The 144,179-nt window shown below is 43.3% G+C and overlaps 1 protein-coding gene across 1 annotated transcript; it reads right to left on the bottom strand.

Moving 5' to 3' along the window:
* Positions 1 to 44,696: 44,696 nt before the first annotated feature.
* LOC147457201 (elongator complex protein) lies at positions 44,697 to 108,877 on the bottom strand. The gene is made up of 9 exons (XM_086512165.1): positions 108,553 to 108,877; positions 107,864 to 107,944; positions 65,454 to 65,611; positions 65,314 to 65,363; positions 55,743 to 55,812; positions 46,310 to 46,530; positions 46,138 to 46,224; positions 45,452 to 45,527; positions 44,697 to 45,085 (listed from the first exon to the last, which is right to left on the bottom strand). Exons 1-9 carry the CDS (start codon positions 108,720 to 108,722, stop codon positions 44,889 to 44,891), a joined length of 1,110 nt encoding a protein of 369 aa, XP_086368291.1. The 5' UTR covers positions 108,723 to 108,877; the 3' UTR covers positions 44,697 to 44,888.
* Between the last annotated feature and the right edge of the window lie 35,302 nt (positions 108,878 to 144,179).

Genomic DNA, 144,179 nt, shown 5'->3' with positions numbered 1-144,179 from the left:
GATTGCTGGTGTAACATCAACTTGACATTTCTGGTGAGAGGCTCATTGCAATAAGCTACAGATTTGCATCAGACTCTTGAAAATGGGATCGAGCATTGTGTGCCTAGAGGGTTCGTCTCCCTTCGCATAGATGAAGCTTGCCTCAACTATTTTTTAGGTTGATGTCGGATTTTGACGATGCTATAGGGTTGATCTTCATATGGTTCTTTGTGAGACGTGTATTGGTGTTGAAATCTGGTTGCCGTCTTTTACGACCTGTGTTTGTTTTTAACCATTAAGAGAGCAAGGGGTCTGGTTTTCTTGCCATTTGCAGAATGCAAAATGCCACCACTTGCTACATTCTTGGGTTTTAACCATGGATAAACCGTCAGCAGGACAGGGGATCTGTTGTTCTTGCCTTTTGCAGAACGCAATTTTCCCACCGCTAGCTCGCACAAAGCGAATGCCGGTCATGTGCAGCTTGCTTGTGAATCTGCAGTTGGGCGAATGAGGGGGCTGAGGGAACCATGCTAATGGTACTGTCAAGGCAAGGGACCTGTGGGTGGCAACCCTTAGGAAGCTGGTAGGCAAGGGCCTACAAATATGTAGGTTGGGTGGAGATCAACCATGCTCAAAATAAGTGGCATTTCCCAGGACCTCCGAGCTCCGCTCCAGGGATACAATCCGGAAGGCTTGTCAGAGGAAGCGGCTAGAGCCATCGACGGAGAAATGAGATCAAGGCAGTTAACAGAGGCCTGAGAGAGAGAGAGAGAGAGAGAGAGTCTTGGAATATTCAGAAGCTGTTTGTGTTCACATGATTTGTGGCATTCAAGCTGCTAAAGAAGACATTGAGATCATGCAAAACTGGTGGCTTGTAGATGAAAGTCTTTGGGTTTGGTTCTTCGTGGTGGCCATCGATTCTGGTGATCTTGCAAATGCCCAAGGAGCTTCTAACCAGCTATCTGTTTTCCGAGACTTGCTTTATGCATGTAGGTACCTGCAATCTTGCCCATGGCAATAATTTGTGCTTCCTCTTAATTGAAGTAGTTCTCTTGCTCTTGACGGCTCAATTCATTTTTTTAAATTCAATTTGGTATTGCATGTTCAGTTTCCATACAATAACAAAACATGGATGCATTGCTAGAAACTCTGAAGTGGTGCAATAATGTGTAAATGTGTGCAAAGCATAACAAAATCCTCATAAAGATCTTTGGAGATATTATGCCGTAGAGTACCATCGCAGTTGTCGTCTTCATTGTTGCAAGGATGCCTCCTATAGACACATTGACCGTTCAGTGTCATTTTTTAGTAGCCCCCTAGTATTGCAAGCTACTTTAAAGTAGGGTAAGTGTATCAATAAAATTTTGAAGGTCCAAATTCATAGAACCCTTGCACTCAGTAAATAGCGTGCACAGGTTAAGAACCTCCCCAAATATGGAAACCATGTTGTGCATTCTTCTAATTGTGTCACCTTTCGCCTCGGGGTGCATAATTTTTTGCATGCACAAATATTGCTGCAATATAAGCATGATAAAGAATTGTTTATCCAGTGTCTTCTCTTGTTGTCCCTAGCACAATGTGACTTACCTTTCAATTTTGCAGGATCCATGTTTGTTGCGTGCCTCTTGCAAACAAGAGGTGCCAACAATTAGAGTATAGGTGGATACTACAAGAGTTTCATCACAAGGTTACTTAATATATTGTGTGTTGGTTCCATTTTGATTAAAATAAAAATTAAAAAGGAAAAATATCCTAGTTTCCTCACATTGGGGAGTTTGCATCTCTCTCCCCAATTTTTGCTAATTCTTGGGATCATGCCGTTCCAATGGTGGTATGCATTTTTTAATTTTTTTGTGTTCACAACATTCTTGTTTTTTACAATAGACTAAGATGGTTTGTACTTACCACATTGGTGTAAGTCAGCTCACATGTAGCTTCACTGCTTTTGTAAACAACAAGAGTATACATGTAAAACACAATAAATAGTATGTTCATGCAAAAATTATGTGTCAATAAAAAGATCAACGAAAGCCACATTGAGCATGCTAGTTTTTGAGATAGTTACAAGGAGCACTCATGTGCCAAGCAACCTCCATACAAGTGTCTGTGTGGAGACTTTCACAAATAAGATAATGGCAGGTAGGGTCTTCATAGCATGTAGGTAATCATTAAAGTGGGCTGTATGTGCTTGTGTTCCACATGTAGAATGTAGGCCAACATGTCCTTGAGAGCTATTCAAGAGTTAGGCAATGGTCACACAAATGCATAGTTATTAGTTACTTTTTGAAATAATTGTGCCTCGTGCATGGCCACACCTGCACCAGCTATTTGTCTTATATGCAACTATGCACCTTTTGTAACAAAGCCGATTTTGGCATAGTTGCATTAGTAACATCTTATTGATAACACTATGCTTTGCATGACTAGTTTCTTATGTTGAGTTTCAATTTTAGGATAAATAAGTAATGTTCTACTTGTTGACGTATATAACTAATTGGTAATCCCTAGCCCTCTACCATCAAGCTTGCTTTTAGCTATCATAAGCTAAGTGGTTGGCTTGGCCAATGAGGAGCGACCATCTGCTTTCGTGTTCAAGGCTCTCACATGTTCTTAATGGTTATAATTTTCTTTTGTAATAGCACATGATAGTAGAGCAGGCCATGGAAGAACAAGAGGTTGAGATTCTAGGTAGAAAATTTTTGTTTGTAGTTTTGACTACTGAACAAAGCTTGAGACAAACAACCCCTCTATACAAATTAGAATCTTCATTATTGACTGAGATTTTCTTCATCATTGCCAATAATCACCTACATTGAGTTTCGAGTCGAGTCGCACCATGTATGCGAGTAGGGGGAGTGTTGTAGTGGAGGCTTTCTATCGGATGAAATTTTTTGTGAAATCGGGAGAGAAAGGCTTTTGCTCAAAAATAACTTAATACCACGCTTTTCAAGGTACTACTAGAACACTAGCAAGGTCCCTACAAATCTAGAAGAAAACATGCAGTTACCATTGTTGGAAATATTCTTCTTGCCAATCCCCCTACTCACTTTGGGTGTGACCCAACTCTTACAGAAAGGTACTACTAGAACACGCTTTTCAAGGTACTACTAGAACATTAGCAAGATCTCTACAAATCTAGAAGAAAACAATTGTTGGAAATATTCTTCTTGCCAATCCCCCTACTCACATTGGGTGTGCAAATCTTGGCCTTTGAAGTGGATACTTGTCTCAACACAGTAATTGGATCATGCTCACTTCAGAAGATAATACTCGCTTTCTATTGGAGTAAATTCTTCAAGAAATCAAGAGAGAAAGGCATTTGCTGGAAAAATGTCTTAATACCACGCCTTTTCAAGGTACTACTAGAACGATAGCAAGGTCTTTACAAACTTGGAAGAAAACATGTAGTTATCATTGTTGGAAATATTCTTCTTGCCAATCCCCCTATTCACACTGGGTGCGATCCAACTCTCGTAGGTTCCTTCTTCTTGATTGGAAATCTTAACTTTTGAAGCGGATACTTGTCTCGACACAACATTTGTATCATGCTTGCTTCTTGAGATACAACTCGCTTTCTATTGAAGGAGATTCTTTGTGAAATCAGGAGAGAGAGGAATTTGCTAAAAAATAGCTTATTATGACGCTTTTCTAAGGTACTACTGGTATGCTAGAAGGGTCTCTACAAACTTGGAAGAAAACATGCAGTTACATTGTTGGAAATATTCTTCTTGCCAACCCCCCTACTCACAGTGGGTGTGACACAGCTCTTACAACTTCTTCTTCTTCTTGATTGCAAATCTCGCCTTTTGAAGTGGATACTTGTTTCAAAATAGTAATTGGATCATGGCTGCTTCTTGAGATACCACTCCATTCTATTGGAGGAAATTCTTTGTGAAATTAGAAGAGAAAGGCTTTTACTAAAAAATAGCTTAGTACCTTGGTTTTTGAAGCTACTACTACTGGAACGATAGCAAGGTCTTTACAAACTTGGAAGGAAACATGCAATTATCATTCTTGGAAATAGTCTTGCTTGGTGGGCCTTGCTATATAACATCTATAGAATATAATAGAACATGACTTTTAACAAGTAGCACTGAAGGGAACAAGAGCAAGACTAATTTGGGAAGGGTGGCATTGCGTGAAATGGATATACACTTAAAAATGCTATAATGTTTATGGGAGGAGACAAAGTTAAGTGCATCAATTATTAGAGATTATAGTGGTGGTTACAATTGAGATTATATCCAAGCGAGGTTGTACAACTATTTCTAAAGATGAATGTTTTCCTAGTATACATGCTACTGCATGTAAAGTCTTGCAAACGGAAAGAATTTCAAAAAGAGAATTTTCATTGAATGTTTGGTAGCGCAACATGTCGGCTCACATTTTTGAAGGTGGATTTCGAGTGTGTTTTGCCTTTCTTCTTTTGTAGTTAATTCCAGTACAATGAATGAGGACAATGATACATGTAACTTCATTGTTTGCCGCACCGATTTTCAAGTCTATATTTTCAGTGATAATGCAGTGCACGCAAATTGCGATCGAATCCAGCTCATTGAACGTAGGGTCCAGGAGCATCTAATGAAGGACATTTATGTAACCCACATTCCTCTTCATTTCAAGTTTTGTAATGTCAATTTGAGTGTAAAATTTATTCAAGGCAAGGTTGTTATAGTGTTGGACGTCCGACATGTGAGTACAGATTATCGTAGTAGAGTTGTTGATGTAGTCATGCACATGCGCTTCAATTGATCTCATCTACGACTGGTTTTCTTTCACAAAAAATGGTGAAGAGCTGAAGAATTCAGGGTCTGTTGGATGTCTTATAGAGCATGACATCTTGTACAAAGTTTCATGTAGCCAGTGGACCGAGCTTGTGATTTGGCATGTGTTACAAAGCTCCCTTGCGTGACTACAAACTGGGGGTAGTTGGCAAGATCACCGAGCAAGAGAACACATTTGTTGTTGAAGGGATCTGCCAATTTATTGCTTGTTACATTGATATTTTGTCTTACAATAAGATTAAAAGTCATTTGGGTTAGCATGGATAGCTTGTCTATAATTATAATATCTGCCTCTTTTATATCCAAATATCAGTCATCAATCTCATGAATAGAGAGAGGATATTGTTGATTCGTGGTTGGTATCTTGAATTGATATTGGACTGTAGATACAATGCTGCTAAGCCTTGTTGCTACCGCTCCAATGACAAATCGGCCAACAATAATACAAAAGTGAGGACAAAAGGAGTGTCTATTCACTACTATGATACACCACATGCATTTACTACTTGTGTATTCACTACTGTAATACATCACATACATTTGGCAAGCAACCTTATGCAAAAATTTATGTGTAACTCACGTGCAGATGTTGGTTGACATTGAGTGTATAGTTCTAAAAACGAGATCCAAATAAACCACAACAAAGGAAGTAATGCGAAAAATTCTAAAACAAGCAAGTAGATAAAGCATGAATGAACTACAACAATAAATGAGGTACTTTACTCACCTGCAATGTTGTACTCCTGTTTTCACTACTTGTGTATTCACTATTGTAATACATCATATACATTTGGCAAGCAACCGCATGCAAAAATTTGTGTGTAACTCACGTGCAGATGTTGGTCGACATTGAGTGTATAGTTCTGAAAACGAGATCCAAATAAACCATAGCAAAGGAAGTAATACGGAAAATTCTAAAACAAGCAAGTAGATAAAGCATGAATGAACTACAACAATAAATGAGGTACTTTACTCACCTTCAATGTTGTACTCCTGTTTTTTAATTGTCCAATCTACAGGCCGATATGTGAGTCAAGCTACAAAAAAGTAAGGTGAATAGTTAAACATATCGTCTTGCAATGAAACATCACACTGAAAGTGCAAAGTATATTGTGCACATCATACAGAGGTTCCATACAAAAGTATGGTGGAGAGCTGGCACTGTGGTCTCTCCAAAAAATTATAGGAAACAGAAGACGTGCCCTGCCCCGTAGTGTTTATGTGTTGCACCAAGCAAAATCATGCGCATGGAAAATTGGATGCAAATAATGGACCTTGCAATGTTGTCGAGCTCGAGTCGCGCTTGTGCAATTGGAACGTATAGTGTTGTGAATATATGTCCTCCCTGCCATACTCAAAACATGCAGACATAACTTATGCTCTATGTCCTATGATCAATATTACCTTCTCTCCCTCTCTCTCTCTCTCTCTCTCTCTCTCTCTCTCTCTCTAAGTTGTAAGCTGCTATGTCTTTTGAAGCAAATAACTTGTCTCAACACAAGAATTGGATCATGCTCGCTTCCTAAGATACTACTTGCTTTCTTTTGGAGAAAATTCTTTGTAAAATTAGAAGAGATATGATTTTGTAGAAAATTAGCTTAATACCATGCTTTTCCTAGGTACTACTGGAACGATAGCAAGGGATCTACAAACCTAGAAGAAAACATGCATTTACCATCACCATTTTTGGAAATATTCTTCTTGCCAATCCCCCTACTCTGGGTGCGACCTAGCTCTTACAACTTTCCTTCTTGATTGCAATTCTTGTGTTTTGAAGCCAATACTTATTTGGACACAATAATTGGATCATGCTCACTTCTTGAGATACTACTCGTTCTTAGTCACTCCATTTTAAATAAATCCCAATTCTAGCAAAGATTCCAATTCCTTAGAATCTTCTCCCCATATGCCCCCATCGCCATCATTGATGCCCCCCCCCCGCTCCCTCCTTTGTATGAGGGCCTCGCTCCTCCCTTACAAGAGCGCACCCAACATCCCGCCCCCAACTAGAAATATGTGCATAACCACTAAGCTCAGTAGCCTATTCTCCACAATCCCAAACTTTTCATCAAGAGATGTCATGCCAATAGCAAACTTTGCACCAATAGTTTTCGTGCCAACCACAACCCTCCTTGGAGACAAGTTTCTGCAACAGCCCCCAACTTGCAATCTCACAATGCATATGGAAAGGCCCATTGGAATGGCATGCACTCATGCAAGAAGAGAGATAAGGAGAAATTTAAAAGATTCTCCCTAATTCCTCCTTTTCCAAAATGGAGCCTCCCAGATAATTCTCCTCTTATTCTTGCCCCCTCCCCGCCTTCCCCTTTCCTCTACACCTAATTGTGTGAGTGTCTCACACCTCCTCCCTTGCATCTGGCATCTCCTCCCAAACCCCCCTCTTCCTTCTCTAGATCTTCCCAACTGTCATAAAATCTAATATCTAGCCAACCCAAATTATTTTCTCATATTGAACTGATCATTTAATGTGGAAGAATAGACGTGAACAAGGGTTAGAATATAGACATGTGCTTACGGGTCTATCTCAACACAAGGCCAATGGTAAAGGGGTCCAAATGAGAGATGATACGTCAAAGAGCAAGGCTAGATAATGGAGATTAACGACCTTAGGGTTAGCTTCATTAAAGACCTCCAATAGTTAGTGTTAAAAGTCCTTTGACCTTAGGTAAGCTAGGGGTGTGCTTGAGGTGGGAACCCTGCCCATACTTCAGGTGCTTGCCGTGCTTGCTGATTAAGATGCTTGAGGTGTTTTTCGTGCTTTCAAGTTTCCAATTAGGGAGCTTGAGGTGCTTGTGAAAAAATTACCCAAGCTTGAGGTGCTTTGTCATGCTTGCTGACTAAGGTGCTTGTGTTACAAAAGTCAACAAAATCCCTACAAAGGAGGGGACGAGCCCTAAAGCTAGGGGGAAGAGAGAGAACACACACACACACACACACACACACACACACACACACACACACACACACACACACACACACACACACACAAGGTAAGCCCAAGCCTCAAGAGGCAACAAGGACACATGTCAAGCGTCTATCGATGTTGCCCTCAAGGTGTGCTTGAATCCTATTGGATAGGCTTAAAAGGGATCCGATGAGCATTTAGATTGATTAAATAATTATCTAAGAAATTATCAAGCCTCTCCCTCAAAGGGGAAAGAAGGACACTTGTCCAAAACCTACCCTTGTTGCTTGATATGCCTCTTGCATGCGATTGGCCAGGCCTGGAGGGGTCCAATGAGCTACAATGGGGGTCGATCAAAGCAAGAAGGGGGGTTGCTTGGGGGACACACACACACACACACACACTGTGTGAAGTGAAAAGTGCAAGAGCTCCATCTCCTTCTCTAAGCTAGTAGAGAAGTTGACAGCCTACACCAACACTCTCGGCTATAAAATGCAAATCCAACCAAGATCCATGCTTCAATGCTTAAGCTTGCCATCTTCTCCATCTTCATTATAATGCTATTGTGTATGCTAGCAAGAAGAGTAATGATAAGTGAGGAACTACTTTCTCCTATAAATGTTTCTTCTTTCTCTTCCCTACCCTCATTCCCCGCTAGCTCTCTCCAGCTTTGAAGGTGTTTGAGGCCTTGGGACTGAGGCTGGGGATAGTCAATGCTTTTTACAAAGTGTATGTTATGCTTGTGATGCATCAAGATTTCCATATTCATTGCATCATTTAGGTCACAAGGAACACAAAGATTGTATTGTACCAAGTCTCTCTTGATGGGAGAATCTATAATACAAATGCCTATTGGAGAGGGGACTGGTTCCACATAAATCCGGTCCTCAACTGTTGTCAATGTCTCTAATTCTCTCTCTTTTTCAAGTTATTGCGCATGCCATGGTAGCTAGGAAATGTGTTTAATGTTTCTCTCTCCATTCAAGCACTCTCTCTACCTACAAGAAGGAATTTCCTTAATGAAATGCTCACTATGTTATTCTCTTTCCGCTACAATCTAAGTTAATAGGCCAATTCCATTACATTGGTATCAGAGCATTTGATTTCTCTTTTCTTGCTTAAGAAGAGAGATCCTTAAGTAGCCTTTAATGGTTGATTTTGTTAATTATATTAGGGTAAGTGGCACTGGGATCTATAATCGATTTTTTTGAGCCACTATGTGGGATATGGTGCACACCTCGGTAGCTTTGGTCTTAATAATGGGGCCTTTTTAGACTTGCCTACGGCTTTACCATTATTGAGCCATAAGAAGTCTGAAAGGAGCTATCCCTTGGCAATTTTGCAATATTAGACCCACTCCACTACTCTCTATAATTAACCAATTCGAACCGTGGGTGTAGATGCTTAAGTGCTGATTTTCAAAGGCTAAGAGGAGTAGCAACTAAGTTTTTGAATTGCCAAAGAATACACTAAGTAAACACACAAATTCTGTTAACATGGCTGACAATAATGAAGAGAGTAGGATTAATGTTGATAACTTTGATTTTTCACATGAAGGTGCTAATGATGATGCCCCCATGTTTGTCAATTATCTTGCTACTAGGTTACAACAAGCTATGGGAAACCCTGCTTTGCAAGCCGAAGTTACTCAACAACTTTGTGCTTATGGGATTTCTTTTCCTCTACAAGAGGAGAGAGCTTAGGAGGTCTCTTGATGAGTCCCCCAAAATAAGACTCTCTTCCATACAAGAGGAGGAGTCCAAAGAACAAGAAAATAATGAATTCCTAAGTTCCTCTGAAGATGTGGCTCCATGAAGATGGCGGTCTAGATGGTCACCAACTCCTCCCAAGAGGAAACAATCAACCCATAGTCCTTCTCCTCATTACTCTGAAAGGGAAGAGAGGAAACAAAGGAAGAAAAGGGCAAGAAAGAGGTCACCCTCTTCTCCTTCTTCTTCACCTTCCTCCTCTTCCCACAAAATTTGTGGCTATTCTCCTAGAAAATACAAGAGGGGAGGACATCGCAAATCTTACCCTGCATGGTGAAGGTCACAAAAGCTCAAGAAGTTCAAAGAAGGAGGAAAGAGTATCTCTTTTCTCACCTATGATGGCACCTTTGGTGCTACCGACAAAATATTGGCCTTCATCCAACAATTTGATGCGGCCTTTGGAGACGAGGGATTCATAGAGTCCTCCAAGATACACCATGTAGCTATGCACTTCCAAAAATTGGCTCTTCATTGGTGGGCTAGCCTTCGTGGCAACTGTGAAGCCCCAAAGACATGGAAAACTCTACGAGTTTACATCATGAAGCAATTCCCTACAAGCGATGCAAAGGACAAAGTTCTTACCAAATGGTGGAGTTTGAAGACTCTCTCCCATGAGTCTATCCACAAATATGTAGACAAGTTTTGGGATTTACATCTCAAGGCTACTTTCTTTCAAAAGATAGACTTCGCCGAGAAAAAGCAACAATTCTGTGCGGGATTACCTGAAGAGATGGCCCAATACGTCAACTCCCAACGGCCTGGTTCTATCACTGAAGTAATCCACCACACCATGGTTGCTTCTCCCATCAATTTCCGACAAGGGGCTAGACAGAATGTCAAGCCCATGGAAAACAATGACAAAAGTGATGCAAAGGGGAAGACCAATGCCCAAAATTCATCCCAAGGCAATTCCAATAACAACACTCGGTCCAAGGAGAAGGGAGTTTACAAAGGTAAAAAACAAACTCTCTCCTGAAGAGCTTGAATCTTTTCGTGACCATAAATGTTTTAAGTGTGAGGAGCAAGGAAACGACTATCGTTCTTGCCCCAAGAGAAATGCCCGCAATGAGACTCCTAGAGCTTCCACTATCAAAGCTCCAAAAGAGGATGCTCATTGCGAAGGATCACCTCTCTCCTATGCTTGGGGAAAGGTAAGGGAGCATGATGCCTTCATCTTGTGACCCTGGCTCTACTCACAAATTCATATCAACGAAGTTGGCCACCAAGTTGGGCATTCAAGCTTTCGAGATGGGAGATACTATAACTTCTGATACCGCTTTCAAGGGACAACAAGCCTCCGTTACTCCCCTGATTGGGAAGTTGAGGCTTCATGTCCAAAGCTATGTCGACGAAGAAGAATTTTCATCTCTCCTCTCCAACATGAGGATGCTATCCTAGGGGCACCATGGTTCAACCACATGGCTGCCAACATGAAGTTCCCTAAAAGAAGAATCTACTTCACCTTCAAGAAAAAGAGCATGTATATAGATGCTAGTGAGTCTGGTTGTACTATAACACTTGTAAATTCACCCGCTTTTGATAAATCAATGAAGAGCTCAATTTCTGCGTATATGATTTTTGTCAAAAAGTCCCTAAAAGATCCTAATGTTTCATCGAATGTAAATGGTAGGAATCAAGAAGTATTAGACTTGTCTAATTTTCTAAAAGGATTCCAAGATGTATTCATCGATGATATCCCTATGGACTTACCTCCAAAAAGAGGGGATGATGACCATTGAATTGAGCTCCTACCGGGAAGCTCACCGCCTAACAAGCCTCCTTATCGAGTTTCCCTAGCTCAACAAGAGGATATCATGAGGCAAGTACAAGAATTAGTATACAAAGGATGGTGAGACCTAGCTCTTCTCCCTTTTGCTCCCCAGTCCTTTTAGTGCAAAAGAAAGATGGTACATACCGTATGTGTGTGGACTATCGAGCGCTAAACCATATCACTATCAAAAACAGATTTCCCGTACCTCGGGTAGAAAATCTGTTTGATAAGCTACAAGGCACCTACTTCAGTAGGATTGACCTTAATAGTGGCTATCATCAAATAAGGATAGTGGATAAAGATATCATAAAGACCACGTTTCGTACAACGTTTGGTCTTTATGAATATCTAGTCATGCCTTTGGGCTTGACTAATGCAACAACCACGTTCAATCATTTAATGGAGAAAATATTTAGACCCTACTGCAAATTCATTGGAGTGTTCTTTGATGATATCATCATCTACTCCAAGTCCTTCGAGGAACACAAGCAACATCTCCAATGACTTTTCAAGCATTGAGGGAGAAAAAGCTTTTTCTCAATCAAAAGAAAAGGAATTTTTTTCCTTCAAGAGATTCAATACTTGGGTCATATTATCTCTCAAGATGATATCCAAATGGATCCATCAAAGTTGGAGTTTATAAAAGCATGGCCTAATCCAAGGAATCTACATGAGCTAAGAAGCTTATTAGTATGTGTGCATATTATAGATGCTTCATTGCAAAATTCTCTCCAATAGCAGGACAATCACATGACTTAACAAAAAAGAACATTAAGTATTCGTGGACTGCTAAGGAGAAAAATTCTTTTGACAAGCTCAAAGAGAAGCTAACCTCCCAACCAGTCCTTATGCTTTCGGATCTCTCAAAGCCATTTGAGGTCCAATGTGATGCTTCTGGTGATTGCCTTGGAGCAGTCTTGCTTCAAGAAGGGCATGCCATAGCATATGAGAGCTGAAGGCTTATTACGGATAAACGGGTCTTGGACATTTATGAGAAAGATCTTTTAGCTTTTCTACATGCCCTAGACACATGGAAGCACTATCTACTGGTGATGACTGAATTTATTTTACAAACAGACCACCACAGTCTCAAAGTGCTTCATGACGCAAACCAAGCTTTCCGACAAACAAATTAGGTGGGAAAATTTTCTTTCGCAATTTAATTTCCATATTGTGGTCGGTGCACTTTCACGACGACCAAAAGTTAATGCAATGTCCCGTCCCCCTAGCTTTAGGGCTCGGCCCCTCCTTTATAGGGATTTTGTTGACTTTTGGAACACAAGCACCTTAGTCAGCAAGCATGACAAAGGACTCAAGCTCCCTAGTCGGCAAACACAACAAGCACTTCAAGCATCTTAGTCAGCAAGCACCTCAAGCTTGGGCAGGGTCCCCACCTCAAGCACAGCCCTAGCTTACCTAAGGTCAAAGGACTTTTAATACTAACTATTGGAGTCCTTTGATGAAACTAACCCTAAGGTATTTAAGCTCCATCGATTAGCCTTGCTCTTTGACATATCATCTCTCATTTGGACCCCTTTACCATTGGCCCCGTGTTGAGATAAACCCATAAGCACGTGTCTATATTCTAGCCCTTGTTCCCATCTATTCTCTCACATTAAATGATCAGTTTAATATGAGAAAATCATTTGGGTTGGTTAGATATTAGATTTTATGACATTACCTCTCTCTTGAAATCATGGTCGTCCTCAACTATGAGGTAGAAGAGATAAAGCCTTAGTCATTAGTCAATGTTTCTTAGCGGGTAGAGGATCCCTTTTTACCCTACGATATCTTTCCAAGATGGATGACTAATCCATTTGGTACTTGGGAGACATAGCTACCACAAGCATGTCTGCTCTTTAGTCCATTTCATTCTCCCAAAGTACAGTGACAAATTCTACTTGGTGTTTGAGAGACGTCGTCATCACAAACATAATTCTAAGCATGCATACTACTTAAATTTGTGCACAAGAAAAAGAGAATTAGTCTTATAAGACAAAAACATTGGTCCTTTGAAAGAAATTTGTACATTTGTTTACTCTAATGTAGAATTGTAAGCATTGACAAGGTTCATACTATCCTTAAGCTATATTCCTTGCATCCATCTAGCATCTTCAAAAGGATAATTTTTTAACTTAATAAGATACCGTCGGATAATCTTACCATGTCGTAGTACCTTGTCTTCATGTGCCGAAGGATAGCTTTGGGTTGTAGCACCTCTTCTTGGTCTTCGATTTCGAGAGGGTCTTCAATAATTGGTTCCCTTGGTGGCTCTCCTTTGTAGGGCTTAATAGGCTCACATGAAAAGCATTGTGTATGAGCCAATGGTTGGGAAACTTGAGTTGATAAGCCATCTCATTGATTGGCTTCAAGATTTGAAAAGGACCATAGTATCTTTTTGCTAGTTTAGTATAATACTTTTGATGGCCCGTAGGATTTTTTACCACGATTTCCTCAATCGAGCCTTGGGAAACTTAAGTAAGACCCAATCATTTTCTTTAATTATTAAGGAACTTCTGTGCTTGTCAACATTAACTTTTTGCCTTTGTTGAGAGATGGCTATAGCCTCCTTAATCTTTTGAAATGATTTCTTGTAGGTCATGGCTATACTCATCGGCAACGAAGATCTTCCCATGTACTTTAAGTAGCAAGCAACTTTTTGGTCTTCCCTCAATGATTTCAAAAGGTGATTTTCCCGTAGAAGTATGGATAGTATTATTGTATGCATACGAAAAGTACTTTTCTCATTGTGAGCGTTGATCTACTTCTGTAACATAGGTCTTTAGTAGATCAAGAATGGTAAGATTCGCTATCTCACTTTGGCCATCCGTTTGTGGGTGATAGGCCGAAGAGAAATTCAATCTTGTACCTAGATTTTCAAAGAGAACTGTCCATAAATTACTGGTCATTCTAGAATCTCTATCCAACACAATGGATGTTGGCAATCCATGGTGTTTGAAAATCTGAGATATGAAGAGAGTTGCCATTTGGTGTGCCTTTAATAGTCTTTTTGATAGGAATCAAGTGTGCTTGCTTGCTACACCTATTGGCATATTCCCATATTCCCATGGATAGTAGACTTGGATAATCTAAAGATAAAATCCATACAAACACACACACACACACACATGCACGTACGCACGCGCGCGCACACACACACACACACACACACACACACACACACACACACACACACACACAAGGTAAGCCAAGCCTCAAGAGGCAGCAAGGACACATGTCAAGCCTCTACCCATGTTGCCCTCAAGGTGTGCATGAATCCTATTGAATAAGCTTAAAAGGGGTCCAATGAGCATTTATATTAATTAAATAATTATCTAAGCAATTATCAAGCCTATCTCCCTCAAAGGGGAAAGAAGGACACTTGTCCAAAACCTACCCTTGTTGCTTGATATGCCTCGTGCATGTGATTGGCTAAGCCTGGAGGGGTCCAATGAGCTTCAAGCATGAGCTACAAGGGGGGGTCGACCAAAGCAAGAAGGGGGGTTTCTTGGGGGGTATTCTCTCTCTCTCTCTCTCTCTCTCTCTCTCTCTCACACACACACCACACACACACACACACATTGTGTGAAGTGAAAAGTGCAAGAGCTCCATCTCCTTCTCCAAGCTAGTAGAGAAGTTGAGAGCCTACACCAACACTCTCGGCTATGGAGTGCAAATCCAACCAAGATCTATGCTTCAATGCTTAAGCTTGCCATCTTCTCCATCTTCACTACTATGATATTATGTATGCTAGCAAGAAGAGTAATGATAAGTGAGGAACTACTTATTTCTCCTATGAATGTTTCTTCTTCCTCTTCCCTACCCTCATTCCCCGCTAGCTCTCTCCAGCTTTGAAGGTGTTTGAGGCCTTGGGACTGAGGCTCAAGATAGTCAGTGATTTTTACAAAATCTATGTTACGCTCATGATGCATGGAGCTTTCCATGTTCATTGGATCATGTAGGTCACAAGGAACACAAAGATTGTATTGTACCAAGTCTCTCTTGATGGGAGAATCTATAATACAAATGCCTATTGGAGGGGGGACCGGCTCCACATAAATCCGGTCCTCAATTGTTGTCAATTTCTCTAATTCTCTCGCTTTTTCAAGTTATTGCTCATGCCATGTTAGCTAGGAAATGTGTTTAATGTTGCTCTCTCCATTCAAGCACTCTCTCTACCTACAAGAAGGAATTTCCTTAATGAAATGCTCACTATGTTATTCTCTTTTTGCTACAATCTAAGTTATAGCCCAATTCCATTACACCAACCGTACCCCTCCCTTTCCCCATACCCTCACTCTGCATCAACATCCTGCTCATCACTACCACACTCCCACGTGAAAGGTCGTTAAGGGTCAGCAGTCTGCTTGCCAGAGGTTGCCATCACCATGAGCCATCAGGTTCTCCTCTTGTCTCGTGTAAATCCACTAGAATGAGGCCATAGGCAATCAAGGGCCATTTTTTTTTGTCAAGAGTAATTTGTCCATGCCATTTTGAGAAAAAATGACACCTGCTACCGAGAGAGAAAGCAGACTGACTTGCAGCATGCAACTCATCAAGCATTGCCTGAAATATTTAAAAGAAAAACACAATAAAAAACAACACAAAACAAAGGGCAGATTTGCACGAGCAAGGGTTCTACCCCTGTGGTGCGTCAGCAATTTTGTAGAGGAGTTGTAAATGTAACCAGCAATGTGCAACGCTGTTTGAAGAGGGCGGGGGTAGAACATGGCAATTCTCAACTCTGCCAATTTTGGTGGAGTTGAGTTTAGAGCACAGAGTTGGCTGACGTGTGCAGGCGAGGGTGCAACGCTACCCGTGCGGACGCGCCCAAAAGCGGGATCCAACACAAGAACATTAATCAAATGGAAAATGTATGCTAAAGAAGTAATTAGGCTCAGTACGTGGATGGTGAAATCCTTGCTCTACATTCGCTCAAAGTAGGTGCTACAAATTTGAAAAAGAAAAATGAATGCGAATATGGGCAGATGCGGGAGTAGGGGAGTGGGAGATCTGGTGAGGCAGGTGTAGGTGGCGACCAACAGGGGGAGGCAAGGCAAGGGCTACGAGGTAGGAAAAGCAGGCGAAGGCCCGAGAGCATAGGGTGGTACCACAAGGTTGCGGTGAGGGATTTTTTTTCATTAAACGACGGCATTGGCCCTTACAATACATTTAGCCTGCTTGATTGGATAGCACATCGATTTGTGTGAATTGTGGTGCCTGTGGGGTCAACTATGAATCCTCCATCCAATTTTATGAAGGGGCATCAAATATCAAGGTCTGACCTATGCCTCAAGTTGGAGGAATCTTCCTAAGTAATGAATAAATAATCTGGAAATTCATGGCTCTTTATGATGATTGCTTGCCAAGTTTTAACAATAAAATCACACAAACAATGGCCAAGTTTGGAAATGGGCATACTACCCTTGATGGAAAAAGATATCTTTCATGTAAGCGTCCCCTCAAGTGTGCCCTTCCCTCACTACTTCTCATCATGATCCCTCATACAAGGGAGGCAAGGTCGCCAAATGCATGGATCCCCCTTGTTATGTCTCCCCCTACCACACCTCACTCATCCAACCTCAATACCTTCCCCTCACTCTTCATAAATACTACTTTCACTGTAATTCAAATGTTTCGGTATGGTCTCCACACCCTAGAAGGATAGTACCCTACTATCTAGAAGATCATTAAAAGATAAATGAATTGCTAGGTTGACCTCTGAAATAGATATAAACAGAGGTTTATATCCCCCGAAATTGCTATCAAATATGAGCTAGATCCATGGGAAATGGGCCCTATGATATAGAGAGGCTTAGTGTCTTCATAGAGAATGTCCAATGGGTACCTCAATGGACCTACAGAGTACTTAGCCTTCCTTTGGGAAGAGAGGCAGATAAACTACTCAAGAAGGCAATGGATGTTCAAATTTACAAAAATATGGAGCCCTATGATCCCACCTAAAAAGTATGTCTTAATTTGGAACAAGGCAGTGTTGTGGACATGAGATAGATTATCCAAAGCCCAACTCTCCTCTAAGACTTGCTACAGATGCAATTGGAAGTTGCGCTCTCCCCACTTGTTTATGAATTTTGTACATAACAGAGTTATTTTTGCCCCTTCCAATAGGTTTTGAGAAAACCCCTAGGCTGAAAACAAATTCTGCTAGGAGACTACTATATAGGTCTCCTCATTGAAGCCTGCAATAAAGCCAAGGCAGAATGCCTTTGGGCTGTCTAGAGACATAGAAATTGTTGGTTCTATGAGGGAGCTTACTAGGTTCCTAGCCTAAGAATAAATTTTGAAAACTTTCATTTGCAAGTTAAAGGGGCCAATTTTAACAGACTCTTGGATGTGAGATCAAGGCTTGGAATATTCATGGATTTAAGCTCTAGTGCACTCCTTCAAACAATCAAAACTGGAGCTTTAAGCTTCGAAGATGTTGTGGGGAGCAGTGTGAGGCACATGGACTCGTGTGACTCTAATTTTTATTTTTGTAACAATTTAGCGACCATTTGAAATTTGAGTGCAGCAAAAGATAATGTAAAGAACATTACTTGTGGATCATGCCAAGCACTAATACAAACTGCGCCATCTCCTAAGGGTCAAACTTCACGAGTGTGCACTCAACCTTCAGGGTTGAGAATTCATCTAGCCGCTCACACTATGTCCAATCTTTCCATGTGTGAAGCGGATGATTCCTATCCCACATAATGAAAATTTTCCTAATCAACCATGTTAGTGGTAGAGAGATAAGCTAGAGAGGTATCCCATAGAGCTAACAAACCCCCCTTTAGCTCATAAGGTGAGTTGAACATAGAGGTGACACATAGATCAAAAAAGGTGATTGTATGGGGGGTGAAGATGCTCCAACATGGATCTAGAATATTTTTCCATGGGTGGCTCAGAAACTGAACAAAAACAAGTGTGGCTCAGAGGCACAAGCTTTGGACATTCACTAGTTAAATCACATGCGTGCCATGCACACTTTGAGGCTGATAACTATCTAGAAAAATATGTCCTTAAGGGGATAGAGCTGTAAATGTGTGCCCATAGATTGGACTCAGATATACATGCTAGGGAAGTTGATGCATGAGAAATAATGGGTGGTAGATTACCTCATGGCATCAACATGGGCAATGTCTAAACCCTAATAAAAACATGATATAAATAGGTCAAAAGAAAACCAATAGGAAAAGAACTTTGAGGGTTATTAGTGCAGTGCAATACCATGACAAAACTGAACACTTTATGAAATTTTTTATAAAACTAATAATTTAAATGGCCTAGAAAGCCCAAGAGTCCTCATTGTCAGGTGAGTCGTCAAGAACTTGCACTTGAAATGCCTTCTCTGCTTCAAGATCTCCTTCTTTTTTAAACTTTGCAAAAAAAATATTGTGCATGGTCTTGCAAAATGTACATTTCTTTACTTTGCCTTTGTGTTAAAGGCATGTGTAGAAGAGTCAAAATCAACCGCCTTCCTTCTACCTTCATCCAAAAGAATGGTCATCATTGTTGTCACAATTCTCATGAACTTGTGTTCTTTGGTAAGATTATTTAAAAGCATAACTTTCTTATCATCATCATCGTTAGGAGATGCTTTACATGTAGATAATTATTAAAATAGTAGGTTGAAAACCTCAACATGCTTTTCACGAGTGTCTCGCTAATATTGCATGTTGTTTAATTGCATCTTATGAAATAGCTTGGAGTTGTTGATGTTACCTCCAAAATTTGTTTCGAGCGTTTGTGATACTTTTTTGACTTGATGGATCTAGGTGGTGAAGAAGATTTTTGGCTAAACATAGACCAATGAGTGCAGAGGAAAATTCATTTTTCTTGATCCATTCATATTCTTGATTGAGAATGGCTATCAAACCCAAATAACCAACAAGATACCAAGTTCAAACACGAGCAATAAATGCGTATTGTATTTGCACTCAATATGCATCATGTCCTCCCAACTAAGAGCAAACCTACTACCCATACCACTCTCACACGTGAGAGCAAATCATGTGCGGAACCCTCGACGCACACCAAACAAATCTCGTAGCAAAAATGGTATGAAGAGAACTTGTGCAATACAAAAATTGTGGACTGTTGTTGTAGAAATTTCAAAGGTAAAAATCAGTCCAAATAGATATCACCATTGTGTCCGAAGCATGCCATCAAAACCCTAGATTGCACCTTGACCTTGCCCAAAAAATGACATGCGGAAATGCAAATCTCCATTCTTTCTACAAATATGGCTGCAAAAAGGCATACACACTTACAATACACTCTCCTCTCAAGCTTAGGAACATTCCTCAAGCTTCCATGAGCAAAGATCTGGTGGTTGCTCAAGCCTACACCGAAAGCGATCTCACCATGGCCGAAAGCTCACTTCTCTGTAGCACGACACCCACCGCAAAACCAAAGCTCTAATACCACTTGTAGGATCGATGGCGGCGATGCAGAATTGAGAAGAGTGGATGAGAGAGTGGGGAAGGGAAGAGATGCACACGATATATGGGTGGAGCTTCACTCTTTGGGGAATAGAGTGAGTAAGCCCTTTATTCATATGCTGATATAAAGATTAAGATATGAGTATACTAGTGGGCGACCAAATATGGTGAGTAGCCAGACTTTGGGTAGGTGCATGAGCCTTTATCCCAAGAATCTGGAATTTTATTATGCAAGAAGAAGCAAAAAACAACAAAAATTCATAAGAAAGCACGCATTTTACGATATACATACATCAATCATGCGGTTTACTTGTGTTTCTTCCCCCTCCTATTTTGAGTCCTTCAAGTGACATGGAGTCAAGGGTGCGGTCTGTGCATGGGCCATAAAAAAGTATATGTTCAAGGCCGTGTGATGTGGCTCTATTATATAAATTACGTCAATGCATAGGGTAACAAAATGCAGTGCAAGAAGCGGGTGTTGAGCGATGAACTCAAGGCTAGTCGTTGGTGAAGCTTCTTATCTGGTAACCTTCTTAAAGGAAAATATTTGCAAGTTGATAGCCTGCTTCTGGATGGTAACTTTATTTGGTAGTTTGGGCGAGGTTTGGCTTTCTACATTGGTTTAAATTCCTGAACACATTATGACTCCTTCACGGGTGGTACTGTAATGGAAATGGCCTATGAACTTTGAGAGTAGCGAAATTAGGAAATTAGATAAAGCACTTTTGTGAGATTACTTTGTGAGCATAGCGGGTGAACTTAATTGATAGTAGCAACATAAACATGGTACTTAGCTAACTTGGCATGAATAATACTTTTGCAAGAGAGAGAGTTTAGAGAACATGACAATAGTTGAGGACCGGATTTATACAGAGCCAGTCCCCCCTCCAATAAGCATTTGTATTATAGTTTCTCCCATCAAGAGAGACTTAATATAATACAATCTTTGTGTTCCTTGTGACCTAGGTGATGCAATGAAGATGAAAAGCTTCATGCATCACAAGCATAACATAAACTTTGTAGAAAGCATTAACTATCCTAAGGCCTCAAACACCTTCGAAGGTGGAGAGAGCTACTGGTGAATGAGGATAGGGAAGAGGAAAAGGAAACATTCCATAGGAGAAAGAAATAGTTCCTCACTTATCATCACTCTTCTTGCTAGCATACATAATAGCATATTAATGAAGATGGAGAAGATGGCAAGCTTAAGCATTGAAGCATGGCTCTTGGTTGGATTTGCATTCCATAGCCAAGAGTCTTGGTGTAGGCTCTCACTTCTCACAAGCTTGGAGAAGGAGGTGGAATTCCTCAACTTTCACCAAGTGAGAATGATCCACAAAAAGAGTGTGTGTGTGGTGTATACCCCCTCAACACCCCCCTTGCTTGCTTGGGGCGAGTTCTAGCCTTTCCACATGCTTCAAGCTCATTGGACCCCTCTCTCCCTAGCCAATCACATGCAGCATGCATTCAAGTACATGGGTAGTCTTTGGACAAGTGTCCTCCTTACCTCTTAGAGAGAGAGAGCTTGAAAATATCTAGATATTTGTTGGATGGAACTAGAAGCTCATTGGACCCCTCTTTAGCCCAACCAATAGCATTCAAGCACACCATGTGGCTAAGCATAGGGAGAGTCTGCCATGTGTCTTATGTGCCCCTTGAGAAAAGGGATGCCCTTTGGGTGAGTGGGAGGTTAAGTCAAAGATTCCCCTAACTTTGGGACTTTCCCCCTCCTTTTTAGGGTCTCCTTTTGACTCAAGCACCTTACTCCCCATGCATGGGAAGCTTCTCAAGCACCTTCCTCATTAAGTTTGTAGGGTCTCTTTTTGACTCAAGCACCTTACCCCCCATGCTTGGGGAGCTTTTCAAAAACCTTCGTCATTAAGTATGACAAGCACCTCAAGCACCTTAGTCATCAAGCATGACAAGGACCTGAAGCACCTTAGTCATCAAGCATGACAAGCACCTCAAGCTTAGGTTGGGTTTCCACCTCAAGCTCAGCCCTAGCTTGCCTAAGATCAAGCAGCTTAGTCATCAAGCACGACAAGCACCTCAAGCTTAGGTTGGGTTCCCACCTCAAGCTCAGCCCTAGCTTGCCTAAGATCAAAGGACTTTTAACACTAACCATTGGAGGTCTTTAATGAAGCTAACCCTAAGGTCTTCTAAGCTCCATTAGATGCACGTTTCTCTCTGATAGACTACCTCCTTTTGGACCGGTATTGAGATGTAACCATCTCTCCTCTTGGTCCCATGTTGAGATAAGTCTAGAAGCACTTATTGCACATTGCTCTTTGATAGAATGTCTCCTTTTGGAACCCTATTGAGATGCAACCATCTCTCCTTTTGGTCCCGTGCTGAGATAGGTCTAGAAGCACATATCTCTTGGCTATATTCATCAGCAGTGAAGATCTTCCCATGTACTTTAAGTACTAAGGGACTTTTGGATCTTCCCTCTTTAACCTTGAAAGGTGCTTTCTCCATAGAAGTATGTACAATGTCATTGTACGCATACTCCATAAGAGGTAGGTAGTTCTCTCATTGAGAACGTTGATCCACTTCCATGACATAGGCTTTTAGTAGATAAAAAATTGTTAGATTAGTTATTTCACTTTGGTCATCCGTTTGTGGATGATAGACCAAAAGAGAAATTTAATCTACTTCTTAGATTCTCAAGGAGACCCTTCTAGAAATTACTGGTCATTCTAGGATCTTTGTCCGACACTATGGATGTTGGCAAGCCATGATACTTGAAAATTTGAGATCTGAAGAGGGTTGTGCCATTTGATGTGCCTTAATAGTCTTTTTGGAAGGCATAGAGTGTGTTTTCTTGTTAAGCCTATCAACCGAAACAATCCAAGTTGCTTCCCTCGATCAAATTTCAACTTTTGATATACCATGCATTTGAAACGTACTCTTGTATGTTTAATTTTCATGGTAGACCATCAAAAATACATTTCTACTCCTCGAAGTGTAGATTATGGAATCCCTCTTTGCCCCGCATAAGGAGAAGTATGGGATTCATATATGACTTTCTTATTGTATGGGTGATTAACACATAGCCTACTGCCGTTTGGAAGATAACCATCCTTCAAGGTGAATAGTATGCGAGAGTATTAGTGTAGTGTGCAGCCATGAATTTGTATTTGATATGTTTTTTTTTATTGTTCAGTGCTAAAATGATGCGAGATCAACAAAAAATTATTATGCGTGCCATTCAAAAATAATGTATTTTGACAATATCATCATGTGCAGATGGTCCCATACAACAGATTAGTGAAAGCGGCGTCTTCATTAAAGACCTCACTAGCACTATATGGGAGAACACACAGCGTAGGCTGTGAGGTGAAGGCCAATATGAGTTGTTAATTCTAACAGGGATTCGAGAACCCCCACCACAAGGTTAGGACAATGTTGGGCAATATGAAAGCTTTTTGCAGAGACTTAAAGGAAGATATCCCTCCTGCTTGCGTTATGACAAAATTAGAGCTTTGGGACAAATTATGGGAGGAATAGAAGGTCAAGATGAAGCGGGTGAAATCTCGGGACTAAGCTTCCTTACCCAAGAGATTAAGGATTACCCAATATGCGCAAGCAACTGTGGGTGGCCGATCAAATGCCAGAGGCATCGACACAATCATACGCACGGCATTGAATACCAATTGCGCTCATCTAATTGACATTCTCCACGAGGCCTTGGTAGAAGGTACGAGGGTTGGAGCAGGCTCTTTTGGTGTGTGCACATTATACCCCATCCAATCAAAGGTATCTCTTTATTTCTAGAGCATATTACATATGTGGGAAAATGCTACAAGGGAGGGAGTGAGGCAAAATTTGATAGCTTCCAGACAGAGCAAGGAATGCAAATAGTTCACCCCTCCATTGTAATATGCATTGGCTTTACCACCGAAGCTCCCTGGATCACAATGTTTCCACACTACAACAGGATCACCTGGGAGACATGATGTGCCGCTTGCCATTCGCCCACGGAGCGTTCATACTCCACATGCACAGGCTACAACACGGCTAAAGGTCATTGCCACCACCAAATTAGCGCTTACCAGACATAGAGCCAACATGAATCAAAGCAATGGTTGAGTAGATGCCAGCAATATGTCACGCCTTAAGTGATGGCTTTGCGGCTGCTCACTTAGCTGGTATAGTGCACAACGACCTGCACCTTTCAACATAATGTTGGACTTCACTCACACAAATAAACCCCACGTTGGCATCATTGATTGGGGAATGATGCTTAGAACTCTAACTAAGCGCGTGTCAAATAATTATCTGCATCCAAGCGGACAGTCAGAACCTGCAGTTTTGGAGGCACAAAAAGCAGGGGAAGGAGAGTTTGCAAAGTGACTGTGGATTGCTCATAGCTATACGATCCATGATGTGCAAAGGTATACACAATATTGAGTGACATTTATGCATTAGGTTATCTATTCGACATGTTGATAGATTTTTGGAGTGCAGCTAAGAAAGTTTATTTCCCAGAAGAAGTATTTTACCACCCCGACCAAGATGTTTTGAGGGCGATTCAGATAAAAGTATAATGTTGAATGAAGTTAAGAGAGAAAAAAAATAGGAAAAATGAATATGATGTTTTGATATTTTTCAAAGAACATTTAAAGACAGACCCTAATCTTGTCCAACCACCGCTTGTTGAACTTCGCCATCTTTTTACTCGTTCGAAACATTGTTGTGATATACACTTATCTTGTTGTCCGGGGTATTTCATTTGTATTGAAGTGTATTATCTGGTTTGGGATGGTTCACCTCATTGAGTCATGTAATGTATTTCAATCGGATCAATTGTCTTGTATTTTAATTGGATCAATTATCTTTAGTCATTTTAAATTTGTCTTGTTGTCCACGTATTTCAAATGTGTCTTGTGGTTCAATTGGTTCCGTCAGTTGTGATTTTTTTTAGTCGCATCATTTAGTCGGCCTACGATGTCTTATGTAGTGGATAAGACGGATCTACTTTGTGTATCTGTGAGACTGCTGAATCGTGAGAATATATTTTTGTCAATGATATTGAATATTTTTCCATTGCAGCTCTATGATAAAATGATCGATGAAGAACAATTTTGTGGTACCCAATCAATGCCTGATGATCAACAACAAACGGTTGTTAATGCATTTTAGCGCATGAAATCTCTAGCGTACGGTATGTTGACATAGCAAGCGACGCGCAATGCTCGAGGACTTTCAAAATGGGCAAATCCAAACCACATACAATGGAAAGAGATCAATAAAGAAGTGACAAAGGACATGATCAAAACAATATGTCCATGTAAGGATGCGGAGATAAAGAAAGGATGGTGGAAGGTATCGAAGTGCCTTCACAAAGCTATCAAAGAAAACGCTGAGAGGATCTACTTGGAATTTTATGGCCATCCACTGCACAATACAGATTCTGCATCATATTTTGCAAAAATATAATATTTTTATTTTTTGCAACATCGACCAATAGAATTTTCATTGAAGGAGACAACTATTGTCACCCATGATATCAGGGAGAGTTGTGTCACTTTCACCCAAGATGAGCTCGCCTTAATAGTTGAAGGCACTGACAAATATTCCAAAAGGAATATATGCTATGTTTGGCATGGCAAATGAGTTTAAATTCAAGAAAGCCCGCCAGGATACCCCTAGCACAATTAGAAATCTGTTTGGTGACCAAGATATTGGTTCTGAGCATAACAATTGAGATCGAGAAACTATGTATAATCGCGAATATGAAGAATTGTATATGATCAAAACACATTGCATGCAAGCTCTTTCATAATGGTTTTTGACACAATCTTCATTCTACTCTCAATCTATATTGAATCCGTGAAGTTGTTATCTGGTTCTAAGTCTAAGTATTGTGGGTCTCCTTGTAATTCAACTTCCACATCTATTATCAGATTCTCTTCTATTTCGTCTATAGTGCATTGAGATACACCGACATTGGACTCTTCTTCGTCTTCGATTTGACAATCATACAATTAAGTTGACATTTCCTCCTCAAAGCCAGCACTTTTGATGTGATGCAATATCTTTTCGTTGCAAAATATATACACTAATTTTTTTCTCTATCTGCTAACAATCTATTGCGAATAGTGATATGAACATACTTGTACATACTCCAGTTTCTCTTTGAACTTGAGTTTGCTGCATATTATGCAAGTACTTTCATTGCAAGGGGACGTAAGGTCAAGTATGCTCTCCACCATTCATCATCCACCACTTCCATGCAGGTTGCTCTTTTGCCATTAATTGTACAAAATCATTCACAAAAGGACCTTCTTTTAATCTAAATGCACTCATTTCTTTGATACAATCAATTCGGTCCTGAACGTTGGAGTAGAACGCGTTGACCACGTGATAGAAATCGTTGACCACCTTTGTATTGGACATTAGATCTAAATTCCAATACTCCAGATCGAGCATATAAGCCACACTATGGAGTGGACTATGAGCGCTCTTCCATCTTGCATGAAAATACTTGGCCACACTCCTATTGTGATACGCGCTACTACTCCTAAGTTCTCTTAGCTTCGTCATGTACACACTCTTCTCATACTCCTACTGCCATGCACTACGACACAGAGCACTAACAAGTCCCACCTTTTTGGAAGTCCAAGGATTTAATATTTATGTAATTACCACAAATGTTTTGTGATCACAAGACCTTATTGACACATTTACTTACTCACACTTAACATGATCACAAAGAAGCCGGTTAAGAGCAGCTTGAAAACCCACAAAAAGCCCGTCAAGAATTTCTGTTTTCCCTACAAGCCCCCCCAGGAAACCCAAGAAGCTCGGTAGGGCCGCAAAATAATATATATAGGGCCTCGATCGGGCCCATTGGGTGTTCTTCCTTAATCCATCTTGAGAGAGAGAGAGAGAGAGAGAGAGAGAGAGAGAGAGAGAGAGAGAGAGAGAGAGAGAGAGAGAGAGAGAGAGAGACTTCATAGGTACGTCCAGAGGAGAGAGGGAGAGAGGGGGTCATGTGGGAGCGTGCTCTATGTCGTAGTGCATGGCACTAGCGGAGTACCTGACCACACGACCCGGATATGTGTTGTGTGTGTATATGCATTGTGTAGTAGCATGCCTTTTGTCGTATTACACGGCAGTCATAAGGTAGCTTACCACACAATGGGTGTGTGTGTGTAAGATGTTCTATGCAGCAGTGGTTACCACGGGGACATCACCTCGGTGACGCGGGGAATATGGTATCCTTGTAGTAAGTATTGGCTCACTGTCTGGGTACTACATCGATAATGCGGCGATTCTAGTATCCTCATGGTGAGTCAACTTTCCTTTTCCTTTCCAAAAAAACATATGTGCATCGATCGGTAACGCGGCTATATGATGCTCGTATGCAAGCCATTATTTCTCCTTAGATTTGGGTGGCACCCGATCTCGGTAACGCGGTTAATTGAGTGTCGTTTGTTAAAGCATCTATTTTTGCATAAATGTGGCATTCAGGTCGTGAACCCGGCCGTACAAACGCCATATAATTTGTATGTGCATGTGCAATCATTTTTTAAAGTATTAAGTATATGCAATACTTGGTTGGTAATGCGACCGTGAAGAGTATTTCATATACAAATGTTTAAATTGTTTGATATTGTTGTTTTTAAGTGTTCTTATGAAAATATATACTAGCTAATCATATTCAAAAGAATGCTTTATTCATCAATCATCATCGCTATTTTAAATGCTACATTTATATAAATTCTATGTAAAAAAGTATATGTACACAAACTGCATGTTAAATATTCAGCTTTATCTTTTTAAAGAGTAAGACGTTATTTGCAATTTCGTAGCCCGATTTGTATACTTTCAATGTTTTAAATAAGCTAAAATAAAATTGGCAATATGTACAGCACGATGCATGTATCTTCCAAGAGGTATTATTTTTTAGGCGAACCATGATCTATTGGAAAATTTTGAACTGTTTTGAGTTTTTAACATATTCTGTTAAATCTGGATAATTTTATAAGGAGTGACCTATTTTTATTGCATTTTTCACGAGTAATCATACCATTTTAAAGTCAAAATATTATCAACCTGAATAAATATAATCTTGCACAATTTTTTGAAGTCTTTAAATCAGCGTATGCTTTGTTTGATCTAGTGTGAGAGTGCACGGTGAAAAATATAAGTTATAAATTCACAATATGGTGAAATGTTTCAGATTTTTAACACGTATTGTTTTATCTGGATGAAGTTCTTAAAAACTACTTGTTTGCTCTGCATTTTACACGAGTAAACATTGCACTTTAAAGTGAAAATGGTTTTCAATGTTTATCAATAATATTTCTTAAAGTTTTCAAGTCATGGTTATGGTTTTTCTGACCTAGTGTGAGAGTGTCAGTGTAGCGTGCAGCCATGAATTTGTATTTGATATGTTGTTTTTTATTTCTCAGTGCTAAAATGACACGAGATCAAAAGAAAATTATTATGCGTGCCATTCAAAAAGAATGTATTTTGGCAATATCATCATGTGCAGATGATCGCATACAGCAGATTAGTGAAAGTGACATCTTCATTAAAGACCTCACTAACGCTATATGGGAGAACACACAGCGTAGACTGTGAGGTGAAGGCCAATATGAGTTGTTGATTCCAATAGGGATTCGAGAACCCCCAGCACAAGGTTAGGACAATGTTGGGTAATATGAAAGTTTGTTGCAAGGACTTAAAGGAAGATATCCCTCCTGCCTGCGTTATGACAAAATTAGAGCTTTGGGACAAATTATGGGAGGAACAGAAGGTCAAGATGAAGCGGGTGAAATCTCGGGACTAAGATTCCTTACCCAAGAGATTAAGGATTACCCAATATGCGCAAGCAACTGTGGGTGGCCGATCAAATGCCAGAGGCATCGACACAATCATACGCACGGCATTGAATACCAATTGCGCTCATCTAATTGGCATTCTCTGCAAGGCCTTGGTAGAAGGTACGAGGGTTGGAGCAGGCTCTTTTGGTGTGTGCACACTATACACCATCAAATCAAAGGCATCTCTTTCTTTCTAGAGCACATTACATATGTGGGAAAATGCTACAAGGGAGGGAGTGAGGCAAAATTTGATAGGTTCCAGACATAGCAAGGAATGCAAATAGTTCACCCCTCCATTGTAAGATGCATTGGCTTTACCACCGAAGCTCCCTGGATCACAATGTTTCCATACTACAACGGGATCACCTTGGGAGACATGATGTGCCGCTTGCCATTCGCCCACGGAGCGTTCATACTCCACATGCACAGGCTACAACACGGCTAAAGGTCATTGCCACCAGCAAATTAGCACTTACCAGAGATAGAGACAACATGAATCAAAGCAATGATTGAGCAGATGCCAGCAATATGTCACCCCTTAATTGATGGCTTTGCGGCTGCTCACTCAGCTGGTATAGTGCACAACGACCTGCACCCTTTAATATAATGTTAGACTTCACTCGCACAAATAAAACCCGCGTTGGCATCATTGATTGGGTACTGATGCTTAGAACTCTAGCTAAGCGTGTGTCAAATAATTGTGTGCATCCAAGCGAACAGTTAGACCCTGCAATTTTGGAGGCACAGAAAGCAGGGGGAGGAGAGATTGCAAAGCGACCGTGCATTGCTCCACGGTCCACGATGCACAGATGTGTACACAAAATCGAGTGGCATTTATGCATTAGGTTATCGATTCGACATGTTGATAGATTTTTGGAGTGCAACCAAGAAAATTTATTTCCCAGAAGAAGTATTTTACCACCCCGACCAAGATGTTATGAGGGCCATTTAGATAAAAGTAGAATTTTGGATGAAGTTAAGAGAGCAGAAAAATAGAAAAAATGCATCTGATGCTTTGATATTTTTCAAAGAACATTTAAAGACAGACTCTAATCTTGTCCAACCACCGCTTGTTGAACTTGCGCCATCTTTTTACTCAGTCTAAACATTGTTATGATATACATTTGTCTTGTTGTCCACGGTATTTCATTTGCATTGAAGTGTATTATCTGGTTTGGGGTGGTTCACCTCATTGAGTCATATATTTTATTTTAATCGAGTCAATTGTCTTGTATTTTAATCGGATCAATTTTCTTTAGTTATTTCAAATTTGTCTTGTTACCAGGGTATTGAAGGAGTACGAGCGGAAGTGCGACGCGAGAGAGAGTGCGAGAAGAAGAGCACGATGATATGGTGAACTCGCTCTACTGTAATGTGCAGAGCATAGTGAGTTCTTATTAGGTTTTTACAAAAGAATATGTGTACATACCTGGTGGCCCGCCCACTTACCTGGGCGACCACATTGGGCTTTATACCCCAACAACCTCCCACTTAAAGTCCAATGTGGTACTTTAAGTGTGAGAGAAGCTACTATACAAGCTAATATACAAGAGATGTAGAGAAGTGATGTACTACCCTACACCTAACTGCTTGCGAAAATGCGCAAAGCTCTTTGAGGGAAGTCCTTTTGTAAGTAGATCAGCGGGATTTTCTGTGGTGTGAACTTTGACAAGCTGAAGTTGCTTATCCTCGAGCATTTCCCTGATGAAATGATACTTCACATCCACATGCTTTGTCTTTGAGTGATAAACTAGATTGCGAGCCAATTGTATAGCACTTTAACTATCACAATATAACACAGGCATCTCTTCTTTGATTCCCAAATCTGTTACTAGTCGATTAAGCCAAATTGATTCTTTGCATGCCTCTGATGCTGCAACATATTCAGCCTCTGTAGTAGACTGAGTAACACAATCTTGTAATCTAGAACGCCATGATACTGCTCCACCAGCCAATGTAAAGACAAACCCTGACGTAGATCTTCACTTGTCTAAGTCACCTGCATAATCTGAGTCTGTAAAACCCTTTACACTTAGCTCCTGACTCCCATAGCATATACGCATACTCTTTGTAGCTTCCAGGTATCTAAATATTCCTTTCACTGCCTCCCAATGTTTCTTGCCTGGGTTTGACATGTATCGACTTACTACTCCCACTGCAAATGCAATGTCTGGGCGAGTAGCAATCATTGCATAAATCAAACTACCCACTGCAGACGCATATGGAATCTTATCCATTTCAACCTGTTCTTCCTCAGACACAGGACAATCTTGTTTGCTAAGTTTCACATATGGTGGCAATGGAACACTCAGTGCCTTTCCCTTCTCCATATTGAAACGTTGCAAAACCTTGTCAATATACTCTGTTTGAGATAACCAAATCAACTTCTTTGATCTGTCTCTCTCAATGCGCATACCAAGTATATGACTTGCCTCACCCATGTCTTTCATGTCAAACGATTTTGCCATCTTTGACTTCAAAGCTGAAATTTCTTCCAAGTGCTTGCCAGCAATCAACATGTCATCCACATACAAAATAAGGATCAGCCAACTACCATCCTTAGCCTTCTTTGTATATAGACAGTGATCGAACTCACTACGCTTGTAGCCTTGAGAAAGCATAAACTTGTGGAATTTATGGTACCATGCCCTCGGTGATTGTTTTAAGCCATAAAGACTCTTTAACAACTGGCATACCCAATCTTCCTTGCCTTTCTCAACAAACCCTTCTGGCTACTGCATGTAAATTTCCACATCTAAATCACCATGCAAGAACGCTGTCTTGACATCCATTTGGTGCAGCACCAAATCTAATATGGCAACCAATGCAAGAAAGCATCTCAATGTAGTAATCTTGACCACCGGAGAGAAGACTTCATCAAAGTCAATGCCTTGTTCTTGCTTAAAGCCCTTGGCAACAAGCCTTGCTTTGTACTTTGGCTGACTATCATGAGCGGTGATCTTATACATGTAAACCCATTTACAAGGTAGAGCCTTTTTGCCCTGTGGTAATTTAACTAGCTTCCATGTCTTGTTTTTATGCAGAGCTGTCATCTCTGACTGCATGGCCAATTGCCAATTCCCGGAGTCCTTCATTTGCACTGCTTCCTTGTAACATGAAGGCTCATTGCAATCAGTCAACATGACATAGTTCATAGATGGAACAAACCTATCAGGAGGTCGCGTGACATGTGCTGATCTACGCACAATAGGTGGCTCAGGCTCAGCCACAACCTGTGGTTCCAATCTATCCTGTCCTTGCTCCTCTCGAGCCCTGACATTTTGTCTTGCACGTGCAGGTCCATCTTCTTGGAAGACAACTCTTCTAATCTCCTCAACCCTCTCTGGTTTAGAATGATATTTGGACTCATTAAAGTGAACATCATTGCTGCGGATAACCTTTCTGGATTCGGGATCCCAAAGTCTGTACCCCATCTCACCAGAATTACCATAGCCTAGAAAGATGCACTTTCTACTCTTTGGCTCAAGTTTGTTCCTAAATTCCTTTGGAACGTGAGTATATGCCTCACAGCCAAAGACTCTGAGATGCTTGTATGAGGGCATTTTGCCTAACCATACCATCTCTGGCACTGAATCCTTCTGCAAAACCTTGCTAGGAGATCTATTTACAAGATGAACAGCTGTTGATACAGCTTCAGCCCAAAACCCATTTGGCAGCTGTGCATTAGACAACATACTTCTGACCTTCTCTTGTATGGTCCTATTCATCCTCTCAGCAACACCATTTTGAGGAGGATTGTAAGGAGCAGTAAGTTCACGTTTTATACCTTTTGACTCACAAAAGTCCTGAAAGGCCTTTGAAACATACTCTCCACCATTGTCAGTGCGTAAGAATTTAAGCTTCTTGCCACTCTGATTCTCCACAAGTGTCACAAACGTTTTGAAAACACTAAACGCTTCATCCTTGTGCTTGAGAAAGTAAACCCATACTTTCCTCGAGTAATCATCTATAAATGTCATAAAGTAAGAAGCTCCCCCTAGAGATAGGTTAGGCATAGGTCCACACAAATCACTATGAACAAGTGCCAACTATGTATCTCTTCTACTGCTTCTATGCTTATGTGGCTGCTGTGTTTGCTTACCATACAGACAATGTTCACAGAATTCAAAATCATTAAATGAAAAGCCAGGCAAATAACCAGAACGAGACAAGATTTCCATTCCCTTCTTGGACATATGTCCTAACCGGCTATGCCACAAAGAAACGTTCGGCTGCTCGGTTACATTGATTACATTCTTAGAGACATTTGATACATAAATCGTGTAAATCCCTCCAGACTTTACTCCATGTGCTATTGTCATAGAACCCTTGGATATCTTCCACATGTTCTGTCCAAAAGTGGTGACGTAGCTAGCATCATCAAGTAAACCTGTGCTGATCAAGCTCTTTGTAATTGCGGGAACATGTCTCACATTCTTCAGCGTGAAAGAAGAGCCATTTTGAAACTTCAATTGAACATCTCCAACACCTAAGATCTCACATGTCTGCCCATTGCCTAGCCAAACATGATCTTTAGTGGTCACATAAGAGGTAAACCACTCCTTGTTTGGAGACACATGAAGTGATGCCCCTGAGTCTATAATCCAGTCACTCAGTGCATTTCCATCAGATGCTGTAAGAAGAGCTGAGTCCATTGTATTCTTCAAGAAGTAGATGTCTCCTGACACTAGACTGTCATCCTCTGCAACAGTGTTTGTCACATTTATTTCTTGAATCTTCACTGAGGACTTGTTCTTCTCACCATGGTCTTCAACTTTCTCTTTGCCTTTTTCTGCTTTCCATTCTCTGCAATCTCTTTTCATGTGACCCTTCTTGCCACAATGGTAGCATTCTATGTCACTCTTGCCTTTAGCACTGTGGGACTTGCTACGAGACTGATTCCTCTTTCCACCTTTGTACTTTTCTTTGGTCCTTCCCCTGACAACTAAGGTTGTTCCTTTGCCTTTGTCCATTGTCTTTCTATTGGTTTCTTTAGTAAGTAGACTTCCTTCTACACCTGCTATGTTCAAACCATCTGGAGGTGCAGAATTACTCAAAGCTGTGCGAAAAGTGTCCCAACTTTCCGGCAATGTGATCAACAGGAACATAGCTCTAACAGGTTCATCAAACTTGACACCTTGAGCTGACAACTGACTATAGATTGTGTTGAATTCATTCAGATGATTGGACATAGGTGTCCCTTCTTTCATCTTCAAGTCAACAAGCTTCTTAAGCCAGTATACCTGTGAAGCTGCACTCTGCTTCTCATAAAGATCACTCAGCTTTAACCATGCTTGATAAGCCGACATCTCGTCTGCTACATTGAAGTAAACGCTTTCTGCCAAAGTCAGCATAATGGTAGAAAGTGCTAATTCATCCATTTCGCTCCATTCATCTTCGTCCATATCTTCTGGTTTTATCCCCTTGAGCTTTATAGGTTTTATCTGCTTCTTTTGTACCAACACGTGCCAAATCTGCTTCTTCCACAATGGGAAATTGGTTCCATCCAGCTTCTTGATATTGTAAAGAGCAGTGTCCTGTGATCCAGCCATAGCTACGCTTCACAGTAGTTTACTTTTCTGGGAAAAATTCGGCAGAGTTTCCCCTGTAAACTGACCTCTGAACCAATATCAACCTGTCAAATGAACCAAGAAAGCTTCAGATTTTGCAGAAATTTTGGCAGAGTCTCCTTTGTAAAATGGCTCTGGTGTACTAAAAACAGACCAAAAAACAGCTCAAAAAACACTGTCTCTCTGACACTGTAAGCTGCGGGTAAACCTGTCCTGCACCTGTACTGTCTCTGACTGTCCTGTCACTGTCCTGTAAGCATAGACTGCGACAATGCCTCAACGGCAGTAAAGCAAAGATGCAATCCCAACTGTCTAACTCACAGTCAATACATCCTAGCTGCCTATCTAAGGGTGCTCGAGGGATCGCTCCAAGACCTGTATCACCGAAAGGATCTCAACATTCGAGAATCCCCCAGCTCAATAAAACCTCACTCGACCCTCAACAAAGGCTACAGTAAATCTGACAGTACATAGACTTACCACAAAGTCATACATCCACAAATTTCCCACTGTATGACGTAACCACTGCGGCGGTTGTTTGCTGCGTGACTCACAGCCAGGAAACCCTCAACAAACATACATCATCTCTTACAATACATCCCATGTGGAAGTACCTGCAATGTCAGGATGAAATCTGAAATATCAACCAGCAAACACAAGCTACCTAATGAACTAGTGGATGTCGCCTACAGTCTGTGTGTAGATGCGCCCATGTCGTATGTGACACGCCTCCAAGAACTGTGAGCCGTCCTTCGATGTGTAGACAGCCACAAATCAACACTCTGGGAGTGTCGATATCCTCAGCACCTGCAGTCGTAGGCCGAAAACCCCAAATTTGCAGAGTCGGATCTGCACCCGCAGAGACCACGTAGTCGAAAATGGCCTGCGCAGAACTTTGTCGAAGCCGAACGGTGGCCGAGATGACCTCAGAATGAAATTCTGAGAACACCGAGCCCTTGGGTCTGCCCACAGGATTTGGGGTCGTGTCTTCGCCTGTCGAATTTCACTCCAATCTGAGCTGGTGACTCTAGCCTCCTGCAGTGCTGCCCCGAGCCTCGATCTGAGCTCTGATACCAGTTGAAGGAGTACGAGCGGAAGTGCGACGCGAGAGAGAGTGCGAGAATAAGAGCACGATGATATGGTGAACTCGCTCTACTGTAATGTGTAGAGCATAGTGAGTTCTTATTAGGTTTTTACAAAAGAATATGTGTACATACCTGGCAGCCCGCCCACTTACCTGGGAGACCACATTGGGCTTTATACCCCAACAGGTATTTCAAATTTGTCTTGTGGTTCAATTGGTTCCGTCAATTGTGATTTTGTTTAGTCTCATCATTTAGTCGGCCTACGACGTCTTATGTAGTGGACGAGACGGATCTACTTTGTGTATCTGTAAGACTATTGAATCGTAGGAATGTATTTTTCTCAATGATATTGAATATTTGTCTATTTGTCCATTGCAGCTCTAAGATAAAATGATCGATAAAGAACAAGTTTGTGGTACCCAATCAATGCCTGACGATCAACAACAAACGGTTATTAATGCATTTCAGCGCATGAAATCTCCAGAGCACGGTATGTTGACATAGCAAGCAACGTGCAGTGCTCGAGGATTTTCAAAATGGGCAAATCCAAACCACATGCAATGAAAAGAGATCTATAGAGAAGTAACTAAGGAAATGATCAAAATAATATGGCCATGTAAGGATGCGGAGATAAGGAAAGGGCGGTAGAAGGTATCGAACTGCCTCTACGAAGCGATCAAAGAAAACGCTGAGAGGATCTACTTGGAAGTTTATGGCCATCTACTGCACAATGCAGATTCTGTGTTATATTTTGTAAAAATGTTATATGTTCATTTTGTGCAACATCGACCAATAAACTTTTCGTCGAAGGAGACAACTATTGCCACCCATGATATCAGGGAGAGTTGTGTCACTTCCACTTGAGATGAGCTCGCATTGATAGTTGAAGGCACCGACAAATATTCCACAAGGAATATACGTTATGTTTGGCATGGAAAATGAGTATAAATTCAAGCAAGCCCACCAAGATACCCCTAGCACAATTAGAAATTTGTTTGGTGACCAAGATGCTGATTCTGAGCATAACAATTGAGATCGACAAACTATGTATAATCGCGAATATGAAGCATTGTATATAATCAAAACACATTGCATGCAAGCTCTTTCATAATGGTTTTTGCACAATCTTCATTCTACTCTCAATCTATATTGAATCCGTGAAGTTGTTATCTGGTTCTAAGTATAAGTATTGTGGGTCTCCTTGTAATTCAACTTCCACATCTATTATCAGATTCTCTTCTATTTCGTCTATAGTGCATTGAGATACACCGACATTGGACTCTTCTTCGTTTCGATTTGACAATCATACAACCAGGTTGACATTTCCTCCTCAAAGCCAACACTTTTGATGTGATGCAATATCTTTTCGTTGCAAAATATATACACTAATTTTTTTTCTCTATCTGCTAACAATCTGTTGCGAATAGTGATATGAACATACTTGTACATACTCCAGTTTCTCTTTGAACTTGAGTTTGTTGCATATTGTGCCAGTACTTTCATTGCAATGGGACGTAAGGTCAAGTAATGCTCTCCACCATTAATCACCCACTACGTCCATGGAGGTTGCTCTTTTGCCATTAATTGTACAAAATCATTCGCAAAAGGACCTTCTTTTAATTTAAATGCACTCCTTTATTTGATACAATCAATTCGGTCCTGAACGTTGGAGTAGAACGTGTTGACCACGTTATAGAAATCGCTGACCTCCTCTATATTGGACATCATATCTAAATTCCAATACTCCGGATCGAGCATGTAAGCCACACTATGGAGTGGACTATGAGTGCTCTTCCATCTTGCATGAAAATTATTGGCCAAATTCTTCGTTGTTTGCCAGAGAATGGTAGTCACCACTCCTTCTCTGCTACAGACTCTTTCAGCTCCTCAAGATTTTCAAGATTCTGTTGGACTGACCACTATTATCCACACTTTGCCCATATTTGGCGCCTTTTGATCAAGGTTGGGAATCGCGAACATAACGGGCATCAATACATGGTATGCATCCATTACACTCCTCCACCAAGCAGCCTTCTTTATGTTGCCACATAGACATGTAATTTTTTTTCTTTCTGCTCAATCTGCCATTCATCAAAGGCCATGCAATTGAAAGTGTCAATCACAATGCACTTCTGGCGGAGAAGTGATTCCAATGTATAAAAATGCATGCAAAACCGAGTTTCAGCAGGAAGTTGAAACATCACTGACATGCGCGTTCTGTAGAAATCAAGCACTCTTTGTCGTTTTAAGAGTGATTTCACAACTTGATGTGCTGTGCCAATTATTTTGGCGAACCATGTGGTTTCTTCACTAGTGTACCAATCCTTCAGCACCAAGTTTAAGCTGTGTGTATTACAACCATTGGTGGAAATGTGTGGAAAGCACTTCTTTATATTTTACTAGCGTTTTTATAATTCTTTGCGTTATCCATGACTACTTGAACGACATTTTCAACACCAATTTCTTTAATTACATTAATTAAGACCTCAGAAATATATTTGTAACTTTTAATTGCACCAGAACTGTCAATCACCTTTATGAACATTTCTCCCCTTGGACAAACTAGCATTATATTGATCAGTGGTCTTCTTTGAATATTTGACAAACCATCACTCACAATTGTGTATCCTGAAAGCGAAATATTCCCAAGTATTATTTTGGAAACACGCTCGTTGACTTCGATGTAACATTTGTCCAAGAGAAAATTTTGTCGTGTGATAAGAAGGAACTGAAAATCCTAGGCCAAACTCACCACTTTTCTTTCAAGCAAACTTCCAATGATTGTTGTCTACCATGACCAGAGCACTTCCAGGGAAGATAATTGCTTTGGCGAGTGCAGTTTGTGCTTCTTCTAGAGACTGCATCCGAAATATTTGATGCAATGATTTTTGATGCATTTGACCAAGGCCACCTTTATTGTGACGCTTAAAGGGAACGTTGTTTGACATTTCCTCTCCCTCCGTAGGCTGTTCTCCAAGGTTAGTTGGTGTCACCACAGGATGAACAGAGTTAATATTTGGCTCTGATTGCTCTTGACTTGCGTCCATAACAGAGCTATATATCCGCTGTCTCTTGCCACCTTTATTGGCGAGCTCTTCTCTCAAACTCTTTGCAATTTCACGTGCCTGAGGATGTTCATATTTTTTACAACTCTTTTTAATGCTTACGTGGTGCACCGCCTGATTTTGTTATGAAGAAAAATTTACATTGCCACTCCATATATCGACCGCATATGTTGTGAGCATAATCCCACTCTTTGCCAGGAGCTTTTTTATTCTTTGGCTTCTTCTTATCACTTGTTGGGGGTGATGGTGTGTGTGTGTGCTCAAGGAGGTTTGTGTGTGTGTGCAGACATAGCTTACACAGTTAGAGAGAGAGAGAGAGAGAGAGAGAGTACTCGTGATTTTGACTCAAAAGGTGTTAAATTAAATTACACACCATAGCATAAAATCATGTACATAGAGGGCTTTATTTATAAACCTGGAATATATATCCGACTAGAGCTCCTCCCTTTCTACTTAGCTTACACATAGCTATACAGCACATATGCCAAATGCCAAACACTAAGTTATACAAGTATAGAGATGTTTCCCATAGCGATGAAAGGACATGCCTATCCCAACAATCCTCCCCTTAGGATGGACTATATTGAATGAAGCTGAATCGAGACCTAAAGCCACACAGGCTAATAGTCATATAGACCGAGATAGTCTCACAGACTGAGTGGTCTCGTCATATGGTGTCACACAGACTAAGAAATCCTCCCCTTAAACAAAGAAGGTGGAAGACCATCTATTTTACAGTACATCAATATACTCACAAAAGTAGTTGGGGGCGGCTTCCTTGGAATTTTGATGGTGGATGACCTTTGATGCCAAAATTTCTACAATACTTGTTCTTGTAGCAGTCCTTGGAGAAGTGTCCAGGCTTGCCACACTCATAACACTTCTTGTTATTTAATCTAGGTGATGATGATGATGCCCTAAATGATGATGATGTAAAATAAGCTCCTCCCACTAATTCAAATTTCTTCTTATTTTTCTTTTCTTCTTCATGGATTTTCCTTGTAACATATTGTAGAGAAGGTATGGGTTCCTTTTGCTCTAAGACTGTGACTATGTTGTCAAAACTTTCAGGTAGAGCACTCAGGAGCACAGCGACTTGATCTTCTTCTAGAACTTGGCACTGAATATAAGTGAGTTGCGTGATTATGCTCATTAGTCTGTTAATGAGGCTGGAAACATCCTCCTCTTGAAGCATAGTAAGTTTGTAAAGATTTTTCTTTAAGCTAATCTTACTTTGCTTTTGTTTAGCACCAAAATTATGTTCCAGAATATCCCATGCTTGGATTGCAGTGGTGCAGCTATCTGTAAAGTGCACATAATTATCGTGGAGGGATGTGATAATTATGCCGAGTGCTTGTTCATCTTTAGCTTGTGCTTGTGTAATTTGGGCCCTAGTGAGAGTGACTTCAATAGAAGTGGATGGTTCACTTACTCTCGGTTTCACAACAGACCATAGCTGTTTTTTCATGAGGTATCCACGTAGCTTTGTGTACCATGTATGGAAACCATCCCCATTGAATTTTTCAATCCCTTTTTCTCTCATGGTGCAAAATGGTTATACACACAAAGGGACTTGGTCTTACCAGTGTAGAGACTCTCTCTATGGTAGTGTCTTGCCTTGTACACAATGATCAAAAGCTGAAATTGTGAAGTCGCTCTTCACGTACGTGAATCCCCTCTTCACAAGTGGTTATTAGTGTGTGGAAGTGTGCGTGTGCCTTAAAGAAGCACGCTTTGAAGCTCGAACAGCTTGGAAGCTTGATCGAATACAAATCGACCATAAAATATTGACGATGTCAAGTTTGTTGATGAAGTCGAGCGTGTTGTCCATGTCGAGCTTGGCTACCACTTCGAGTGTGGGTAAACTTGCGGGTTTTAATCAACAAAAAGATTATAATGGGAGCTTTGCAAATTGTTGGAGTTGTGTAGTATGTTGGTGTGAAGCTCCACTAGCCAATCAAAGGCTCAAAAAGCCTACTATAATTTAAAAATAGGCATTATGTACACAGAAGAGTTGTTGAGATGAGCAGTTGCCGTCCAAAGTGAGGTGAAATGATCTTGAAGCCATTCCACGATCGGGTATTGCAAGAGGGGTCGTTTTTGAGCTGCGTCTACATCCGACTGATCAGCGAATCTCCAAGGCTGGGAAGAGATTCCAAAGCGAAGCCGAAGTCGTCAAATGAGGTGATAAGCTGCAATTTTCAGCTTTCCATGATACAAAGTTGCAAGAGAGAGCACCTTAGTGAGGGTAAAACATCCGCGAACTCGGACCGAAGAAACTTCAATCCATGCTTTCAATTTTCTTCGATTAAGAGATTGATTTGGGCCTCTTTATCACCTTCTAATTAGTGATTAATGCACTTAAAAATCAACAAATTGGGCTTTTGAGATGCTAATAGGATTGCTAAGCTTGTCATGATGCTCACTGGCTTTGATACCAGTTGTTGCGGGTGATGGTGTGTGTGTGTGTGCTCCAAGAGATTTGTGTGTGTGTGCAAACATATATATATATATATATATATATATATATATATATATATATATAGAGAGAGAGAGAGAGAGAGAGAGAGAGAGAGAGAGAGAAAGTACTCGTGATTTTGACTCAAAAGGTGTTACATTAAAGTACACACCATAGCATAAAAATATGTACATAAAGGGCTTTATTTATAAGCCTGGAGTAGATATCCGGCTGGAGCTCCTCCCTTTCTACTTAGCTTACACATAGCCATACAGCACATAGGCCAAATGCCAAACGTAAGTTGTACAAGTGTAGAGATGTTTCCCATAGCGATGAAAGGACATGCCTATCCCAACACCACTTGTGCCGACATTTTGTTTCATTGCTTTTAATTTAAAACTGAAGACAAAAGAGCTAGATGTTCAGTTTTTAAAACATTTTTCTTCTTTTCAATATATATTAAAAAACCAATCACTAAGAAAGTAATCAAATCTACACGATACGAGATTTGCAATTCACGCTAGTCAACCTATGTTGTGAGGAAACATACACATTGCAATGCACTCTCTACACGGCATAATAAATACAACAATGCTATGATTTTCTCAATGCAATTATTATTATTATGATTATTTATACAAAGAATAATCAACTTCTACACTAAACGATGTCAATTATTTACAAAAAAACACACGAAAGCAATAATATCTATGATTGGTCATGTCATGCGCTAATAATCTTTCATAATAGATAATGCACTCTTTGTATAAACCAATGCATGAAATAACGCAAAGAAATCTTCAATATAATCATATAATTGAGGACTACTTGTACCCAGTCAAGGATTGTAGCCCCCTTATGCAACCAATTCAATATATAAAAGCTATTTTCACCCAATTAAGGATTATAGCTCTTGTATTATGCAGTGACAATGTATATCAACTCAAATCTATGATGGTGAAAAATGCAAGACTTCAATGACCTTTATATGTCCGGTACACTAGTACAAGACATCCAACCCTTGACTATCGAGTCGTCATTTGCATATCCTCATCTTTTGAAACCAATTACAGCCCTCATTTGGACCAATGGCTTCATCGCAATGAGCATGACTCTCCAAATTTTTAATTATTTTGGTTTTGTACCTTTATGTTTGGTAAAGGATTTAAATATTTTTAGAAGTGGTTACCGAATTAAGAATCACGTTCGGCCCAAAAAAAAGGACATGTGACTCTGTAACCTTAGGTCAATTCACAAGGAGATGACTGTACCCAACACTCGGATAGACTCCCCAAGGATTTTCCTAGTCAAAGCATTACGGTAAGCACAAGGTTTACTTTATATAATTACGTCCGTCGAGGTTTTTTATTTTTCCGGCGGGTCCGTCGAGAAAATTAAAAATCCCAGACGGACCCTTAGAGAATATGCTCTTACATGACGAGCTAACCGGCTCTCTAGGTTTTTGCAGGTCATCATCAAATTCATGTTAACAATTAACGTGATCACATATTTTTCTTGTGTAATTACTAGAGTTATTAACATAATCACACGATCATGATCACGTCAATGAAATCCCCGTTTGGAACCGACATGCAGATGTGTCAAGTTACATAGTGATACATTGACAGAAAAAAATTCTTTTCTTGTTGCTTCCCATGCACGAATGATTACGGCAAGCTCTTCTACTACACAATTTTCTAATCTTTTACACTCAATGCCTCAAATAATTGTCCTCACAACCTTTTTCGTACTTTCCATTCTCATCTTCTTCATCAGCCCTTACATTTCATCTTTCACCCTTGCCTAGTTCCTAGCCATTGGACCTAAGCCCTTAGTTTTTATTCCTTGGCCAAAAGACCCTCGACTTTTGCTTTAGCCTTTGACTCTTAGCCCTTAGTCTTTCGTCCTTGGCTGAAAGATGAGGCCTCGCCTTGTGATTTAGCCTTAAGTCTTCAGCCCTTGGTGTTTAGTCTTTAGCCCCTAGCCTTTAGTCTTTGGCCTTAGCCTGCCGCCACTCTCTCTTAGCCTCTGTCTCTTGCCTCTCGCCCTTCGCCCTTGCCAACCGCTTGTCCGTTGCCTCTAGTCTCTTGTCTCTCGCGAGTGGCTCTTCGACTTATTGTTGTTTACTATTCAGTTTAGGCAACACCGATAACAAAATTGTACTGCAGTGATTGACCACCACTACTACTAGTGTGATTTTGTCAATCAAGGTATATGATGCAATTGATTTAAATTATACTGATACATATTTGGAGTTTTTTTAATGATGACGATATGATGATGACGATATGATGATGACTCTTTATAAAACCGAAGGTGGTATTGATGGTTTTTGAATATTGAATGATGATTGTGACCAATGATATCCTCATATATAAGGATACGATCGTGACTTGATACATCAAAATATATTGAATGATTATTGTGAGGAATGATATCGTGACACATCAAGATATTACATATGATGTTTAATATTATGAGACACTAAAATATGCAGTACGTAGATGATTGAAGACATAAGAAAATTAAACTATCTAATGTTTTAAATTTAGGTACATTATGCTTTAGTAACTCTTGATTTTTGTTCTTTCTTGTAATATTTGAATTGTCTGAAGCTTAAGAATAAGAAAATCCCATGAAAGTATATTGCCATAAACCAATGCTTAAAACAACGAAAGAGAGTTTTATTACACAACGGATTTAGCCATAATGTGTTTCCAAAGAACTATATATGTGGGATGGGAGTAAAATAATTTCTTTGATTACAACTCTCATAAGTGCAAGAAAGAGAGTTATGATTACCTTACACTATTCGTAATTAGGGATAATTTTTGCTCGAAAGTGGTATGTCCTGTTCTATAAAGACTGGATCTTCCGAGGTATAAGTAGCTTGTGTGATGCATCTAATCTCTCAAAAAACTACTTTATATCTTGCATCTATCTTGTGCTCAAGATCTTGCTTTGCGTCTTTGGAATGTTTTTGCATGCTTTCAATGCAATTATAGAAGCTGATATGAGAGGTTATGACACATCTTCATCAGGTACTTCACAATTCTTAGCATACCCATAACTTCAAGCGAAAGAAATCCAAACTCAAGATGTAAGAGCATATATGATACTTGTGTATTAACTTGGAAAAGGTTTATAAGAAAATGCTTTTAAACATTCTTAAACTCTTCCGCGTAGACTTTGATGCTCTTACCCCACATTGCAACTGCTTAAAAGAAAATTAGTATCATCAATGTGTTGAAAAGGTACTTCTTGAAAACCCAACATTTAACATCTTTGCATTACACGTGTCCTCAAATACATAGTTTGCTCTCTACTCAGCTTCATAATGAACATTCATGCCACTTGTACTTGGTTGGAACCTCAAGGAAAAGATACTTAAAGCTCTCACCAACTTAAGTGTCTCATTGTTCTACACAATACATGGCTTCGCCTTATGATGGTTTCAAAAGCATAACCTTTGTTTTGGGTTCATTCACAATCAGTCCACTATGCAAGTAAAAGTTCTCAAGGATAACCATAAGCTTTTGCGCATCCTCTAAAGTATATGATAGAAGCACTATATTATATGTATACAATGAAAACATGATTACCACATTGCAAATATAACCTCTTCTTGTTGCATAAAATCTATGTACCATTTGTTTCAATAGATCAATGCATAGAAAAAAAAGAGTTACAATCGATCTCTTTTTTAACCCCGGTAGTACTTTCAAAATTTTTTAAAATTCCTTTTCCCATGCACAATTGACATTATCACCTTCTTATAGATACGAGAATCCAGGAGTATTGGTACTTGAAATTCCTTCAGCCTTCCTCACAAATTGTGACGTAGAATTATACCAAAGGCTTTCTTATAAAGTCCACAAAGCAACAATACAATTGCTTACCTTACAATGAGCTTTCCTTCATGAGAACACGAACAGTGACAAGATGGTCAAATGGTGCTATGACGATGGAAACCTGCTTGTACTTTTGCGCTTTTGCCACACACAGAGAGATGAAATGAAATGAAATGTTATATTAACGTCTTCAACAGGCCAAAGTGACCTATGAGACTAGAAAGTTACAATGTGGTGGATCCGATACAAAGTCTGAGTAACAAAATAAAAATACCTTAGAATCCTAAGCTCCGAGAGAGAGAGAGAGAGAGAGAGAGAGAGAGAGAGAGAGAGAGAGTTAAAATTTACATTAGATATCCAAGTCATCATCAGGATCTTCATCAGAATCTGGCCTTTCATCATCAGAGTCCCTCAAATATTCCACCTGCCCAGATTTCTTTTCCTCAAGAGTGAGTTTCTGCAGTTCATTTTTTGCCATATCAAGGCCTTGAGGAGTTGCCATGGCATCCAATCTGCCATTATATATGAAAGACTCCTGGCCATTGCCTGTAAAAGAAACAAAGTTTGTACCTTAATTTGAGAAATCACAATAAATGAGGGTATGTCAAATAAAAATTATGCCAAGCCAGTCTCCCTATTATGCGCACACCCTACAACAGTATTGATAACGAAACAAAATACTAAAAAGGACGCGCAGTAGACTACCATGCATTCACAATTTTATCAAGACATAACAATTGCAATGAGCTTGTAAATGAAAGTGCCATATGATTGATAGAGTCTAAGGTTCATATTTGGGTATCATATCTCTATTCATTTATCATAGCTTATGGGGAGCCACTTTGCAGATGGGTAAGGTCATTGCCAATGAATAGAGGATGCGAAATGTAAACAGCATCTTTCTCATGTTACCTTGGTGCTCAAATGGAAGAACGACTTTAGCTCTCTCCTGCCTCTCCTTGTCGGAGAGCTGCAATCTGAACTGAACCTGTCACACACACAAGGTGTTACTACCGTGTAATACTCCAAAAATTGCACATTTGGGTGGTTCCATCTGAAATCATCGCAATTTAATAATCATCTTGTTTACCTTAACCCATCCTCATCAACACAAACGGCCCTCTATTCTGCATTTGGTGTCACAGCTGGCTACTCATTACTAGCAAAATGACCTTTCTACAAAAGCCATTCTCACTCATCAGGTGCCTGCTTCTGTCCAGCCTAAACATAATTACTCCTAATTGCTAAATTTCTCAATAAGAAGCCATATGACTAATCACAGGCTTTAATGAGATCATCTGCGTTTTTTATGAGCCAGTCAAGATGGAAGACCACCTAACTATACCTATGACAGCAGAGACTGTAAAGTGTAGGGAAACAAGTAGCTCTCATTCCTCCCTAGGTTTCATATTCAGTGTGCATGAACCCTTTACTTTTTTCTCAATGTTATGATAATCCGATTCATTGAGTAGCTCCCATTCCTCCCTAGGGTTCATCTTCACAATGAGCATGAACCTGTTACTTGTCACTTAATGCTATGATAATTAAAATTCACGGTGGCAGCTTGTCTGCTAGAACAAAAAAACTAAATAGTTTACCTGTGGTATGCTTACTTTCCCTGCTTCAACACCCTCTGTTTTATTTGAAATACTTATCGAGAGGCCATCAACTTCAAACTTTTCAATCTAGAAATACAGGATCATAATCAGAGCCACTCTTAAGCAAAAAGAAAAACTGAGGTCAGTTGGAAGATTCGATAATGTACAATACCCGTTCACGAACCCTCCCATTGCGGCGCTTTTGTCGAACTTTAAGCATTCCTTCACTAAATAATTTGTTAGAAGCAGTGTGACTTCCGTCCGTCTTCCTGATTACTGCAGTCCCAAGTTGCTCCATGAAGATGTTCATACTCGAGATATACTCCAAACTCTTGATAGTTTTTGCATCGTGTAGATCAGAATGCAGCATCCAGATTAGAGAAGAAACCTTGCCTGTGAATAATTATTCTGCAGGAATTCATACACCACGATACAAACCAACCAAAGGTCACATAACAGACTATTGCCAGCCCTCAAGATGTCCTTAGTGCTTTCCTCTCACTCTTAAATAGTCATATTACAAAATGGATTCTCCATAGAAGGGCAATTAGATTGTATAAAGAAGGAAGCAGACGCAGAGTAAACGGTTCAACTTGGAACCACGGCCATCAAATGTACAACAGAGTAATACATGATCAGACTGTTCATATGTAATACCAACCCGCTTAATTGCAGCAGGGGGTCACACTCTATCACGCTGAGGATCTATAAGTCCAACGAAAACAACAAGCACTAGATTCCGTCAGCGAGAGCTTGAAGAGTCATACAAGGTAGACACACACCATACACACCCACATACTTTGCACATGATTTAGAGCACACATATGACATGAGAGTGCATGACAGCCTGCTACTTATGTCCTATGGCACATGCGACGGCTATGGACACCCTCAATGTGTCACAAAATGATGACGTGGCAACTCACCAATTGTTCCAACTTATGGTACCCCATCCGAAAGGGACAAAAAGGACATTAAAGGGAAAAAAAAAGCAGGCTGGCTGCTGATGTGGACAGCTGTACAGACGCCTGTAAATCGCGTTGACTGGCTGACGTGGCAGCCTGTACGGAAACCCACGAATCGCGCTGGCTGGCTGAAGCGCTAGCTTTTGGGCCTGGATGTTTTTAAGGACTGAAGATTTTCATTTATTGCTTTTGAGAGGCCATGGGCCTTTAAATATGTACCTAGGGCCTCTCTTCCACTCAGATTGCTGACGAGCACTGAGCAGAGAGGGCCCGCAGAATTTGTACTTTGCTCAAGTGTTAATACAAAGAAAAATACCGAAAGGTGCACCAAACTTTGGGGCCAATACCTCTGGGCATCGAACTACGTGGGGCCATTCATCTCTCATTTAGATTGTGATTAAAGTATTAAGTGATTCTCTCGTGTGTCGTGCCGGATTTCCGACTTGGGGTGTCCAAGTCTGTTACAGTGGTATCAGAGCACAATCAATTTTCCTTCCACCAAGAAATCCGATCCCTTTTCCTTGCACAAATTCATCAACTGCAAATACCTTGCCCTTGGTGAGAAGCATTGGGGAAGATGTGGTTTTGCCACTAATAACCTTAAAAGGAGCTTTTTTAGTAGAGGAGAGTACAAAGCTTTTATAGGAAAATTCTACTAGAGGTCAATACTTCTCCCATTCTTGTTGATTGTCTAAACCATAGCACTTTAAAATGTCTAGGATTGTAGAATCAGCACTTCCATTTCATCCATCTGTATCAAGATCAACTTAGTTCCTAAGTCCATAAAAAGTGCTCGTTGCTAGTCATTTGCAGATCACAATCACTAATAATCGTTTTTGGCATTACTCAAGACAAAGCCCAGGAGAAGAGGGACAAATTGAGTCAGATAGAGATACCTTGAGCTACAAAGACTATAGGAGCAGGGTTTCCACAGCTGGAGTTCCATCTTCTTCAAGTGTCCCCTTTACTTGATGGCTTGCCCTTCGATTGTACTCCTTTATTTTTCAGTGATAATAGATGACATTCATGTTGATGGTAAAAGTATGAGGAAATCTCAAAGGTTTAAAACCAAGCAATTCTCTTGGTTTTAACATATTTTTTGTTTATTGAGGGTTGCTCCTTTGGTCTAATCGGAACTCTTGCATATTTTAGCATGGAAATCTGTGCCATCTTAGGATGTTTAGTTAATAAAGGATGCCTTTTTGTACAAGAAGGAAAGCCCCAAACATCTGTGGTCCTCTATTGCATGACTGACTGAAGTGGCAAAAAACCCTCCTGAAACAAGCAGTAGTATCTCTCTTGAATACCATTTGCAAATGTAACGCTCTTTCGCATTTGGCTGCCTCGCATAATGCTTGCATATTTGATCCGACTGCCTCTATACCCAATCACCAGCCCTGCGCCCCCGCCTCCCCCCCCCCCCCCCCCCCCAATCTAACCATCCCTATCTCAGCTGATGTGATGAGGTACAGATCAGTTCTGCATAATCTATGTGATGGCTGGGTATCCATACGATTGGGGAGGAGTCAGTAACATGAGAGAGCCAACAGGCACGCCGTGAATATTAGGAGCACGCCCTGACATGTTGACGTGGCTGTTGTACGGAGTTCTGCCAATTGCGTTGGCTGCTTTTTGGCAGTTTTTATAACCAAATGCTTTTGGAACAAGTTGCTTTTGAGTTTAACTGCTTTTGGGGCATCCCTTGTAAGAATAAATAGACCCTTGGGGCTCACTCTGCAGAGCATTTGGACGCAAAGTCTGAGAGCAGAGGTCCCCTCGGAAGTTGTACTTTGCTCAAGCATTAATATAAAAATAAAAACCGAAAGGGGCGTCAGATTTTGGGGCCAATAACTCTGGGCACGAAACTACGCCGGGCCGTGTCGACTCAAATTTTAAAGTTGTGAAGTATTTTAAGTGATTCTCTTGTGTGTCGTGTAAGATTCTCAATTTGGGGTGCCCAAGTTTGTGACAATGGTATTGGAGCTTCAAGTGTGTGCTTTTCTCGAAGCATACCAGTCCTACCAAAGAGCGGACTTATTAGCCACTCCCACCCTTACTTCATCGCGCATCGGACGCGCTCCCGTTTTCATCGCTCTGTCTTAAAGGGCATAAGCCATAAAGAATCCCAGACTACACAAGTTCTCGTGGAGAATCTAAAAGAGATAACACTCTTGGTGGGCAGGCAAAGAAAAGTGAAATCCGACGTGGGAACTGAAGAAAAGAATGAAGAACACGACAAATTTTTGATAGGAAAGTTTGCCAAAAAACCTTTAAAAATCTCTTCAACGGTTGAGAATTTGGATATGAAACATAAGGCAAAGTTGATCCTCTCAATAAGCTCTACGCATTGACACGAACAGATCTTATATCCAACAACTTTGGAATATTAGGGTTTTTGCATAAAATTTCAGTATGTGTAGAATTAATGTTTTTGGAAGCCCTTGTTATTTGTGTGCAGATATTCTTAGGAGCGAGAAACGTGCATATGAAAGCATTTGGAAGTATGGAGCCGAACATCGACTCTTTTACAACAAGGTGAACCATTTGATTAACCTGTTTTGCAGGTGAAATTGAGGATGGCATGGCAAGGAATTTGCATCTGGAAGCAATCGAGAGCAACGGCAGCTCAAGAATGAATCCGTCGATTCACGATAAAAAATCAATAAACTGAAATTTGAATGACGATGCATGAGGTATGATGAATGATGAAATAAGATTCCCATATGAATGAGATGACTAGATACTGTGGTGAGTGCATCAAGAGTTCCTGCTGGATGAGATGGCTACACAGGGATCTAGGTGCATCAAGACTTCTGAACGGATGAGATGACTACATTGAATGATTGAAACAGTGTGTTCAGTATGAACTAAGTGTGTGAATGAAGAACTTTGAAATAGGACTTTTCAAAGATGACTTTGATTTATGTAGGAAATTAATGCTTTCTAGAAGATCCTGCTATTTGTGAACAGATAACAAGTGAAAATCGAGAATGAGACGAATTCGGAGCAATGATAGCTCCAGAATGAACCTGATAATGATAAGAATCATGAATTTTGAATCATGATGAATGATTGAATGGAATTGTCATGATCGCATCAAGAGTTCCCGAGGGATAAGATGGCCACACAACTAGAACTGAATAATTGAAACACTCTGTTCAGTATGAACTCAGTGTCTGATTGATGGATTGGAATTCCCGGAAATGATTACTCAGACATGACTATGTTTGAGTGAAGATGGAATGATTGACGAAATGACTGCAGCATTTCGATCTCGAGAAATATATAGACATGACACGCAATACGGGATTAGTTAATCCGACATCAGTGAAGTCTGGTGCAGATCTAGATGTGATTGCTAAATACGTTGCCAGGAATCATGGTCCTAGATCTGAATGGATTCTAAGTGATATGACTTGAATGTGATGTGATGTGACTGTCGTCTTTGTACAAGCGTTGGATTTGTGTCGTCTAGTGCGTCGGTACTTAGAGTCAGTGTCTATTGAACTGGTTTATGGCTTATGTCTGATTTTGCAGAGGTAATCAAGGGCGATAAAAATTCTTTCAAGAGGGGGGTATGTCAAGGAGCAAGTACGGGCCATCAAAGAAGGAGAAGAGCAGAGCAAGAAATGACGACTTCCTGGGTGGATGTTATTACGAAGACTCAGCAGAAGGCGGATGAAGCCGAGAAATGGATCGAGGTTGCCAAGAAAGGAAAAGGCAAGGAAATAACGTCCATGTCCACACCCACTATTATTAATCTGATACTAGAGGAGGAGCAAAGAAGACGAGTGTGCGCTTTACGTGTGAGAATTTGCGGCCTTAAAGACAAAGATAATGTGGACAAAGAGGTAAAAGAACTCGTGGCTTTAATGGGGGTTGATAGCCGATGCACACAAGAGCTTGGAGGGTGGGCAACAAGAAAAATGGAAGCAATGGGGAAACCTTGAAAGAAAGGGCACTCATCCTTCGTTTTCCCTCCATGGAAGCGAAGGACTTTTTGAAGAAAAGGCCAACTCTTAAGAAGACGGGCATCTTTCTCTGAGATGATTTCACCCTCTCGCAGATCGTTCATACGCAAGAAGTAATGTCGGAGATTAGAGCGGCAAGGGGAAAAGGCAAGATTGTCTTTTACCGAGATGGCAGAGTGGTAATACTGGAGCGACGCCCCATATGACAGTGCGAGACCTATGGGACCACACTCAAAGTTGCCACCTGGAACTGTAACGGATCCATGCACCTTGATGTGGGTGCTTTTGAGGATAGTTTTACTGGAAGAGACATCATCTTCTACTCTGAGACACATTAGGCCCCTGGGCAATCTATGCCTCACATCAGTGGATACAAATGGGAGACAACCTGATCAGAGCACAGAGAGCGGGGATTAGGGGGAGTGGCAGTGTTATTCAGAGAGGAGTTGCAACCGTTGATACATATAGCCCGTAGGGATGAGCAGGCTAGGTACATGTGGGTGAGATTGAGAGCAGAGATGGACAGATATTTTTACATCGCTATTGCTACTTTCCCCCGAGCACATCAGTCTATGCATCACCCAGAGGCCAGTCCCCCTTTTCTATTTTGGATGATGACATATGGGAGTTCTCTAGAGATGGTGACATTATCATTCTAGGGGACTTCAATGCTAGGACTGCCCATCACCAAACAGTCTTCTATGATACTTCAAAGGAGATGCTGAGAGAACTGGATGCTATAGAGATGGGCCTGTCCAGACTATCACAGGATGTGGAACATACTCATTCAAGATGGCCAATCCATGTGCAGTTCCCATGTCTATCAAGTGTTGTCCATACTCGCCTACAGAGATTTCCCACTGCGGGAGGTTTTACATACTTTCCTCATAGACATGGAGCCAACACAGTGGATTATGGCATGGCGTAGCCGAGCGTCATCTCTAGTATCCAGGATCTCACAGTTGGACCCAGACCTGTTGGGGTGGCAGTGGATCATGCCCTTCTGTCGATGACCATCTCTTTTTAGTTTAATGTAGCACAAAGTCCACGGGCAACAACACCTACTCGCTACACCTTCACGCCGGAGACGGACTTTGTCTATATAGATGTGTGCACTGAGGAGCTAGGGCGACCTCTGGAGGAGCTTACTACTATACTGACACATACATTACATGAGGTAGCAACAATGGCATACCCACACACTCAGCCTGAGCAGCGACGCCGTTCTAGGAGCATGCCATAGAACAGTTGGTATGATGCACAATGCCGCGAGACTAGAGCCACTTCAGAGGGAGGTGCTTTTGGGGGACATCACTCACAGACAGTCACAAATGACTTCCGACGCCTAGTGCGGCAAAAGAAGAGGGCATTTTTGCCTCAACTAGAACAAGATCTATACCATCTTTTCTTGAGTCGGGACTCACGACAGGCATGGCGGCTCTTTCATACGCACTCTCCTCCCCCCCCCCCCCCCCCCTACCATTACCTCTACAGAGGCTTGGGGCCAGTACGCCTCATCTTTGTACACAGTTCCTGGACGGCCGCCCCTTCCCGACCCCCCCAATCCATGCCCACAAGCATGTGCTTTTTTCACCGCTGAGATGGTGAAGAAGGCCATTGACAAGATGAGGATTGGGAGAGCATATGATTATGATGGCTTAGTGGCCGAGCATTTCATGCATGCCAGAGATATACTAGCAGAGCTTCTATCAGTTATGTTTAACCGCGCCATGTGTGAAGGCTTGCATGATACTTGGAGCCTATCTACCATTGTACCTATCTTCAAGTCAGGAGACCCTATGGAGACTAGGAATTATCACACTATAATGATTGGACACACATTGGCACGGTTGTACGCATCCATTCTTGAGCAACAGCTCAATAGATGGGCAGAGAGGAAGAGGTTGTGCGCAGCCGAGTAGGCAGGGTTCATGAGAGGCTTTTCTACTCTTGACCATATCTTGACACTCAGAGCCATCATTGAGGAGGGCAGATCACATGGGAGACGGATCTATTGTAGCTTTGTGGACTTCCGCAAAGCATTTGACACAATACCCAGAGCTAGATTGATACGCAGACTACAGGAGATGGGAGTACCCACAGAGCTCATATGGGGGATCATGGCATTATACACGTCAATGGTGGGGCATGTACGCACCTCAGAGGGTCTATCTACACCGGTTTACTCCACTATTGGGGTGAAGCAGGGCTGCCCGCTCTCTCCTGCTCTATTCAATATGTATGTGGATGAGGTTGCTGACTACATTGAGAGCGATGGTGATAGAGGTGCACAGCTGGCAGGAATTCCACTATTGTTATATGCTGATGATATTGTGTTGATCTCCGACTCCCCGGAGAGGATGCAACGTCCTTTGGATGCTTTGCATAGGTTTGCCCACGAAAGTGGTTTCTCTGTCAACCTTGGTAAAACCAAGGTTTGGTGTTTAATACCACCCCACAATGGAGCAAGAGATCAGCACCTACATTCACATATGGACAGGAGATAGTGGAGTATACAGATGCTTACACTTACCTTGGAGTGGTTTTTAGCGGACCAGCATTTTCATTAAGGAGGGCAATAGAGACCAGATTGACTAGAGCCCATGTAGCATTGGGTAGATTGGAGAGGATGTGTTCGCAGGTTTAGTTTCAGGAGCCTCGGACGAAGCTCTGGCTCTTTGACACTTTGGTGGCTTCTGCATTGCTCTATGGAGCTGAGATATGGGGACCTTCATTGGATCATCACGGGAGGTCGGGTCGCACTGATGGATGGAGGGACATGGAGAAACCTCTGGTCTCTATGATCTCGCGGCTCATTAGAGCCAAGGCTTCAATACCACGTGCCATTATCCGAGAAGAGCTAGCGGCCCCCCCACTAGTGGTTGAGGCGCTCACCAGATTAGTCTCCTTCATACACCGCATGTGCGAACTTCCTAGAGATAGACATGCCCGCCTTGCACTTGAGTCCTCTCGACAGTTAGCCATGCAGGGAGATACCGCATGCTGGTATGGGGAGATGACATCATGGTTTCAGGCGCATGGATTCAGCATAGACAGACTGCCACCCTTCCAGTACTCACTGGATGCACCATCTCTCACTCTTACACAGTCCGAGATCACAGGGCTCACCCGCCAGGACTTGACTCAGCTAGACACCAAGAGGACATGGATACTGCCAGCACATGAGCTAGGCACGAAGATGGCTTTCTACAAAGAGTACCTTCTCCAGCTTACGGAGGACGGTTTTGTGACGAGACCCAGATACATGGACACCCACCTGTCTCATGGGATACGATGTGCTATTGGCCAGATACGCACGTCTTCACACCAGCTGCGGATTGAGACTGGGAGATACAGCGGAGTACCGACAGAGGCCAGGACATGCCACCACCTAAATAGGCATCCAAGCAATAGTGGAGAAGACTATCCTGGTACATTGGCATCAAAGAAAGAACGATCATGGTCACGATCATGAACCACCTTGAACAATATAGAGTCACTTCATGCCAGCAAGGGCCAGGGCTACATGATCAACAAATAAACCCTAATGACCATCATAAACATATCTATAAATGTCTCTTTGCAATCGTTTTCTCCAGTCAGCTAGAATAGCACCATTAGTCTCTGCAATACATGTGGCAATACTCCGAATCGCATAGTACTGGGCAATAATTTATATCTCAAGACACTGACTCTCTGACCACTACTGTAGCAAAAATGCTGGCCAATCAATATGTCTCTGTCTCAACTTGCGGCCCTTCTGATTTCAAACACCAAACAAGGGGCTGGTGCCCAAACTCCACTCCTAGAGCGTGATTCTCTTGCTAGGCACTGATTCCTCCTCTCTAACTTTGAGACAGCTGGTCTAGGGCTAGTTTTGGCTTTTGTTGTGTAATTGCTCGTTCATTTAGACTGTAACTAAACCCCACACTCAGGTTTAATGATTTTGGGCTGTTGGCACTGTTTTTTGTGGCCTGTGCCTATATGAGAGGCCTTTGGCCCATTTACAACAATAGATCAGCAAGGCACCAAGGCTTGAGGCACACACATGTTGCATTTAGTGCAGGTTAAAAGGAGAATGGAAGAAGATATAAAATTCTCCAAAAAATCCAACCGAACAATATGCCAAAAGTATGCTGAGGCTGAGGAGGATCAAGCAATAGTTTGAACAAAAGCTCAATTCAATCACAACAATTCATCAATTACTGCTGAACATGAAACTATACTTCGTTAGTGTGTAGAAGATGCTAAATTCTTTCATTTGGTAAGAATCTGGCAGCTAATAAATTTCATATCTGGGGAACAGTCTTACTTTCCGCTGTATACACCTAATAGCAAGGAATATCTCAATGCTATCTGAAATATGCTGTGAAAAAAGGTACACAATAGAATAAAGACTCTTAGACATTTCATTTCCACAGGTTGAAACTTGACCCAGATTTCAAGGAGATTATCTGTCCTCAGAGATTATTGATAAACGGGAATGGCTCGAATCTGCTCCTATTAAACAACCAGATGGTATTTTTTGTAGAAAAAGTAACTTGCCCCTTGACAGAAGATTGTTTGCTTCTACATTAAAAATATCAAACTATGTATTCCTCTCAAGCTACAATTAACAGCTTCAGCAGTTGCTTATCTTCATTTAACACAGCCTCCCAAGAGTACTAACCATTTGATCGAAGATTGTTGAGAAATTTGGCAACCGAGTCAGCTGAATTATGTGCTAGCAATGAGCTTACCTGTAACATTGAAACAAAGCATGCACGACCACAAACGTCAATTATCTCCTGTACATTACTCTGACTGTTAAGACTGGCTGCCATTTCTCAAGTGTACAAGCAATAGACCAACCATACATTTTCTTCTTGCTTCTCTAGCCTAGACAGCTCCTACAAACTATGAACGCCGCCCCCGCCCCCCCCCCCCCCCCCCCCCCCCCCCCCCCCCCCCCCCCCTCCCGTGCAAAACCCCTTTTTAAATTTCATTTATATGAGCCAAATGTGACTTTTGTAGGCCACTAGAGTCAAAAGACTTGTACTACACACGTCTTTATGTCATGGAGCTAAAAAACAGTAGTTGTACTCGACTTTTTGTCTCTCATTCAATGCCATTCTTGTTCCCCATTTCGATGCCTTTTATATCCCATTTGAAATAGTCATTTGCATTGTCATTACCCAGCCTCTTGTAAATACCCAGCAATATACACCTCTACAAGAATGTATCACGATCTCTAGTAAAACGAGCGAAACACCTCAATTTCTCGCTATGGGTAAAACACAAGCGTCTACCTCTCCGTCACCACCTATAGCATTTGATGATCCCTCTACAGCACATGCCATTCTGCCTTTGTAGGCATGCCTTTGCTGCCCTTAGTGCTTTTAATGAGAGAGCAGATGCTATGGTGCAAGCGGTGACGCTTCTCTTTCATTGATGGCTGACCCAAGATGCCTTTACCAAGAGATTGAAGGAGGTCTGTCAAAGCTCTCTGGTCGTTGCTCACTGCATCTTGAAACTCTCCTCTCATATATCAATCGCCCACGATTTGCAGCACATCTTGCAGCGCAACTAGTTGAGTGCTCAAGGCTGCCGGACGAGTGCTCTATTTGCTCTCAGATGGGACATCTAGCTCTCATCCAGCTCAATGGCCCCATGCCAAAGTTATCTAAAAAGCATATGCGACGGGCAAACATTTTCCACTTTCAGATTGTGCATGTGGAAGGCAAAAAGAATGTTGTGGCTGATGCATTGTCAAGAAAGCCACAAATTTCAGCTGTCAATTCCTTATCATCATGAACTTGATGATATGAAGAAACAATATGCTAATGATGAAGATTTTGCAAGGATCTTTCAGCAGTTGTTAGATAGACAACCTTCTCAGGATGGTTATAATGATGCATGGCAGACTATGTGTCATTAGGCCATTGCGACGTAAGGTTATGGTAGAAAGTCATGTCCCACTGTATGCAAGGCATCATGGTATTGATTCAATAGTGAAAGCGCTTGAGACATTCTTTTATTGACCTACTTTGAGGAGAGATGTGGGTGAGCATGCATAACTTGCCAAAAGGTCAAGTTTGATAGGCAAAAGGGTGTACAACCACTGCCTATTCCAGATAAGCCATGGAAAAGTATTGCTATAGATGTTATCTTTGATCTTCCAAGACCGCAGACAAGGAAAGATGGTATATGGACCATTATTTGCATGTTTAGCAAACAAGCCCATTTTATTCCTGTCAAGAAGAAGAAAATATTTAATGAGATGGCACGATTGTTCATGTACAATGTATTTAAGTACCATGGTATGCCACAGTCAATTGTTAGTGATCATGATCCTCGCATGAAAAGTGTCAGTTGCAACGGAAGTGAATGTTGCTATTGCTCAAGATGAGTGCTCCGAACTGTGCTCAAGGGTTCCTTTTACTCACGGAAGGGAGAGCCTTCCATTCCTTTAGAGAGAGAGTGCAATGATCACAAACAAAGTGAATGCTACTGTGAATGAAAGTGCTCAGAGAGAGAGAGAGAGAGAGAGAGAGAGAGAGAGAGAGAGAGAGAGAGAAATGAAATGTTATATTAACGTCTTCAAAAGGCCAAAATGACCTATGAGACCAATCAGTTACAAAATAGTGAATCTAATACCATGTCTGGGTACAAAAGAACTAGAAGTGGAACAAAATACTACTACTACTACTACTACAATCTAAAACTACGTGGGTGTAGTAGCTGATACAATAGGTACCCGGTAAACTGGATGTAACAGTGTGTGAAACAAAGATGGAAGAAATGGTGAGGATCCATCCTCATCTGCACTCTGGATGTCGAGAGAGTATGGCTCGAATCTTCTGTTGTAGTCTCCGTCGATGCTGTGTAGCTCCTCTCCTCAGTCGCGGTCGTCTGTATCTCTGTAGCTCCAATGCTCGGTCGATGAGAGTGCCAGTAGTGGTCGAATGAGTGTGGGATGAGCTCTGCAGTGGTGGCTGCTCCTCTGGCTGTCCCATATCTAGTGAAAAGAAATCTGTAATGTGTCTCTGGGACTGCCTCTCTCTAGCTCTCCCCAATAAAGTGTCTCTACACCTGTGTAACTCAAGTAGATATAGTCCAAGACATCTCTGATCCTCATAACTCATGACCCTAGATAGAGGACCAAAACCCTCTCTGAATAAGCAGTGGAAACGCCCCCGTATCTCATAGAACACTGTGCAATGACATATGTAGTCCAACTCTGTCTCTGGCTCTCTCTTGCATAATCGGCATATCCTGCTGTCTGCTGGTATCCCTCTGAATCTACCAGTCTCAATCTCGAGCTGATGTGAGGATGTGCGTATCTGACCAATGGCACAACGCAAACCATGAGACATGTGTGTCCATGTAGCTGGGTCGAATCACAAACCCATCTCCTGTGAGGTGGAGAAGATGCTCTCTATAGAAAGCCATCTTCGTGCTCAACTCCTGAGGCGGCTCTATCCATGTCCTCCTGGTGTCGAGTTGGATCAGGTCCTGACGAATGAGTCTAGTGATCTCCACCCGTGTAAGAGACAGCGAGGGTGCCTGAAGAGAATACTGGAAAGGGGGCAACCTGTCCATGGTGAAGCCATGCGTCTGAAACCATGAAGTCATCTGTGCATACCAGCATGAAGTGTCCCCCTGTAGAGCTAACTGTCTGGAAGACTCAAGGGCCAGTCTAGCATATCTGTCTCTAGTAGTATCCCATAGGCTGTGCACAAAGGACACTGATCTGGTAAGCGCCTCAATCTCCATGGGGGGGGCAGCTAGCTTTGCTCGAATGATCGCGTGAGGTACGGAGGCCTTGGCTCTAATCAATCGGGAGATCATAGATACCAAGGGCCTCTCCATACGTCTCCAACCATCCTGGCCTACAGAAGGTCCCCATACCTGTACCCCATACATCATAGCTGAGGCTACTAAAGTATCAAAGAGCCATAACTTTGTCCGAGGTTCCTGGAACTGAACCTGCGAACACATCCTCTCCAAGCCTCCCAAGGTCGCATAAGCTCTGGTCAGTCTAGTCTCTGCTGCTCTCCCCAAAGAAAACCTCGGCCCAATGAAGACTATCCCAAGGTAAGTGTATGCATCTGTATACTCCACAATCTCTTGACCATACGTGAAGGTCGGTGCCGATCTCCTGATCCACTGCGGTGTGGTGTTAAACACCATGACCTTGGTTTTACCAAGGTTTACAGACAATCCACTATCCTCTGCAAAACTGTGTAATGCATCCAACTGTCGCTGCATACCCTCTGGTGAGTCAGAGATCAAGACAATATCATCAGCATATAACAACAATGGGATCCACGTCCCTGCCAGCTGGGCACCTCTATCACCCTCTCTGTCAATGTAATCAGACACCTCATCAACATACATACCAAATAGAGTAGGAGACAATGGGCAACCCTGTTTCACCCCGATAGTGGAGTGAACTAAGTCAGATATCCCCTCTGGGGTGCGTACATGTCCCATCACTGATCTGTATGAAGCCATAATCCCCCAAATCAACACTGTGGGCACCCCCATCTCCTGCAGTCTGCGCATCAGTCGAGCTCTCGGTACCATGTCAAATGCTTTGCGGAAATCCACAAAGCTACAATAAATCCGTCTCCCATGTGACCTGCCCTCCTCAATGATAGCTCTGAGTGTCAGAATATGGTCAAGAGTGGAGAAACCCCTCCTGAAACCTGCCTGTCCCTTTGCCCATACACCCTCACCCTCTGCCCAGTTACTCAACTGCTGCTCAATAATGGATGCATACAATCGTGCCAGTGTGTGTCCAACCATAATAGTGCGGTAATTTCCAGGCTCTGTAGGATCACCTGCCTTGAATATAGGCACAATAGTAGACAACCTCCAAGTCTCAGGTAATCCCTCACACATGGCACGATTGAACAACACTGCAAGAACCTCCATCAGCATATCCCTAGCATGTATAAAGTGCTCCACTACTAGACCGTCATGATCGTAAGCCCTCCTGGTCCTCATCCTGTCAATGGCTCTCTTTACCATCTCAGTGGTAAAGAAGGTGCTCGTAGGTGGACATGGCTCTGTAGGATCTGGAAGGGGATCCTGCCCAGGAACCGTATATAACGATGTCGCATACTGGCCCCACACATCAGGAGAAGTAATCACTGGGGGAGGGGAGTGCTCATGGAAGAGTCGCCATGCCTCGCCTGAGTCTCTACTCAAGAACAACTGATACAAGTCTCGCTCCATCTGGGCCAGGTAAGCTCGTTTCTTCTTTCGCACAAGGCGCCGGAAAGCAATCCACGACTGTCTGTAGGTGATGACTCCTAAATGAAGATCCCTCTGAAGCTGGGCTCTCATCTCTCTGCACTCCTCATCATACCAACTATTCTGGGGCATGCTCCCAGAATGTCGCCTCCGATCCGGTTGAGTGTGTGGGTATGCCTCTGATGCTGCATCATGTAGTGTCTCAGTCAGTAAAGTAGTGCACTCCTCTACTGAGAGGCCTGGAGCAACTGTGCATAGACGATCCCAGATCGCCTCTGTATAAACCGAGTCAGTCTCTGGTGTAAATGTATAACGGGTGTGTGACCTGCCTCCTGATTTCTGGACTGTACTAAACTGAAAAGATACGGACAGTGTCAAGAGAGCATGATCCACTGCTACGCCCACTGGTCTGGCTCCCACTGTGAAATCCTGAATACAAGGAATAAAGCTCGGCTGTGTCATAACATAGTCCACTGTACTGGCCCCATGTCTGTGTGGAAAGCATGTGAAGCCTGCTGCTCCAGGAAACCGCTGTAAGCCATTAAGTATGGCTAGCCCATGTGTAGTCGTCATCTCCGTGAGGTATCTCCCATACTCAGTCTGCTCTCTGTCATGTGAGCATCTGTCAAACCCCAGCTCACCCACATCCAACTCTCTAAGCATCTCATCTGAAGTGTCGTAGAAGACTATCTGACAGTTGCCCGTTCGAGCATTGAAGTCTCCTAGGAGGATGATATCACCATCCCTAGAAAACTCCCATATATCATCATCTAGAATTGAGAAAGGCGACTGCCCTCTGGATACAGCATATACTGACGTACTGGGGGGGAAGTAACATATAGCAATATATAGAAATCGACCTGTGCCAGCTCTCAGCCTCACCCACATGTATCTAGCCTGATCATCTCTCCGTACAATATGTAGTAGTGGCTGTAGCTCCTCCCTAAACAACACCGCTACTCCTCCTGAACCTCTACTCCCATGCTCAGATCTCGTGACTGTTCTGTGGGCTGTCTCCCATTTGTATCCCACCACATGTGGCAACAGTTGGCCAGGGGCCTGGTGAGTCTCTGAAAAGAAAACAATGTCCTTGTCTCTGAAACTGTCCTCAAAGGCACCAACATCCAACCTCATAGACCCATTACAATTCCAAGTCGCCATCCTCAATGTGGTCCCATAGGTCTCGCACCGTCATGTAGAGCGCCGCTCTACAATCACCACCCGACCATCTCTGTAAAAGGCCATCTTCCCCTTCTCCCTTGCCGCTTGAATCTCGGGCATTACTTCTCTCATATGCGCAAGTTGTGAGAGAGTGAGGTCATCGCCTAAGAAAATACCTGTCTTCTTGAGAGTAGGTCTCTTCCTCAAGAATTCCTTCTTCTCTTCCAATGAAGGGAAGCGTAGTATGAGAGCTCTTTTCTTTGAAGATTCTCCGGGGCCCTCACTCTTCTTGCCCACTCTCCATGCCTTTGTTTGTGAAGGCTTGTGACCTCTTTTTCCACATTGTTTATGTCCTTGAGGCCGGTTACCCTCACATGTAGAGCCCGCATCCTCCTTCTTTGTTCCTCTTCGAGGGTCATGTTGATAAGAGTGGGTGTACAAGGAGCTTCCTTACCTTTCCCTTTCTTGGCAACCTCAATCCATTTTTCGGCCTCCTCTACTTTCTTTTGCGTTTCGGATATGACCGCGGCCCATGACTTCTTCTCCTCATTGATGTTGTCAATTTCTTCCCTCAAAGAGGGCTGAAATTCCCCCTCTTCAAGCCCATTTTTTGACCGTGTTTCCAACACTTCTTTGTGGAGGTCCAAAATGCTATTCTCCAACGTGGCGATCTTGTTGAGAAGATGATCCTTCTCGTCCTTCCACCTCTTCTCCTTTTCTTCATTTTCTCGGAGGAAAACAGTCTTCGCGTTCCTCCAATCTTCCATCTCTTTTCTCCATGCTTTCATTTCCAATTCAATGATGGAAATTCGTTTGGAGTGAAGCATATATTTGAGTTTGCTTGTTGCCATAGGTGAGGTTGGGGATGACATGAGAGAGAGAGAGAGAGAGAGAGAGAAGAGAGGATTGATGTTTCTAAAGTGCAGAAAATGCAGCAAACCCTAAAACGCAGATCTGTCCAACAACCCCAAAAAAAAAAAAAAAAAAAAAAAGGTCGCAAACCCTAAAATACAGCAGCAAACCCTAAACGAAAGCATGGTAAAGAGAGAGAGAGAGAGAGAGAGAGAGAGAGAGAGAGAGAGAGGCTAACAAAATTCCTCAAATTTTATTTACAAGTCTCGATACAAGGGACCTACAACATAAAAATTCATATATGACTGATGGCTAAAGAGAGAGAGAGAAATGAAATGTAATATTAACGTCTTCAAAAGGCCAAAATGACCTATGAGACCAAAAGGTTACATTTGGTGAATCTAATACCAGGTCTGGGTACAAAAAGTACAAAGAACTGAAAAGAAAATAGTGGGTAGGGGTGGGGTGAAAGCTGATACAAACGGAAGACAAAGGGTGAGCCGATACAATGGAGCTCTCTGACAGTCGAGGCATCATATACATATACATCAGTATCCGGGACGGCTCCTATGTCGCGCCAGTATGGTATGAATCCTCTATTGCAGTCTGCGTCAATATTGAGAGGGCCCTCTCATCCGTGGGCGACAGAACCGCCCCAACTCTATCGCCCGATCAAGCAGTATGCCTCTGGTACCTTTGGTGTTGTTATGCTGTGGGGGCTGCTCGAACTCCTCTGTCTGTGATGACTCAACGAAATCTGTGATCTTCTGCTGTCGCTGGATCTCTCTCATTGTGCCCCTCTTCAAGAGGTCCTCTGTGTTTGCGAATCTCTAGTAAGTATAATCAGAGAGAGAGAGAGAGAGAGAGAGAGAGAGAGAGAGAGAGAGAGAGAGAGAGAGAAGAATGCGACACCAAACGGTTCTCAAACCCTCATCATTGTCGTCGACATCATCGGCAAGTCCATCGCATCTAGACCATTGTACCAGATTTGTGCAATCTATAGCATTCTCTCGCCATAGAGAGGGGGGCCCTTGGAGCAGGTTTAAAACCGTCTAGTGTCGTATTCTTCTCTCTCTCTCTCTCTCTCTCTCTCTCTCTCTCTCTCTCTCTCTCTCTCTGCCATCGCAGGCTGCTGTAGACCTGCCTCCCCTGCCGTTTTACCCACAGCTGCGCCAACTATGCACACTACCATCGCACCTGCAGCTGCATATTGAAGTCTGCTCCATCACGGCAGGCAGCAGCACCCTTGTCCGTCAGCAGTCCAGCAGCTCTGCACCATCCCGATTGTCCAGCCTCCCCATCCAGCCCATCGAACCCCACGCCATTAGCCAATCCAACATGGAGGGGTTGGAGTGACCCTCCCCCCCACCTTCCCCTCCACCCCTTACCTTCCCCCCCTCTCTTCTTCCTTCGCTATTGGAGGTCGCCATGACTTCCATGGAGGACCGACTCAAGAAAATCGAGGCGGGGCTCCATGCCCTTGTGAAGGAGAACAAGACTAAGACGGACTCCACACTCACTCACATCAAGAACAAGCTATTGAAGAAAATGGAAGCAATGGAGAAGACCATCAAAAGCCTCGAGTTAGAGAATGCGAAACTCAAGGAGGAGATCATCTCCTTGAAGGAAGAAGTGGCCGCATCATACTTGAGGGACCAGTGCCTCTGAGAATGGGACTGCACCACTCTGTGTCTTGTCTACAGTGTACTTTCAAGTTCAGTTTATTGTTTTCAATTCAGTTCAACGTTGGGCGACTCACCGGTCACTCGTCATCTCAACGCAAACTACAAGGGATGAGAATTGCAAATCTGGACAGCTTATGTCAGATCCAATGTGGGCCAAAAATCTGCCAGCAAAGAAGGACAATGGCCGAAGGAACTATGGATATGGGGATACGTGGATGGAAAGGATGGGCAGTAAGAGGGCACCTCTTATAGGGCAGGGAAATGGGCTCAATGAAGAGAGCAATGGCTAACAAGGAACGCCAGGCTGAGGGCTGCTAATACATTAAAGAGGCTCCTCCATACCTACCAAATGAGGGTGCAAAGGCTGGGCTAGGGCCTCTTTTATGGTAAGTTCCCCAACCCCGAGTTCCATTATGCCCAAAAAATCCACCTTGGATCCCATAAACTCCTAGTTTTGACCTGTAAATAAATGAATAGCTCTGAATTACTCGCCCAATTGGCAAGAGACCTAGGACATGGGTCGGTCCTTTTTTCTTAAGCTAAATGCCACTTCTGTCGGATGCTTACCACATTGTAATAGCTGTACAAACCATTTCTTTCCTCGCCAGATTGGCATGAGACCTAGGATGTAGGTCGGTCCTTTCTTAAGATAAATGGTGCTTTTGTTGGATGCTCACAACCTTGTAATAGCTGTACAAACCATTTCTGGAAAGATTTTTCTAGAATAACAAAGCCTAAACAAACAGACTCGTCCGAACGTAAAGATCCTGCAAGCACGCTCACAAGATCACCAGTATGAAATCCACCGGGCTCTATAGACGCTCTTTGTCTGTGCAAGGTGTATCGTATCCATGTGGCACCAGCCAATGTACACATGACAGTATAAGTGCCTTTATATAGGCTTGGTATCATTTTAAATATCTACATAAAGTAGATAGGCTTGATATCATTTTGAATAGCTACATAAAGTATCTAGACGTTTCCTAGAGATGAAGCTTGTGGAAAGCGCCAGAAGTTTTGTAGGACATGCCTATGGAGTACTTCACTGGCACCAGATACTCCATTCGCATCTGGCATATTCTATGGCATTTGAAATATTCTGCTAACTGAGAGGTGTTTTCCCCATGGTACATGTGCACTTCTTTCAACACAATCACACCCCTGATACAATGCAGCTTCAATGGTAAAAGTGCATCTACGAAGAACAGTTTAGCACAGTATACTTAGTGTTCTACTTTCGTACACAAGCTTTACATACAGTCTAACAGATAACCTGTAGTATAAAGCGTTAACATGGCTTACCGAATCTATCACTACAGAAAAGCGTAGAGCTTCAGACTTGCCAGACATTCCTACAAGGTAAAAACAAGCGCCACCATTACGAATATCTCAACCAAACCATGAGCTTATGGACTCATATCATGGGTTCACACTATGCTTGCCTGATTGAAGAATGTGAGAGAGCAAAGCATCCAGGTTTCTCAAATCATGACAAACAGGATAATAAGGAGAGTTCTCATTCACATCCTCCAAGAGTTGATGATTACTTAACAATTTCCTCCATCCAAGGGGATCCACAAAACAGTCCACGAAGTGAAACCTGAAAATTTACATGTGAGTACTCAGACAAAAGCAATAGAACTCATGGTTTCAACAAGCTACTACCCTCATTCAAAATCAAGCATATCCTATCCAAATAAGCGATGTACAACTGGTTAGTCCATGTATAGATCAGTACAACAGAATAACTTGCTATTGAAAGTGGAGTAGAGAGACAAACATCGACATGTATCAGGCAATAAAGAATATAAACTGTGTGGAAAGAAACAAACGGGTCAGAGTACAGCAGGTTCAATTTACAGTTTACTTTAAGCATCACCAATGGTTTTGTTTCTTTGTTTCATCAAATATGTCACTAAAACAAAATCAATAAAGAACAACAAGGCTTTTATTGCCTATCCAACTTTCTTTGCAGGAAGAGTGCACCTGAAAGTTCCAATGAAGATTCTTGGGAAACGTTTCAATGAATGATGTTCTTGGGAAATCAGTTTAGTAAACACTTCAGTTTACAGTTTATAAACTCATATTTCTTTGAAGCCTAACCTTTAAACTCTTTTTTAAAGCGTTGGTGGGTTTGTGCACTACTATTAAGGTGTGAAGTTCCAATCAAGCCATGACTTCTCTAGTACTTATTACACATGATTTCCCACCCCTTTTCCCTCAGCACACATAGTTTCTAGCAGTGAATCCGACAGAGAGGAACGTGTTCCACCAACTATCAAACTTCAGGGAAATGATGAGCACTCTAATCCTATCGGAGTGGAGGAAAACAACAGAGATTCCAAGAAGAGCCGACCTCTTTTTGAGGAATCGAGAGAAGACCATGGCCCACTTTTAACAGGAGATCTCAACAAGATGGAGTACCGGCGTCAACTACAGGTCTACACATATGCCAAACGGATGATCAAGTACTTCTAGGACCCAAAATGAGTAAAGTTTCTTAAGAATCACCCGCTTGACAAGGTTCACTCATGATGGCAAGATGTCGTCCTTCACCTCTCAACTCGGCAATGAAAAAGAAAGCAAAGCCGAATGAAGAAAAGCAAAAACTGCACTGACAAGAAGAGTTCAACGACGCTCTTGAAAAAAAAGTCAATCAATTAATGAAGGACTACAAAGCATTCTCGAAAGAAGAGTCCTTCACAAGGATATCCCATCTATCTAGGTCCGAAATCCACTTTCGAGGAGGCTAGTAAATCCAAGACGCGTGTTCGTTTCAAGAATGACCCAATTCTCCATCTTCATCCTCATCTTCAGACAACTCAAACAGTTCTTCCAGCGAGGAGGAAAAGAAGCGAAAGAAGAGAGAGACAAAGAAAAGCAAATCGCAGAAGAAGTCCAATAAGCACCGCAAGCGTTCTAGCAGTTCCAAGGAGGACACTTCATCCTCTAACAGTTCAGATACTGATTCCCGCACATTTGGGACTATCTATGGAAAGAAACAGAACCTCCTGATGCTACCAACTTAGTATGATTACCTAGGGAAAAAGAGTAAGAAGACCAAGGAATTTAAGGATAAGGGTCAAATTTTGACACGTTTTCACGCTTCAATGATATCCATCCAGCCCTTGCATACATAGAGCAGTTTGACATCACTTTTTTAGGTCGTCGTTTCTCAGAAGCCTCTAAGGTACGAAAGGCGGTGTCTTTTTTTAAAGGTAATGCACAGACATGGTGGTTGACCATGCTTTTGCCCAAGAAAGTACCTAAGTAGTGGGTCAAATTGAAAAGAATCTTCACTTCAGCATGGTTAACAAAGGATTATGAAGAGGACATCGTCACGACTTCGAATCATCGCAGGATAACGAAGGAAGACACTTTGGTTGCTTATTGCCTGAGGATTTGAGATACATTTCTGCCAGTAGCTCCTTTTCGAAAGATCCCCTATAAGGAGCAGATAGAGCGGGTTTATTGTGGTCTTCCGAAAGTATTGCATGAAGCAAAAATCACAAGCCATTCAAAGGCTTATGGCACACGCCAAGGAAGGATTTGGTATGCATTCCCACTCTTTGATCTATCCCTTAGACAAGCCAGTGTTCACTACATCAGGGGAGGACTCTTCCAACAACAATAAGAAGAAGTGCAAGCAACCGAAGAAGAAATTCGCCGGCACAAAACTATCAGTAGAGAAACATACATGTCACGTGCACATCTAACACCATGTGCATGTGGACAAGCTACTTCATGACAAGGGTTCAGTTAGCCTAGCTTAGGAAGTGTTCTGGCACTTTGTCTGTTTGCAGACGTGCATGCCCAAGCACTTAGAGTAGATGCATATCCTCTGGTTGTACACAGCATGATCATCAACATTACCATCAGGAGCATTTTCCAGTGCACAGAACCTATTTTCCCTATTTTAGCCATTTTTCAATTATTATTTTTAAGTGACTTTCGTTGGGAACTGGGTAGGGCAATTGAGCCAAGCAAATATAAAAGGAAACCTAGAGCTAGTGGAATCTGGCAGAAGAGGAAGGAGAGCACAGGCACCAACTTGCAGCAAGCCCTCTAGAAAGCTTCTCAAGCAAGAAACCCCCCCCCCCCCCCCCCCCCCAAGAAACCCTAGCGTTTTCAGCCTTGAAACGTTGGCATTTTCAGCCCTATACTATCAGCGTTTTCAGCAAGCAATTCAGCGATTCAAACCCAGCAAGTTAGCGTTTTTCCAAGCCAGCAAAACCAGCGATTTCAGGCCAGAAAAACAGCGTTTTTCAGCCAGCCAAATCAGCGTTTTTTGACAGCATGAAATCAGCGTTTTCAGCAGTTAGAAAAACAGCCAGCAGATAGTATTTCAGCCATACGTCCTCGCCACTCTCATCGTCGCCGTCGTCTCCAAACTTAGATCCACATTGCATCATAGCCTCACGACTTGCATCTGCATCTTGTACCAGATTTGTGCAATCAATAGCATAGACCTCTCTCGCCATCGAGAGAGGGGCCCTTGGAGGAGGGTTTGACAACTTGTCTGGTGTCGTATTCTTCTCTCTCTATCTCTCAATCTCAGCACCTTCATTCACAATGTTTATCCACTTTGTTTGTGATCACTTGCACTCTCTCATTAAAGGAACCGAAGGCTCTCCCTTCCGTAAGTAAAAGGAACCTTGAGCACAGTTCGGAGCACTCATCTTGAGCAAAGTTCAACATTCACTTTCGTTGCACCTAACATTGGTATCAGAGCTTTGGCAGTGTTCTGTATCACTCAAGGAAAGAACCACAAGAAATTTTTTTGCTTGTTGCGGTCGCACGTAACCCAAGTCCTCTTGGGCGTGTCGATTACTAATCGTGTTTTTGAAGAGTGACAGGAATCCCAAGAAAGAAGGGCTTGTCCAACCTCCCCTTGTTTCTCTTTTCACTCTTTGAGAGCAGACCGTGCACTTAGCGGCCGGCCAATCGACGTGGGGTGGAAAAAAGCAACCTTGGTGTGAGCGCAAGGCCGCCAAGGGGTGCGCCCACGGGAAAGAGAAGAGCTTGGGTAAGAGAAGATCCTTCTCTAACACAGATTGCAAGCGAAGAGAACCTCAAGAACCTCAAGACTCCAGAACCTCAAGACTCAAGAACCCAAGAACCCAAGAGCCACAAGATCCCAAGTTCCTCGTGAACTTAAGAACCCAAGACTTCACTGTATGGTCATTATCCGAAGTAGAATGGATACTTCGCATGGATATGATGAGCATGGCAGTGGCGAAGAAGAATTTTCCCCACCAGGAGGTTTCTCTGACCCTCCCTCTTCCCCATCTACGCCACGGATTGCACCAAATCCTAAAGAGGCTTTGGTCAAGTCAATGATGGACATGATGGCACAGCAAGAAGTGACTCGCGTTGCCGTGGAACGTGAACGCCTAGACAGACAAGCATCCTTGGATCGTGAAGCGCGCTTGGCGGCCGAGGAACGAAAAGAAAGAAAAGTTGAACGAAAGGCAGCTATGGAGCAAGCGCGCTTGGCGGCCGAAGATAGACGAGCGGCCTTGGAGACAAAACGTGAGGTGCAGAGAGACCTATGAATGAAAGAGTTGGTCCGACAGGTTCTCACATCGAAACCCGAGCCGGTCAAAGATGTTGGTGGTTCATCAAGTGGCGCAAGCCGAGATTCGGACTCTAACAACCCAATCACCAAGAAGTTGACTTTCAATAAGTATGATGGTAAGATGAATGCTACTATTATTCATTCTTGGTTGCATCAATTTAATGCTTATTTTGCGACAACTAAGAAGACAAGAAATAGCAAGGTTTTGACGGCAGCTATGTACCTTGCCGGTGATGCCATTAATTGGTATCACGCATGGCAAGAGGCACAATTGACCGCGCACCTAAAGGAAGTCGAGGAAGACGTGCCCCTTTCTTTGAATCGGGCCGACTTCCAAGACAAGCTCAAGGCGCGGTTTATGCCACCCCAGTACCTCGCACGATTTAAGGACGATTGGTGCGGTCTCAAGCAAAATGGTATGCCAGTTATGTCTTCTCTAATCATGTTTTAATCGGATGCGGAGCGCAAAGAGGCATTTCTTTATGGATTGGACGAGTATATCAAGTTTGATGTCGAGGTACTTGATCCAATCGATCTCAACAAGGCGGTAGCGATTGCTCTCGCACAGGAGATGAAGCACAATAAGGGAAAGCCTAAGGAGAACAAGACTTCTCAAGGAACCTCTCAGACTTCTCAGAACCCGCAAAATGGTAAGAATGGTAAGAATGGTAACTCTTCCAGCCAATCTTCCTCTAATCCTTCGGAAAAGAACTCTCAAAATGAATCTAAGGGTAAAGCTAAAACACCTGCAAAACCTAAGCTAACCCAGATGAAAAAGCCGCACAAGGAATTATAGGAGGATACATAACGGCTGAAGAACAAGTGATTTATGCTAAGGAAGGTAAATGTTATCAATGTCACGTCAAGGGTCACATTAAGAAAGCTTGTCCTAAGACAGCTCCACCTAAAGAACCTAAGGCACCAACAACAACCACAAGCACTTTAATGAACCAAACTAAATCTTCTCATGTCTTTGACACACACATTGATGAGTCTCTCATGAAGTGTTATGGTCATGTAAAGGGTCAGCGTTTTATCATATTGTTTGATCCAGGCAGTATGCATGATGTGATTAGTAGCTCTCTCGCCTAGAGGTTAGTCAAAAATCTCCTCTTGAGGTATCTGGCTTCGATTCCGGTATGGACTCTCTCACGAAAGAGTGCCTTGATGTATTGTTTACAGTTCAACAAGATACTTTCTATAGGAAATTTCTCATGTCTCCTCTCTCAGGATGTGATATGCTTTTGGGCATTAGATGGTTTCGTGAACATAACCCTCTCATTGATTGGGAGGACAACACTCTCGTATTAAATGCCAAGAGTGACTCTCCCATGATCATTCGTGCTGAGGGTCTGCATTCTTTGCCTCTCATTTCTCATGTACAAGTAAAGCGTGAATTACAACGAGGAGCACAAGCGACATTCATCTATACTGCTCCAGTTACCCAGAGCATTCAGGCTCGAGACAAGTATTCAGTTTTGTTTACAAAGTTTAAGCATCTCTTTTTGTAGGATGATCTTCCACCCCGTCTCCCACCCGAGCGGCCAGAGGACCATCGCATCGAGCTTACGGAGGGGGCACAGCCTGTAAGTAAGACTCCCTACCGTTTGAACAAGACAGAGAAGGAAGAGTTAGAGCGGCAACTCACGGAGTTGGTGGCTAGAGGATTCATACATCCGAGTGTAAGTCCTTTTATTGCTCCTATTTTGTTTGTCCGCAAGAAAGATGGTTCGTCTCGTTTGTGTGTTGATTACAGGGCATTGAACAAGATGACCGTCAAGAACAAGTTTCCGATGCCTCGCATTGAGTATATCCTCGATAGGCTCAATGGGGCAAAGGTTTTCAGTAAGGTCGATCTTAAGAGTGGATACCATCAGGTACGGGTATTCAAAGGCGACATCTTCAAAACCGCTTTTCGCACAGAGCGAGGGCAATGGGAGTATGTTGTTATGCCTTTTGGATTGACAGGTGCCATGGGTACATTTAATAGTCTCATGGTAGGCCATTTCGGCAATATGATTGGTGTATGTGTGTTCATCTTTCTTGATGATATTCTCATTTTTTTTGCATCGTGGGAACAACATGAAAAAGATGTCGAAAGGGTACTAACACGTTTCGATGAGTGTCAGTTATATGTTGCAGTTAAGAAATCTGAGTTTTTTCTCACTGTAGTTACTTATCTACGTTATATCATTTCTGTAGAAGGCGTCAAGCTCGACCTCGCGAAGGTAGACCAGGTACGTAATTGGGATTTGCCCAAAACTGCATATGATATGCGTTCCTTTCTTGGTTTATGTCAAGCATATAGTTCGCACATAAAGAATTTTGCACGCATTGCCGCACCTATGACTCATGTTTGAAAAGGGTAAAGACTCGTCGTCAACGTCGACTTGCCCGAAGCAGCCATTGAGGCTTTTGCAGCTCTCAAGGTTGCGGTGACAGAAGCACCGTATCTTATTGTCACCAGCATGCGACTACTATCTATCCTTTTTGTTGATTTCTTTCTTATTATTTATTTACTTTCACTTTTTGGAAACACCCCTCGGGAAATCTAACAGCCCTGCATTGCATAGCTAGTGTGGAACTGTTCAGAGGGAGTCTAGGCCTGAGGGCAAGAGAGCACTAATGTTGGACAAGGACTATGGTTAGCCAAAGTGGGGTCATTGACTAGCCAAAGTGGAATCCTTTGCTACAGAGGCTACATTTCAGTTTTGGTTGTGGCTGCAGTGTACAAAGGGGGTCGGATGACCTAGAAAGATACAATGGCAACATCTCCTAAAATTTAGGGAACTGCTATTTTTGGACCTAAAAATGTATTTGCGTCATTACCTCCGGTATGACTAGGGGAACATTTTATAACTCTACCGCAAAGTCAACTGGGCAACCGGTCAGGAGATTTTTAGGCGGCAACCCCGAAACGGGAAATGGCTTGTAAATGTGCGAAGTGGCACAATTCTGTGCACTTTCCTCATGCAAGAGAAGGGGGTGCTGATTTTAGAGAGAAGAAGGGCTCATTTGCAGATTTTGTCACAGGTTAAGAGCTGAGTGCTTCCTTTCCCTCTTATGTACAGTGCGGTGCCAGGAGTGATGCCCTGCACGCTACGCACTGCCCTCTCTCTCCTCTATGGCAGTATATTATGCCCCTCTAGTGGGCTTTTCAATTGACCAATGTACAGTTGTGTGGGTTCATGCACGATTGCCGAGGCAAGAGCCTCTTGCACAGGTACTCGATTAGCTAGCGGCTAATCCCCCACAAGTACAGGTGAATTCGGAGAGGTTTCACGCCAGAAATCTCGTCCGATTCAAAGGGCAAGTAGCCCTACAGGTGCGGGAGCTCGAGGACTTGCTACGGATGCGACCGGCACGCGAAACGGAGCCCGAAACAGTAAATTACAGCCTGCTGTGTATTTTTGAAATTTTAGGGTTTTGGCCCTAAACGGTCCCTAATACCCCCAGGAGGTTCGGGGACGCGAGGGGACCGCTGTACAGGTGATCTGGCGCATTTTCGGGGCTGAAAACAGAGAATTCAGCGTGCTGCAGATTCTCGCCAGGTTTTGCAAAGTGCCCGTATGCATCGGGAAAGTCATTCAATGCGTGGGAATACTGACTGTGAAGGGTCCTAGTACAATTATGCTGCCGAAATCGGGCCAGAACAGTTGAAATTCAGCCAAGTTTGTGCGGGGCAGCTTGTAGGGAACTACAGCGTTTATTCCCTCTTTTAAACAATAAAGAAATACCGAAAGGGGCGCCTAAGTTAGGGGCCAATTTGGTGTCGGTCTACTCATACAGGTGCAATCTAGCAGCCTGTATCCCTCTCCCCTTTGTTGTGTCTTGAAAGTACAGGTAAAGTGGGTGACAAATTAAATGGGTGAAAGCAAATAAGGCTTAAGTCTAAAGTCTACCGCCCTTTTTGAAAGCACAAGCAGGCTTCATGGTTCCATCCCCGGGATTAAATCACTTTTTTCCATAGAAGTGAGCCTTGGTCAGTTTGGGCTTGAAGACACAAGGGATCATAGACCAGACACAGGGAATTGCAATTATGGCTGACAGACCAGATGATGTGACTGAAGAGGTTTCCTCTTCACAGGGTCAACAGACACATGAAGTGGGTGAGTCTTCAAGACCACCACAGACGGATGATGATATATTCAAGACCCAGTTGGCTACTGTTGTGGCTATGTTTACACAAGTAATGCAGAACCCGAGGTGTTTAGCCTTTCTGCAACCTCCCCTTCCATCTCAGCAAGTTGGGTCACTGGATCATATTCAAAAGCCTGTTAAGGCTCGAACACAGTGAGTGGCATAAAATGGTAACCATCTTTTTGCAACATTTGTCAGCCTACTCAACGTCCTCTTCCTCATATGTGTATATATTTTTCTACGCTATTAAGTTATCTAGAGTAAATTCCCCCTCTTCGTTTAACCTTTGTGGCAACACATACATTATACTCTTCCCAAAAATGTCACCTTAGCCATATATTTATATTACCACCCTTTTCTTTTTTGCTTTGTAAATAGAATAAGCATACAATAACCAACTATATACCCCCAAACTTTCTTACCTCTTTTGAATTAGTAGTATAAAAATAATATATCCATCTTCCACCCCATATAGATAAATTCCCATGAAAATCAACTCTCCACTTGTCTTTACCAAAGATTATGGTCCCTCTCTACAAGTCTTCTATGCCTCCTACATAGCGGGCCCAATATCTCTTAAGAATATACATATAGTTTTCTCTCCTTTTAAAAAGACTCCAATTGTATATTCTTTTCACAAGCAAATAATATTGGGCCCTCCTCTATTTGTTTAAGCATCATAGCCTTTTGAACAAGCATGATTCCCCTTGGATGCATACAAGCAAAGGGTCCATACAAGAAGACTTGGAAGCATAAGGTTCCCTAGCATAGTGTGGACCTTCCAAACCGAATTCCTTGGTGCATGGGCGTGAAGAATAGTCCAAATTCATATCAAACATGTTGAGAAGGTCAATTTTTCCTTTTGAAGCATGTCATTCCGAGCTACAGGTTAAAAGTTATGGTCAAAATAGTGTAAATCTGTCAGATTCGCAGCAAAAGGGAACTGTAAATCAAGTAAATCAAGAGGGTGAGATCTTATTTTTCCCCTACTCATCTTCTAGAAGAGCAATGAGTGTTCAAGGTCACTTGCATGTGATGGGACCAACCTAAAGATGCTTTCTAAATGCCAAGACAGACAAGTTGAGATACCCCGCAGGAGCCACCCGTAGGGCCTCATGGTAGGGCCCACCTACATTATGCACCCCTATGGAGCCTTCACGATCTAAAATGATATTTTTGGTGAATAAATAGTTCCTTTTATGTCCAATATTCAATGAGTGGTCAAAGGACACTTAATTAAGTCTAATCACTTACTCTAATTAAGTGTAGCATAATCCCACTCCTACACAACTATAAATAGCCCCCCTTGGAGAGACTCAAGGACACACACCTATATTTTCAACTTCATGTTGTTTTCTTGATCAATAGTAGAGAAAACCCCAACTCTCCCTCTTTCACATCCTCCCTCCTAACCCTCCTCTTTGGAGGAAGTGCAACTCTATTCTCCACTCTTTCCATTCTACAATCTCTTACTCCATCAACCCAATAAATCATTTTTAGCACCTCAATAACTTGTAAATACATCATGATCTCTCTCATGGTTATGTTAATGATCATGAAATCATCTTCAAAACTTTCAAGTGTCGCAATTCGTGATGGTTAGCCAGCGTCTGTCCTCCCCTTAAAAGGTGTGCGAGAAATCAAGTAAGTGTTCTATTCTCAATTTACCATTGGTTTGTTTTCTCCACACTTATTCAATTGGTCTAAAGAAATTTCTCACTCCAACTCTCTTTTGCTTCATTACATATGCATGTGGCTACCTCTCATGGTGATTTTATTTGTGTCACGGCATTGCATAGATGGAGATGAGCTCTCTATGCAAAGTGTGTTAGTTGGATGTAAGTGATTCTCTTGTGTGTTTGAGAGGCAAGTCTTGTGCGCATGATTTTTTTGATGAGTGCTTGAGAGAGGAAGAGTTTGGATGTATTATGGGTATTCTTATGGGGAGAAGGTGAATGCTATTCCACAAATTGCATATTTCATTTTAATGCACGGCATTGGGTTGCATAATCGTTGATGGTGTTCAAGTGTCCAAAGTGTATATAGAGTAAGGGGGTTTTCAAAGTGTGTTGCTTGAGTGGGTGAGTGCAAGTGTTATTTTGATTGGTTTCCTTCTCCACTCCCAAAAGAAGGTGGTGCCCCAAGTAGTGTGCGTACCTCTTTACGAACATTTTGTGAGGGTAGGCCCATTGGTTTGGGTTTAGAGGCCCCATTTCAAAAAGCTCGCCCTCATAAAGTGGTGCCCCCACGGAGGAACATATTTCCAAGTTACCTTCAAATTTTTTAGTAATGAACAATGGAGTTCCCATCTATCCATTTCATTTTGCACAACACATTAGAGTAAATGTTCACATAGATAGAAAAGTCTTTTTCCAGCAACGCATTGTTTTTATGTTTGGTGCAGAAAGACTTAGAGAAATACTGGCATCACCCAATCCAATTATACTTCCAATCATCAATTATGAAACTTCTTTTGATGTTCACATTTTCATTTTGTTTTAAAGGCAGGAAAAAGGAGTGGTGAAGGGGTGCTCAAGGGCCATATGAAGGAACGAGGTCTTCAAACCAACAACGAGGAGTAGCACATGAATCACGATCAAAACAATGAACCTTTTAGGCCTATTGCTCGGCAATCCATTCATATAATCATTGCAACTAAGTTTAGGTTTCAATCTATCATAAGGAGGATATTTGGATCCACTCGCCTCAATGAAATCAATGCTTCAATTAATCCATTTATTCTACCTATGATAAAGTACGAATTAACAATGGATGTGTACATCTTCATTTTAATGTAATCAGATTTATAGTGTCAATAATCTTGTGCGGCCCGTAAGAGAAAAGTTTCTTTAAAAAAAAGAGATTTCAAAAAGTCTAAACAAAATGTCAAGTTCTTTTCCCACGTTCTATGTAAGAAGTCGGGAAGATGCGCAAGAGTTTCTTGACAACTTGGAGATGGCACATCTCATATCCGGGAGAGATGAAGAGGAAGTAAAGCTACGAGCCTTCCCGTTGGTTCTAAAAGCAGAAGCTAAAGCATGGTATGAGACCTTGCAACCCCAAATCAAGTCCAATTGGGAGAGACTGCGAGCAAGCTTCCTCTCCAAGTTCGGGCAAGGTGATACTTCTGAAGGACTATGGAAATGTCTTATTGGACATAAGCAGGTATCACTTGAAGACTATCCCTCTTATGAAGCAACCTTTGTCAATCTATGGGGTAGGTGGGAGGCTACATTAGAAAATCATGGTGGTGCACCTAACTTTCTAAAAAAAGAGAGATTCATGGTTGACTTGTATCCACTTTTAAAGGCTAAAGTAGAGCTAAAATTTCTATCCACCTTCGAAGAAGCACGTGAGGTAGCCATCATCAAGTTTAGAAAACTACACTTCCAAGCACATAGAGCAAGGGGTTTGAATGAAGTGAGTGAGAAGGAGTCTTCACAAACCATGGAAGCACCAATTAGGGCCCCTCTTGCACAATCTTCACAAATAGGAGATAACTCTCAACAAGAGGTTTTACAAAGGCTAACTCAACAGCTTGAGAACCTCACTCTGAATCTAGTACAAGGCCTACCTCAACAACGACAACCAAGAGAAGGGAATCGCAATCAACGAAGACAAGCTCAAGAGTTGCGATGTTGGAATTGCAATGAAATGGGCCATGGCATGTACAATTGTCCACATCCAAGGCGACTTCCGGGAGACATATATCCCCCCAGACCGCCTCCTCTCACTGTGCAGGAAGAACAAGCTCAAGGCCCACAAATCCTTCGTCGACCACCACCACCAGCAAATATACCTCCCGTCCCACATGAGAAGGAAGAAAGAGGAGTCAACATCATCAAGCTAGAAGAGGTAATAGATGAGCATACTCTAAACTTTGATGTTATGCCGGCAGAAAAACGCACAAGAGCACATGATAAGGATGAAGACATGAGAAGTGAAGGAACAAATTCAGCCAGAAGGGACAAGAAGAAGAAGTCAAAGATGGAAGAAGCTGAAAGTAGCAGGAAGAAAAGATCAAGGCGAAGGGAAATTGGTATCAATTACTTCCCATTGGGAAAGGAGCTAGAACCCTACAACATCCTAGAGGATTTACAAACCCAAAAGCCAAACATTTCATGGCCTCAACTTCTACACCTATCAGCCAAAGTAAGAAGGCAATGGCCAACGTTGGTAAGTACAAGAATTCCAAAAAAGAAAGCAAATCTTTCCATTAAGGTTGTGGCCTCAAAGCTACAAAAAGATATAGAACCCATTGTGGATGCTTACATAAGGGGTAAAAAGGTGTCTAATGTATATGTTGATGGTGGAGCTCAAATGTGTGTGATCACGGAAAAATCAATGAACAGGTTAGGGCTTGAAATTACAAAGTCCTCCAATTGTCAAGCTAGGCTAGCCAACAACTCAAGTGTGAAGTGTTTGGGGATCATTGAAAATGTAAAAGTCTTTGTATGTAACATAGATGCACGAGTGGATATGTATGTCATGCCAGCTAAGAGGGAAGCCTATCCCATCATCCTAGGGAGGCCTTGGCTCATTGCTGTGAATGCAGATCAAAAATGGGGAAGTGGTCGTTTGATTCTTAAAAAGGGTCAACCGGTGGTGTATGATTGGCGAGAAGGAAAGCAACTAGATATCAACTATGAAACCACGGCAGATGAAGAGAGCGAGGAGGAGAGTCCTTACTCAAGTGATGAGGAAGCATCAACCAATGCATCAACCAGTGAAGAGGAGTCTTCTTTGGAGGTAATGGGAATTGTATTCAACGCCAACACTCAAGATGTTCCAGTAGAAGAAAAGCCAACAGACAATCACACACGAGGGGATGAAAGATGCCACCACCTTGAAGAAGGATTTGAGAAGATGCTTGCAAAAGATCTTACTTGTGAGGAGAAGAGGTCCTACATCAATATGTTAAGGAGGTATCCCAATTTGTTTATCACTGACTACTCACAAATAAGAGGTGTAGATGTAATAGAGCATCGAATTGAATTGAAACCAGGGACCAAACCCGTGGCTCAAAAGTTAAGGCGACTAGGATCTGTGCAACAAAAGGCTCTCCTACAAGAAGTGAATCGACTCTTGAAGGCTGGCTTCATCTATCCAGTATCCAACTCCGAATGGGTATCACCTATTGTAGTCACTCCCAAGAAGAATGGTAAGTGGAGGGTCTGCGTGGATTACAAACCCCTCAACGCTGCGACAAAGAGGGACCACTTCCCTCTCCCTTTCCAAGATGAAATTTTGAATGAAGTAGCAGGTCACGAATGCTACACTGTGTGTGATGGGTATTCAGGATATTTTCAAATTAGAATAGCAGAAGAGGACCAACCAAAAACCACCTTCATCACACCTTGGGGATGTTTTGCATTCAGAGTAATGCCTTTTGGGCTCACCAATGCTCCTAGCACCTTCATGAGATTCACAATATTTGTATTTCAGCCATTCTTTGGAAAATCTATAAGAGTCTTTATGGATGATTTCTGTATTTATAGTTGTAGATCACTTCATTGCCAAAAGGTTAAAGAGGGGCTTAAGAGGCTCCATCAATTTGGGGGACAACTCAACCCAGAGAAGTGTCATATCGGTGAATCTCAGGTGGTTTTGCTAGGCCATGTGGTTTCTTCACAAGGAATTCAAGTGGATCCCTCTAAAGTAGAGGCCCTTTTGTCATTATCTCCACCAACAACAACTAAGGAGCTAATAACCTTCAACCACAAAGTGAGGTACATGTCTCGCTTCATCCATCTCCTAGCAGAAGCCATCGCCCCTTTGCATAGGTTGGCAAGCCAATCTACATTTGAATGGGGGAGGGAACATGCAAAATGTTTTGAGGAAGTGAAGGGCATTCTTAGCTCTCTCCCAATCCTAATGCCACCAGATCCAAAGGAGACCTACTATGTCACTCCAAGTGTAGGTTTCGAAGCAATTGGTGTTGTTTTGATGCAAAAAGATCCTAAAACATCATACATGAGGCCGATCTATTTTGCAAGCAAGGTGATGACTCCGGCCGAGAAGGGATACACTGAAATGGAGAAAGTGGTCTTTGCAATCTTGTTTGCGGTAAGGAAGTTTCGATCGTATCTTCTCCCTGTGCCATTTGTTTTTCTCACCTTAGAGCACAATCTACCATATGTAGTACAACACATGAGCCTCTCATCTAGAATAGCAAAGTGGGTGCTTGAACTCCAAGAATTTGAATACACTTTCCTTGGAGAAGATAGCACAAGAGCAGGACTTGCAGACATTCTCACCTACAAAGTGAGAGAAAGAGAAGGATCACGACTACAAAGAGAGGAAGGCTCAAAACAGTTCAAAGTGAAAGAGATTGATAATGCCCATACTTTATGCTTTGACGGAGCTTATCAACGCCAACAAGACAAAGCAGCAGGGGGAATCATCATTTTGAACCCACAAAAGGAGGTAATGGTTAGAAAAGGTATCACTCTACCCAGTGTTCACTCTAACAACGAGGCTGAGTGTGCTGCTCTAACCCTTGGGTTAGAAGAATGCAAAGAATTAGGCATACAAAGACTTATTATAAAAGGTGATTCTTTGCTAGTGGTCAGGCAAATCCAAGGGACTTGGAGGTGCAAGAATCGTACATTGTTTGAGTGGCTTAGTAGTGTAAGAGCTTTGATGAAGGGTTTTAAAGCAACACAGGTACAACACATTGTGAGAACTCATAACAAGGAAGCAGACTTACTCGCAAATGAAAAGCTTCAAATGGCGGTAGGAGGTGTGAAACTATATGAACCCAAATATCAAGGTCAAGAGGAGCTAAAAGACATTATCTTCTTTCTACAAGCAGGTGAGTGTCCCAAACACTTAGACAAGGTGCAAAGACATAGACTAGTTAAGAAGGCCACACCTTACCAGTTGATCGGGGATGATTTATATTACAAAGCGAAAGATTTGGTCTTGAGGAGAGTACCAGGTGTGCAAGAGATAGAGAAAATTCTTCTTTCATGTCATGATGATGTCTGTGGTGGTCACTTTTCTCAAGATATTACAAGTAGGAAGATTTTACAAGCAGGGTTTATTTGGCCGAGCTTACATCGTCATGTCCAATATTGGTGTAAGGTATTGGTGTAAGGCATGTAAGCCATGCCAAATTGCTCGGGATAGACGACTAACATATGAGCCTCGAGTCCCAATAATATCTTATGGCCCTTTTGAAAAGTAGAGTGTGGATGCAATAGGTCCCCTACCTCGTACTTCTACAGGGAAGGTTTTCATCATCATGAGTGTTGACTACATGACACGATGGGCGGAAGCAACAAGCACAACCCGAATCACGGCAAGAGGTATCAAAGTTTATTTTTGATCATATTTGTAGTAGGTTTGGAACACCCCTAGAAATCTTATCAGATCGAGGCCCGGGTTTTAGGGTTGACCTTCTGAATGATCTCTTGAGGAGGTTAAAAGTGAAACACCTGCATTCCACACCCTACTATCCTCAATGCAATGGATTGGTGGAAAAAGTGAATGGAATGATATGTAAGATCATTTCTAAGCAGGTTGTGGACCGGCCTAATGATTGGGATCGCCATTTGACGGCTGCTCTTTGGGCGTGTAGGACATCTTTCAAGGTATCTACCCAATTCACCCCTTTTCATTTAGTTTATGGATAAGAGGCACTTCTCCCCATTGAGGTAGAGCTCTCAAGCTTGCGCGTTCTTGCAAGAATGACAAAAAAACCAAAAGAGGTTCTACATGAAAGGATCTTAGATCTCCAACGACTTGAGCTAGATAGAGAAGAGTCCATTGATCACTACATCACCAAAGCGACAAGCCAAAGGGATAAAATCAACAAGAAGCTCAAGGGGAAAGGATTGAAGGAAGGTATGTTGGTTCTTCGCTATGATAACCGACTTGATACTCGACTCGACAAAAAGTTTTTGCAAAGATGGGAGTGACCTTTCATGATAAAAACAAAGTTTGGGAATGGTAGTTACAGATTAGCAGATTTATCAGGAAAACTCCACAAGACTAGAGTCAATGGATGGAGATTAAAGCCCTACTTTCAACGTATCAATCCGTTGATAGGCAGTCATCTACCTACATCGTCTAAGCTCCAAATTGACATGGCTCCCTTCGGCTTGGCAAATGCTCCACCTATTTTTAAAGCTTTGATGTGCAAAGAAGAACCAGCCTTGGAATCTGAACATACCCAAGGCAACCCTCCCATCTCCGATTTATGGGATTGAGGTAATGAAAAGCAGGCCTAATGGAGTAAAGGAGTGCACGACACTCCTCCTATTGAAAAAAAAAAAAGTGGAAAAGAAAAAATGACAAAAAAAAAGAAGAAAAAGAAGCAACACCGTCCTCCTAAAGATATGAATATCTCTAGGCTTGGGGGAGGGCTAATATGAGTGGCATAAAATGGTAACCATCTTTTTGCAACATTTGTCAGCCTACTCAACGTCCTCTTCCTCATATGTGTATATATTTTTCTACGCTATTAAGTTATCTAGAGTAAATTCCCCCTCTTCGTTAACTTTGTGGCGACACATACATTATACTCTTCCCAAAAATGTCACCTTAGTCATATATTTATATTACCACCCTTTTCTTTTTTGCTTTGTAAATAGAATAAGCATACAATAACCAACTATATACCCCCAAACTTTCTTACCTCTTTTGAATTAGTAGTATAAAAATAATATATCCATCTTCCACCCCATATAGATAAATTCCCATGAAAATCAACTCTCCACTTGTCTTTACCAAAGATTATGGTCCCTCTCTACAAGTCTTCTATGCCTCCTACATAGCGGGCCCAATATCTCTTAAAAATATACATATAGTTTTCTCTCCTTTTAAAAAGACTCCAATTGTATATTCTTTTCACAAGCAAATAATATTGGGCCCTCCTCTATTTGTTTAAGCATCATAGCCTTTTGAAAAAGCATGATTCCCCTTGGATGCATACAAGCAAACGGTCCATACAAGAAGACTTGGAAGCAAAAGGTTCCCTAGCCTAGTCTGGACCTTCCAAACCGAATTCCTTGGTGCATGGGCGTGAAGAATAGTCCAAATTCATATCAAACATGTTGAGAAGGTCAATTTTGCCTTTTGAAGCATGTCATTCCGAGCTACAGGTTAAAAGTTATGGTCAAAATAGTGTAAATCTGTCAGATTCGTAGCAAAAGGGAACTGTAAATCAAGTAAATCAAGAGGGTGAGATCTTATTTTTCCCCTACTCATCTTCTAGAAGAGCAATGAGTGTTCAAGGTCACTTGCATGTGATGGGACCAACCTAAAGATGCTTTCTAAATGCCAAGACAGACAAGTTGAGATACCCCGCAGGAGCCACCCGTAGGGCCTCATGGTGGGGCCCACCTACATTATGCACCCCTATGGAGCCTTCACGGTCTAAAATGATATTTTTGGTGAATAAATAGTTCCTTTTATGTCCAATATTCAATGAGTGGTCAAAGGATACTTAATTAGGTCTAATCACTTACTCTAATTAAGTGTAGCATAATCCCACTCCTACACAACTATAAATAGCCCCCCTTGGAGAGACTCAAGGACACACACCTATATTTTCAACTTCATGTTGTTTTCTTGATCAATAGTAGAGAAAACCCCAACTCTCCCTCTTTCACATCCTCCCTCCTAACCCTCCTCTTTGGAGGAAGTGCAACTCTATTCTCCACTCTTTCCATTCTACAATCTCTTACTCCATCAACCCAATAAATCATTTTTAGCACCTCAATAACTTGTAAATACATCATGATCTCTCTCATGGTTATGTTAATGATCATGAAATCATCTTCAAAACTTTCAAGTGTCGCAATTCGTGATGGTTAGCCAGCGTCTGTCCTCCCCTTAAAAGGTGTGCGAGAAATCAAGTAAGTGTTCTATTCTCAATTTACCATTGGTTTGTTTTCTCCACACTTATTCAATTGGTCTAAAGAAATTTCTCACTCCAACTCTCTTTTGCTTCATTACATATGCATGTGGCTACCTCTCATGGTGATTTTATTTGTGTCACAGCATTGCATAGATGGAGATGAGCTCTCTATGCAAAGTGTGTTAGTTGGATGTAAGTGATTCTCTTGTGTGTTTGAGAGGCAAGTTTTGTGCGCATGATTTTTTTGATGAGTGCTTGAGAGAGGAAGAGTTTGGATGTATTATGGGTATTCTTATGGGGAGAAGGTGAATGCTATTCCACAAATTGCATATTTCATTTTAATGCACGGCATTGGGTTGCATAATCGTTGATGGTGTTCAAGTGTCCAAAGTGTATATAGAGTAAGGGGGTTTTCAAAGTGTGTTGCTTGAGTGGGTGAGTGCAAGTGTTATTTTGATTGGTTTCCTTCTCCACTCCCAAAAGAAGGTGGTGCCCCAAGTAGTGTGCGTACCTCTTTACGAACATTTTGTGAGGGTAGGCCCATTGGTTTGGGTTTAGAGGCCCCATTTCAAAAAGCTCGCCCTCAACAGGTGATTCATACTGCAGAGTCAATGGAAACACCTGTACACTTGACGGAGAACATGCAGTCTCTTGTATTTTCGTAAACGTCTATGTGTGTTGCCCTCTCTAAGGCCAACCATATTGCATGATGCACATGATTCTCTCACGGGTGGGCACAGGGGAATGAACACCACTTTGGAAAAAATAGAAAGATTCTTTTATTGGCCTAAAATGAAAAGATATGTTTCGTTATGTCACACAGTGCACTATTTGTCAAAAAGTAAAAGCTCCTCGGGGTAAGCAACAAGGCCTCTTGCTTCTACTGCCTATTCGCGATGGACCTTTTCAAGATATTTCCATGGATTTTGTGACTAACCTTCCACCTAGTTTGCATTCAAGGAACACTTAATGTTTGACAATTGTTGATCGTTTCAGCAAGTTTTGCATGTTAATTCCTTGTAAGGCCACAATCACAGCACAAGATGTAGCACGGTTGTTTATCAAGCATTGGTACCCCCTATGTGGTTTGCCAAAATCGATTGTTTCAAATAGGGATGTTAAGTTCACGTCCAATTTTTGGCGCGCACTCTTTAAAAATTTTGGCACTTAGTTGAATTTTTCATCAGCTTTTCATCCACAGTCAGATGGTCAGACAGAGATTTACAATCAGTTGGCTTTTGATGTTTTAAAGTTATATGTGCATGATCAGCAGTCTCATTGGGAGCTCTATCTTCCATTGGTTCAAGCTATTTTGAATGACTCTTATTCCTCTCCCATTGGTCGAACTCCGTATGAGGCAGCTTTTGGCCGTCCGTTCAAGTCACTTTTGACTCGCTCGGTCAGTCAAATGCCTGATGCCAATGCTAAAAGTCAGTCATTGGATGAGATTTCTAAGAGTGTGAAGCTTCGGCTAAGCAAGGTTCAGGAATCTTATTCACGATAGGCAAATAAGCATCGTCAGGATGTTTCGATCAAGGAAGGGGATGGGTGTATTTAAGAATCATGAACAATCATATTAAGCAAGTTGAAAAGAAGTCTTCAAAGTTGTCTTTTCGAATGTATGATCCATTTCCAATCATTAAAAAGATAAATGAGGTTTCAATGAAATTGCAATTACCTAACTCATAGTCAATGCACAACGTTTTTCATGTTTCTTGGTCGAAAGTGTTTCAGGGCACACCTCCAAAGGACATTTCCTAAGAAGAAGCACCGGAGATCATCGACGAAGCAGAAGTCATGGAGCCGGAGCAAGTGTTGTTGCATCAATTTCGACATGGTTCAAAGAAGCAAGTGAGACAGTACTTTTTGAAGTTCAAAGATCGAGGAACCCACGAAGCAGTGTGGGTCGACGAAGAGTTTTTTAAAGATTACCCAGAGTTGTTGACACACTACAAGGAAGCCATACAGTTGGGTACCAGTACCTCACTTTAAAAAGGAGGGGATGTCACATGCACATCTAACCCTATGTGCATGTGAACAAGCTACTTCATGACAAGGGTTCAGTTAGCCTAACTTAGGAAGTGTTCTGGCACTTTTGTGAGTCTGTTCGTAGACCGTGCATGCCTAGGCACTTAGAGTCGATGCATATCCTTTGGTTGCACACAGCATGATCATCAGCATTACCATCAAAATCCATCACGAGCATTTTCCAATGTACAGAACCTATTTTAGCCATTTTTTACTTATTATTTTTAAGTGACTTTTGTTGGGAACAGGGTAGGGCAATTGAGCCAAGCAAATATAAAAGGAAACCTAGCGCTAGTGGAATCTAGCAGAAGAGGAAGGAGAGCACAGGCACCAAGTTGCAGCAGGCCCTCTCGAAAGCTTCTCAAGCAAGAAACCCCCCCCCCCCCCCCCCCCGGAAACCCTAGCATTTTCAGCTTTGAAAACCCTAGCGTTTTCAGCCTTGAAATGTTGGCGTTTTCAGCCCTATGCTATTAGCGTTTTCAGCAAGCAAGTCAGCGATTCAAACCCAACAAGTTAGCGTTTTTCCAAGCCAGCAAAACCAGCGATTTCAGGCCAGTCAATCAGCGTTTTTCAGCCAGCCAAATCAGCGTTTTTGGACAGCATGAATTCAGCTTTTTCAGCAGTTAGAGAAACAGCCAGCAGATAGCATTTCAGCCATACGTCCTCGCCGCTCTCGTCGTCGCCGTCGTCTCCAAGCTTAGATCCACATTGCATCATAGCCTCACGACTTGCATCAGCATCTTGTACCAGATTTGTGCAATCAATAGCATAGACCTCTCTCGCCATCAAGAGAGGGGCCCTTGGAGGAGGGTTTGACAACTTGTCTGGTGTTGTATTCTTCTCTCTCTATCTCTCAATCTCAGCACCTTCATTCACAATGTTTATCCACATTGTTTGTGATCACTTGCACTCTCTCATTAAAGGAACGGAAGGCTCTCCCTTCCGTAAGTAAAAGGAACCTTGAGCACAGTTCGGAGCACTCATCTTGAGCAAAGTTCAACATTTAGTTCCGCTGCACCTTACAGTACAAAATACTATAAAGAGGGCAAGCATTATGGTTGTGTGGACGAGCACATCCTTGTGAAGTGTCCAAAGAAAGCATCTAAGTAGCCAGTTAAGGACAAATCAGAAACTTCGTAATCGGCAAAAGAGCAAGCAAAGAAAGGAAAGACACAGGCGAGATTGGTTCTAGATTTTGTGGAAGCGACTGTAGCGCGGATAATGTGTCGTGCTCTCTATAGTGGGTGCTCCTTAGTGCAATGTGCACGACAATCTCACTCAAAACAGACTGAAAACATAGGAACAATAAATAACAACTGATCACACAGAGACACAACAGCAGACCAGAACATATGACTCGACTATCTCAAAGAACCGATACAGACTCTGGAGTGGATGCGCACACAACTCCAGCCCAAGACTCACAGGTACAATGGGGTGTCGAGGCTCAGATGTGCAGGGATGGTGCAGACGTGCTGTGTATAGACTCGCTACCCTAGACGACGACGCTGGACCATATATCCAGAAGATGATCTCTATGACCCAGAGGCTACTACTCATGTCCCACCATAAAGAGCCACCAACAGCTCATAAATGTCAGCCATCTAAGTCTATCCCCAAACTGAGTGGTGGTGACCTGGCCACGATGTCCACTAGACTACCATCCGTATCCTTGCCACGTGTCACTGCCCAGCCCAGAGAGTCCGTCCAGTGTGAACCAGACCAGACCAACTGTACTAACTGTGTGTCCTGTGAAAGTGACATTGTAGCCTGCTTCTACAGGTTGCCCGCCACAAGACTGCTCACCGTCTCAGTGAGAGGAATACTGAAAAACTGTGAAAGAAAACCACTAGGTACCGCATCTGTACATCTGTCTTGAAGCAGGTGCTAGGCCCAACCACGACCTTACATGCCTCAAAAGTGGAGTTAAAAACACTGCACTGCTTGCAAACGCCTTAAGCCTTTGAATAGGCAGGAACCCAATATGATTGCATAGTCCAAGAATCCCCATTGGCAAAACAGAATGAGGCTCCACAGCAAAGAAATATGCTCGGTTTGGATCCAGCACATCTTTATCTTCCATAACCGTAGTGAGAGGAAAATGACCTGGTCCATGCTTGCAAATGAACCTTGCAACACTTTCTGCACAACACTCTTCTCGAAAAGAGGGATGACCATAAGGTGGAGTAACACCGCAAATAAGGTTAAGCTCCATCGTGATGGAAGAACGAAAAGCATTAACAGCAATGGGATGGCAACCAAGTGAATGCTTGAAAGCCACAAGGAAACCAAGTGAATGCTTGAAAGCCGAGGGGTGGGTAGGGGGCAAGGCCTAGGTGGGGGGAGGGCGAGGCCTAGGAAAGGGGATAGGTAGGGGGCGAGGCCTAGGTAGGGAGAGGGCGAGGGGTAGGTAGGGGGGCGAGGCCTAGGTAGGGAGGCGAGGGGTAGGTAGGGGACGGGCGAGGCCTAGGTAGGGTGAGGGCGAGGGGTAGGTCGGGGGTAGGTAGGGGCGAGGCCTAGGTAGGGGGAGGGCGAGGGCGAGGCCTAGGTAGGGTGAGGGCGAGGGTAGGTAGGGGGTAGGTAGGGGGCGAGGCCTAGGTAGGGGGAGGGCGAGTCCTAGTTAGGGAGGCGAGGGGTAGGTAGGAGGCGGCCGAGGCCTAGGTAGGGTGGTGAGGCCTAGGTAGGGTGAGGGCGAGGGGTAGGTCGGGGGTAGGTAGGAGCGAGGCCTAGGTAGGGGGAGGGCGAGGGCGAGGCCTAGGTAGGGGGAGGGGGAGGGGGAGGGGGAGGGCGAGGCCTAGGTAGGGTGAGGGCGAGGGTAGGTAGGGGGTAGGTAGGGGGCGAGGCCTAGGTAGGGGAGGGCGAGGCCTAGGTAGGGGGGGCGAGGGCGAGGGCGAGGGCGAGGGCGAGGGGTGGGTAGGGGCGAGGGGGGGCTAGATAGGGGCAAGGGTTGGAAGGGAGTGGGTAGGGGCGAGGCAAGGCGAGGGTGAGTGGGCATGGGCAAGGGCTGGTGAGGGGGACTAGGGGCAAGGGTGAGTGGGCATGGGCGAGGGGGTGTAGGGAGGGGCGAGTGAGTGTGAGGGGGAGGGTAGGGTGTAGGGGATAGAGGGTAGATGGGGGTGAGAGGGTGTGAGGGGGTGGCAGATAGCAAATATATATTCATCTCCAATGCAAGGTATAGCCGGAAGAATTCGTGTTCCACTGCATATGAATTCCATGGTCCACTGGCTGAAAGAGAAGATGCTACAGAGCGTAGCACTTGATGGAGAGCATGAAGAGGTACCATGAGCAAGACAACTATCATGAGCAAGGAATTCATCAAGCAGGACAGGCTCTGTGAAGGGAGATTGCTAGACACACAGGAGAGCTTTGTTCTGGTCGGAGAAGCAGACACCACTGGGGCTGATGTTTGAGGGGGGTTGAACTCTTGTAGAGGTGATTTCTTCCCGCTTCTATGATTCTTCATAGGCTAACCAAATTCAAAGGCTTCCACCAAGGGCGCATCAGGAGTAGCTTCTATGACCTTCAACCTTTGAGCTGGCTCATTAGGTTTAGTTACTGTGGAAACATTGGAAGAGGGTGTACCTTCACGTAAAGAGTGAATCGAGACTCCAAAACACAGCATAGATTTGGTAGCATCCAACCACCACTCCAACAGATCATCGTCTTCTAACCCGTCAGGTGGAGTAGGCTGTTCCAATTCAAGGCTGGTTGCTAGGGACAAAGAACTATGTTGCACGACGGGATCCATGCCTCCTTCTAGGCGAATTGGTTGCATCCGGGAGCCAGGAGTATGTATCATAGTTACCAGGAACGGGAAAGCGGAACGGGGAACAGCAACTGCCACAAAATGCCATTCCCTGTTACGGATACTCACGTTTGAAACACGGAACGGGGATTCGGAATGGGAACTTAGAATGGGAACGTGGAACAGAGATCTGAAAACAACCATTCCCTGTTACTATGGTATGTATCCACATGGCATCGTTTCCCCAATCATGAAGTGCTTTAATATGTCGCAGCCATGGTCTACCGATGAGCAAGGGAAATCCGCCCTCCACCTATGGAAGACGAACCACAACAAAATCCAAACTAAAAGTGAAATCTTGTACCTGCAGAGGCGCCTTTTCCACTATGCCCACAAGGTATACTGTCCTCTGGTCGGCCAATGTTACTGTGAAGGGGGCACGTTGAGTAGGTTGCAGGCCTAAAGCCATCATAGGTGAACTCACACATCATATTGATGCTAGATCCACCATCCACAAAATTGCCGACCCAAGACGGACACTGTCAGGCGAGGGCTTCTATAATCAGTGAGGGGAGCAGCGGGATCGGATATCATATAGGACTCTGATGGTCGCACTGGGAGGTGCCCACCACTATGACTTGCTCCGGGGTAAAGTGACTGAATAACAGCAAGGGTGTCACTTCTAAAACTCGCATCTAGCCGCAGCATGTCATAGAGGGACACTTGTTTGAAGGTGTTCTTCAAGATTATCTCTGCTCTAAGCTTTTCTTGTTCTACCAGTGGTTTCTCTGGTACCTTGATCTTCTGTAGATCGGAAACTGCTTCCAAGAAAGCTTCATCAATATCGGAGAGCAAAGATTTGGATTCTTGCTTGTCACTGAGTGCGGGCTTGGCGCCAGCTGAAGACAGAGTATCCACTGTTGGGAGAATGTGTGGGGGAGTTGAACGTGTTGGGATACTAAGACCGAGAGCGGCTCTCTGGGCCCGGATGACGATGCCCGCTGGCTCCTCTACCAACTGCAACTTCTCTTGAGTGGTAACCACATGGGGGGAAGGGGGTGGTTGAGGAGTGGTGCTAACTGCTATCAAATTGAGCTTGGGAAAGGTAAACTCATTTTGGCTTTGACTTGGGTTCGTAGCCGTGGATGCACGAAGCTTAGGGCAATCCTTACTGTCATATCAGGGCTTGACGGCAGGGAGGGGACCCGTCGGGCAAAGGGCATTTGCTTTGGTAATGACTATATTCCCCGCATGATGCATCTGTAGCACAAAATGGGCCGATTCAATGCGCAAGTCAAAGGGCGAGGTGGTCCTTGCTCCTGGTGCATGGAGTTGGAGGTGGAGGCATAAAAGCTGTCAGGTGGTGAGGGAGCATGGGTATGATAAAAGCTCTGAGACGGAAAAGTACTTTGCATACCTTGCATAGGAAGGGCTATCAGCAAAGGTGACATATGGTGTGGATGGCCACAGGGAGAAACCATGTTGGATGCAGGTGTTGGCCGTTGTTGAAGAGTAGGACCAAGACTTTGTTGTATTTGTCGCAATCCCTTCAGGTAGTCGCAGTCCTTGTCCTCATGTCCAGATTTTTCACAGAAGTGGCAGTACACCCGCAGGGAGCATTCATGTGGAGGGTGTCCTGGAGAGCGGCATGAGCTACACCAAACCATAGCCTTAGTCTCCTTGTCACGGGGACGTGGCAATTGTTAACTATGTCACGAGGACGTGGCAACTGCTAACTTTAGTTGTTGGTTTCTTTCCAAGGGGTTTTGTTTTATTTTTGAGACCCTCTGCTTGAAGTAGCGAACGGTCGAACATTGTATGGCCAATGTGAACAATAGTTTCACCCGCAGATGGGTAGTGGTCGGCACTGGAATTCGTATGGTAAGAGGACGTCTAGGCTCATAGCAAGATCATATAGGTTCCCCCCTCGCACTTAGCAAGTTGGTGGATACTAGGAAGTGAACTCAATAAAGGCCTAAAGTCAAGGTGTGACTATCAACACAAAAGTATCCGACAGTTGGGCCACATTGCATTTTTGGATGCGGTCCCAATGAGGATAGATGGTCAGAAGACCAGTGGGAGCCCAACGGAAGCATCTCCTAAAATTTAGGAACTGCTATTTTGGGCCGAGAAATGCGTTCGCGTCATTACCTCCGGTATGACTAGGGGAACATTTTACAACTCTGCCGCGAAGTCAACTGGGCAACCGGTCAGGATATTTTTAAGCGGCGAACCCGAAACGGGAAAATGCTTGTAAATGCGCCAAGTGGCACATTTCTGTGCACTTGCCTCTCAAGGGAAAAATGGGCGCTGAATTTTAAGCTGGGAGAGGGCCTCTTTTGCATTCTGTCACAAGTTAAGAGCTATGGAGTGCTTCCTTTCCCTCTTATGTACAGTGCGGTGCCAAGAGTGATGCCCTGCACGCTACGCACTGCCCTCTCTCTCCCCTACGAGCAGTATGTTATGTCCCACTAGTGGGCTTTTCATTTGACCAATGTACAGTTATGTGGGTTCATGCGCAATTGCCGAGGCAAGAGCCTCTTGCACAGGTACTGGATTAAATAGCGGCTAATCCCCCACAGGTACAGGTGAAATCAGAGAGGTTTCACGCCAGAAATATCGTCCGATTCAAAGGGCAAGTAGCCCTACAGGTGCGGGAGCTCGAGTTCTTGCTACAGATGCGACCGGCACGCGAAACGGAGCCCAAAACAGGGAATTACAGCCTGCTGTGTATATTTGCAGGTTTAGGGTTTCGGCCCTAAACGGACCCTAATACCCCCAAGAGGTTCGGGGGCGCAAGGGGACCGCTATACAGGTGAACTGACGCATTTTCGGGGCAGAAAACAGAGAATTCAGCGTGCTGCAGATTCTCGCCAGGTTTTGCAAAGTGTCTGTATGCGTCGGGGAAGTCACCTATTGCGTGGGGATACTGACTGTGAAGCGTCCTAATACAGTTATGCTGCCGAAATCGGGCCAGAACAGGTGTTTCTTAGCCTAGAATGTGCGGGGCAGCTTGTAGGAGATCACAGGTTTTATTCCCTCTGTTAAAGAATAAAGAAATACCGAAAGGGGCGCCAATGTTGGGGCCTACAGGTTGTTGGTGTCTGCTCGGAGCATTCTAGCTTCCAAGCCGTGTGTGTACTTAGGTGTTAATCCTCGTTACAGGTTACCTTTGCAAAGTGCTCTGTGGGTGAGTCTAAAGTAAAGAATTTCGGGTGAAAGCCAACGTCTACCGCCCTACGGGCCGGTTTCATGGTTCCGTTGCCGGGACATTAATCACTTTTTCCTCAAAGAGTGAGCCTCGGTCGTTTTGGGTAAAGACACAAAGTACAGGAACAGGGATTACACTATGGCCGACAAGGGGAAGGGAATTATGGAAGAGGGTTCCTCTTCAAAGGACAGGCAGGAGATTCCTATGGTTTTTGGATTGGCGAGAGCTCACGGCCACGTCAATCTGTACCTCCTGTCAACGTGAATGTCCCTCCAGAAGTACAGGGCTTTATGATTGGGCAACTTGAGGATGATGCGTTCAAGACTCAGTTAGTTGCCGCGGTGAATGTCTTTTCGCAACTGGTGCAGAATCCGAGGTTTATGAAATTCTTGCAAGCGCCACCAGTGCAACAGCAAAATAGGCAACCAGCGCCGCATACGGAGCTTGTTGATGCTCAAGCCCAGGTACTTCATGTGGCGTAGGAGGAAAGGGAACACTCACATGTTGCGGAGTCAGGGGCTCCAAAGCAGGTTTCTCCCGTGCTTGAACTGGTGGCTAGAACACCTATTCTACAGGTTATGCCAGTTCAGCCCGCCACCTTTCAGAGCCAACATGCTGTCTTGAATGGACATGGAGCTGGATACCAGGCAATGCACTCAGTTTTTCCACCACCCAACGGTACATCCTGGGTATTTCGGGGGTGGATCAGTGTTCCAAAGTATGGCTGGTTATGCGCCTGGAAGTCAGCCGTACATGCCAGGAACAGTGTTCGGGGGTATGCAAGGCATCATGCCAAACCCCATGTATGGTAGTATCGGCATGCAGCAAGGTTTCCACTGCAACCAGGGCCAGTTTGGGGTGCCACAGGGTCATTTTGGCATGGCTGGTTTTTCTGGACAGCAGCCAGACATCGCACCTCTGACGCAAAATGTGAATGGCCAAGATGTGTTGATCATGCCTACTACAGTGCCCATGTTGCAGACCATTCCGTATGACAACTTGGGGGCACTAGAGAAGCCCAAGGCTACAAAGAAGGTGGTGCAGCGGTAAAGTTCAGTCCCTTCAATGGTTTCGAGGATAAGACAAAGGCCCTCACTTTCCTCCACCAGTTTGATACAGCTTATGCGGGAGGGAATTTTACAGAGGCCTCTAAGGTCAGGAAAGCCGCCACTTTCTTAAAGGACAATGCGCTTACATGGTGGACGACATTGTTAATGCAAGGACAGGCACCCGCCACTTGGGTTTACTTCAAGCAAATGTTTGCATCTGCTTGGCTGTCAAATGAATTTGAAGCCGACGTCATGACAAATTGGCACCAGCTTACTTCAGCTTCGTGCAAGAGCTTGCTGGAGTACAATAGAAGGTTTTGTAAAGCGTTACTCTCAGTGACCTCCTACAGATTTGTGTCATTGACAGAGCAGATAGAGAAGTACTGTTGTGGGCTGCCTAAAGGGCTTCGCAATTACTGTACAAAGAACAAAGTGGCTACCCTTACTCAGCTTATGGAGGTTACGAACACTGGTCTTGCCTTTCTGAAAGGAGAGGACAGTGGATTTCCGAGCAGTGACAAAGGAGGGCAGCAAAAGAAAAATTCAGCGAAGAAGGCCTTTGTGAAAACGGCTCCTGATGCGTCACAGGCGTCAGAAAAGGCTACCAAAGACAAGGATTCAGCCGGGACTTCTTGAGCGCAGGCAAAGAAACAAAAAAGGAAGCCTTTTGTGCGCAAGTCACTCGAGGAAAAGAAGGTCCTAATGGCTGAGAACAAATGCTTTATACGCGAGCAGCCTGGTCGCTTTTCTATCAATTGTCCATAAAGGAAAAGACCAACTGACTCAGAGGATAAGGAAGGCCAGAAAGGTAAGAAGCCTAAACCCACGGCAGGTTTAGTTCCAGACATGGTGGGTGACAGGCCCAGCACAGATGCCAGTGAGTTATGCAGGGCATGGGGTAAAGTGAGGGATCAGACGGCACTCATCTTTTTTGATCCAGGTGACAGAGCCAACTTTATCTCACCAGAGTTAGCTATGAAGCTGGGCATCAGAGCTGAAGAGATGAGGTACACAGCAGAGGCAGGGTTGGCATGTCCTGGCCACTCAGAGTGTGTTACTCCCATCATTGGAAAAATGCGTCTGCATATTCAATCGTATGTGGACATTGAAGAGTTTTACATCATGCCGCTGGAAGGTTGTGACGCCTTGTTGGGGATCCCGTGGATGTTCCGAGTGCATGGAGTCTTGGATGCCTACAACAAAAAGATCATTGTACAGCATAGGGGCAAAACTCACATCTTGGATGTAAAGCTTAAAGGAGAGTCAGTCCCTATTGTATCTACTTCTGCTATCACTTCTGTAATAAAGAATCATCTTTCTGTGTACTTGATTTTTGCACGTGATGTCTCAGATAGTGGTCAGTCAAATTTATCTGTGTTAGATAAAGAAAGGTCAGCATTTTTGTAAAAGTTTAGTGACTGTTTTTCTGATTCATTACCATCGCAATTGCCGCCAGAGAGACCTGAGGACCATCGGATAGATTTGGTGCTAGGGTGTAGCCCACCAAATAGACCTCCCTACAGGGTTAGTGCGGCAGAGCAGAAAGAGATTATGGGCCAGGTCGAGGAGTTATTAGAGAAGGGGCTGATTCAGCCTAGTTCTTCACCCTTTTGCTCCCTAGTGCTCCTAGTGCAAAAGAAGGATTGCTCATGACGCATGTGTATTGATTACCGTGCGTTGAATAAGAATACCATCAAGAATAGGTTCCCTATTCCTAGAATTGATGATATTCTCGATCGTTTAGAGGGTGCTGCAATTTTCAGCAGGATAGACCTTAAGAGTGGGTACCATCAGATTCGTATAAGGCCAGAGGATGTGCACAAGACTGCGTTTAGAACGACATTTGGTCTTTATGAGTTTCTAGTGATGCCGTTTGGGCTAACAAATGCTCCTGCCATGTTCAACAGAATGATGGACCGAATTTTCCGCTCGCATCAACAGTTTGTTGGACCGTTCTTCGATGACATGATAGTGTATTCGAAGAATGAAGAGGAGCATAGGCGTCACTTGACCATTGTGTTCGAAGAGCTGCGCAGTCACAGGTTACTTGTCAATCCTAAGAAAAGTGAATTCTTCCTCGAAGAGATCCACTTTCTTGGCCACATAGTCTCAAAGGATGGTCTTAGAATGGATCCCGCAAAGGTCGAAGCTATCAAGACATGGCCAGACTTTAAGACTGTGCACGATGTCAAAAGCTTCTTGGGATTGTGTTCCTACTACAAAAGGTTTATCAGAAATTTTGCAGAGATAGCATCGCCTCTTCACGCTTTGCAAAAGAAAGAGGTCACTTTCAGATGGACCCAAAAAGAGATTTCAGCTTTTAGTCTCTTAAAGGAAAAGTTGAGTTCAGATCCAGTTATTGTTTTGCCAGATCTCAGGAAGTCAATTGTGGTCCAATGTGACGCGTGTGGCAGTAGCATCGGAGCAGTGCTAATGCAAGATGGACGGGTAGTAGCCTATGAAAGCCGAATTTTGCAAGGGCCAGAGAGGACTATGCAAGTCTATGAGAAAGAGCTCTTGGCCGTGATTCATGCGCTTTCTAGTTGGAAACACTACCTCTTAGGTGCTGATTTTGTTGTCCAAACAGATCATCAAACCTTGCGATACTTCTTGACACAGTCAAAGTTATCCAAAAAGCATATGCGATGGGCAAACATTCTTTCCATGTTCCACTTCCAGATTATGCATGTGGAAGGCAAGAAGAATGTTGTGGCTGATGCATTATCAAGAAAGCCACAAATTTCAGCTGTGTCAATTCCTTATCATCATGAGTTAGATGACATGAAGGAACAGTATACTGTTGATGAAGATTTTGCAAGGACCTTTGAACAGTTACAAGAGGGACAACATCACGAGCACTACCTCCTCAAAGATGGTTTTATGATGATGCATGGCAGACTTTGTGTCACTAGGCCACTGCGACATAAGGTCATGGAAGAGAGTCATGTCCCATCGTATGCAGGGCATCGTGGCATTGATGCAACTGGTTAAAGCGGTAGAGACATTCTTCTATTGGCCAACCTTGAGGAGAGTTGTGGATGCCTTTGTACGAGTATGCATAGTTTGCCAAAAGGTCAAGTTTGACAGGCAAAAGGCACCAGGGTTGTTACAACCACTGCCGATTCCGGATAGGCCATGGGAAAGCATTGCTATGGACTTTATCTTTGATCTTCCAAGGACGCCAACAGGGAGTGATGGTATATGGACCATTATCTGCAGGTTCAGCAAGCAGGCCCATTTTATCCCTGTCAGGAAGAAGATAAAATCTGATAAGATGGCACGCTTGTTCATGTACAATGTGTTTAAGTACCATGGTATGCCACAATCAATTATCAGTGATCGTGATCCTCGCATGACCAGTTTGTTCTGGAGAGGATTGTTTGAGAACATGGGCACTACGCTCAAGTTCTCGTCTTCGTTTCATCCACAAACTGATGGATAGTCAGAAGAGGCTAATTCTATTGTCTTAGATCCGCTAAAATGCTATGTGTCAGATAATAAGGGCAAGTGGGAACAGTCTTTGCCTATGCTTGAGTATGCGTACAATAATACGGTGCATTTGTCTACTGGCAAAGCACCTTTTGAGATTGTTGAAGGCGGCAAAAAGGTTTCTCCCATTTTGCATACAAAGGACAAGATCTTTGAGGCAGATCGATATGTTGAGAACATGGATGAGATGTATAAGAAGATTAAAGTTGCCTTGGAGAAGACTCAGGCAAAGTAGAAAAAGGCTGCTGATCGTCACCGTCGTGAATTGTTGTTATCACCTGGTGATTGGGTTCTGTTAAGGTTCGAAAAGGCAAGGTTAAAGAAGATGAAGGGCAAGGAACGGCTGTTTCCTAAGCTCAGCATGCGTTACTATGGGCCTTTTCAAGTGCTTGACAAGATCAGCGATGTGGCTTACAGGCTGAAATTGCCTGATGCGTGGAAGATTCATAATGCGTTTCACGTGAGTCTTCTAAGACCCTTCGTGGGTGATGTGCCAGAAGCTATGCCAGATGAGGATCAGCCAAAAGTTGAGGAACTTGATGAGATCCTGGTACCTGAGCAAGTTTTGGCACATAAGGACAGAAAAGTTAAAGGACAAGTTGCAAGACGCTATTTGGTGAAGTTCAAGAACTATCCGCCTATGGATGCAAAGTGGATGGAAGAGCATGAACTATCAGAGTCACCAATGTATTGCAGCTTTACCTTGCAGCCTTTGGGTTACAGCCTACTTATGCCCCAACCCAACGTGTGCAAAGGAGGGGTAATGATAGAGCTAGTACATCAAATGTACATATGAATTCAGTGTGATAGATGGAAATGACAAAAGTATGAAGGCCTCATTAAGTCATTTGTATCTATATGTTATGACCTTTCTTGCGGATACATGCGATGATAAAAGAGTGTTGATAGCGACCACCACAGTTAGCCGTGTTGATGTGACTTTCATGGAGCTCTTCAGCACACCTGCAGACAGGGCAGCATCCAAGCCTATACCTTCCCTACCTCCTCCTCGTCCACCTCCTACACCTAATCCTATCCCTGTTCCTGTTCCTGTTTCCTCTACACTGCAGCCAGTTACTTCACCCGATCATGCCATGTTAGATTCCGATTCTAATGTGGATGATGGTTCTCCTTGGGTGGAGGCGGTCCCACCTAGCAAAGAGAAGTTAGTACCTGGTTGGCTTTACGGTTTCTTCCTCTATACTCACGAAGTTACCAGATCCACCAGACCCTGGACAGCCTCGACGTTCTGCACGCCTCAAGGACAGGCAAGTTTATGATGGCGCAGAGTTCGTGAATTTTGCACTCATGTCTCAGATTCTGGCTTCACCAGTTGAGCCTTCCTCGGTGGAGGAAGCACTCCAGCATGATTGCTAGAAGCGTGCCATGCAGACAAAGATGGACGCTTCATGCTCTCGCTCATCTCCGAGGAGAGGATCTTGTGGTGCTCCTTCTCGACTTTGAGAAGGCTTATAAAAGAGTTGACTTGGCTTCCTTGAGGGCACTATGCGCCGGATGGGCTTTTCCGGTGTCTTTCACAGGACAGGTCTAGGCTGATTCACACTGGACGGACCCTCTGGGCTTGGGAGTGACACGTGGCAAGGTACCCACGGTGGTCTAGTGGACCTCGTGGCCAGGTCACCACATGGCTGACATTTATGAGCCGTTGGTGGCTCTTTATGGTGGCACATATGAGTAGTAGCGGTTGGTTATTCGATTATCTTCTTCACCTCTGATCTTGTACGTAGTGGTCTAGAGTGAGTGGGTCTTTACACAGAGCACATCTTCACCATCCCTGCACATTTGAGCCTCGACACCCCCATTGTACTTGTGAGTCCTGGGCTAGAGCTGAGTGTGCTGCCACGCCAGAGTCTGTATCAGTCTTTGAGATAGTCGAGTCATATGTTCTGGTCTGCTGTTGTGTCTTTATGAGCTCTGTTGATGTCTATTGTTTCCTCTCTGTTCAGTCTATTTGAGTGAGATTGTCACGCACATTGCATTGAGGACCACCCACTGTAGAGAGTACGACACATTATCCGCGCTACAGGTGCTCTCATTTTGGCGATCACGGTGGGACCTCAAAGGAAGTCTCACTCTTGTGGAGATACAACTCGTGAAGTTAATCGGTTGTTACCTGGCTCCGCACACTTGCTTACATTGTGTAGATAGTTTGCTAGTCTGTTGGTCTAGTCCTCTCTCGCCCTGGTCCAACCAGTCCTCGTCGTCATCTCTGGTCCTCGTCTCTCGTCCTGGTCTAGTCTCTGGTCCTCGTCTCTAGTCCTAGTCTAGTCCCTAGTCTCTGGTCCTCGTCTCTGGTCTTGGTCTAGTCCCTCGTCCTGGTCCAGTCCTTCTCGCCTTGGTACAGTTCTCCTCGTCTTGGTCCAGCTAGGTGGTCTAGTCATTGGTGGTCCTGGACCAGGTGGTGTGGTCACTATCCTCACTTGTCCTAGTCTAGACCTTTGTTGTTCAGCCCACAGTGAAGGGCCCTTTTTTGCCAAAGTTGGTTGGATTGGTGGTCATTGCATGACACATACAAGGCGGTCAGTCGAGCGTCAGCGCACTACTGAGCCCTCTGAAGTACTATCACAGAAGACGACCTTTGACACCTTGTAGAAGTCCATCAACCTCATCACCTATACCTACACATACGACATCACCCATTCCTTCATCCGGTTCCGCATCTTCTCGATCACCTTCTCCAGTAAAGCTCTCTCCTATTCTGCTACAGTAGGCTATTGTGCAACAGGCTACACAAGGGGCCATGGAGCCGTTAGCTAGTGTTTTGGCCAAGGTAAATATCAAGTTCCCTACCTTCAAAGGACTCTCTTCAGAAGATGCTGACGACCATGCAAGAAGGTTTATCTCTCTGTGTAGGGGTCGTGGTCTGAACAGAGAAGATGCTTATTTGGTACTATTTCCATCCACCTTGGATGGCTTAGCAGATAAATGGTACAGCCAGTTTGCAGAGAACCATTTTGCAACTTGGGCAGCCTTAAGGCAGCAGTTCTGTGCAGCTTTCAGGCCAGGTGACTACCAGGAGAAGGTGTTGGATGAGTTGGCCAACATGGTGCTCAAGCCAGAGGAGACTTTTGCAGAGCTTATGACTAAAACTAAGTCGTTGGTGGCCAAGCTCCCCCAACAACCCGGTGAATTCATGGTTAAAAAGTGGGTGCAGAAGGCGCTTCCCAAAACTTCTCAGCAAAAACTCCGAGAGTCTCTGACCCGACGCCACTCTCGAGAAGTTCATTGCAGCTGCTACTAGGATAGAGGGGGCTAGGAAGCTGTTTAGCAACTCCTTTTCCATAGAGACTCCCTCTGTGTTTTCGGAAAGTAGTCCAGCTGATCCATTGACTTCTTTGCGCAGAGAACTTGAAGCCCTAAAGCTACAGAGAGCCCTTCAAGAGGAGAAATCAATATCCCTCAGACAGGAGAAGCCCCCACATCACGACGCTTTGGATCAAATGAAGAGAGAGCTAGAAGAGCTTAGGTCTCAGCACGAGACTAAGGCTATGGTATGGTGCAACTCGTGTCACTCTCCAGGACACCCTCCACAGGACTGTCCCCTTCGGGTTTACTGCCACTTCTGCGAAAAGTCGGGGCATGAAGACAAGGATTGCTACTACCTCAAGGGGTTGCGACAAATACAGCAAAGTCTTGGTCCTAGTTTTCAACAAGGGCAAGCACCTGCATCCAACATGGTCTCTCCATGTGTCCATCCACACCACATGCCACCTTTATTGTCAGCCCCTCCAATGCAAGGTATGCAGAGCACTTTTCCCTCTCAGAGCTTTTATCACACCCATGCTCCCTCCTCACCTTACAGCTTCTATGCCTCCACCTCCAACTCCATGGAGCAAGGACCACCTCGCACTTCGACTCGCCCTTTGAATCGGCCCATTTTGTGCTACAGATGCGGGGAATATGGGCATTACCAAAGCAAATGCCCCCTGCCAGAAGGGTCCCCTCCTTGCCGTCATTGCCCTGAAACGAAGGATCACTACAGTAAGGATTGCCCTAAAATTCGTGCATCCACGGCTTCGAACTCAAGTCAAAGCCAGAATGAGTTTGCCTTTCCCAAGCTCAACTTGATAGCAGTGAGCACTGTTTCTCAACCGCCCCCTTCTACCCACGTGGTTACCCCTCAAAATAAGCCGCCGCAATTAGCAGAGGAGCCATCGGGCATCCTCACCCGGGCCCAGAGAGCCGCTCTCGGTCTTAGCATTCCATCAAGTTCAACTCCCCCACACATTCTCACACCAGTGGATACCCTACCTGCAGCTGTTAACAAGCCATCCCCTAGTGCCACATGAAAGAATACAAATCTTTGCTCTCAGATATTGATGAAGCTTTCTTGGAAGCAGTTTCCGATCTACAGAAGATCAAGGTACCAGAGGAACAACAACAGGTAGAAAAAGCGAAGCGTACAGCAGAGACAGTCTTGAAGAACACTTTCCAACAAGTGTCCCTCTACGACATGTTGCGGCTAGATGCGAGTTTCAGAAGTGACACCCTTGCAGTTATTCAGTCACATTACCCTGGAGCAGGACCTAGTGGCGGGCACCTCCCAGTGCGACCGTCAGAGTCCTATATGATATCCAATCCTGCTGCTCCACTCACGGATTATAGAAGCCCTCGCCTGACAGTGTCCGTTTTGGGTCTGCATTTCTCAGGAGTGATAGTGGATGGTGGATCTGCCATCAACCTGATGCCCGAGTTCACTATGCTAGCTCTAGGTCTACAGCCTACTCGCCCTGCTCCTTTCACAATTACATTGGCCGATCAACGAACAATCTACCCAGTGGGCATCGTGGACAATGTGCCTCTGCAGGTACAAAACTTTACTTTTAACTTGGATTTTGTGGTGGTTCGTCTTCCAAGGTTGAGGGCGGATTTCCCTTGCTTATTGGAAGACCATGGCTGCGACACACTAAAGCACTCCACGATTGGGGAAACGATGCAATGTGGATACATACTTCTGGCTCCCCGATGCAACCAATTCTCTTAGAAGGAGGTATGGATCCCGTGGTGCAGCAAGTTTCTTTGTCAATGGAAACCAATCCTGAACATGAACAGCCTACTCCACCTGACGGGTCGGATGAGGATCTGTTGGAATGGTTGGATGTTACCAAGTCTATGCCTTGTTATGGAGTCTCTATTCATTGTTTGCCTGAAGGTACACCCTTTTCAAATGTTTCCATAGTTACGAAACTTAATGAGCCACCTGAGCCTTTGAAGAAGCAGAGAAGCAGGAAGAAATCTCCTCTACAGAAGTTCGCTCCCCCTCAAACATCAACCCCTTTGGTGTCTCTTTCTTCTTCGACCAGAAGAAAGCTCTCCTCTGTGTCTAGCAAACTCCATTCTCAGAGCCCGTCTTGCAAGATGAATTCCAAGATCTTGATAGCTGTCTTGCTCATGATAGCGGTCTGCTCCTTACTTGTACCTATCTACCCTTACCCCCTCGACCTTACCCACAATGAGAATGCCCACATCCTTCGGGTTCACAGTTGTGGCAAAGAGATCATCAAGGGCGCCGAACATTGTTGTTCCCATCATTTACATGAGAGTCACCAAAACAATAGAGAGCAGGCACTATTGTTCTCCTCTGCTATTGTAGGCTCCTGGCGGCAGGCCCTCCATTGGTGCTGGCTCCTACAGAATCCTCCCTTGGTGCAGGTTCCTGCATTCTGTTGTTCAGCAGATGAAATTGTCGCGATCGCTTGTCTATCCCTCTCGCCCCCTACCCACTCGCCCTCCCCCCTCACCTACCCACTCGCCCTCCCCCCTCACCTACCCACTCGCCCTAGCCCCCCTACCTACCTACCCCTCGCCCTCCCCCTCCCACCTACCTACCCCCTCGCCCTAGCCCCCCTACCAACCCCTCTCCCTAGCCCCCCCTACCTACCCCCTCGCCCTCGCCCTCCCCCTCCCACCTACCTACCCCCTCACCCTAGCCCCCCTACCTACCTAGCCCTCGCCCTAGCCCACCTACCTACCCCCTCGCCCTAGCCCCCCCCCCTCCCACCTTCCTACCCCCTCGCCCTAGCCCCCCTACCTATCCCCTCGCCCTCGCCCTCGCCCTCCCCCTCCCACCTACCTACCCCCTCGCCCTAGCCCCCCTACCTACCCCTCGCCCTCCCTCTCCCACCTACCTACCCCCTCGCCCTAGCCCTCCTACCTATCCCCTCGCCCTAGCCCTCCTACCTACCCCCTCACCTTCGCCCTCCCCCTACCTACCCCTCGCCCTTCCCCCTACCTACCTCGGATTTCAAGCATTCACCTGCATACTACCTACCCACCCCTCGGCTTTCAAGCATTCACCTGCGTTCCTTGTGGCTATCAAGCATCCCGTTGTTAATTCTTTTTGTTCTGCCATTAAGATAGAGCTTAACCTCACCTGTGTTATTACTCGAGCTTCTGATAATCAGTCTTTTCAACAATTTCATCTGCAAGTGAGGACCATGTCATTTTCTTCTCACTATGGTTATGGAGGATAAAGATACGCTGGATCCAAACCGAGCATATCTCTTTGTTGAGGAGCCAAGCTGTCTGTTTTGCCGATTGGGATTCTTGGACTATGCAATCATATTGGGTTCTTGCCTATTAAAAGGCTTAAGGCGTTGCAAGCAGGGCAGTGTTTTACTACACTTTTGAGGCATGTAGGGTCATGGTTGGGCCTAGCACCTGCTTCAAGAAATGTACGGATGCAGTACCTAGTGGTTTTCTTTCACAGTTTTTTTCACTATTCCTCTCACCGAGACGGTGAGCGGTCTTGTGGCAGGCAACCTGTAGCAGGGCTACAATGTCCTTCATGGTACAGTGTCTTTCACAGGTCAGGTCTAGGTTGGTTCACACTGGACGGACACTGGACGGACCCTCTGGGCTTGGGAGTGACACGTGGCAGGGTACCCACGGTGGTCTAGTGGACCTCGTGGCCAGGTCACCACATGGCTGACATTTATGAGCCGTTGGTGGCTCTTTATGGTGGCACATATGAGTAGTAGCGGTTGGTTATTCGATTATCTTCTTCACCTCTGATCTTGTACGTAGTGGTCTAGAGTGAGTGGGTCTTTACACAGAGCACATCTTCACCATCCCTGCACATCTGAGCCTCGACACCCCCATTGTACCTGTGAGTCCTGGGCTGGAGCTGAGTGTGCTGCCACGCCAAAGTCTGTATCAGTCTTTGAGATAGTTGAGTCATATGTTCTGGTCTGCTGTTGTGTCTTTATGAGCTCTGTTGATGTCTATTGTTTCCTCTCTGTTCAGTCTATTTGAGTGAGATTGTCACGCACATTGCATTGAGGACCACCCACTGTAGAGAGCACGACACATTATCCGCGCTACAAAGCTCTCCAAGAAAACTTACTTTGTAATTACTTTCACGTCAATATAGGGCGCCTACCTTAGGAGCGAATTGTCTCCAACAGCGATTCCGATTCTCTTGTAATTCTTGCAATTGTTCTTGCTTCAACAGAAAGCGTACGCATAATGGGCTTGGTTGTATCCCAAGCCAATGACTTAAAGCCGAATCTCAAAGAAGAAGTCATTCAGGTTGGAAATAGAAACAAAGAGTCTACGAGAAGTCTAGACACTTACTTGTAGGACTTTCAAGGATCTTCAACACAAGACAAACACCTTCAATCATCCAAATGGGGTACTCTACATGCTCTATCGCACTACCACCAAATTACCAAAATAAAGTGTTGCAAGACTCTTTAGACTACTTTGAAGACATCTAGAAGTTCGCCAAGAACTACAATAGCACTTTGGCTACGACACAAGGCAGCAAGGCGAACAGAGAGTCCTCTCAAAGTTATTCCTTCACTACTAAACCCCGGTTTGCAACTCAAGGCCAGTCTAAAGAAAGCAGGATTTGCCCATAATAAGTGTCAATGGAAATGCAAGCATAAACCAAATCCTTGCGGGGATGAACTGCTAACAAAAGAGCTCAATTGTAGACAAGATTGCAAACGCATAACCATACGCATAAACCTCCCACAAAAGATGTGAATCCTGCTGCAAACTCTAGAAACTACAAAAGTATCTGCAACCTGTCCCTGTAGCTATAAGCCTGTATCCAATTGTACCTGTGAACATGCATAAGCAATCAACAAAGCCAATCTATGGCTATGCACAAACTAGAGACTCGATCTCTAAATACACACATGGCATACATCAAACCAAAGCACATATGGCTACAAAGCGCTCTCTAAGTATGTAAAAAAGTACGCTCCTACGTGAGCAACTGTATGTATATACATGTGTATGCGTGTCGAGTTTAATCCACCTATGCCAGGTCTGATCCTTCGGGAAAAAGCATGTCGCTACCAATGCCGAACCGGACAACAATGCCCGCCTCATATATAGTGAAGCTAAACCAACCTGCAATCAAGTCATCATATCTACCAAACCATCAATAATTTGCAACTACACATACACTCTCAAATGCTTTTGTGAGCCAATTGCAAGCTCACACTTGCTCCTGTACACACTACAAGCTGAAATGAAGCTCACCTAATGCTTCTCTACTCCAATCTACTCCAAATCTGAGTGATCTCACTTGCACCAAGCTGCATAATGGTCGCCTACTTGCCAATGCACCAATGTTGCATGCCACAAAGAAGTGAGAGCTCTCTACAATGAGCTCCTCGCACCAATCCGAGCTCTAGTACCAATTGTGAGTGCTCGGTGCAAGAAGGTGCACGTGCATGTAGGTTGAGGAAGGAGATGAGAAGAGGGAGACGCTTGCTTGGTGGAGTCTAATAGTAATATGCTACACTCCATATACTTTTATGATAAGGGAAGAATAGAGTTAGTAGATGGATTACTAGTTGTCCGTCAGCCACTTGGCCATTACCCTAACAATGATCACATAAGATCTTAGATAACTCAAAAGATATATCTTATTACCTAGATGAATCCAAGATAAGCCCAATTTCACCCTTAGTGGAAAGTGCAAGGTATAGACCCAAGACAATATAACCATCAGCTCCATCATGCATAGTATTGACTAAATACCACGACATCCCCACTAACATCGTCAATGCCCAATAGTGGGTGTAGAATTTGGTACTAACATATGCTCCAAAACACCACACACACACACACACACATGAGCATACATCAACACAAATTTCAGCGTACTGAGTTTCTATCATGACTCCGGAGATCAAGGGCAGACTCATCCATAATGAAGCCTAGCACTGAAACATGATTAAATTAAAAAAATTAGCACAAAAATGAGGTAGTTGATAAGGCATACACACCACAAAAGATGGAAAGAATTGGCACAATATCAACTGGTCGTAACTCGGATTAAAACTTCACATTGTGATCTACATGTCCCCTATACAACTAAAAAATATACCTAGATGAATCCAAGATTCACCCTTAATGGAAAGTGCAAGGGATAGACCCCTGGTAGTCACCCACAAGACATATAACCATCAGCTCCATCATGCATAGTATTGACTAAATACACAACATCCCCACTAACCTCGTCAGTGCCCAATAGTGGGTGTAGAACTAGGTACTAACATATGCTCCCAAACACCACACACACACACACGAGCATACATCAACACATACTTAGCGTACTGAGTTTCTGTCAGGACTTTGGAGATCAAGGGTAGACTCAGCCCCTAATGAAGCCTAGCACTAAAACAAGCATAAAATCTGAAAAAGTACAAAAATGAGGTAGTTGATAGGACGTACGCACCACAAAAGATGGAAAGAATTAGCACAATATCAACTAATCGTAACTTGGATGGGAATTTCACAATGTGAAGTCTGCATGTCCACTATAAAACTAAAAAATATACTTAGATGAATCAAGGATTCACCCTTAATGGAAAGTGCAAGGTATAGACCCATGGTAGTCACCCACAAGACAATAAAACTATCAGCTTCATCTTAGATAACTCAAATGAGCCAAGGGTTCAATTTATAGACCTCAAAAATACCCTAACCTAACAACCTAGTTCACACTAGCCGGACATAACTGAGACACCCATCCTAATGTCTTAGGGACATGACACTTGGGGGTGAGCTTGTACTTGCTCTATGGCTAGAAGTTGAAGCCTAGGTGTGATGTTTGCTCCTTATGCTTGTTGCATGCATGAGTTTGGCTTGTGTCATGTCATATGGATCCTTGCGAGGGGCTCTTGAGCCCCTCCTTATATGGCCGGCCTGACTCCAATATAAATTAGCCCACCTCTTATGAGAAACCTACAAATAAGACTTACGTTTGTGAGGCATCTTTGGTTTGATCAGTTGACCTCTAGGCTATGACCAAGATGTCTAACAAATGACACCTCAGTTCTATATATAGGACTCTTCTAAGAGGTGAGCCAGTTCACATTAGGTCAGTTGTGTTAGTAGGCAGCAGAAGATGACAAGCTCTGCATAGAAGGGAGAGAGGGAAAGAGAGAAGATGAGTAGTGTGTTGCATGTGTATTGTTTAGTGGTGGTGGTTTGCATTTTCGGGGGGGGCGGGGTGGGGGGTATGTTCCATCATATGCACTCTCCGTAACATAATTTCCCTACATATAAAAGTCACTTTATTAGAAAATGTGGAGCACTTTTGAATGATCTTCTGTACAGGTAAACCACATTACGCACTCAATTGGGAAAGGAATACAAATCCAAAAAACAAATAGCGAGGAATGAGATATTTGTTCTGCAAATATGCTTTTATGAACGGTTTATTGGGTACAAACATAACTGTATAAAATGAAAAAAGCCCAACCGTAAAAGCTGCTCTTCCTTAAAAGCTTGAAAAGATCGATAGAATTCAGGACCTCGATCAGCAGCAACCATCACAATGCACCTGAAAATGCCCACAGTCACCATTGTCAAAATGGACATGTTCAAAAAAATTATTGGTCACTAGGGTAACATGTTTCTGCCTCATGAACGCTTGCCTATGGGTTCAAATTTCGTTGGCTATGGGCTCATGAGGGCACAATATACATGTCTGCATTGCTAATACTCTTTAAGTGCACCATCCACCTTGGGAAAGCACCAGAAAAAGAATCTCTCTGACGTTTCCACGACAGGGCCCATTAATTGTGGCCACGTATGACTCATGTCCAATGACATGCTATTCCTGCCCAGATTTCATGGCTAATACCGAGCTAATACCTTGCATATAGAAGCAGACGCTCGGGCAGGAGCACTAATTAAAAAAAGGATTCCAGATGAATGTCTGCTTTAAGCTACACTTAAGCCTTAACAGTGTCAAGCTAAAAGAAATCGACACGATTGAGTACTGCATATAATGCGCTGATTGTAACACACAGTGCACATGCATCCCATGCATTCATAATCTGTTTTTGTTTTTTTTTGTTTTGTGTGTGTGTGTGTGTGTGTGTGTGTGTGTGTGTGTGTGTGTGTGTGTGTGAGAGAGAGAGAGAGAGAGAGAGAGAGAGAGATTACCCGGGCTGAGCAGTGCCGGCAGCAACGCTGGAGGACAGGGACGCCAGAAGGTGGAGAAGGAGAGCACGCGCGGAGTGTGGGGAGGATGAGCGATTATGCAACATGAGCGCCGGCGCAAATTCCCCGGGCAACACTCCTTCTCGGACGCTTCTGCTGACACTCTCCACCATCGTAGCTCGTGAGAATAGAATTCAAATGTTGAGAAAAGCTGCCACATAAAAGACTTTAAGGCTGGTTACACACCGGCTGCCTCAAAAGATGAGCAGCCGGTGCGTCTACAAACAGGATCTGCCAAGCGATCACTCAACATGACGATGGGCAGCCAACATCCCCCGGCCCGTCCAAGCATGAGCAAGGAATAGGCTCGCTGCTTTTCCGCTTCAAACGTGTGGCTTTTACTATACGGATATTGCTCGTAGGCGTGTAAAGCATCCCCGCCTGCCCCAAGACAGGATGGGCAAGGGGAAGTTTTTGTGTATGCGGCCTAAGCAATTTAAATTGACTAGTATGGCCGGCCGCCTTCGGCGGCCTCTCTCTCTCTCTCTCTCTCTCTTTCTCTCTCCCTCTTTATCGTGCCCAGAGGACTTTTGGATTGTAGCCTTCAGCTCGCAGCTCTCGACATGTGTAAAGGGCACTCTCACTGCCTTTATAGAATACATATAGATTTTGAGCTGGAAAGAAACGAATCTTCAAAGATTCTCTCTCTCTCTCTCTCTCTCTCTCTCTCTCTCTCTCTCTCTCTCTCTCTCTCTCAAATTTTGCATGGAGTTGCTTGAGACTCTCTCCCTCTCTTCTGATGTTTGAATTCAGCATGGCATTCAACGTCTAGCAACTCTCTCCTTCCTCCTCTGACATCTCTCTCTCTCTCTCTCTCTCTCTCTCTCTCTCTCTCTCTCTCTCTCTCTCTCTCTCTCTCTCTCTCTATGGTGTCACTATTCGAGAGGAGCTCTCATGCAAGAGGTTGCAAAAGAGATCAATAGGGAGAGGAAGAAGCGAGGGGTGTAGGTGGAGCAAAGTTTGGTGAGGAGGAAGCGACAAGAGGCGTAGGTGAAGTAGGAAGAAGAAGTGCGCGGGGGGGGGACGTTGTTTTAAAACTACATCAAGGGGGAGGGGGATCTTTTTGGGTATTGAATTAATTGCAAATTATTGTTTACTTTCATTTACTACCAGATTCTATAAAGGAAATTTGCTAAAAGAGTTGATGGCAATGAAAACTTGCAAGAATGAATATAGAATATCCATGCTAATATAGGAAAAGCAAATAGTTTTGTGCACTTGAGCATTTATTCTTAGATAACATGTATGATGTTAGAGTGAGCCATCCTGAGGCCAATGGCCCATGGCCGGTTTGGTCGGGCGCCCGCTGTCAGGACAAGGATCCTAAGCCTAGGGGGTCAGGGACCTGAACCAGGGGCTCGAACTGGACCAGTGTGGATTGGGGATCCATATGATGGCTAGGGCTAGGAGCCGGTCTATACATAGGGTGATAGGGCGGTGGATCCGCCATCACAGTCTCCTAGGCCTTACATTGGTCAGAGCTCGGTGGAGGAGGGAGCTATGGAAGAACGGGGAAGATGGCTTCTTGCATCTCTCTCTCTCTCTCTCTCTCTCTCTCTCTCTCTCTCTCTCTCTCTCTCTCTCTCTCTCTCTCTATGGAGGGCGTGGTCCTCAAGATTCAGGAGCTTTTGCATGTCTTGCATGAGGAGAAGAAGCCGCCACAATAGAACTGCACGGGCATGGACGCTTGGCAGACGACACGGAGGTCAAAGGTTTTTCGGCCCGTGTGCAAGGCCGCTTGTAGCGAGGGGGAAGGAATTCCACTTGCATCAATGGCCATGAGGGCGTGCTTGACTGGTGCACGCCGCCATGCCAGTGGACTCCTGTCTCACAGGGCCGTAGCCGGTGAGCACCACACGGTGGTTTCCCCCGTCTGCAAACTGCGCAGTTCCTCGCTGAGGCCGCCATCGTTGCACTGTTTGTTTTTTTTCGTTTTACATTTTGGGGGCCGCCCACGATAAAAAGGGGCCACTCTTCAAAGCCTTAAGGGGCCTATCCCACAGCCGTAGCAGTCGAGCATGGAAAGCTTGCAAGGTGCCGACATGGAACACATGTAGGGTAGCATGGTGTCGATGACCATCAGAGTTTCCATTCGACAATTTTGCAGTAGCAGGGAGAAATTATTCACAGCTAGGCTTCATGCCCTTGAAGCCCATGAAACGTCAATCCAAGAGAGAAGGGCATCAAAAGAGACTATGAAGGGCAAGACATTTTCGGCAAGGGTGTCGTCAAGGGCGAGCTGCAACCGATCGGCAGGTGCTAAAAGGCTTCTTCGTAAGCTCGGCTGCGGTTTGAGGTCCATGGACACATTGACTGACAAGTCGAATCGCATGATTACCCAGGTATGCAGTAGCTTTTGTTTTGCATTTCATGCATGTTTTCAAACATGCTATGTAGCTCTTGCATGCAGGCACAAGCACGGCTTGTGACAGTTCCGTACGCATTCAACTTTTGTTGACTACTTTGTTTGCAAAGAACCACTGTTTGGTTGAGGGATCAATATCAAGCACGGCTTGAGTACACAATACTTTGACAACTCACGTTAGTCGGAGGTTGAAGGTTGAAAACAAAGGCAACTCAGGTAGGGCCTGTGCCATATCCGATAACGGGATTCGGCAAGACCGACTGATAAGTATAATTTCAAGTAACTGTCTACCATCAGAAACATTTCAAGAGCAAGGCTCCCTATAGTGACACTCCAATAAACCGATTTGTGTCTTATGTCGGTTGTTAATTTTTAATCTCTCCTCGTTGTGCTATCTCGAGGCGGAGGAAAGCAAGATTTCTGGGAGCACGGCTCCATGCATTGGATGCATAATCATTTCCAAGCCATTGCAGCTTGCTAGGGAGCAGGCAATATAGGTACATGAAGCATCGTGGAAAGAACATTGACATCCACAGCTGTATGCAATGTTGACCACCACATGAATTTTCACAATGCCAACTGGTCAAGCAAAGGTTGCTTTCAACAAGCAGTATTGGACAATTGCTGACATTTGATAGCTCAGTTGTAGATGATATCTTTCTCACTATTGGGCAATGTTATGATTCTCAATCAGTAGAAAAATTTGGTTGCCGTTACAGATGGATGGAAGAAATCAGTGCCAGGTTTTTTATCCAGGTGGAAGTTGTGTGATGCAGGGGGTGGAGCAACCCTCTTGAGGTTCTACGATAGCAGCAGGTAGGAGTAAGCCTTGTACATATGGTAGTGTTTTCTTTGGGTTGACTTTCCCTAGGATCTCTTTCGACTCTTTTGTCAGATATTGTGTGTCTGCCATGGAACGACAGATCATATTGCAGCTTATACCCTCAAGACAACTCTTCTTCCGGAAGATTGCAGATATTGCGGTCTCTACATGGATGGATTGCTTATCCTGTCGTCTTGTCTACTATGGTGGACGATGCCTTCCCTATTGAGCCTCTTCTTCCTACCCACCCTCTTATGCTCGAGCTTCTTTGACTTGGATATGCTACCAGTTTCCCACCTCGGTAGTTTTCCCCTCCTCTTGGTCAAAGTCCTCCTCTTTAGTGGAGGTCCCCATGTCTTGTCTCCTGCTGCTACACAGGGTTCCTCCATCTTAGTGGTGATCATCATTGATGGGCTATTGGACGCTCATCTCAGGCTACTTCCTCATATAAATCCTCTTCAGCGACTTATTCGTAGCTTTCCACTCCATTAGCTTCCTTGTGCGACTTGATCGGAGTTTCCTCACCCTTGGTCATCATCGCATTGGTGCTGTATGGATTGTCATGTTGTTTGGCTGGCGCTCCTCATCCTTTTCTCTCGGATTTACATCTTCTCCAAATTTACCAGGCATGTTGCATTGCTTGGTTTTTTCAAGTCGTATAAGTACACTTGAATGTTTCAAATCCATGCCAAGGGCATGTTGGGATAACGTATTTTGGGGCCGTAGTGTCCAATCTACATTATGCTGTTATGAACCTACTTGTCGGGTTCGATTTGGCACATGTTGTCACATGGGATACAACATGGTCGAGGAACTCAAGGAGTTCAGTTTAGCCGATGTGGAGCAATGATAATGAGGGTCCCTCTCACTCTTGTCGCGGAGTGTTTTACAGTTACCTCCACACACAAGTACATCTTGTACTTGATGGATGTCGCTTTTTCGGCCATCCTTATTTGAGACACATTCCACATGTGGAGAATATGAGTCTCTGGGACTGACACTGGCACCAAATTCCTAATGATGTGCCGCAACGAGGTCCCTATGTGCTGGTCACTTCCGTTTACTAGACCGTTTGGAGCACACCGTATCAGGAACAATTTCAGTGGCCAAAAATTGTTGGGTACTAAGTACAGACTCGTTCCGATTACAAGTGATGTGAAACCACCTTAACGAAGGGTCGCTTCTACATCTAGCCAAGTATGATATGTTCATGAGAATGTCTCATGGTTGGTACCTAGGTGTGACTGGGTTGTCACATTCTGTTATGGTCCAACTTTTGTTGCCAGGCTTTCCCGTATCTACCGTGGAAAGTCTCGTCATGGAATTGCGGTTCGGATATGTTTGTGTTAAATGCATGCACACTAGGTGTTATGGGCCTTAGTGTTGAACAGAAATTTATTTGGACCGGCATGCGAATTCATGGACTTTATTCTTCTGCACCCTTTTGCACTGCCCGTGCAATCTCTCTTGTAGATTTAGTATGAGCTTACACCCTGCCATACAAGGCAATGGCTTGGTATGGGTGCTTGGGGTTGGATAGTCGAAACTCTATGAGCTTACTCCACTCCAACCCGCTTTCAACCTAGTTGGTTGTCTCCACTCCAGATCAAATATATGGTTGGATACTCAATGGTTGAGTCCTAGTTTATCATCAGTCATGGAAGATTGTTTGTAAGTGGTTGGGGAAAAGCATCTCACTCTGATTGCTGCTATTTTTTGCTAAAGGATCTGCTACGAGCATACGTTAGCACAACTCATTTTGAATGGGCGATTCTCTCCCTATTTTAGAATTTGCTTATGTAAGGTTTTCAACTTTGAACACCTGTTTGGTGGGGTTGGATACCGTTTCCATAGTTTCATAAGTCAAGGACTTAATAGGTGTGCTGACAAAGTATGTTGGCATGTAGTTCTGTGTGTTCCAAAATGTTCAAGAAGTCTGACATAAGAACACACCCTATTCTACTTCTTAGTAGCTATGAGCTTTTTAAGATACTCACGCGAGTTAGAAATCTGGCTCACAACTTCATGGAAAGTTGCACCAAGGTTTTCTTGCATTATTCCAGTACCTTCAAAAGATTTGAAAACTGGTTATGCCTTTGGACAACTCTTAGTTGTGGTTACTCCTTTACAGTACTCAAGTGAGTTATAAATGGAGTTACCATTTAGACTCAAGTGCTTGCAAAAGGACAACAATGTTGAAAATCAAGGTGTTGCTCTTGGTTTCATTGAACCTCCTCATTGCATCAAGTATCAGTTGGCTCGCGTATGGGATGCCAACACGAAAAACATCAGTGTTCTTACGAAGATACTACCACGTGTTTTCAAGGACGAAAATGCTTCTCCAAGGGGGAAGTAATGTTAGGACAAGGATCCTAAGCCTAGGGGGTCAGGGACCTGAGCTAGGGGCTCGGACTGGACCAGTGTGGACTGGGGATCCATATGATGGCTAGGGCTAGGAGCCGGTCTATACATAGGGTGGTAGGGCAGTGGATCCGGCATCACAGTCTCCTAGACCTTACACCCTCCCATTCTCATTATTTGGTTATAATGGAATTAATAAGGAGTTCAGAGGTTACTCCTCATGAGCTCCACCAAAACCCTATGTGTCTTCTTCTCTCCTTTCCTCTCTTGCCTTCACCAACTCTTCCCCACAAGTGGTATAAGAGTTCAAGAGTCCCAGCATCACCCCTCCCCATCCCGCGTGTGCAGCAACCCCAAAGAGCTTGGAATCTTGAGAGCTTTTGAAGCTCTGCAGGAGATCAACAACACGGAGTTGTGGAGCAAGATTTTTGAGAGCATTGGAGTGCAATCAAGCAGGTTGGGACTCTACAACGCTGTCAGCAAGAGGCAGTAGAGTGGAAAAAACGAGCAAGACCTCATGCAGGGGAAGAAGCAAGTCGGGTTGCAGCGAGCAGAACCAAGAGTGGAAATCGGGGATTGACAAAGCGCTGCTATTGTGTAGAACCCAGAGGAGATTAAAGCAGCTCTTGGGAAGCAACATTGAAGCCGATTACACACACCCACACACTTCGTTTTTCATCAGACAGAGAGTCTGCAAGCTTTCAATAGTCTGCAGCATTCGACATATTGATTTTTTTAAAAAACTTTTTGACTTACACACTTAATGTGTGCAAGGGTCGTTTCCCACACAATTTGAAGCATAAGGGAAATTGGGCAAGCAGGTGCTGCAGATTGAGCTCCTGGGCAAGGCAATCAAGAGCAGGCAAGTCGAGCAAGGAGAAAGGGTTTTGTCGCTCACATAAACACACACACACGAGGGAGAGAGCTTGAGAGATACAGAGAGATAGGGGCTTTCTCAGCGTGAGAGAGCATAGTTGTGTGAGAGAGAGAGCGAGCGAGTGAGAGAGAGATAGAGAGCAGGGATTTTCGACATTGAAACTTACCAGTCTACTGACCACCAACATCGGTGTAGAGAGAGAGAGAGAGAGAGAGAGAGAGAGAGAGAGAGAGAGAGAGAGAGAGAGAGAGAGAGAGAGAGAGAGCACATTTGCTTTCTTGGTCTCCACATCGGCATTCGGCACTGACGGTCTTTTCTCGATTGGAAACGTTCTCTTGGACGACTCTCTCGACGACCTCGACACCGATCGACGAGCTAACTCACGACGGCTAGCACCTCTACCCGACGACAGAGGCACGTCAGCGGCATCGGATTCAACTCTGGTTTCTTTCACAACATCTCCTGAGCACTCATAGCTCAGAGAATACTTTCGTCTGGTGGTGGAAGGCAGCATCAACTTCATTTTTCGGCATCGACTTCATCGGCGGTCTTACTCTTAGTGTGCACGCACGAGGTACCTCTGTCATAGAGGAGTGATGCCCGGCATCCGATTGAAGCACATTTTTGTCCAGTGGGGAAAATCGGCACCAACATTCTCAGTCTACACCGACACGCAGGTCACAGGGGGTTTTTGAGCCCACAGACACCATTTTGTCTAGGTTTTTAGACGCTTACATGCACAGCGCCTTCACAGGCACTTTTGATAGTCATTTTGGCGATCGTTACTCTGTGGATTACCATGTGTTGACAGATGCATGTCTGTTTTGAGCACGCATAGTGCTATTGAGCTCTTTTGAGAGCAGATATCCCCGCATGGATCCTTCTTATTGCACGCAACAGTTCTTGGCGCTTGTTCGCGTGCGATCACTCATGTATGTTGAGTTTGGTCATTGCCTTTGTACGTCTCTTGTGGCGCCATTTTGGCTTGACATTTTGGCAGTTTTTTTCGATCATTTCTGAGACTCGGGCCCAAAGAGCCCTTTTTGAGACTGTGGCTAGTCGTTTTGAGTTTGCTTAGCCTTTGGGGGGTCGGTGCATGAAATATTTGAGTTGGGGTATTCTCGAATGTTGAGATACCTTTGGTGATACAGGTTCCTGGAGTTCCCCTCTTACGATACCCTCACCATAGGATATGTATCTGGTTGAACTTTTTTGCTTTTGGCACCAAGTTGGTGGTCACACGACAGTTGGTTTTGAGCAGTTTATGCCTAATGGTTGTTTTGAGCAGTTTATGCGCTTACTTTTGTCCTGTTAGGTTTGAGAGTTTTCTCCCTGTACAGAGGAGACTCTACTAAATTTTTCCCGTGAGTCCATTTTATGCGTTCTTGGCACATTTGATTGTCCTTACACAGTAATTCTGCTACCATTTGATTTGATTTTCTGCTCCTATTATAGGGGAAACTCTATCGCAATTATCCCAGGAAATTTGCGATAAAGTTTTTGGCCACATTATCTTGAGTCATGGCTGCGAGTAGTGCTTCCAAAAGAGAAGGTTACTACATCAAAAACTTTGATGGCACAAACTTTGCTATTTGGCGAAAGCGTTAGCGTGTCGTTCCGGTTCCATGATGGGAAAAATTGCAGAGGAATGGAAGTTAAGCTTCTTTGAAGCCTATATGTTTATTAAGCAATGACTAGAGCTTGATAACAGACAAGGTTTGATGCTAAATGTATGTCAGATGCAGCTTTAAAGGGCTATAACCTATGTTTTTAATGCTAAAAGTGGGTATGTTTGAGGTAATTAAAATAAAAATTAAAGGATTAGAATTGTTGTGCTCAATTTTCTCTACAGGCTTGTCTTTACGGCTCATCAATAGGAACTACGGTGAGGAAGGTATGACAGTTTGAAGTTGGGATTGATAGTAGATCTCTACCAGATTAGGCAATTGTAGATGAGGGATCGGGGATGAAGTGAATGCATGGGCCTGAAGTGCTCGTCCTGAGCATGTCTATCTATTGAGACCTACAATTGGAGATCTGGTTGCCAAGATATTGGGGGGATGGAATGGAGGGAGTTTATCCTAGATTTTTTCTCAATTAGGCACTTCAGAAGAAGATCGCTTCGCTCCAAAATTAGTTTTTGGAGCGAGGTTTTCGGAGAGTGCTTTTTTTCTTAATCTCTCTCTCTATATGTGTGTGTGTGTGTCTGTGTGTGTGTGTGTGTGTATATATATATCATATGTATGTGTGTGTGTATACACACACACACACACACACACACACATACGTATATATTTAGGCGATCCGGGGCAGGCAATAAGAGAGACGACCTCTAAACACCCCTCAACGCTCCTGTGTTGCTCAATTGAGGATGGGGCAACTACAGACACACAAGACAACAACAAACCCATAGCCAAACCCAACAAATGAAGGGGGCACCACCTAGTTATGGATGTGAACTAGGACGCAAATAGTATGTAGCGCAACGTGCAAAGAGAAGAATGAAAAATTTCCATACAAACACACCAAACATAGTCCTTTGAAATCATAAATATTTGGAAGAGAGTATGATAGAGTGTACAAATCAACTTAAACAACTAGATCTTGGCCTAAAAGATTAGATGCTTTCAAGCTTAGAAAAAATTAGAGAGACAACACAAGGCTTTATCTTATTGCCATTACACCATTGTCTTAGGGTTACGGGAGCCCTCTCACAGTATTACCCTCTTACAATTAGTCTTAGGCAAACAATTCAACAAGCCCCTTAAAACCACAAAGCATGAAAGTACACAAATAATCTTAAGGGCAAGCTCACCTTATACAAGCCGTTGAGGCAACTTGCCGAGTTGACCTTGAAGAGAAGAGTCATAGCCGTTGTATACAATTCACCCCAAACTATCAATCTTATTTATAATCAAGTGGAAGACACAAATGTGATGGAGAGTAGGGCATCACTCAATTCCTTTCCATGGCCTCAAAGCATCTCTAAGCACATATGAGTATAATCTGATAGAGAGCTCTCAAAGCTTACAATCTCCTCACACAACTAGGGTTGGAGACTGCTATGTTATGTGTGCAATTAGTCCCTTTACAAATAAGAGAAGGGCTCTATTTAAAGGTTTTTGAAAGCCCCAATTAGGATTAAACCTAATCAATTTAATTGAGAGTAACATGGATTATGGTTTTCTTCGAATTTCAAATGATAGTGGGTCTCTCTCATTAGGAAATTTCGGAGGTCATTTGGAGGGCCATATGAAGAGAGAGAAAAATAGAGCGCGTCCAATGAGCAGGAGGGCTACGTTACGTAGGAAAGTACGTGGAAAGACTCAAAAAATAGGAAAATAGCCTAAAAACTTTCACGAATCTAGGATTGTGGCATCGTAACTTCCTTGCTTTTACCGAGCTGTTAGGTGCTTGCCAGTGGTCCCACTGTTGATATTCTCTTATGGTCATTAACGTACTAGAGGGTGACCATTAAGCCCGCAGAAGATATTGGAATTCTAAAACACTTTCCCTCCATTAGAATACTTTCAAAGTGAATCTCCCTCCACTAAAGCTTTTCTCTGAGAGCTATAGCTTCCATGTCTTCCCGCCCAAGAAGCTCTAGGTGTTTACTGTCTCTCACACCAACAACCAACAGCTGCACTTTGCCTAGAAGGCCAAGTAGTATCATATCCTCAATTACAATATCAACTTCAATAAGTGCAGAGAACCAATGGGTTGGACAAAGGATAAACAAAGGTTCATGGGTCCTCATGCAACCAAGAAGACCCAAGAGGTCTAGTGGTATCAATGTTTACCGCTCAGCATGGAAGGCCAGAGTGTTGGACTTCAAGGTTGAAATCGGCAAAAGATCTGTAAAGGAAGTTCTTGTTCAGCATGTGTTTACCCATCCACACGTGATAGCAAACTGTGGAAATGTATCAGATATACATCAACCACGTTGCAATTGTAAGTACTCTTGACATCTGAACTTCATTTGATTTGTCATTTCACTTATTGATACTCTCATTATAACTTTTCTTATATATTTTGCAACGTTTATCCCTCTTCTTACGAGCAATGTCTCCATTCTTCACAGCTCAACTACATTAGATTTGTCATTTTTACTAATTGATACTCTTAGTTTAACTCTTGTTATATATATTGCAGATGTTTATCCCTCTTCTTATGAGCAATGGGAGCCTGTGGAGTGCATAATAGGCCTCTTCCTTGTTGTTCATGCCCACATTGGTTCTCTACAGTATTCAGGGAGGAGCAACAAAAGCCTGGCTGATGAAGGAATTTATTTCTATGACCACTTCTACCAACTCAGCTCAGGGAATAAGAATGGCATGTTGGTGAAACTGCCTCTACCAACCGATTGGAACACTGTGGACTGGCCAGTTTCCGAGGAAACAATGGTGGAGGCAATGCGAAGTAAGCTCTATAAGGATATACAGAGGTCTCTACGTAGCTCTATTCCCACCAAACTGGTTAGAATTGCAAACTTCTGTCCTGCTGCACTCTTCATAGAGTTGTTTCATAGCTACAATATCCGTGTTACGAAAACTATGTTCATGTGCAAGTCATTTCAGCAGTCATCCTGTGACAAAATTCTTGACAGAGGATTGTATGTAAAGGAAGAGATTGGCTTACGGTGCGAGGTCGCGCTTGATACTCTAGTTATCAAGTACATGATTGCAAGCCAATCACTGTTAGTCTCCTTTTGGTGTATGCGATCACAACTGCTCAAAGGTAAGTACATTCCTATGGACCAGGTTTCTGCAAGTTTGGAAGATAATCCTGCTGTGGATGTGGAAGTGATTGATAAAGAGCATGGCCTAATGTTGGTGGTTACAATAAGGGAGCTATGCAGTCTTCTGCAATTGCGGCATGACATAATTGAAGAGTCAATGGATAGGGACCTATCAGATTTTTCCTTTTTCCTAGCTGGCCGTAAGCTGATGCGGCGGAGGGAAAAAGATATTTTGTGCAAAGAGTTGGATGGTCGGGTTGAAATAGTGTCAATGTAACAGAGCTTCTGGTGAACCCAAGTGTATACGAATGACTTTCAATACATGAAGTTTTTTGAGCTCATTTGTCAATTGTGCCCTGTGAATATAATTGTGCTTGAAATACATTTCTTTAGCATGTCAAATCTCTCTCTCTCTCTCTCTCTCTCTCTCTCTCTCTCAATGTTAAACAAGACAAAGACATGATAGAAGAGTCATCTTAATTCATTAGAAAGTACAAACTCGTCCGTGAACAATGGACTCAGATACAATTTTTGTAAGTATGGAATCAGAATGTCTTCAAGGTAAAAATCAAAGGAATGCCCCTCGAAAGAAGGTGGTGAGATAGTTGTTCCTGGTGGATTTAGTTCTCCCTTTTCATGAGTATCATCAATCAGTAGTGTATTAGTTGCATCAAAGGGTACACCGATTTGGCTAAACGATTTGTACAAAAGAGGTAAATGTGGTTTTTTAGGGTGGTAGTGGCCCTCAATGGTAACACATTTTCTTTGATCATACAAAAAGGAAAAATCTAACGTGTGAGCGTCGCATACACCGCAAACTATTGTAACTAGTGGCGACAAGTTTTGCCTTTGCATTGAAGACCATATGGCAACTCTGAAGCGCGGAAGAAGAAACTGAATAAATTCCTTGGTTCCTGGACGAACCACGACTCGACAAGTTCCCATCCGAAATGTTTGCAAATCCTCAAAGGGTTCTGTGTCATCGAGAGGCACGCACATTAGTAGCAATCCATTGAGGTCCAAGATAATCAACGTCTGTAAAAGTTGACAAGTACATATAAGTAGTTAGAAGCTGAACATATTTTGCCATACTTGAATAGACATTACCGGAACAACCGTATCTACAGGTAGCAAGGGTCCATACTGGATCTCTGTAGTGTTGTTGTCGTTGTTGCTCTCCTCCGCTTTAGCTTCATCATTCACATCTTCATAGTCATCATTCACATCTTCATCAAGGGTCTCCCCCATGGCTCTTTCTGCCTCATTTAGTGTTTCCTCCAAGGTCTTTTCCTCTGCCTCGGTTGGACGGCTTGCATCATCCATCCTTGCCTCATCCATATCAGTTTGCTCATCCCTAGGCCTGCTTTCCTCATCAATATCAGTTTGCTCATCCCTATGCAAGCTTTCCTCATCCAGGGTTTCATCCATAGGCTCTTTTGGATCCTCCACTGGCTGACTTGGCTCTTTCATTGTCTCCTCCATAAGCCCCTCTGGTTGTACACTAGCACCTTCCATATGGTCATTTGACCTTTCCTCATCCTCGGCTCTTTCATCTTCGGCTGAAATGACCCCCTCGGCCCGTTGTGATTCCACTGTATTTGATGCAGGGGTTTGTCTTGGTGGCACATCATGTATTGTCATATCAATTGTGCGGTCATCCAAGCCGCTATCTTCAGGTTCTCTGGGGCTCGACATAGTAAGCAGGTCTTGTATTAAACTTATGCGGTATCTTTGCAAATAATCATATGTGTAGTTTTTTAAAGCACTCTGCAAAATTGAAAGACCACATGGTGAGAAGTCTTGTATAAACTAAACCAAAACTGACTGAATGCATTGCCAAATGGTTACCTTAGTCATGAAAGGTTTTAATGCAAAGTAGCTTTGTAGGACATATTCTGCATGGAGAAGACATCTCCAGCCGCAAGAATTTCCATCGGTTTGATTTGGGACAGGTACATCTTTGATCGGGGCCTTGTATAGTTCATACTTTCCACATAGCTTGCCATAAGCAAGCAACAACCTCTTTATACAACTGCACAAAGCAGTATCAAGATGTTAGCTTGAGCCTTCAAATTTACATGGATATCTATAAGAAACACTTTTTGATACATAACACTTACAGCCTAATTTCAGGGTGGGTTCCTTTTATTGAATTGAACACCCACACTGCTGGTTGGTCAACATCAAGGCATATGAGACTCCAGTGATGGTTGTTCTCATATGGAAAGATGATGACAGTTACTTCCAGCATAGCACAGTGGAGAAACCAACTCTCAAAGGTCCTTGATGGACTGTTCTTCTATCTAATAATCACTGACATTTGTGGATCAAGAAGAAACACCTCCGTGTGGGTGTGCGGTGGGAGTTGACTTTTGATCAAGCTGCAGAGAGTATACATGAGTTAGTAAACCTATTATCTGAGTTTTCAAAGCTAGCAAGATAGTAACACTTACTTAAGACAAGCATAGATAATTGTGTCTGAGATCTGAGCATCTGGATTCAGCAATAAATTAATGTTCTCATATGGAAAGATGATGACAGTTACTTCCAGCATAGCACAGTGGAGAAACCAACTCTCAAAGGTCCTTGATGGACTGTTCTTCTATCTAATAATCACTGACATTTGTGGATCAAGAAAAAACACCTCCGTGTGGGTGTGCGGTGGGAGTTGACTTTTGATCAAGCTGCAGAGAGTATACATGAGTTAGTAAACCTATTATCTGAGTTTTCAAAGCTAGCAAGATAGTAACACTTACTTAAGACAAGCATAGATAATTGTGTCTGAGATCTGAGCATTTGGATTCAGCAATAAATTAATGTCCACTTTTTCCAGAGTCAGCTTTCTGGCTCCATCTACAAATGGTATCTTTGCAAGCAAACCATCCTTCATTGAAAGTAGAGTTTCTTTGTTGCTTGCCTCTATGGACAGGGTCACATTGCATTTTGTTTGCCTCTAGGAATCCACTGCTACTTTTGCTTTCTCCTTAAGCTCTGCTTCCCTCATGTCCTCTGTTTGGCGAGCAACCGTCTCTGCCCTTGCCCTTGTATTCACATCATGTGTGACATCTACAACTGTGAGTTGTGGCAATAGCTCAGGGGGGTATAACAAAATTTCCCTCATTTTCTTATCCCTGCAGACATTGGGGACCAGTAGTTTGTCATACCTCCACCTTATTCTTTTTAGTGTCTCACTATCTTTGTCCATTACAGTAGCCCTGTGTGCATGGGCTGCTACAATGGTGATGTCACTGAAGTACTCGAGTAGGAAGTCCTCTGCTGCTTCTTGTAGAGCCATCAATGCCACCACCTTCCACCTTTTAGTGCCCCAGGTAGCTTCTTCACATATGGACCTCACCATCCTCTGAAAGGGCACCTTTGGTATGCACAAATCTACACATTTTTGTGCCTTTCTGATTTCTCTGAAAAGTCCCATGCAACTCTGTAACTTCTTCACCCTTGGACCTTTCAAAATTTTATTTGGTTTTCCAGGTCTCTTCTTTGGGGTTGCAGATCTGCTACTTGCCTTAGCTGCTAATCCTGGTCCCTTGCCTGCCTTCCTTGCAGTGGCCTTTGTTCTAGCCATTTCACTGTATAAAAATAGAGGAGTCTCTCTCTCTCTCTCTCTCTCTCTCTCTCTCTCTCTCTCTCTCTCTCTCTCTCTCTCTCTCTCTCTCTCTATAGCCTAGCATATTTAAAGAGAGAGAGTGACAGACTCCCATTACTAACGGCACGCGTGAAACATGTTTTGACCCCAAAATACACCTCCGTGAGCCGTTAGTATAAGGGTACAGAAAGACTCTCTCTCTCTCTCTCTTTCTCCCGCCTTCCCCAGTCTCTACACTTTTTCTTCCTCTCTCTATAACACACACACATACATAGACAAACACACACACTCGTGGATACACTCCATCTCTCTCACTCGTGGATACACATTACTAAAGGCGTGCAAAGAGACATACAAACCGGATGTGCCTGTCTACGCGCGCCTTTAGTAGAGAGAGAGAGAGAGAGAGAGAGAGAGAGAGAGAGAGAGAGAGAGAGAGAGAGAGAGAGAGAGAGAGAGAGAGAGAGAGATGTGAGACCAGCGGGTAGACAGACATGCGAATAACCTCCCAACCATCCTATATATAGACCCTTGGCCAGGCCCCTGGCCCTCTTCTATATATAGACCCCTTTACTGCATGTGTGTCCGGCACATTGCCCGGGCTGTGCCCGTCTAGTCCTACCCTTGGCATGACATTACTCCCCGCTTGGAGAAGCGTTTTCGTCCTCGAAAACACAAGTGGTGGTATCTTCATAAGAACACTAATGTTTTCCACCGTGGCATCCCTCATGGATCCAACGGTTCGTTGAATCGGAACCTTCAGTGGGAGGTTCAATGAAATCAAGAGTAACATCTTGATTTTCCACATTGTTGTCCCTGTGCAACCGTCTTGGTTAACCGACCCATAATCAAAAGAGCGTGAAGACTCCATTTAGAACTCTCTTGAGAATGCTAAACGAGTTATCACAACTAAGAGGTGTCTAGCTGCATACCCAGGTTTCAGACTTTCTGAAGGTACTGGAGGGTGCAATACAACCGCGGCTCATCTTTCCATGAAAGTACTATGCTGACATACTCATCAGTAGCAACCAAGTCCTTGACTTGCTGTGGTTTCTTGCCGATAGCCAACCTCATCAAAACTGATAATTAAGGTTGATAACTTGAGAATAACAGGCAGAGACTAAAACTAGCCGTAACATGCCTTTCATCATATGAAGCAAACTCCAAACCAGAAAGGTAACCGATCCAGTTGTTTCACTTCTTGCTAACGTATGCACTTAGCATATCCTTTAGCGTCGTTTACTAACGTATGCACTTTGCATATCCTTTAGTACTAAATAGAATGCTTGTAGGCTGCCCATCCTACGCGGGATGAAAAGCAGCAGTAAGAGTGAGGTGCTTTCCCCCCAACCACTTACAGAAAGTCGTCCACGACTGACGACAAACTATGACTCAATCATTGATTATCCAACCATATACCCGATATGGAATGGAGACAACCAACTAGGGTGAAAGCATATTGGAGTTTCAAGCATCCAATCACAAACACGCAGACTTAGCCATCACCTTGTATGGCACCCATACTAAATCTACAAGAGAAATTGCACTGACAGTGCAAAAAATTATAGAAACAAGAATGTCCATGAATTGCATTCCACTCCGAATAATTTTTTGTTAAACACTAGGGCCCATAACACCTAGTGTGCATGCATTTAACACAAACATATCCGAACCGCAATTCCATGATGAGACTTTCCACTATACGTACGTGAAGATCTTGCAACAAAAGTTGGACCATAATAGAATGTGACAACCCGGTCACACCTAGGAACCAACCATGAGACCTTCTCATGAACGTAGCATACTTTTCTATATGGAGAAACAACCCTCTGTTAAGGTGGTTTGACAACACTTGTAATCACAACAAGTCTGTACTTAGTACCCGACAATTTTTGGCCACTGAAATTGTACCTGATACTGTGTGCTTTGAATGGTCTAATGAACGGATGTGACCAGCACCTAGGGACTTCGTCGCGACACATCATGAAGAATTGGGCGCCAGTGTCAGTCCGAGAGACTCATATTCTCCACATGTGGAATATGGCTCAAGTAAGGGTGTCAGGAAAAGTGACATCCATCAAGTACGAGTTGTACTTGTGTGTGGAGGTAACGACAAACACACTGCGACAAGAGTGGAAGGAACCCTCATTATCATGCTCCACACAGGCTAAACTGAACTCCTTGAGTTCCTAGACCATGTTGTATCCCATGTGACAACATGTGCCCAATCGAACCCTACAACTAGGTTCGTAACAGCATAATGTATAGTGGACACTACGGTCTAAAATACTCTATTCCAGCATGCCCGTGGCATGGCTTTGAAATATTCAAGCGTATTTATACGACCTGCACTGCAAATCGTGGGTGTTGCCTGCACAATCCAACCCCTTTGGTTCACATCTACGTAAGCAAACCCCTTGGTAAGACCCTTTGTAGAAAATGCTCAACTAGCAGGTAACGGTTATCAACATAGTCAACCGTATACATAATGATTGGAATCAACCAAAAAAGTTGAATTTGTCCACTACCGCGTGGTAGATTGAGAAATTCGTTCCTTGAAAGGCTAACTGGGAGAGATCAAACTGTGATCCTCAATGCCTATGGGGTGATGTAGCAGTCACCCGTCGGGTCGTACCCCAAAAGAATATGTCCATAGACACTCCGTAGTGCTATAGAGAGAACAGGGAATCCACACAAGTGGACTGCCTAGCTCTGGTGGACAGCCATGCTGTCGCAACTGATTGCTGCATCTATACTTCCTTGTAGAGATCAGCGGAGGTGAGTTGAAGATTATCAAAAACTCAACTTGAGTGTCGCACTGAAAACATGTAGTGCAAAAATGACACCCTAAACATCCGTAATGACAAGACTCTTGCTTGTCCATTAACGTTGATGTGTACTCCCCTGGGTAGATCTGTTCAATCTGGAGAACAATCACCCAAAGAATGCCAATAGTTGGGTCTTACCCTTGGCCTGACAGTGACTCTTAGTCTGTGTGGCTCATAGCCCTTGTGTCGTTGAAGACGAATTGGAGTAGCATCTTAGCCACGTGTTAGCTGAGAGTTAGAGCACCTTGGCTTAGGTTGACTCATGAGCAAAACACATATCAAAAGCTTCTTAGAAGATTTTCATTTTTCCCTTAAAGAGAGAGAGAACGAGAGAAGAAGAGCATGCTGGGCTGAGGAACTTTCCTTAAGTTTCTAGAGTGTGTGCCCAAGCTGTGTGCTCTTACGCATCTTATAGATAACAGAAAAACACAAAACTCATCCTAACTCACCTACCTTGTAGGGGTCGTGATTGTATGAGTACGACTTAGCTTTGGCACTTTGCCTGTAAAATAAGTCCTAGATTGAGGTTCCTTTTAGTATTGTTGGGTGTTGATAGCAACCAACCATCAGGTTCAACAATCCATCACTTAGTCTGTCCTTGACAGAGTTGCGAGTGTGATAGCGGAAGCTTAATCTATGAAGTGGTGGACTCCATGCCACTTGCTTAGCATGCCTTGCATGCAAAAGCGTAAGCCCTTGGCTAATATGACGGCCTTAAGCGTGAGAGCCGAAACCAAAAGTGCCTTGCACAATCTGCATTGGTAGTGGTACATCATAATGGGATATCACCACACCTAAAATGGGAGCAAACTGCTGGTCATACCAGTTCCCCAAACTTGTGTGCCAACGCTCGTGATTCCAGGTCAATGGGCAGTAACGCGGCACAAGGGAGAAGCCTTGCTTCGTGTAAAATTGCCAAAGCACTTTGCTTTTTACAATGACAGTAATTGCCAAGGAAAGTGTAAACATGGAAAAAACAAGAAAAACTTAAACTTGGCTAACCTGGTTGTTGCTGTAACCAGTTGTCCCAAGATTTTGTAGGAGAAAACTTGCTCACAGATGGCTCATAGCCATATGTGGCTGTGGGATCGATGGCTCATAGCCATATCTTATGTCTCATAGATAGTTGATAGCCATATTTGTTGTGCGGGTGGGAGTTGTCGTGTACACAACTACGTCTTCTTATGTCAGATACATCCGTCGTGTACGGAATGAAATATCCTGCAGACAGTTTGCCATATCCTTCCTAAGTTGTATGCTCATAGCATATGCCAAACGTGGGGAGTGTCAATGCAAGAAACCTGATTTGAAGCCTTGCTTCATAGAAATATGTTTGTGCTGACAGCCAACGGATGTGGTTGCAGATATCATAACAAAAAGAATTGACCTTGTCAAGCAATTTCACGTGAAATAACCAGTATTGTGTGGCAAGCATCCTTTGTCAGTTTGTAGAAACAGTGACAAGGAGTCAGCCATGGCGAGCAACATGCCCCCACAAATTGAAGCCTTGCTTCACAGACCAGCTGTTGGGCTCATAGCCAATGTATGCTCCTGCCATGATATAACTGGAATTGCAAATACCGTTGTGTGATAAGTATTCGTCGCCGTCTGCTAGAAGCGGCAACAAGGAGCCAGCCCTACGGAGCACCTTGGCTCCCTTCATGTCAGCGACCAACAGGTTGTGCCAATCTCCTTGAGATTTTAGACCATGGCGTCACAATAGCAAGCAATCACATGCGAATCAAAAATGTAAAACAACTACATACCTCATGAATTGCGTGACGACTTGGAGTACCATGGTGTCGATCTCTAGCAGCATGCATGAGCACGCATGCCAATATATGCCATGTCGTGGAGCCGTGCTTCCATGGCATCATAACATACACACACCATGTGGTCGGCCTTTCCCCTTTCAACTCTGAGTCAACTCCTGTAATTTGCCGTGCATACAATGTCGATCCCGCGATGGGCTATCGACATGCATGGTGTAGTGATCCCGCCATGGGGCTTATGCATGCATTGCTTGCAAAACAGCGCCTGATGTAAATCCCAAATAAACAGGAAATCGACGATTAACTTGAAAACTGTAGTCAACTTGCAGCCGAGGATGAACGGGAAAACTTCGATCAATTTGCAGTGCCAACGAATTGGCTTGCATCGTATGCAATATGCCCATTCAGTGGAAAATTTCCGAGCAAATTCCGAACTTGCGATCCTTCAAACTCTGGTTTTCAGAAACGTCGGAGTGTTGATCTTGCATGAAGCAACAGACCTTGTGCTTGATTGCACCCACCAAATGGAGGATGAGAGCAGGATAGTAGTTGATGCCTTGCCGACCAAATCTGTGTATGCACAATTTCTTGCAAAGGCCGCCCACCTTATGGAGCCCTAAAAACTTTGTTTTTTTTTTTTCAAATGAACTTGAGATTCACTTGCAACAGAGTTGACCGACTCTGCGCGATGCAAAGGAAGAGATATCTCATGCTGGAGCCATCACTTGCAGCCGAGGCAGGGTCGAAACCTTCCCAGTTTCTCAAGGCGCTCCTAACGATGCCCTCCTGGTCCAATTTTGTGTAGGGCGAAAAACTCCCCTTTCCCGGCTTAGGGTTCCTGCACACGGCTTCTGCAAAAAAAACTTGGTTGCTCGTCCTTTGCATGGTTTCATGCAGTCCTCCACACCTTCGTCCTTCCTTAAGGCGAGATAGAGAGATCGCCATGGTTCTTTGCAAGATCCGAGAGAGAGAGAGAGAGAGAGAGAGAGAGAGAGAGAGAGAGAGAGAGAGAGAGAGAGAGAGAACACGCACAACCATGCAAGGCTTTTCCCCTCTCCTCCATAGCTTGCTTTTCCCCTGAGCTCTGATACCAATGTGAGACCAGCGGGTAGACAGACATGCGAATAACCTCCCAACCATCCTATATATAGACCCTTGGCCAGGCCCCTGGCCCTCTTTTATATATAGACCCCTTTACTGCATGTGTGTCCGGCACATTGCCCGGGCCGTGCCCGTCTAGTCCTACCCTTGGCATGACAAGAGAGAGGGGTTGTGTGTGTGTGTGTGTGTTTGTGTGTGTGTTGTATTTGTGTGTGTGTGTGTGTGTGTGTTGTATTTGTGTGTGTGTCTCTATGTGTGTGTGTGTTGTATCTGTGTGTGTGTGTGTGTCTGTGTGTGTGTATGTTATATTTGTGTTTTTGTGTGTTTGTGTGTATGTTATATTTGTGTGTGTGTGTGTGTGTATGTATGTGTGTGTGTGTGTGTATGTTATATTTGTGTCTCTGTGTGTTTGTGTGTATGTTATATTTGTGTGTGTGTGTGTGTGTGTGTATGTACATGTGTGTGTGTGTATGTGTGTGTGTCTGTGTATGTGTGTGTGTATGTTATATTTGTGTGTGTGTGTGTTTGTGTGTGTGTGTGTGTGTGTGTGTCTGTGTGTGTTTGTGTGTGTTTGTGTGTGTATGTGTGTGTTGTTTGTTAAGACAGAGCTAGATATGGAATATACTCTGACAGAAACAGAGAGAGAAAAACAGACAGAGAAACAGAGAGAGAGAGAGAGAGGGGGAGAGGTAGAGGAACATATAGAGGGACATTTCAGAAGCAGAGGGAGAGAGAGATAGAGAGAGAGAGAGAGAGAGGGCCAAACCTTCTAAGGATGCAGACCTGCGTTATGTCGAAGATGTGTCAAGTCCAACTTGCAGGTGCTTTCTGTCGGAGACGCAGACGACGGCTCTCTCTCTCTCTCTCTTTCTCTCACTCTCTTTGACCTGGTGTGGTTTTTCTCTCTCATCACCTTTATATGTGACGTACGAAAGTATACGGGCTCCATAATGACCGCACATGCGGTATCATGCAATTATATTCTATTTTTTAGTAACACGTAGGGCGTCGCCGTGTGTATCCGTTATAAGTGTGATTTTGAGAGAGAGAGAGAGAGAGAGAGAGAGAGAGAGTGAGAGAGTGAGAGAGAGTGAGCCTCATTACTGCCAGAGAGTGATAGAGAGAGAGAGAGAGAGAGAGAGAGAGAGAGAGAGAGAGAGAGAGAGAGAGAGAGAGAGAGAGAGAGAGAGAGAACCATAGAAAGAGAGAGGGAGAGAGAGAGAGAGAGGGACTCATCACTGTCACACAGAGAGAGAGAGAGAGAGAGAGAGAGAGAGAGAGAGAGAGAGAGAGAGAGAGAGAGAGAGAGAGAGAGAGAGAGAGAGAGATTGACAGAGAAAAAGCAATGGAGGAGACACCTCCTATGGAGTTTCTGCAAACTCCACCAACAAAAGGTGATCTCTCACTCTTTCTCTCTGTATTTCTTATAGTTGGTAGCAAATTGTGTGTGTGTGTGTGTGTGTGTGTGGAAACAAAGAAAAACCCATACTGTTGGTCAACACACACACACAGACACACACACACACACACACACACCTCAAGACATACTTACATAGACAGACACACACACACAAACACACACACACACACACACAGACAGACACAAACACACTCTCTCTCTCTCTCTCTCTCTCTCTCTCTCTCTCTCTCTCTCTCTCTCTCTCTCTCTCTGTGTCCCCGTGTACTAACGGCGCGCAGAGCCATCCAAACACTGGCTGCAGCTCTCTCCGCGCGCCTATAGTACATTCATGACACCTGCGATCTCTCTCTCTCTCTCTCTCTCTCTCTCTCTCTCTCTCTCTCTCTCAATTGTACTCAAGGCGAGCGTAGAGTGTTGCAAAGAGTATGTTTTTGTGTATGCGCGCCTTTAGTACAAAGAGACACATACACACACACACACACACACACACACACACACACACACACACACACACACACACACACACACACACACACAGAGAGAGAGAGAGAGAGAGAGAGAGAGAGAGAGAGAGAGAGAGAGAGAGAGAGAGAGAGAGAGAGAGAGACTTGTCATGTTTCTTGATGAATAGGATTAAGGTCCAATAGGCAGAAGAGGCTGAAACCAGACCCAGAGCTTGTGCCAGGATTTCAGCCTTTGCAGGCTCAGTTGCTTAATGTTTCTGCCAAAAGAACTGTTGACTTTTGTCAAGACATATCTGAAGAAGAGTCAATTGGTGAAGATCTGTCAGAGAGGTCACCAGGCCAAGAGGATCCCTCACCCTACAAGGGTCCTTCACCCTCTACAGTACTTGTCAAGAAAAATACAAGAAAGAGGAATATAGACTTCTCAGATGATGTAGATGTCCCAGAAAGCAGTCCCTGTGCAAGTAAAGGTAAAGCCAAAGAGGATGTGTCTTCTCTGGAAGACCCAGCTGCAACTGATGAGAGGCTGTTTGATTTTGTAGCATCTTGTGGTGCTGGGGACAAATATGATCTAGTTCATTCTATGTTTAACGCAAAATTTGACATTGAAGACCTGTTAGCTCAGCACAATGAATTCTTGCAGTCCTACAGAGATAATTTGAAGTGATGGTGCAGGTAGGGAGGGTTGTTCTGCCCAGTATGACTGTTGTGCATTTAAATGACTGTGGTGGAAAGGGACAGGGACTGAAGAAGTATAGGGAATTACCACTTGCTTGCCGACATTCAGCCTGCCCTTTGCACCAAAAACAGTGCAAACTTATTCAGGAATCCTTTGGCTTTATGATTTACCTGAACAGCCTGTTTGGATTCCTCATGCAGAATCTTGATGAGGTGTTAGAGGAGCATGATGCAGCACCAAATGAAGAATGCGAGGAGACAACACATATACAAGAAGTCGAGGAGGTTGAAGATACAGTCGACCTTGAGGTTGAGGCAATTGAAGTACAAAGAAGTAAGATGCTCTCTGTGAAAACCACAGAAATCAAACTACCTTTGGATGTCAGTAACTTCACTGAGAAGCATGCTCAAATGATGCTGCCTGCTGTGCCTGACTTCAGGATTGGAGACAGGACCTATATCTTTTTACATGATGTGCAAAGCATCTTTTATTTAAGGGAGGACTTCTCCCTGGCTATGGAATGGATTTGTTTCAGAGGATAGTAGTGATGATGAGGCAATGGAAACATCCAGCAATCCAATGGAATGCCTCCGAAGATGCTTTGAGAAAGCTGAAAAATACAAGGAGACACTACCTGATGAAGCCACCTTCCAAGCAATAAGACAAAGCCTAAGACCATCAACAAGTAACAAAGAAGTGGAGGATTGGTTTAACCATTCAGGTCAGGGGTCAACTACATCTGTAGACCTGTGGCAGGAAAACCTCTTTCTACAGGATGAGAGCTTCATGGTAACTCTCTCTCTCTCTCTCTCTCTCTCTCTCTCTCTCTCTCTCTCTCTCTCTCTTTGTGTGTCACTTACTCAGACATGATATGTGCATTCTTGGATTGATGACAAGGATGACTTCCTTCGGCGGCGGACTCGAGAGTATCGTGGAAGGGATGCGTCCCTAGCGTAGTACCTTTCAAAGCTTTGCGAGTTGTCGATAGTAGTTTTTCACAATTCCATGTCACAAGAGGGTTCAATAGAAACTTACACATTAAAGACACTATCACGCTTCTTGGGTGGACCCGTGCTGCCCAAAAGTGCAGATAAAGTCATTCTTGTGGACAAAGTGTTTGCTAGAGATTGTTTTGGTTACTGCCCGGGCTATACAGGTGGTCGGGCAACGTATTACTACACTTACACAGCAATGGCACTAGCTCTTGGTAGACAAAACATAGATGAACTTTTAGAGTATGGCAAACATCTCATGATTCGTTACAAGGGTGATGTGCCAAAAAACAAAATTGAACCTTCAAAATCTTGATACACTTCAAGTAGCAATTGTATAAGATCATGTATTATAGAAATTTTGTACAATGTCATCCACTCAGAGTATCTTTCTCCACTTGTGGTTCACATACACCATTGTCTCTCTCCACCTTCGTTGACTTTCACGAGCACCGGAGTTGTTGTATGCCATTGATCTTTTAACTTTTTGTTGTTGTAAATGTCTGATGGCTTGTGCTGTGCTGAAGAGGCCAAGAATTCTTTTGCCTGCATTCAATGAATGATTCTACGATAGAACCATTCAAATAGTTCTCTCAAACTGTTAGCCTTGATTCGAGAGCCACCATGTCGTGCGTGCCTGAAATAAGCATTTCTCGCCATGTAATGAGACTTTTCCATCCCTTGGGTATTCCATATTGCCGGGCTCCAATACTTTTGTATAAAATGTGGTAAATGATTGAAGATGATGTGCTGGATATGAAAACAAATTAGTTAGAATGTTTTACACTCACATAGTTGCACATAAAAGAGAATCAAATACACGATAATACCATGTAGTGAGTAATCTGGGTGTCTGTCCATGCTGTCTTGAATGATTTTTTGAGAAGGTTGAGATTCTCCTTGAACTTGTTCATATCACCTTGTGACCAGTCATCTTTGTCGCACATCAAAAATAGGATGTCTATTGATCGCCAAACCTCAGCCTTCGCGTTACGAGTAGTTGGTTCTTGGTCTTTGACTACAATATGTAGCTTTTTCTAGCTCTGATACTCTACCTTGCTAACATAAGATGTGTTATATATTTTTCCATGTTTTGTTAGCTTCGGATCTCGTATACCTTAGGGTTTAGATAAAAACCTCCGTGCCTTCACCCCACCGATGGATGGTTTGCATGGGACATCCTTCTCAGTAGTTGATCTCTTTTCATCCCACTGGATTTTCACATTGCTACCATGAAGCCCCATATCCGACAGTACCAATTCTAAGCACTGCAGGGCTACTTGTCGCTCTGTTGAGTTCTTAACTTTCCAAGCAAACACGATATATAAGTAGACCAATTTCTCCACAATTCTACAAAGGGCATGCATTGTACAGATGTGGACATTCACAAGTGGTATTTTCAAAACCAATCGAAAAGCAAGGTCCTCAATGTGATGTGTTGGAGCTTTTCTCCACCACTTTGGGTCCATGACCTTTGCAGGCTCCATGCAGAACAAACACGACGACTTTGCCATTGCACCCATTCCACAATTATACATGCACTTTAATGTTTTGAGGTCACCTGCAAGATGCCACTGAACTTGAAAGTCACCCCTTCCATCTAAACGTAGTACCTCTCCCTGGTTAGTCTGTCGATCAATCACCTCCGGAATATTAGTTCGATGGAACACCCAATATAGAATCTCATGATCTTCTTTCTTTACCTGCAACACAAAATAAATGAGACTTAAGTAGATGTGAACATTTGAGCTTACCTGAGAATCTCGCTTACCTCAAATGCACCAAGCCACCATATGTTAGATTCTGATTGAACACTAAAATACAAAGGATCATCATTGGGACACTTTGAGAGGGCTCTATTCATTAAAGTAATAGTAACACACTCTAACTTTTTCTCTTTAACAAGCTCACACTCATCCAATTTTAACACAAAATGTAATACCCCTCGTGACTCTTCAAATGTGATGTTGTAAAACTCCACCATTCTCTTCTGTAACATCTGCAGGTCCATAAAAATATTATTGAACTCATCATATGCCATGTTTGCTCCATGGCCACTATAAGTTGCTTTAATATGAAAGGGCTGTCCAAGATAGTCTCCCTGTGCCTCGTTAAGCTGAAGCCTCTCTTTCCAAACACTTGAGGCTGATGGTAAAAGTTTGGATTTTATACCCTTCTTAACAAAGATGGATGAGACAGATTTTTGTATAGCCGAATATCCTCTTTTTCTTACACCAAGTGAATCAAGTGTGCCTTGTATCTCTTTTGCAGGCACTGAGTTCTCTGAAATAAAGCGGTTCACTACGTTTCGTTGTAGGACCTTAAACTTCTTGTCATGTACTATATCTGCTGCTAGGCTTCTACTTATAAGTGGCTTCAATCTCTTTCCTATATTGGCTTTGGGGTCAATGTTTTCCTTGTCAGGATAGATTGAATCTCTACATGAAGACAATGCATAAGTAAATAACAGAAAATTAACTTCACTAACACTATTTAGGCACATGAAAACAATGCATAACAAGAAAAAACAAAAAGATTACTTAACTAAGACAATGTAGCCAACCAAGAAGCATCACCTTAATGCTCGGATTCTTTTCTTGAGACCTCCGGATGCAACCTGCAATGTTTCAAGATTGCGCAATTTCTTCTTTCGGATACGACCACCCAAGATGGTGTCCTTCATTTGACAACTTCGTACCTTTCCTTTCAGTTCCTGTACCTCTGTTTTTTTTTACAAAATGGTAACCTGATCTGTAGAATGTAAATGTGAAAGACGAACAATCTCACATTGTTGAGCTTGGAGAATGCCCTTATAAGTTTCAGCTTCTCTTGTAAGAGATTTACAATAACCCAGAAGGCCCTTTTCTCCATCACCAGCAAAGGTCAATAAGTTTGTAGGATTAACAAATGATGGAGAGGCATTAGTCATTGGATTCTTAGGGTAGAGAGAGCCTCTCGTCCAGATATCTATGTGTTTAGCTCCCTGAGCTCTGAGCGTGTCTATGCAAGCGGGAGGTATATGTGTGTTTGTTTTACTACGCTTAATCAATGGTTGGTACTCATTGTCCAAATCAATGTGAAGGTGATATTTGGCTCGTTTCTGCGTAACATTTGTGCCATTTGAGGAGTGCGCCATTAGCCAAATGTGCAGGTTTAATGGAAAGTGAATAGCGGCTGCGCCTTTGTCCCTCCTAGTTAGCCTCATTCCCTCCATATTGACGAGGTTCATTCAATGCAACTGAAAAGAAGATTATCCCTCAATCATTACGAACGAATGTTCAGAAGAGTAAGGAATCTACTTAAAGTACACTTTTTGAACTTTTACCATGAAAAACCCAGCTCTATTATTTGCCATTTTTTCTAGAGAGAGAGTGCAAAAAATACATTTTCTTAGAAGGCCCTCCAAATGACCTCCAAAATTTCCTAATGTATCCTCTGAGTCACATGAATGTGGGCTCAAAGGAGAGAATTATTGAGGTTGAAAGAAGAGATTCTAGAGAGGTGAGTGATTTTTGTGTGAGGTTGCCTACTCCAAGGTAGAGTAGAGTGGGTGCAATTTACAAGAAAGGGTTAGCAGTTAATATCAGTAATCACTAAAGTAGTTAGTATTATAATTACAATGGGTAGAATGACTTGAAGTGCTGAGGAAAGAGTGGTGAATGAGATGGATGAATCGTTGAGATATCTTGGACTCACCCGTGTGTAGATTGTTGAAATGATGGTCGGTCTTCTTCATCTTCTTTTCTTCACGCCACTGTCATAGTTGAGAACCTCCAAGAATATGAGGGTTTTTTTGTTGATAAAAAACCCCCATTTTGCAAAATTCTAAGCATGGTTAGGTTGTTGAATTTTTATGCACTTTTGAAAAGATGAAATAAAATTGTAATATGGGAGTAATAGAGTGGGATGGAGATAATGTATGTAGGTAGAGCTTCAAGAAAGAGATATGGGTGTGAGAGGAGAGGGTAATGGTGAGGAGGGTGAGAGAAACCATGGAAGTTGCAAGTTTGAGTGAGGGACTGAGAGGAATGAGTGTATGTGTGTGTGTGTGTGTGTGTGTGTGTGTGTAGAAGTGTGAAAAGAAGTGAGAGAAGACTAGGGGTGACTTGTGAGAAAAAGTGGACAGACTGAGAAAATTCATATCGCACCGATGGTAGCTCCAAAAATATTGAGGCAATTATTCAGCTTGTGGGCTACCTTTTGTCTGTTGGTCACTTCTTCAAATTTTGAGTGGAGATAGGTACCAATAATTTCACCAAAAAGCCTGTTTTTTATGCCTGCAAGAGTCTTCTAGTGGCCCTCTCCTTTGTTGAATTTGCACAATGCATCCAAGAGTGAGCCCCTCCATGAGTCATACCATGATACAAAGCATCCAAGTTATCGTTATCTTTACATATGCATGGAGGAGGATCATTGGTGAATAAACAAATATATGCGTGGTGGGACTAGTGTATGGACTATTCATGGATTTTACTCAAGGAGCACATGGTGTTAGAATAATGAGTAAATAATAAAAAAATATGGAAGAATTATGGATATGTAGAAAGAAGGAAAGAGTGTACTAACTCGAATCTATTCTATCAAGTGTTGGCCTAAGTAGAGTTCTCGAAGGACAAGAAGGAATCTGAAAGTACACACGACCGTCCTAATAAAATATGTATGGGTGGTAGTAAAGGTATGCATATACTTTCAACCTATTTTGACTCCCAAAGTCCCAATGAGTTGCAATTGTGGAAAAAGGTGTGTGACATTACCACCTACAGAGGTAACGAAGCAGCCCTAGGAATTAAGCGTGCTCGTGTGTGGCAGCCTGTAGATGATATTTTTTTGTTTTCTTGAAAAGGCAAAGTTAACCTCTGTTAAGATATCCACCTTAAAGTTTGTAATCAATAGTTTCACAGCACAAATGGTGGATGACTGGGGGGAGATGCACAACACATTACATGTTGGGTTGAACACTTTGTCTTTGCAGTAAACAAAATCTGTGTTCAAACTAAAGTTTTATTATTTTTGCAGCACATTCTTTTTGGTCATAGCTCATTTTTTCTCGACACTTTTGGTTCATTTGGCATCTGGAGTAGCCAAGGAATGAAGCGCTCACACTATCAAGAAAAAATAGTGTATTTTGAAAATACACGACATGGAGGTGGGAGGACAGAGAACAATGCCCTACATGAAATGTTCAATAGGTTCTACAGAGTTTTAGCGAGGAGAGAAAGGAAGAAGACTAGAGTGCAAAGAAGTTTGAAATGGAGAAAAGACAAAGTGGTTAGCGTGAGGCAATCACAATCATATTATGCTTCTAGTGCAAAACATCAATCCGATGATGGTTGGAGACAAGACGACGAAATGGCACGTGTTGGGTGGAAAACCAATAAATTTTTGACATTAACCACTTCTATAGTAAACATACATTGTAATGCCACGTGATTTGTTGATGCCCCAATTAGTGGTTCCATGGATCAAATTTGGATAATTTTGAAGTTTTTTTAAAAATTCTATTTATATTATTGAGTTTTGAAGTATTTTTTAAAAGATTAGTACTATATAAGTCAATACTCACAACTTGAAGTTCATATCTTGTTTGCACATATTCTAGAAGATCCTCTCAAGCACAAATGTGCACGTTCTCATATCTTGCACCACATGGATGATTCACACAAGCAAACTGACACTACGCATAACAATACTACCGCAACCACTCACACCACAGAAAATCCACAGCCAGAACCCCATGCAAAATCTACGGCTTTCAATCCACATCCCCAACCACAAGTGGATAACTTAGCGCTCCAACCCGCTCTAGACACACAAGAGCCTCCCCAACCATTGAATTCAAATGATTTAACCACCATGCAACATATTTTTGGAGATCTTGGAGAATTAAACCATGCCAATCGCACACCTCTACCAGACCCCCCACCAATTTCAGCTCTACATAGAGCCACACAAGAATCAAGAGCAACAAAAGAATAATACTGAGGTCCGCTTGAAAATCCGGCACCCTCGCTTGCTGTCATAGCAATTGGTGCTCAGGCCACCATGGAAACCACGCCGCAAAAGTTTCCATCACGAATCAAACAAAGAGTAATCAAGGTAATACTAGGCAACCCGATTTCTAAAGCAAGAGAGGCCAAGAAGAGGAAAAGAATGAGGGAGATGGAAAAGAAAGAGGCAGCTGAAAAGGAAGCACAGAGAGTACAAGAAGAACAAAGAAAGCAGTTAGAGCAAGAGGAATGGTAGAGACCCGAGGCCAAGAGATCTCATTTAGAAAACTTACAAGCACGAGCAGAGGTAGAGAGAAAGGCGACAGAGGATAGAGCTCAAGCCACCCAACAAGCAAAGGTTGGGAGCTCAAGGCCTTCAAAAATACCTCAAAGAGCCAAGCAATGTGCAAAGAGAAACAAGGACAAGGTGACACCTGAAGAGCAACAAGCCCTAGAGGAGAGGAGGAAAAAGGATAAAGATGATCCTCCTCAATGGGCCAGGCAGGTGGCTCCTCCATCACAACCAACAACACAGTAAAAGCGGAGATGGAAGCCAGGCACAGTTGCTCAGTGTAAGATCAGAAAATATCAAAAGAGCACTGAGCCAATCATACCCAAAGCGGCCTTCACTCGGGTGGTGAGAGATATGATGGACAAATATAGACTCTGTTACACATATACAACGCGCAACTTTCCTGGCCCTACAGGATGCCACCGAAGACATTTTGGTGAAGCCTTTTCAGGATGGCGTCTCCTGTATGGTGCATGCTAAGTGTGTAACATTGAAAAATACGAATTTAGCTTTAACAATCAATTTACAAAATGAAGGATGCCTTCATCAAAAACAATTTATCCTATGTACTCTCTCTTAATGAGATTTGTAATCTCTTCCTATAGTATCAAATGTCGAATTTCTACCATTCCGTGCAATTGTTCAACTTTATTTTGTACATTGTTTTTTATAAGTATTTAAATTGTTGGGTATGTTAAATTTAAGTTGACCACCACGGCACACGGCTCATTCGGCGATGTCGACATGCACGGAACCTCGAACATGCAGCCATCGGGCAGTCGGGGGACACGTCTTGGTGATTCTTTTGCAAAACGGGGCAACGGGGGGGATGTACGGAGTCAACTGGACCACAAATGACCACGGCGGTGCCTCGCAGGGTTGGACGGGGCAAAAAAAGCCCCTGTGTGCCACGGCGTGCAGGGAACAGATTTGTCAATGAAAAGAATCACCGAGACATGCCCCCCCACCTCCCGGTGGCTACATGTTCGAGGTTCTGTGTATGTGTTGCAGAAATGGAATATATTGGACAATATGAATTTAAAAAAGAAGCAAGTATTGAATGTTGACATAAATCATTGATAAAAACAATTATTTTATATTGATTTGGATATTACATCATGGTCGATTAGTTTTTCTATGAACTATATCTGTGGGTATGGGGCGAATGGCTGACTTGCAACCAAGGGGTTTTACAATTTTCTCTAGGTTTGTCAATGACCTAGGCTCAAGGCACAATGGGAGAGGATTGAGCTTGGGTGCTTGCTTGTAATAGCATACAATGTTGCCTCTCGGTCCACCAATATATATTTGTGAGCATTTAGGGTGAGAGAATCTTCATCGAGTATGGCACTTAATGCTTCTTTAACAGCTCCGCAGAACCATTCTTGGAGAACTTTGTGTGGGCAACTCTAAGAATTGATGGCCCCAAGTGGCTCAGGTAGACCCAAAGCGAGCTATCCCTACCCATGGACACGTTGTGCAAACCTCAAGTACGCATTGCGAACTTATCAACATGGTATGCCGTCTTCAAAGCATTTTAATTGACTTTAACACTTGTAGTAAGGAATCATAGACAATCTATCAGGTTAAGATTTGTTTACCTCTATCATAAAAGCTAATATCTAACCAACCCAAATGATTTTCTAATATTAAACTGATCACTTAATGTGGGAGAATAAACGGGAACAAGGGTTAAGATATTGAGATGTGCTTATAGATCTATATCAACACGGGGCCAATGGTAAAGGGGCCCAAATGAGATATGGTATATCAAAGAGCAAGGCTAACCAATGGAGCATAAGACCTTAGGGTTAGCTTCATTCAAGACCACCCATAGTTAGTGTAAAAGCCCTTTGACCTTAGGTAAGCTAGGGCTGAGCTTGAGGTGGGAACCCGGCCCAAGCTTGAGGTGCTTGAGCTAGGAACCCGACCCAAGCTTGGGGTGCTTGAGGTGCTTGAGATGCTTGAGGATTGCGATTCTTGAGGTGCTTGTCATGCTTGAGATGCTAGGGCTGCACTTCAAGTGAGAACCCAACCCAAGCTTAAAGTGCTTTGATAGCGGGAAAAAGAGCAGTGCAATCGGGTGGCCTCTGTACTCGTGCACACTCCACAAACCACGCCTCATGCAAACAAGCAAAGAACAAAACAAAGGGGGCACCACCCTAAATTAAGAGGTTTAGGGACCTCACACATACTGCACATAGGCAAGTGAGACTTCTGGCATTATGATGGCATCAACACATATGGCAAAACACATAGAAACGAAGCTTAGGGACCTTATGTAGCATATATATACACAAGACATCAGCTTAACAATACAACGGCATCTGATCATACATAACAAGGATATAGAGAAGCAAGCCAAGGATGGCATAATCCCTTGTCAAAAACAATCAACCCAGCAAGTAGGTATGATCCTACTAGCAACACATCAATACCTTAGAGAATGATGGCGAGGATGGTGGCCATGGAGCATGAGAGAAGACTCCTTATTTAGGTTTTAGGGCTAGTAATGTAGCATACTAGAGGGAGAGAGAGAGAGAGAGGGAGAGAGAGTAGAGCTCCATCCATAGCTCCTCGTTGTGAGCAATGTCGTCATAGCTTCGTTGCTTGGTGAAGTGGGTGAAGTGTTGGTTTTGAGTGAGAGAAGGCCTCCTTATATAGGTTTCTGAGAGGGTTTAGGATTAGGGATAAACATGCTTAAATCCGCTGATTGGGGTTACTTTTTGCTTAGGGTGGTCAACAGATTGAGGTCACCTGATATGTCACCATCAAGATATTCTCTAGAGTGATGTGAGAGGGGAGGGTAAATGCTGATTTTTCTGATTGTGACACATGGGGATAAGGCCTTGACCAGCATTTAAGAGCAGGTAAGGTGGCTGTTGAAACTGGAGGTTCTGCACATGTCAGGGGGGGACCTGCGGGGGGGAGGTGGCAGCTGGGTCCTCCTGAATATCAAATTCTCAAAAAATCCTCAACCATGGCTTCTTTTGTCATGTGTTCTTTGAAAAAATCAGCATGTCTCTTTTCAACTCAAAAGTCTTTATCCCTGTTGACTCACCTTTACCATAAGATTTTCCCCTTTTCTCCTCCGGTAACTGCATTGTTGATGCCCAATCACTGCTTCTAGTAACAGTGAACTGTTACCTACCAAATACTTATGGTGCAGTAAAAAATATTTACCATGGGTAAAAAAATTTACTATAGGTAAAAAGTGATTTTTATTTACCATGTAGGTGAAAAATATTTACTGTGGTAAAAAATATTTACTGTCGGTAAAAAAGTGAAAACGGAGGATGCTGTGCTGTGAGTCCACACGAACATCCTTGTGTAAATTTTACTAGAAATTCACACTTAGAATGGGCTATTCTATAAGATATAGGTTGTAGGCATGCATAAGAGCTCGTTCCCATGTATCTTCTGTCCATGGCACTTTTTACTCTTTGGTGCTTGTGAAGTAGATTTTTCTTCTCTTTCGAGATCCCTTGGACTAGAGTATCCTCATCTCCCCAACAACTGACTGTGCCTTTATTGCATCTTCAGAAGGGGTCCTAAAAACCATGCATCATGCTTAAGGGCCAAGCTTGTGGTGGGAACTGGGCCTATGCATGAGGGGCTTGAGGTGTCAAAAGTTCAAGATTCAATCCCTACAAGGAGGGGGCGAACCCTACAAGAGGGAGGATGATAGAGAACACCCACACACTCACACAAGGCATGCATGGTACAAAGAAAGCAAAAGGGACACTTGTCAAGTTCCCCCTCATGTTGCCCTCATGGTGTGCTTGAAGCCTACTGGTTGGCCACCCAAGGGGTCCAATGATAATTTAGGAGATTTAATTAATTGATTTTGCATTTCTCAAGTCCTCTCTCTCAAAGGAGAAAGGGGGACACTTGTCCCAAGGCTACCCTTGTTGCTTGTAATGCCTCCTGCTTGTGATTGGCTAGGCCTAGAGGGCTCCAATGAGCTTCAAGCATGAGCTACAAGGGGGGGTCGACCCAAGAAATCTAGGGGGTTGCTTAGGGGGTATACTCACCCACACACACTCACACATACTCTCATTGTCTGCTATGCAAAGTGCAAGAGCTCCCTCTCCTTCTCCAAGCAAGTAGAGGTTGAGAGCCTACACCAACAGTCTTGGCTATGGAGTGCAAATCCAACTAAGAGCCATGCTTCAATGCTTAATTCTTTCTCCTATGAAATGTTTCTTCTTCCTCTTCCCTACACTCATTCCTTGCTAGCTCTCTCCACCTTCGAAGGTGTTTGAGGTCTTGGGACTGAGGCTTGGGATAGTTAAATCTTTCTTTAAAGTTTATGTTATGCTTGTGATGCATGAAGCTTTCCATCTTCATTGCATCATGCATCACCTAGGTCACAAGGAACACAAACATTGTATTGTAACAAGTCTCTCTTAATGGGAGAAATCATAATACAAATGCCTATTGGAAGGGGACCAACTCCACATAAATCTGGTCCTCAACTGCTGTCATGTTCTCTAAATTCTCTCTCTTGCAAAAGTATTGTTCATGCTAAGTTAACTAATTGCTGTGTCTATGTTGTTATCTTCAATTATGTTCACCTGCTATGTTCACAAAGTAATCTCTCAAAAGTATTCTCATTAATTCCGCTACTCTCAAGTTAAATAGGCATATTCCATTACATTGGTATCAAAGCATTTGGTTTCTCTTTTCTTCCTTAAGTAGCCTATAAATGGTTGATGTTGTTAATTATATTAGGATAAGTGGAGCTGGGATCTATTATCGGTTTTGTTGAGTCCACTATGTGGGATATAGTGCACACTTTGGGAGCTTTGGACTTAATAATGGAATCTTTTTAAACTTGTCTACGGCTTTACCATTATTGAGCCATAAGAAGTCCTAAAGGAGCTAGCCCTCGACAACTCTGCTATGTTAGACCTACTCCACTACTCTCTATAATTAACCACTTCGAGCCGTGGGTGTAGATACTTAAGAGCCAATTTTCAAAGGCTAAGAGGAGTGGCAACTAAAGTTTTGAATTGCCAAAGCATATACTAAGTACATACATAAATCCTGTTAACATGGCTGACAATAAGCAAGAGAGTAGAATGAACATTGATAGCTTTGATTTTGCACATGAAGGTGCTAATGATGATGCCCCCATGTTTGTCAATTATCTCGTTACTAGGTTGCAGCAAGCTATGGGCAACCCTGCTTTGCAAGCTGAAGTTAGTCAACAACTTTGTGCTTATGGAATTTCCCTTCCTCTCCAAGAGGAGAGAGAGCTTAGG

Source organism: Adiantum capillus-veneris, chromosome 5, assembly GCF_014529385.1.
Source record: "Adiantum capillus-veneris isolate H3 chromosome 5, ASM1452938v2, whole genome shotgun sequence".
Lineage (NCBI taxonomy): Eukaryota > Viridiplantae > Streptophyta > Polypodiopsida > Polypodiales > Pteridaceae > Adiantum > Adiantum capillus-veneris.
Note: the sequence above shows the minus strand (reverse complement) of the source record. Positions and strands in the feature narration are given on the sequence as shown.

Bases quoted from the DNA above. Each gene is read 5' to 3' on its own strand.
- LOC147457201 (XM_086512165.1), bottom strand. From the start codon at position 108,722: ATGGTGGAGAGTGTCAGCAGAAGCGTCCGAGAAGGAGTGTTGCCCGGG. The intron at 55,813-65,313 runs GTAAGCCATGTT...TCAATGTTACAG, and splicing joins TTTCTGTAGTGATAGATTCG to GTAAGCTCATTGCTAGCACA. The intron at 45,528-46,137 runs GTAAACTATTTA...TGTGTGTGACAG, and splicing joins GGAAAGTAAGCATACCACAG to GTTCAGTTCAGATTGCAGCT.